We start from the raw sequence: 121,523 nt of genomic DNA, 5'->3' as shown, positions 1-121,523 counted from the left end.
GTTTAAATGTATTTTTTCATTAAAAGCAGATGAGGCAACAAAGCAACATATGATTAAATCCTCAGTTTTTGAATTTGTTGATCTTGGCAACGTCGATACTACGTTTTGATCAAAATAATTTCAAGAAGATTGCTCGATGGAATAAGCTCTCTCATAATCTGTCGTGTATCGCAGTGTATTCATTTTGTACTAGGATTTGAATCCAAAGGTTATATTATGTTAAATTCAAAAGAAATATAACGAAACGAATTATGTCACCAAGTCTGTTTTTTCTGTTCTGGGGTTTGGGTCTAGTTCTGTGTTTGGTTAAGTAAGTACCTATGTTTTAGTCTATCAGATCTGAACTACTTGTCCGTTACAGAAGTACTTCCGTTTTTTTCTCCCTTTGGTCGAAATCACTGTCATGCTTTGCACCAATTGACAGCTAACTAGAGCTTCGAAGAGGACCAATTAAGAAAGTGCTTCATAAAATTCACTGTCTTGATGTTGAAAATCCTGTTGGAAAACTTTTACAGAGAAATTTCAGACAAGTAGAAGTTGTGAACGCTACACAACCACACGCACACAAACACTGAAACAGGAGTTTCAGGAATTGCAGAAACAACAAAATAAATCACAAAAAGATCCAAAGGACATTTGGAAAAAACAAGAACCAATAACAAGAAAAAAACAAGAACCAAACAAGAAGAGGAAAGGAACCAACAAAAAGAACCGAATTATAGAAACTACATAGAGAAACTCAATATTCAGAATCAGTTGAAGACATCATTTTGCGACATCCAACTCAGCCAAGAACCCAAGCAAATCAGAAAAGATCGAGATACTTATAGCATAGGTATTGAACTTAAAATCATGGTTTAAAAAATAAGATCATTTTAAAAACAGATAGACCAAAATCAATTTTACCATTCGAAAAATCCAAACTTTTAGCTAACTAGAAATAGTTTTCACGGAACGAACTCCAGACAGAAATGTTGGAGAATTTTCAATCAGCAAAAGTCCATTCAGTTCAGAAGTCTGGTGGTTATAACATACAAAATTGATTTCACCGGTAAAAAACCAATGGATGCTACCAATTTGAACAATAACAATGTGAAAGATAATATATAATACATCGCAGACATTTTAAAATAGAACAAATGCAGACATTTTTTCTGCATAATAAACACTGCATTTGTTCTATTTTAGCAAAACAACAGAGCGTTACGGAAGCATTAAAATATTTTCAGCCTTAGCAGATATGCCTGCAATGGTCGCACATAAAAACGACTGAACACTAATTTTTGGAAAACTGACAACATGAGATACTCCATGCAAACCAATATTACGAAGTTGTAGATAACATCAAGACAACATTAAAGGCTACAGGATACATGATCTTCATCCGAGGTAGCCCAATGGTTCATGTCTAGTATATAGGCTACAAAACAAAGCCAAAAAATTGAAGCAACTCTCACTCATTGACGTGGAACCACTACTCCGGTTGTTTCAAAATCAAGGAATTTTTTTCAAGAGCTCCTGAAACACATGATACCACTAAAAACATCTTAAAACGACATGAATCCGAGAGAAAAGTATATTGCCATCTGCAACAACAACAACAACAACAACAACAACAACAACAACAACAACAACAACAACAACAACAACAACAACAACAACAACAACAACAACAACAACAACAACAACAACAACAACAACAACAACAACAACAACAACAACAACAACAACAACAACAACAACAACAACAACAACAACAACAACAACAACAACAACAACAACAACAACAACAACAACAACAACAACAACAACAACAACAACAACAACAACAACAACAACAACAACAACAACAACAACAACAACAACAACAACAACAACAACAACAACAACAAGGAAACAATTTTTTGGCTATGCAAGTAACTTGGGTTTAGTTAAACCCTAGTTGAAATTGAGGACGGTTAGAAAAAAAGCAATAGAGAAATACTTCATAAACGAACTGGGAAAGCTTACCAGAGTTTTCACACGCTTAACGAGTATTTTGTTATAATGTTTACTCTGATTCACAGTGGAATCATATCTCAAAGTATTGATTGGGTTGTTGAAAATCATAGTCCTATAAAGAGCAGTTAGTAGCCGACTACCACGATAAAAAGAGTGACTAATGATTTTCAACTTAGATATTTAACATTGCAAGGGGATTCAAAAATCCAAAGAAGGAAACATTTTTACCAAAATTTTTGTAATCCGTTTCCCAGATTTTGCCAATAAAACGTTAATAAGGAGGCTCAGTAATATGCGTTAGCACATAATGTTCCGACCCCACTCATCACATTTTTGGCATAGTTGTCTATCAAATGAGGAACAGATAAAAAAACCTCCAAAAGTTTACGGATTTAAAAAAAATGAACATGGACAAAAGGATCGCCTCCAACGCAAAGAAATCGGTGGATTAAAAAATGCCGCACTAGATTGAAAAGATCTGCCATTATTCAGAAAGCGATGCAAGAGGAAAAACAAAATCAAACAACAACAACAACAACAACAAATGCTAATTATATCCAAAACTTTATGTCCATTTTAAAAGAAAAACTTAATAACAAATCAAGATAGCATCAGATTGAACTGAAACAAACCAAAATAATTTGTACTTAACCAAAAAGATATATGATCAGTCCATAACAAGGCTCGGTAACAACTAGAAAAAAAGAACAAAAGCAGCAATGTTACAAATTTCACGTATATTTTCAAAAAACAATTAATATTAAAGTAATGAAAACCATTCGTTATCAAGTGAAAATATCTAGATGCTTTACCTTTAACTATGCTTCTGAGGAAGGGCATAAAGACCTGCCATAATTAATTTTCTGCTGTTACAAAAAGAACACTTGCGAGAAAACGCTGTTAAAGTCGTAACGCCATTTTTTGTCCCTCAAAAGAAGTTTAATTGAGCCTTTTTCGATAAATCCAATAATGCATTTTAAAACCTCTCTTAATAAGGGTAGGTAAAAAGTAAACAAAAAAAAGAAAAAATTGTAAATTAGGAAAAAATTTGTATTCTTCGAAAACAATTGTTTTCAACGCCATGAAAGCCATGAGCAACAAAGAGTCATTTAAATAATTTGGTTTTTCGTCCTTAGCAAACTCTTAAGACTTGTAAATATTCGGAATACATCTGAAGTTGACGCTCACAGACTCATATGAGACCTAAACTTAAAAATTTAACAAGACTAGTTACAAATACAAAAAAAACAAAAATGCAGGTTAAAAAGTTTCTTGTTTTCCTGAAAACAACTTTCCTCAAAGTCAAGAAAACCATCAGCTATCAAGTAAGATCAGTATATTTGCTCAATTAATCCTCCATATAAAGCTTATGAGACTTGACATTATCAAGGAAACTTCAAACGGCTAAAAATATAAAGTAAAAACGACAGTTAAAGACGAAAGTAAAAAAAAGTTCAATTAAATTAATCGAGAAAGTGGTTTCGAAGCCGTTAACACCAAATTCTATAAATTTATAGGTTTTGTATATGTTTAAATGTGCCTTATTTTGAACGCCAAAAATGTGATAGGTGAAATGTTAGTATTGTGATAATGTGAAATAACGAGAGAAAACGTGAAAATTGGTCAAATGCCGGAAAACCAAAAAAGTTTCGTGAAATCTGGTAGTACCAAAGCAGGAAAACAATAACTTAACGCTTGAAACCGCAATAAAATAACAGTTTTAATTCATCAGAAAGATGAAACGCTCTTTCTTTGCTGAGATTACGCTACACGTTGGCCAAATTTAGAGAAAAAATTGGCAAAGCTCAAAAACCAATTGTTTATTTAAAAATCAAATATCTTTAAAAAATGAAACGACTATTAGTTTTTGGTAAAAAAAACTGGATACATTAGTTTTGATTTTTTTCAGAAGCCAATATTGGACCAATCACTTGTGAGTTTTGCATTGAATTGTTCTGTTCTTTATTTAACATAAAAAAGATGGCATTTTTTTAAAAGAAAAGACCGACTGCTTACAATCCGGTTATTGTTGGATTATTTCCGGGTAGTATCAGTTTCTTATCGGACCAAAACCAGCTTTACTATAGCTGTTCATCCATTAAGAACACTTAATTGTTTCGGATGTTATGAATGTAGACAATTGAATGTTAAATAATCATAATAAAATTTCGCGTTTTTGATAATCACCTAGTGAAGTTCACAAAAACCTGCAAAATTTTAATTACAGAGCACTTTCAATGGAATTGCAAGTAAGGTTAGGCCCTTGGGAATTTACAAAGATTGTGTTGCTGGTTTTCGTTTGTGTACTTCCGGCAAGTTTATTTAAAGTTGTCTAAAGAAGCTTATTTCGTGCAATTTTTGATGGATTAGTGTGCATTTTGAACAATTTAGCCAATATGTTGGATCAGAATAGTCAACAGTACTTTCGTTTTCTTAAAGATAAAACCAATAACACTATTGGTAACAATTTTAACAAATTTTAGCAAAAATGAAAAAATTTGAGGCAAAACTTCCGGAAAATGTGAAAAAATCGGTCTAATGTTCACAAAAGATTTTAACCAAGATAACTCGCTTTCGAAAGCAGAAATAAAAAAAAACTTTGTAATCCCATGTTCTAGGCTGGTCGTGTTTTTTTTAGGTTTAACAACTCTCTACATCCATCAACAGATTCACAAAGTCTACAATAAGCTACAGTTAGAAACGGAACATGAACAGCCATAATCATGGACATAGCAATCGACAACACCTTTCAGTCGAAACAGATTATGCTGGATGTTTTTATAGTAAACTAAAATAGTCGCCCACATAAAACCACCAAAAGAAACGATAGTATGTTACACTACACTTGCACATCGGATATGGTACCCTAGGAAAAGCAATTTCCAATATATTTACTTATCAAAAACTGTTCGGCAGAACACCGCACTTTGCTAAAACGAATGAGAAATGCCCTCCAACTGCTAAGTTGTACACACCACTCTTCAAAAAAGACAATTTTGCAAGAATATAGCAAAAGCAAAATCAATAATATGAAAAAGAAGCTTTTCAATCAATTTTCGAGAGTTTACCTAATCCACCTGTCACAGTAAGCATCATAAATGAAAATGAAAAGACAGCTTGCCCATCATTTTCTGCAAACTTATAAATAATTTCGGATTTGAAAAGGCCGAAGAAAGCAGACAAAATAGGATCTCAAACGCAGAAAAATTTGGAGGTATAAACTCTCAGAAGATACTACATCATTTCGAGAAACAATATAAAACATAGCCTGAATAGTAAAACCAAACCTAATGGTCACCTCCAACAGTAAACCAATTATCAAAACCTAAATGTCACCATTGATCAATGACTAATATATCTACATGTCATCATTTTAGAGTAAAAAAGAGCCCACACGGACCGCAAAAAGCTTAAAACCGGTCGAGAAAATCAAGAAAGACAAACTGGACTATAATTGATGGTCACTACAGAAGAAAAACCGATGTTATCAAGCAGCACTGAGCTGAAACGAATCCTCTGCAATAACCACCTAAAACGACAAAAAAATTAATTATAAGATATAAAGTACCCAACTCAAAACAACCAGGTGTCCAGGTTTCCATGTATCGTTCAAAAAAAGAGAAACAATTCACTTGTGTCGAACGCCTTCAACGTTGAGGCTACCTGCACAACATTCGTTCCGAGTCAACAGAAGCCTGAAAACCTCAAAAAGAGCAAAAATTCAGGAACCGGTAGTCCCTGAAAGTTAACCCGAATCTAACCAATTGGACACTTTGAATACCAACACCAGCTATTTTCATCAGGTTGGTTCAGTCAGTTGATTTTCAGAAACACTAACTTAAATCAAATTTAGGCAATTTTGAACGCACGAAATTCTCGACATAGGCAACTTTGAAAGCGCGAAAGTCTCGACATAGGCAACTTTGAAAGCGCGAAAGTCTCGACATAGGCAACTTTGAAAGCGCAAAAGTCTCGACATAGGCAACTTTGAGAGCACCAAAGTCTCAACAAAGGCAATTTTGAACGCACGACATTCAAAATTGCCTTTGTTGGAAATTTGGAAAGCACTAACGTCTGGACATGGACAATTTGGAATGCAGAATACTCTTGCGATCATAAAAAATTTTCGCGTGGTCATGATCAGGCTATTGTGCGTTCCAAATTGTCTATGTCCAAACGTTCTCGCGTTCAAAATTGCCTATTGCCTATGTCCAGACTTTTGTGCGTTCAAAACTGCCTATGTCCAGAATTTTCTGTGTTCATTTTTCTTTCCAAACCGTACAATTTTATCACACGGCGCCCCCTGGTGCGTCCATTTGGGTCTCGAAATATCCACTTTGGGTCTTGGACCTAAGACTTGGTATATTGAGATCAAATTTTGATGTAAAAACAATCGTAGAGTTATGAATAAGTGACCAAAACAATACGATCGCGAGTTTTTTCTTTAATGGTATACAATGATTTGTTTTTTTCCTCTCTGATCTTGAGTAAAATATTCCAAGATCAAAGGCAGCCAAAAAATTGAGAAAAAAAATGGAGAAATTTTTCATGGAGCATATTTCTTACTGAAAAAAAACTCTAACAAAATTAAGGCTCAGACGCCAAATTTGGACTAGTTAATTGCAAAAAAACTTCGCTTCAATTTTCAGCAACTGCACACACCAATCAAAATTTGTCAATAGACTTTAAAAATGAATCGAAATTTCTCAAAAAAGTAAAAGTCAATCATACAAAGTCAGCAGCGGAAATAACCCATGAAGGAAAAAAGGGGTCAAATGACAAAAAAATTGGAAGATTCTAGCAATGAATCGAAAAGTTGTTATTTTTCCAAGCAATGAAAAGGAGCAGGCTCAATTTCAAAGATTTAGGAGGAGGCTTGCAAAATAATTTTTTTTTTGCAAACCACTACATCATTGTTTTGATGTTTTTCCTGCAATATTTATGAATGAAACTTTTTTTCAGCGCAAAATTTTGAGGAGGAATTTTGAGGAGGCGGAAGAGAGCACCTTTTGGCAATCGAAATTCCTTCAGTTCAGGAACAATTTTACGAGAAAACTGCGGAGCACTGCCTTAACCACCCTATTCGCTTCAAATTAGCTTGATAAATGAGTTTCCTATAGGCTGTCTTCTACAAACTTCATATTATGATAGAAATTAGGAAAAACATAATGGAAGCAAATTTGAGAAGATTCTGAGAGAAAGAAGCTCTGACGCCAAATCTAATCTATCAAAATTTGTTTCAAGTTTCAGAAATGGCGCAAACCCGTCTCCACATGTAGTCAACATATTTTAAAAGGGCATGATTTTTTTTGAGAACTCAACACACAAGGCAGGCAGCTGAAAAAACTAAGAGAGGAGAAACGGTCAACGAAAAATATTGAAGATTTTGGCAACAACAAGAAATATTGTTATTAGTATTTTCAATAGAGAGCAGGATCAATTTCTTCCGATAGCCTTAAGAAGATACGGGATGCAAAGCTAAAACAAAAGTAGCTGTCACTGATCTTAAAAACGCCAAATTATACCGCCAAATTAAAACTAGATAAATTGCCCTTGTTCTTTTCTGTTCGAAACTTCTTGACGGTTAAAAAGACGGTAAAAACATCTGCAACTCATAGTGGGAACTTTAACTAATTTACTAGTTCTCTATTGTATAAAGAGAAAGAAATTGTCAAAGGATGGCGCTCTCTTACTCAATTCTTACCTATTTTTTCCAAGTTCTCCCCAAAACTTTCTAGTGTTTTTGATTGTGGAAAGGAATGAGATACAGAAACTTGTCATTGTTTCGTGTAAATTCTTTTCAACGGTCCGGATTTTTCAAAGTTGAAGCTCAGGGTTTTTAGGTTTTTGTTGAACAAATGGTTAATTCTTTCTTTAGATGTTTTTTTCAAAAAGTTTTGAATAATTCTTTGATTAAACATAAGCTTATGGAGTGAAATTAGCGCTCATGAAACAAGAACACTGCCAGAACCACCACATTTGTTTCAAATTAGCTCGATCAATAAGTCTTTTATCAGCTGTCCTTTGCAATTTTTTTTTGTTAGGATAAAATTCTAAAAAAGAACTATAAAATTAAATGAGAATTTCCTCACAAAAGAATTCTTATCCGAGACCGTCAGAATTTCTGCTATTAATTTTAAGATAACATTAAGTTGTATTAAGAAATATCGACTTTGGGTCTTGGACCTAAGACTTGGTATATTGAGATCAAATTTTGATGTAAAAACAATCGTAGAGTTATGAATAAGTGACCAAAACATTACGATCGCGAGTTTTTTCTTTAATGGTATACATTGATTTGTTTTTTTCCTCTCTGATCTTGAGTAAAATATTCCAAGATCAAAGGCAGCCAAAAAAATTGAGAAAAAAAATGGAGAAATTTTTCATGGAGCATATTTCTTACTGAAAAAAAACTCTAACAAAATTAAGGCTCAGACGCCAAATTTGGACTAGTTAATTGCAAAAAAACTTCGCTTCAATTTTCAGCAACTGCACACACCAATTAAATTTTGTCAATAGACTTTAAAAATGAATCGAAATTTCTCAAAAAAGTAAAAGTCAATCATACAAAGTCAGCAGCGGAAATAACCCATGAAGGAAAAAGTGGTCAAATGACAAAAAAATTGGAAGATTCTAGCAATGATTCGAAAAGTTGTTATTTTTCCAAGCAATGAAAAGGAGCAGGCTCAATTTCAAAGATTTAGGAGGAGGCTTGCAAAATAATTTTTTTTGCAAACCACTACATCATTGTTTTGATGTTTTTCCTGCAATATTTATGAATGAAACTTTTTTTCAGCGCAAAATTTTGAGGAGGAATTTTGAGGAGGCGGAAGAGAGCACCTTTTGGCAATCGAAATTCCTTCAGTTCAGGAACAAGTTTACGAGAAAACTGCGGAGCACTGCCTTAACCACCCTATTCGCTTCAAATTAGCTTGATAAATGAGTTTCCTATAGGCTGTCTTCTACAAACTTCATATTATGATAGAAATTAGGAAAAATATAATGGAAGCAAATTTGAGAAGATTCTGAGAGAAAGAAGCTCTGACGCCAAATCTAATCTATCAAAATTTGTTTCAAGTTTCAGAAATGGCGCAAACCCGTCTCCACATGTAGTCAACATATTTTAAAAGGGCATGATTTTTTTTGAGAACTCAACACACAAGGCAGGCAGCTGAAAAAACTAAGAGAGGAGAAACGGTCAACGAAAAATATTGAAGACTTTGGCAACAACAAGAAATATTGTTATTAGTATTTTCAATAGAGAGCAGGATCAATTTCTTCCGATAGCCTTAAGAAGATACGGGATGCAAAGCTAAAACAAAAGTAGCTATCACTGATCTTGAAAACGCCAAATTCTACCGCCAAATTAAAACTAGATAAATTGCCCTTGTTCTTTTCTGTTCGAAACTTCTTGACGGTTAAAAAGACGGTAAAAACATCTGCAACTCATAGTGGGAACTTTAACTAATTTACTAGTTCTCTATTGTATAAAGAGAAAGAAATTGTCAAAGGATGGCGCTCTCTTACTCAATTCTTACCTATTTTTTCCAAGTTCTCCCCAAAACTTTCTAGTGTTTTTGATTGTGGAAAGGAATGAGATGCAGAAACTTGTCATTGTTTCGTGTAAATTCTTTTCAACGGTCCGGATTTTTCAAAGTTGAAGCTCAGGGTTTTTAGGTTTTTGTTGAACAAATGGCTAATTCTTTCTTTTGATGTTTTTTTTTTCAAAAAGTTTTGAATAATTTTTTGATTAAACATAAGCCTATGGAGTGAAATTAGCGCTCATGTTTTGAAACATCAATGAACACTCTAATTTTTAGCAATTGTACTTCTTGAGTTGATGAATATTTGGACATAAAAACTACAGAACACTGCCAGAACCACCAGATTTGTTTCAAATTAGCTTGATCAATAAGTCTTTTATCAGCTGTCCTTTGCAATTTTTTTTTGTTAAGATAAAATTCTAAAAAAGAACTATAAAATTAAATGAGAATTTCCTCACAAAAGAATTCTTATCCGAGACCGTCAGAATTTCTGCTATTAATTTTAAGATAACATTAAGTTGACATTGAAAAAGTTTAATTTAGGTTATGATTTTTTCCATGGGTTATTTTGATAGGAACTTGCTAATTTGTGCAACATCATTAATATTTTAAAACAATTTTATCACTTATTGGAGACGCAACTGTGTTTTATTATGAAACGAAACTGTTTTTGATTTTGGATGTTCTTGTCAATGTCTGAATTTAACTTGATGTTATTCAGTGATAAAAATGTTTGCCACAAATGTGGTGTTCATTGTTTTGATGATTTATAATTGATTACTGTTTGGGTCACTTGGACGACCTTGTTCAGGGGAAATCAAAGGCAACTGATTGGAGTAAAATGATCAAATTTTAAGTATTACGAAAATAGGCTGTTTTCTGCGCAATACACTATGGTTTCAGAGCAATCAATATTTGTGGTCAGGAAGGTTACATGCACTTTATCGAGACCCTTTCTTCACAAACGTTCTGTAGAATCTTGGAATGAAGATCGCCGCCACAAAAAAAAATGTTTTAAAAAGAGCAATTTTCGATCCCAATGCTATACTGCTGAAACGATTGGTCATTGTGCATAGAAAACAAATGGGCGAAGCGTCTGCTTTGTGTACTAATTTTTGACAGTGGAACTTACAAAAAAACAACAGGACGACTCACGTGAGAATGTGCGTAGCACAGAATGTTCGAACATACGTCCCACGTTTGTGAAAATTGTCTATATGTCGAGTTGAAAAGACTTTTTGACAGTCGATTTTTCTATGATCAAAATCAAGAATTCTTATTGTAGCAACCTTGTGTGCATTTTTTTTTTGCAGAAAAACATATTTGAAAGTCACATGATAAAAAAACATTACAAGACTAAAATAAACTGCGTTGTCAATGATGTTGTTATTAAAAAATCTTTTTCAGAGCCTTACGATTCAAAAAGAGCACAAATTAAAAGTTTTTGCTAACAAAAAATGAAATCAAAATCTGGAGTATAATATGTGAAGTTCTTCTTTGAACAAGAAGTTAATGTCAAGTGGTTTTTAATCTACTTGACCCACATTAGCAAAATGTTGTTTTTTTTCTGCACTTGAAAAACTGACGTTTCTGCAAACAAATTTGCCCCACTTGGTAGCTTCTGGTGTATGCTCTTTTCAAATTTTGCTAAATTTTGAATCAATTGGTGATTTGTTCAAAAATCAACCAAGCTTATGTTCCAATTCAACCAGACGAGAGTAATTGATCAGTATTGAAAAACGAAACTATTTTGTCGTTTTTCCTGGATAATTTTTCCGATGTTGTTTCAAAGTTTTCTCTATGCAAGCAGTCAAAATTAAAAATTAACACTGCCCCTTATAGGCAACTTTTAATGTTTTGGTGTACAATGTTCTGCTTAGAAATTCTCAGCAAAAAAAGAATCGTTTTTCCACTTCAATGAAAAAAACCTATTTTTTGTTTGAATTAATAACATTGAATGGGCTCCTAATAAAAAACATTAGGTGGGATGCAAGACAATTTGAGCTGCTAATCGATAAGTGTCAAACTAAACATCATAAACAACAAACAAAAAGTGAGCCTCAGCAGGAAAAAGAAAATGAAAAATAAAAACGTTTTTCTTTCGTCCTTTCCCCAAGCAGTTACTTTTCTCTCAATAGTTTTCTTCTCGTTATGCTGCCTAAAGAACCAGTTCGTTAATTTTTCGTGAAAACAAACTCTGTAAAACTTAGACGCATGGTTTTAAGATAAAGCGTGAATTTATAGATTTTTAAATGAAAATTGTTTTAATTAAGGGTTTCTGGTTTGAATTATTTGTTACCTAATAAAAGCAAAAACATGTAAGTGACTGCTGTACAATATCAGTTAAATGAAATTAAAAGTGAACTGTGACTCAATTGGGAGCTTAAAATAAGAATTCTTTTGGAAGATCAGCAACAATCAACAGAAAATAGAAAAAGAAGTCTGATTCTCTTTCTCAAAATTTTATATATTTTCAGATTTTCTGCTTTTCGGCTCTCAAGTATCCCAAAATTGTGCCACTCTGCAAAATTTCAAAAATGTTTTTTCACAAATAAATCATGCGATGTTGGCTTAGATTGTGTGCCCACATCAATTGGTGAAATGTATTTTTTCTCTTTCGTCGATTAAGTTTTAGTAATTTTCAAATATAGGAACCGTTGATTCGGCAAGTCTACGAAACAGAAGCTCTGATATGCACACAAAATATGTTATTTTGGACGCCAAAGATATAAGTACAAAAAACGAACGAAGTACCTCACTTTAATTGATTCTCTTCCTAGTTCTTTGGACAAATTTTTCTATTTTATTTGTTTACATCAGGAGCATCACTGTTGTTCAATAGGACACATTGTTCAGTGAAATATGTCCGGAGAAACAACTATAAGATACTTTATTTTATCATAAAATAAACATTCTTAAAATTTTACAAAATAGTTTAATATTTCAAAGGATGAAGGAAGATACTAAATATTTTAACATTCTTTTTCCATTTGTAAGATTTTAGCGTCTTTTTCTTAAGTGCTTTCAATTTCCACGTATTCAAAAAGTGTTCCTGGAAAAAATCCGACTAGAATTTTCTGAGAAAGATCAATATAAAACAATAATTCAGAGAAGGAACCTCTTAAAATTTTCAAAAAGTTCATTTTTTTCTGTTTTTGAAAGAACAACTGGGAAAGTTTCACAGAATTTTCTTTTGTGTGTTTTTAAACAGAATTATAATAGAGATATTATAATAATTGAGAAAAAATAGATTTGAAATTTATCATCTCAACTAAATTAGGTTTTATACCACAGAAACTCTAATGCTCTGCTGACTTCAACGTTTTTGGGAGCATAATGCGTCGGTTCATTTCCCAATGAATACGACAGAAACAAGGAATATGCAAAAAAATTCAAAAAAAGCTAAAAATTTTGCAAAATACCTGAGAAACATCAAAAATAATAAGAAATCTGCAATTGTTCATTAAAAATGTTCAAAATGCTAACTGAACACAAAATTATTATAACTATTTATTCATTTATATTTTATATTAACAAACTTATCACAACAAATTATCAAAAAAATTTATTGCTCCGCCCTCCCCAACTCTTTTCTCCTTCTTGTTTTCCTTCCAATTTTCGACATAGCTTCACTTACTGATTATGCGATAAGGTTTTTAGGTCTTTTATTAAAAATCAAAAGTAGCTTCTAAGGGCTACCAAATCAACGTATTTCTTTGTTCTGAACGATGCGTAAACAAAGGTGAAAATTTCTGTGAAAAAAACCGGCGCAGTACATATATTCCCAAATTTTGGAAAACGATGGAGCGATAATATACCTTATTTGGCAGTTTTGCTCACCACAGTTTCTTGTCATTTCAAAAGCATGATGCATAAGGGTAAAAATTTACGGTTTCGCTCACGAAAATAGAATTAGGCAACGAATTGCAACAGATCAAAAAGCTTTATAGGAGTAAGTTTAGCCAAGTCCATTTGAATCAGCAATCGCAATTCGAGTAATAAATTTTAGCCACTACTTCTAACAAAAGGTGTCGCAAAAGGATTGAACGAACATCAAGTCTTTGGATTTCAAAGAAACATCAAGAAACTTTGAAGTTTGTTTTAATAAAGTTTCAAAGAACAAATGAAGAACATACCTGATGAACTATGTTGCTATGTCGCTAAACAATGGTCACACAGCTAAATTCAACTCCATTTATTTTTCGACGCTATCATTATCTTATTGACCTACTAATCATGTGCCAGAAGTAAATTCTCCCACCAACAGAAACCTGATTCTAACATCCACTGACCTCCAACCAATGAACTCGATTGTACCTCGGCCATATATGATTCTGATGAAATGTTGATGAAAAAAGAAAATCACATCTGGGATTCGGAACTAAGATCTATTCACATCTAAATTATGTAAAATAATTTTAGCTAATCTAAACCGTCTCTGTATGTTTTCGCATAGATATATACTATAAATACGAGCTAAACTTTGTATATTTTCAGTTCCAATTTTAATTTAAAGTTAAACTTATTGAATTCTTTTGACCCGCAATATCGACGACGAAATGGTGTCCAGACCAGCTAAAAACAGACAATTTTTAGATCTACAGAATACAGAATCAGCTACTGCGTGGATTATGTCTTTTGTGGCGAAATGTCGCGCAGAGAAAAAAGAGGACAAGATCAACACCAATGGTACTGTACAGGACCTACAGGTAACCAATATTTTTCTTAGTATGTGCGGGCAAGATGCAAGCTTTAAACTTAGGAGCCTAATGAGCCCGAGGAACTTGATAGACACTCCTTTTAAAGACATCAGATTGGCGATTCAAAACTATATTTCTCCTAAAGAGAGTGTAGTAGTGGCAGGAAGGGCTAAATTTCTGTCCGTAATACCAGGAGCAGGGGAGTTAGACAACAATTTCCTAGCGCGTCTTAGAGAGGAAGCACGATATTGTGACTTCGAAAAGCTCAAAACGGCGGCCAACCACGAAGATGAGTTGGTAAAAATAAAGTTTTTCTCAGGTTAGATGGACCCTGAAGCAAAACATAGATTACTAGACGGGATTAAAGCAAAAGCAGCAATGTCGGCTACTGAAATGACCAAGAGTTTAGAGTTCAGAATTCAAGCAATGGTTTTTGCGAGTTGTTCATCAGGTAATAAGTCTTTTACTGTGAAAGAAGAAGTTGGGTTCAACTTCAAAAAGACCTTTCGAAAACCCAACAAAAAAATTATGGCTAATAAAAGCAACAACATGTGCACTAGGTTTAGAGGTAGGCCACACTATTGCAGACCCTGTCACGTGCTAAGTAAAAGTGGGAAAGTGGGGCATTTCTCAAAAATGTGCAGAAGCAAAGTCCAAACAAATTCAGGTATGTACGATTTAAAAATTATTTTTTGCGAATAAGAAAACATTTCATCAGAATCAGCATCTCCACCACTGGAGATGGGAAGTTTTTATACTAAACAAAAAGTTGCTAGCAAGTCAGCGACATGGGAGTATATCTCAATAAATAAATTCAAAGTAAAAATGCAGGTAGACACAGGTGCAGATAGCACAGTGATATCATCAACAATGTAGACTGGGCTTGGTAAACCTCAGTTGGATGGTAAGATAAGAGATCTCGAAGGTAATGGTGGTCATCAATTAACTCTTTTGGGATTACTTACTTGTGACGTTGTGTGGAACGGAAGCAGGCACACACAAAAACAACTAGTAGTTGTGCAGTCTGATACAGAATCTGGACTACTTGGTAGCGACCTTCTACCCAAACACGCTGCCAACAACATCAAGACCAAACTCCTACCTGCTGTGAAGTGTTACAAATCTCATAAGAAGCGGATACCAGGATCACAGCCAATGTTCTGCAAAGCCAAAAAAATACCACTACGCTTCAAGACAAGGTCACAGAGAAGCTGGAACAGATGGTCAGAAAGGTCATTCTCGAACTGGTACAGTCAGGAGGTGTCACTAATACATCTCCATTGGTGTGGCGGAGAATGAAGAGTGGAGAACTGAGACCTTGTGTGAACTTGAAAGTGCATATCAATTGCAAGGTCATGGACGAGGACTACCCAATACCAGATATGGAGACAACCTTCCACAACCTTCGTGGGGCCTCAAACATTGGCAAAACTGACCTCTAAGATGCCTACTATTGAACTGAACTTGACGAGGAGGCAAAAAAATTATGAACAATCAACACATGTCAGGGTCTTATCAAGATGGGCTGACTACATAGGGGATTGAAAAACTTTTCTTCAATCTTCCAGAACTGCATAGAATCAACACTCAAAGGAATCAAAGGTGCTGTGATCTTTCAGTCCGATGTGTTCATGCATGGAAATACCAAGGAGCAGCTCGACAAGAAAATGCTTGCAGTCAAGATTCGACTACTTAAGAAATTTTTTACTATCAAAGAAAAAAATCAAACTCAAAGCCAGTCGATAGCGTTAGCTTTTTGGGATACTCCATTTCAAAGATGGGAATAGCACCAGATCCCAAACATGTTGAAAAAGAAAAAATACAAACCACCAATTAACAACAAACAACTCGAATCGTTTGTAGGGCTGTCAAATTTTTACGGAAGAATGATTCCTGATTTTGCAACAAAAATTCTACCATTGAATAACATGAGAAATAGCAATTTCTCATGGGGAAAAATGCAACAAAAAACCTTTTAAGACATTAAAATTGAATTAAGTGCTTGCACAGCCATATAGTTTACAAAAAGAAGCAATAGTTACTACTGACGCCTCTGAAAAATCAATTGGCGGGTCTCTTTCGCAAGAATGACATCCAGTGATATTTGTATCAAGAAAGTTGACTCCAGCGGACAAAAACTGATCGAACATAGAGCGGGAAGGGAAGCACTGGCAATTATGTTTTTGTTCACAAGATTGAAGCAATTCCTTCTTGGAAGACAATTTATTCAACAAACCGAAAACCACTGAAATATCTGAGATTCCAAAGACAGCATCAGCTAGAATCACAAGATAGGCAATAGCTCTTATGGCTTCGACTATGAGTTGAAGTACACACCAGGAGAGCAGATGCCCCTTGCAGATGCTTTGGGCAGAAGTGATTTTGACGAAGACAAATCTGACAACGATCGAGTATGCTTCACAATCAATAACATCTACTTCGCTCTGCGTGATTTGGTGACCCAAGCACAAATCAAAACTAAGTTGGAACAAACTGACTCTTAAAGGACATAATGAAACGAATATAAAGCGGCAATTGGAAACAATGTTCAGAAGCGGAAAAAAGATTCGAATAACAAATAGATGTACTGACTATACACAATGGAATCATCCTCAGAGGTTTTGTTTCTTTCATTCCAACCAAACTACGACACTTGGGTTTGGCAAAAGAGCTCGAGACACATCCTGGGAAGAATGCAAATTAGGCATTAGGCAGAATGGTAGCGTGGTGGCATGAACATACCCAAGACGTTCAAAATGTTGTTAGTAGGTATAAGAATTGTCGAATAAACTGGCCTAGCCTGGGAAAAACAGTCTCAACGCGGCCGGAAGCCGACATTTGGGAACGGCTTCACATAGACTGGGGTTATGTTAATGACCAGGGTAACATCTTAGTAATTGTTGACGCGGGTTCTGGCTGGATTGAAGTTTTCCCCGCGGGAAATCGAACTTCAGAAACAGTTAAAGTATCTGATAATGTACCTGAATTTGTAATTGGTGACATTGAAAAGTGGTGTGAATCACTGGGAATTAAGCAAATGGAATTTTTTTTAAATGAAAAATTTTTTTAATTAAGGGTTTCTGGTTTGAATTATTTGTTACCTAATAAAAGCAAAAACATGTAAGTGACTGCTGTACAATATCAGTTAAATGAAATTAAAAGTGAACTGTGACTCAATTGGGAACTTAAAATAAGAATTCTTTTGGAAGATCAGCAACAATCAACAGAAAATAGAAAAAGAAGTCTGATTCTCTTTCTCAAAATTTTATATATTTTCAGATTTTCTGCTTTTCGGCTCTCAAGTATCCCAAAATTGTGCCACTCTGCAAAATTTCAAAAATGTTTTTTCACAAATAAATCATGCGATGTTGGCTTAGATTGTGTGCCCACATCAATTGGTGAAATGTATTTTTTCTCTTTCGTCGATTAAGTTTTAGTAATTTTCAAATATAGGAACCGTTGATTCGGCAAGTCTACGAAACAGAAGCTCTGATATGCACACAAAATATGTTATTTTGGACGCCAAAGATATAAGTACAAAAAACGAACGAAGTACCTCACTTTAATTGATTCTCTTCCTAGTTCTTTGGACAAATTTTTCTATTTTATTTGTTTACATCAGGAGCATCACTGTTGTTCAATAGGACACATTGTTCAGTGAAATATGTCCGGAGAAACAACTATAAGATACTTTATTTTATCATAAAATAAACATTCTTAAAATTTTACAAAATAGTTTAATATTTCAAAGGATGAACGAAGATACTAAACATTTTAACATTCTTTTTCCATTTGTAAGATTTTAGCGTCTTTTTCTTAAGTGCTTTCAATTTCCACGTATTCAAAAAGTGTTCCTGGAAAAAATCCGACTAGAATTTTCTGAGAAAGATCAATATAAAACAATAATTCAGAGAAGGAACCTCTTAAAATTTTCAAAAAGTTCATTTTTTTCTGTTTTTGAAAGAACAACTGGGAAAGTTTCACAGAATTTTCTTTTGTGTGTTTTTAAACAGAATTATAATAGAGATATTATAATAATTGAGAAAAAATAGATTTGAAATTTATCATCTCAACTAAATTAGGTTTTATACCACAGAAACTCTAATGCTCTGCTGACTTCAACGTTTTTGGGAGCATAATGCGTCGGTTCATTTCCCAATGAATACGACAAAAACAAGGAATATGCAAAAAAATTCAAAAAAAGCTAAAAATTTTGCAAAATACCTGAGAAACATCAAAAATAATAAGAAATCTGCAATTGTTCATTAAAAATGTTCAAAATGCTAACTGAACACAAAATTGTTATAACTATTTATTCAATTATATATTATATTAACAAACTTATCACAACAAATTATCAAAAAAATTTATTGCTCCGCCCTCCCCAACTCTTTTCTCCTTCTTGTTTTCCTTCCTATTTTCGACATAGCTTCACTTACTGATTATGCGATAAGGTTTTTAGGTCTTTCATTAAAAATCAAAAGTAGCTTCTAAGGGCTACCAAATCAACGTATTTCTTTGTTCTGTACGATGCGTAAACAAAGGTGAAAATTTCAGTGAAAAAAACCGGCTCAGTACATATATTCCCAAATTTTGGTAACGATGGAGCGATAATATACCTTATTTGGCAGTTTTGCTCACCACAGTTTCTTGTCATTTCAAAAGCATGATGCATAAGGGTGAAAATTTACGGTTTCGCTCACGAAAATAGAATTAGGCAACCAATTGCAACAGATCAAAAAGCTTTATAGGAGTCAGTTTAGCCAAGTCCATTTGAATCAGCAATCGCAATTCGAGTAATAAATTTTAGCCACTACTTCTAACAAAAGGTGTCGCAAAAGGATTGAACGAACATCAAGTCTTCGGATTTCAAAGAAACATCAAGAAACTTAGAAGTTTGTTTTAATAAAGTTTCAAAGAACAAATGAAGAACATACCTGATGAACTATGTTGCTATGTCGCTAAGCAATGGTCACACAGCTAAATTCAACTCTATTTATTTTTCGACGCTATCATTATCTTATTGACCTACTAATCATGTGCCAGAAGTAAATTCTCCCACCAACAGAAACCTGATTCTAACATCCACTGACCTCCAACCAATGAACTCGATTGTACCTCGGCCATATATGATTCTGATGAAATGTTGATGAAAAAAGAAAATCACATCTGGGATTCGGAACTAAGATCTATTCACATCTAAATTATGTAAAATATTTTTAGCTAATCTAAACCGTCTCTGTATGTTTTCGCACAGATATATACTATAAATACGAGCTAAATTTTGTATATTTTCAGTTCCAATTTTAATTTAAAGTTAAACTTATTGAATTCTTATGACCCGCAATATTGACGACGAAATGGTGTCCAGACCAGCTAAAAACAGACAATTTTTAGATCTACAGAATACAGAATCAGCTACTGCGTGGATTATGTCTTTTGTGGCGAAATGTCGCGCAGAGAAAAAAGAGGACAAGATCAACACCAATGGTACTGTACAGGACCTACAGGTAACCAATATTTTTCTTAGTATGTGCGGGCAAGATGCAAGCTTTAAACTTAGGAGCCTAATGAGCCCGAGGAACTTGATAGACACTCCTTTTAAAGACATCAGATTGGCGATTCAAAACTATATTTCTCCTAAAGAGAGTGTAGTAGTGGCAGGAAGGGCTAAATTTCTGTCCGTAATACCAGGAGCAGGGGAGTTAGACAACAATTTCCTAGCGCGTCTTAGAGAGGAAGCACGATATTGTGACTTCGAAAAGCTCAAAACGGCGGCCAACCACGAAGATGAGTTGGTAAAAATAAAGTTTTTCTCAGGTTAGATGGACCCTGAAGCAAAACATAGATTACTAGACGGGATTAAAGCAAAACCAGCAATGTCGGCTACTGAAATGACCAAGAGTTTAGAGTTCAGAATTCAAGCAATGGTTTTTGCGAGTTGTTCATCAGGTAATAAGTCTTTTACTGTGAAAGAAGAAGTTGGGTTCAACTTCAAAAAGACCTTTCGAAAACCCAACAAAAAAATTATGGCTAATAAAAGCAACAACATGTGCACTAGGTTTAGAGGTAGGCCACACTATTGCAGACCCTGTCACGTGCTAAGTAAAAGTGGGAAAGTGGGGCATTTCTCAAAAATGTGTAGAAGCAAAGTCCAAACAAATTCAGGTATGTACGATTTAAAAATTATTTTTTTGCGAATAAGAAAACATTTCATCAGAATCAGCATCTCCACCACTGGAGATGGGAAGTTTTTATACTAAACAAAAAGTTGCTAGCCAGTCAGCGACATGGGAGTATATCTCAATAAATAAATTCAAAGTAAAAATGCAGGTAGACACAGGTGCAGATAGCACAGTGATATCATCAACAATGTAGACTGGGCTTGGTAAACCTCAGTTGGATGGTAAGATAAGAGATCTCGAAGGTAATGGTGGTCATCAATTAACTCTTTTGGGATTACTTACTTGTGACGTTGTGTGGAACGGAAGCAGGCACACACAAAAACAACTAGTAGTTGTGCAGTCTGATACAGAATCTGGACTACTTGGTAGCGACCTTCTACCCAAACACGCTGCCAACAACATCAAGACCAAACTCCTACCTGCTGTGAAGTGTTACAAATCTCATAAGAAGCGGATACCAGGATCACAGCCAATGTTCTGCAAAGCCAAAAAAATACCTCTACGCTTCAAGACAAGGTCACAGAGAAGCTGGAACAGATGGTTAGAAAGGTCATTCTCGAACTGGTACAGTCAGGAGGTGTCACTAATACATCTCCATTGGTGTGGCGGAGAATGAAGAGTGGAGAACTGAGACCTTGTGTGAACTTGAAAGTGCATATCAATTGCAAGGTCATGGACGAGGACTACCCAATACCAGATATGGAGACAACCTTCCACAACCTTCGTGGGGCCTCAAACATTGGCAAAACTGACCTCTAAGATGCCTACTATTGAACTGAACTTGACGAGGAGGCAAAAAAATTATGAACAATCAACACATGTCAGGGTCTTATCAAGATGGGCTGACTACATAGGGGATTGAAAAACTTTTCTTCAATCTTCCAGAACTGCATAGAATCAACACTCAAAGGAATCAAAGGTGCTGTGATCTTTCAGTCCGATGTGTTCATGCATGGAAATACCAAGGAGAAGCTCGACAAGAAAATGCTTGCAGTCAAGATTCGACTACTTAAGAAATTTTCAACAACAAACAACTCGAATCGTTTGTAGGGCTGTCAAATTTTTACGGAAGAATGATTCCTGATTTTGCAACAAAAATTCTACCATTGAATAACATGAGAAATAGCAATTTCTCATGGGGAAAAATGCAACAAAAAACCTTTTAAGACATTAAAATTGAATTAAGTGCTTGCACAGCCATATAGTTTACAAAAAGAAGCAATAGTTACTACTGACGCCTCTGAAAAATCAATTGGCGGGTCTCTTTCGCAAGAATGACATCCAGTGATATTTGTATCAAGAAAGTTGACTCCAGCGGACAAAAACTGATCGAACATAGAGCGGGAAGGGAAGCACTGGCAATTATGTTTTTGTTCACAAGATTGAAGCAATTCCTTCTTGGAAGACAATTTATTCAACAAACCCAAAAACCACTGAAATATCTGAGATTCCAAAGACAGCATCAGCTAGAATCACAAGATAGGCAATAGCTCTTATGGCTTCGACTATGAGTTGAAGTACACACCAGGAGAGCAGATGCCCCTTGCAGATGCTTTGGGCAGAAGTGATTTTGACGAAGACAAATCTGACAACGATCGAGTATGCTTCACAATCAATAACATCTACTTCGCTCTGCGTGATTTGGTGACCCAAGCACAAATCAAAACTAAGTTGGAACAAACTGACTCTTAAAGGACATAATGAAACGAATATAAAGCGGCAATTGGAAACAATGTTCAGAAGCGGAAAAAAGATTCGAATAACAAATAGATGTACTGACTATACACAATGGAATCATCCTCAGAGGTTTTGTTTCTTTCATTCCAACCAAACTACGACACTTGGGTTTGGCAAGAGAGCTCGAGACACATCCTGGGAAGAATGCAAATTAGGCATTAGGCAGAATGGTAGCGTGGTGGCATGAACATACCCAAGACGTTCAAAATGTTGTTAGTAGGTATAAGAATTGTCGAATAAACTGGACTAGCCTGGGAAAAACAGTCTCAACGCGGCCGGAAGCCGACATTTGGGAACGGCTTCACATGGACTGGGGTTATGTTAATGACCAGGGTAACATCTTAGTAATTGTTGACGCGGGTTCTGGCTGGATTGAAGTTTTCCCCGCGGGAAATCGAACTTCAGAAACAGTTAAAGTATCTGATAATGTACCTGAATTTGTAATTGGTGACATTAAAAAATGGTGTGAATCACTGGGAATTAAGCGAATGGAATCCCCCGTCTATCTCCCAAGACCTAATGAACTGGCTGAAAGGGCACTTTAGAGAGTGAAGCGAGCACTTCAAGCATGGAGTCCCAATCATAATGTGTCATTTGGAACATTCCTGAAAAGGGCACTGATGACCCATCGCAACACATCAAAGACGTGGAGAAAAACTCCAGTTGAACTCCTGTTGGGACGCAGAGTGAGACTACAGGCGATAGCAGATTTTGACTTGTGCGAACCCTTTCTATTCAAGGCCAGTGAAAAGACAAAGACAGTTCCTGCTACCTTCATCATCAGGAAGGGCTTGGACACATCTTTCATACAGCCCAAAAACTCAACATGGACTGTTCTAGCTAGTTAGCGACAAACAAACTGCGAGACTAGATGGGGAAATGTGAAAAATGAACCAGCAGCGAATGTGACCATATATGAATCAGAATCAGGACTTCAGAACACAGATGTGGGTCCCTCACATCAAGATGAAGCTTTTTCAGCCACATCATCTGCAGAGCGTCAACAACTTGAACGACCAGAGTCTTCACAAACATCAACAAGAGACGGAAAACACTTCGACAGATTTGGAGAACCTATACCCACAAAATTGCTGAAAAAAGAGGGAGGACATGATGGTTTTAAAGAAACATCAAGAAACTTAGAAGTTTGTTTTATTAAAGTTTCAAAGAACAAAAGAAGAACTTACCTGATGAATTTTGTTGCTATTTCGATAAGCAATGTTCACAAAACTAAACTCAACTCTAACTATCTTTCGGTGCTATCATTATCTTATTGACCTATCAATCATGTGTCAGGAGTAAATTCTCCCACCAACAGAAACCTAACTATAACATCCGCTGACTTCCAACCACTGAACTCGATTGTACCTAGGCCATAATTGATTCTCATGAAATATTGATGAAAATAGAAAATCACATCTGGGATTCGGAACTAAGATCTATTCACATGTCAATTATGTAAAATATTTTTAACTAAATTAAATCTTCTCTGTATACTTTCTTATAGATAAGTATTATAAATACCAGATAATTTTGGTAAGTTTCCAGATCCAAACTTAATTTGAAATTCAACCTGTTGAATGCATTTGACTCGTGTTAACAACCACGACAATTTATCAAATAAAACTTTTTTTAATTCCAGACGATCAAACGAACAGAAAATTTCGTAATATTTCAAATCTCACTTTTGTTTGACTGGACACGTTTCTTCAATGTTTCGTGTACGGTGGTCTCCAAAACATCAATTTCAAACGCTTATTTTGAGATCATTTAAGAAGCTGGTGTCAATATGAGAAATTGCTTTATGTTATAAAGTTTTGCTTAGATTTGGCGATTGAAAAAATAACAACGCTGCTCAAAGAACACCGATGCAAGTAACACTGTAAATCCATAACTTATAAGTTACACATTCCACTTGCTGCAAAATAGTTTTCATAAACAAATTGAGCTTGCAAGTTATGTATGCAATTACAGGATTGAGCTCGCAAGTTCTCATATGCTGACATACTTGAAATTTATGTTATTCTATTTGCAAGCTACCCAATATTTGGTTCAAACTCACAAATTTTTATTTAGCTTTTTGGAATGTGTTCAGCATAACTTCAGCTGCACAACTTTTTCTTTATCAACATTTTTTCTCTTATTTATCAATGAAACCGCGGAGCCAAAAACTTGATAGTTTTTGTTGTCAAAATTTACATAAAACTTTTCTGACTTAATAAGTATAATGTTAATATTAGGAGACCAGTAGCAAGAGTGCGAGAAGTTTTTTCCAGAAGTGTCAGGAAATCCCAGGCCCTTTGAACCAGCAACAACTACAATACTTGAAAAACTATTACTACTAAAGAAAATTCAAACGATCGCACCTGGAGTAAATTCTTTTAGTCACTATGCAAAACATGTCAAGAAAAAATTGAACGAACATCAATTCTGCGGAATTAAATTTCTCCAAGAAAAATTTCATCAGTATCTTGCTTCTTTCAAACAACTTCCAACTTCACCTTCGGAATCTTAATGTTTTAAGAAATCAATTTTAGGATATTGATATTTCAGCTGAATTTTTTTTTAGACGATCAAATTACATTAATTTCTTCTTATATTCTTTATCTCTCGATCTGGTTAAATTTTTTAAGGTCTGATTTTTACTTTAGCAAAAAAAGTTTTGATACACAGGAGTAGAGATCATTTAAGGAACGTTTCTATAAACAATGTGTAATTTTTTCTAAAGTTTTGTTTAGAATTCGCAATTGTCAATGAAAACTAGCAACGCTGCTCAAAGAAAACGGATACAATCAACGCTGGGAATGCAAGACTTACAAGTTAAAATGTTCACCTGCAGTTTTCATAAACATCATGAGCTTGCAAGTCTAGCGCGTGATTATAAGCTTGCAGGTACTCATAAGGTTCTTATAAAGTTTTCAAAGTTATGTTCATGCAAGCTAAACAATGTTTGGTTCAAATTTCAAAGTGTTTTGAAACTTTTTAATAAAAGTCCATCACAGTTGCAGATATCCAACTTTTCCTAAGTGAACAATTTATCATTCAACTGGTAAGGCCGAAGAAAATGGCAAATTTTAAACACTAGATTCTATATCACTCCAATAGCTTTGAAACTTGATATGATCTGGCAAAAAAAATATTAAGTTTTTTATGATCAAAAACTGTTGATGTTAAGTAAAAATTTCAATTTAAAGTTTTTTCAAATCCATATTCTTTCATGAAGAAAATCAAGGTAAAAGTTTTTAAAACCGAAGCCAATTTTAGGATGGAAGCCAAAAATTTGCACGTTGCAGAAGAAAACCTTACGAGGCGAGCTCGGATGTTACAAGTTAAAAATCAGCTTTAAGGTTCGGTGAATTCTCAAATTTAAAAAACTGAATAACATATGTCAGCATATTTTACATATATAAGAAAATATTCATACATAAGAGCACCAGAATATTTAATACGAAGTTATATATGCGTGCAAATGTTTTTCCATTAATTTTCTGGAATTTTAGTTTACAAATTATAAGTGCAGTAGTTGGTACAGTTTTGTCATTAATTTAGTTGTTTTGAATTTCATTCACATTAATCTTTTTCTCAAGAAAAGATTGATTTTTTATTTCAAGAAATATGATGCCTTATTTCTCTAAAAAAACGGGATTTATAAATATAGAGCGAAGTACTGAGAAATATGGAATAACAAATACAAATTTATTTGAGATCAACTTGCCGAGATTTGTGTTCCAAACCCAGGTGACCTCTGGTGATTCCCATTTTGAGTCGCTACTGAGGTAATGTGCAACACAAAATGCCAATTTTCGAACAAGGGGTCAACAACAAGTCGCTTCCAGGTATTTTTTATACTTGACAACAGTAATTGGTTACAATAGTATTATTCAATACATAAATGACTGCAGCTGACATACTTGAAACTTATGTTTTTCTATATGCAAGCTATCCAGTCCTTGGTTCAAGCTCAGAAATATTTGTTTTGCCTTTTGGAATGTCTTCAGCATAGCTTCAGCTGCTCAACTTTTTCTATATAAGCAATGTTTCTCATATTTTCCTATGAAACCGCGGAGCCAAAATCTTGATAGTTCTTTTCGTCAAAATTTACATAAAACTTTTCTGAATTAATAAGTATATTGTTAATATTAAGAGACCAATAGCAACAGAGCAAGAAATTTTTTCCAGAAGTGTCAGGAAATCCCAGGCCCTTTGAACTAGCAACAACTACAATACTTGAAAAACTATTACTACTAAAGAAAATTCAAACGATCGCAACTGGAGTAAATTCTTTTAGTCACTATGCAAAACATGTCAAGAAAAATTTGAACGAACATCAATTCTGCGGAATTAAATTTCTCCAAGAAAAATTTCATCAGTATCTTGCTTCTTTCAAACAACTTCCAACTTCACCTTCGGAATCTTTATGTTTTAAGAAATCAATTTTAGGATATTGATATTTCAGCTGAATTTTTTTTAGACGATCAAATTACATTAATTTCTTCTTATATTCTTTATCTCTCGATCTGGTTAAATTTTTTAAGGTCTGATTTTTACTTTAGCAAAAAAAGTTTTGATACACAGGAGTAGAGATCATTTAAGGAACGTTTCTATAAACAATGTGTAATTTTTTCTAAAGTTTTGTTTAGAATTCGCAATTGTCAATGAAAACTAGCAACGCTGCTCAAAGAAAACGGATACAATCAACGCTGGGAATGCAAGACTTACAAGTTAAAATGTTCACCTGCAGTTTTCATAAACATCATGAGCTTGCAAGTCTAGCGCGTGATTATAAGCTTGCAGGTACTCATAAGGTTCTTATAAAGTTTTCAAAGTTATGTTCATGCAAGCTAAACAATGTTTGGTTCAAATTTCAAAGTGTTTTGAAACTTTTTAATAAAAGTCCATCACAGTTGCAGATATCCAACTTTTCCTAGGTGAACAATTTATCATTCAACTGGTAAGGCCGAAGAAAATGGCAAATTTTAAACACTAGATTCTATATCACTCCAATAGCTGTGAAACTTGATATGATCTGGCAAAAAAAATATTAAGTTTTTTATGATCAAAAACTGTTGATGTTAAGTAAAAATTTCAATTTAAAGTTTTTTCAAATCCATATTCTTTCATGAAGAAAATCAAGGTAAAAGTTTTTAAAACCGAAGCCAATTTTAGGATGGAAGCCAAAAATTTGCACGTTGCAGAAGAAAACCTTACGAGGCGAGCTCGGATGTTACAAGTTAAAAATCAGCTTTAAGGTTCGGTGAATTCTCAAATTTAAAAAACTGAATAACATATGTCAGCATATTTTACATATATAAGAAAATATTCATACATAAGAGCACCAGAATATTTAATACGAAGTTATATATGCGTGCAAATGTTTTTCCATTAATTTTCTGGAATTTTAGTTTACAAATTATAAGTGCAGTAGTTGGTACAGTTTTGTCATTAATTTAGTTGTTTTGAATTTCATTCACATTAATCTTTTTCTCAAGAAAAGATTGATTTTTTATTTCAAGAAATATGATGCCTTATTTCTCTAAAAAAACGGGATTTATAAATATAGAGCGAAGTACTGAGAAATATGGAATAACAAATACAAATTTATTTGAGATCAACTTGCCGAGATTTGTGTTCCAAACCCAGGTGACCTCTGGTGATTCCCATTTTGAGTCGCTACTGAGGTAATGTGCAACACAAAATGCCAATTTTCGAACAAGGGGTCAACAACAAGTCGCTTCCAGGTATTTTTTATACTTGACAACAGTAATTGGTTACAATAGTATTATTCAATACATAAATGACTGCAGCTGACATACTTGAAACTTATGTTTTTCTATATGCAAGCTATCCAGTCCTTGGTTCAAGCTCAGAAATATTTGTTTTGCCTTTTGGAATGTCTTCAGCATAGCTTCAGCTGCTCAACTTTTTCTATATAAGCAATGTTTCTCATATTTTCCTATGAAACCGCGGAGCCAAAATCTTGATAGTTCTTTTCGTCAAAATTTACATAAAACTTTTCTGAATTAATAAGTATATTGTTAATATTAAGAGACCAATAGCAACAGAGCAAGAAATTTTTTCCAGAAGTGTCAGGAAATCCCAGGCCCTTTGAACTAGCAACAACTACAATACTTGAAAAACTATTACTACTAAAGAAAATTCAAACGATCGCAACTGGAGTAAATTCTTTTAGTCACTATGCAAAACATGTCAAGAAAAATTTGAACGAACATCAATTCTGCGGAATTAAATTTCTCCAAGAAAAATTTCATCAGTATCTTGCTTCTTTCAAACAACTTCCAACTTCACCTTCGGAATCTTTATGTTTTAAGAAATCAATTTTAGGATATTGATATTTCAGCTGAATTTTTTTTAGACGATCAAATTACATTAATTTCTTCTTATATTCTTTATCTTCTTTAAATTTTTTAAGGTCTGATTTTTAGCAAAAAAAGTTTTGATACAGAGGAAGAGATATCATTTAAAGAAATGGACGTTTTCATTAACAATGTGTATTTTTTTGAAAGTTTTGTTTAGAATTCGGAAAAAGGATTCAAACAACAAATAGATGCACTGACTATGCACAATGGAATTATCCTCAGAGGTGTTATTCCTTTTATTCCACCCAAACTACGACACTTGGTTTTGGCAGAAGCGCATGAGACACATCCTTGGAAAAATGCAATTGATGAGGCATCAGTTAGAATGATACCGTGGTGGTCCGGATTTACCAAAGACGTTCAACATTTTGGTAGTAAGTGTAAGAGTTGTCGAATGAACAGGCCTAGCCTGGGAAAAACAGTCTCTACCTGGCCAGAAGCCGACGTTTGGGAACGGCTCCACATGGACTGGGATTAAGGACCAAGGCAATATCTTAGTAATTGTTGACGCGGGTTCATGCCGGATAAAAAATTTCCCCGCGAGAAATAGAAAATCAGAAACAGTTAAAGTATATTTTAGTCAAATTTTTGCATGATTCGGAATACCAAAATATCAGTATCTGATAATTTAACTGAATTTGTAAGTGGTCACCTTAAAAAGTGGTGTGAATCACTGAGAATTAAGAAAAAAGAAGCTCCCATTTGTCATCCAAGAGCTAATGAACTGGCTGAAAGGGCACTTTAGACAGTGAAGCAAGCACTTCAAGTATGGAGTCCCATTCATAATGTGTCAATCGGAACATTCCTGAAAAGGGCACTGATGACCCATCGCAACACTTCAAAGACGTGGAGCAAAACTCCAGTTGAACTCATGTTGGGACGTAGAGTGAGACTACCAGCAATAGCAGATTTTGACTTGTGCAAACCCATTCTTTTCAAGGCCAATGAAAAGACAAAGACAGTTCTTGCTACCTTCATCATCAGGAAGGGCTTGAACACATCTCTCATACAGCCCAAAAACTCAACATGGACTGTTCTAGTGAGCAACAAACAAACTGCGAGACTAGACGAGGACAATGTGAAAACTGAACCATCAGCTGAGGATACCATATCTGAATCAGAATCACAACTTCAGAACACATATGTGGGACCCTCACATCTAGATGAAACTTCTGCAGCCACACATTCTGCAGAGCATCAACAAACTGAACCACCAGAGCCTTCACGAACATCAACAAGAATCAGAAAACAACCCGAGAGATTTGGAGAACCTATACCGACGAATTTGCTTAAAAAGGAGGGAGGATGTGATTGTTTCAAAGAAACATCAAGAAAGTTAAAGGTTTGTTTTATTAGAGTTTCAAAGAACAAAAGAAGAACTTAGCTGATGAACTTTGTTGCTATGTCGATAAGCAATGGTAAAAAACTAAACTATCGACCACGACAATTTATCAAGTGAAACTTATTTTTAATTCTAGACGATCAAACGAACAGAAATTTTCATAATATTTCAAATCTCACTATTGTTTAACTGGACACGTCTTTTCAGTGTCTCGTGTACGGTGGTCTCCAAAACAATCATTTCAAGCGCAAATGTTGAGATCTCTTAGGAAGATAGGTGTCAATATGAGAAATTGCCCTATGTTGTAATGTTTTGCTTAGAATTGGCGATTGGAGAAAAATAACAACGCTGCTCAAAGAAAACCGTTACAAGTAACAATGGAAATGCATAACTTACAAGTTGCACATTCCACTTGCTGCAAAATAGTTCTCTTAAACAAATTGAGCTTCAAGTATTGTATGCAATTACAGGATTGAGCTCGCAAGTTCTCATATGCTGACATACTTGAAATTTATGTTATTCTATATGCAAGCTATCCAGTCCTTGGTTCAAGCTCACAAATGTTTGTTTTGCGTTTTGGAATGTGTTCAGCATAACTTCAGCCGCACAACTTTTTCTTTATCAACAATTTTTCTCTTATTTTTCAATGAAACCGCGGAGCCAAAAACTTGATAGTTTTTGTTGTCAAAATTTACATAAAACTTTTCTGACTTAATAAGTATAATGTTAATATTAGGAGACCAGTAGCAAGAGTGCAAGAAGTTTTTTTCAGAAGTGTCAGGAGATCCCAGGCCCTTTGAACTAGCAACAACTACAATACTTGAAAAACTATTACTACTAAAGAAAATTCAAACGATCGCAACTGGAGTAAATTCTTTTAGTCACTATGCAAAACATGTCAAGAAAAAATTGAACGAACATCAATTCTGCGGAATTAAAATTCTCCAAGAAAAATTTCATCAGTATCTTGCTTCTTTCAAACAACTTCCAACTTCACCTTCGGAATCTTAATGTTTTAAGAAATCAATTTTCGGATATTGATATTTCAGCTGAATTTTTTTTAGACGTTCAAATTTCATTAATTTCTTCTTATATTCTTTATCTCTCCATCTGGTTAAATTTTTTAAGGTCTGACTTTTACTTTAGCAAAAAAAGTTTTGATACACAGGAGTAGAGATCATTTAAGGAAATTGACCTTTCTATAAACAATGTGTAATTTTTTCTAATGTTTTGTTTAGAATTCGCAATTGGCAATGAAAACTAGCAACGCTGCTCAAAGAAAACGGATACAATCAACGCTGGGAATGCAAGACTTACAAGTTAAAATGTTCACCTGCAGTTTTCATACACATCATGAGCTTGCAAGTCTAGCGCGTGATTATAAGCTTGCAGGTACTCATAAGGTTCTTATAAAGTTCTCAAAGTTATGTTCATGCAAGCTAAACAATGTTTGGTTCAAATTTCAAAGTGTTTTGAAACTTTTTAATAAATGTCCGTCACAGTTTCAGATATCATCCAACTTTTCCTAAGTGAACAATTTATCATTCAACTGGTAAGGCCGAAGAAAATGGCAAATTTTAAACACTAGATTCTATATCACTCCAATAGCTGTGAATCTTGATATGATCTGGCAAAGAAAATATTAAGTTTTTTATGATAAAAAACTGTTGATGTTAAGTAAAAAATTTCAATTTAAAGTTTTTTCAAATCCATATTCTTTCGTGAAGAAAATCAAGGTAAAAGTTACAAAAATTTTTAAAACCGAAGCCAATTTTAGGATGGAAGCCAAAAACTTGCACGTTGCAGAAGAAAACCTTACGAGGCGAGCTCGGATGTTACAAGTTAAAAATCAGCTTTAAGGTTCGGTGAATTCTCAAATTTAAAAAACTGAATAACATATGTCAGCATATTTTACATATATAAGAAAATATTCATACATAAGAGCACCAGAATATTTAATACGAAGTTATATATGCGTGCAAATGTTTTTCCATTAATTTTCTGGAATTTTAGTTTACAAATTATAAGTGCAGTAGTTGGTACAGTTTTGTCATTAATTTAGTTGTTTTGAATTTCATTCACATTAATCTTTTTCTCAAGAAAAGATTGATTTTTTATTTCAAGAAATATGATGCCTTATTTCTCTAAAAAAACGGGATTTATAAATATAGAGCGAAGTACTGAGAAATATGGAATAACAAATACGAATTTATTTGAGATCAATTTGCCGAGATTTGTGTTCCAAACCCAAGTGACCTCTGGTGATTCCCATTTTGAGTCGCTAACGAAGTAATGTTTAACTCAAAATGCAAATTTTCGAACAAGAGGGTCAACAACAAGTCGCTTCCAGGTATCTTTTATAGTTGACAACAGTAATTGGTTACAATAGTATTATTCAATACATAAATGACTGCAGCTGACATACTTGAAACTTATGTTTTTCTATATGCAAGCTATCCAGTCCTTGGTTCAAGCTCACAAATATTTGTTTTGCGTTTTGGAATGTCTTCAGCATAGCTTCAGCTGCGCAACTTTTTCTATATAAGCAATGTTTCTCATATTTTCCTATGAAACCGCGGAGCCAAAATCTTGATAGTTCTTTTCGTCAAAATTTACATAAAACTTTTCTGAATTAACAAGTATATTGTTAATATTAAGAGACCAATAGCAACAGAGCAAGAAATTTTTTCCAGAAGTGTCAGGAAATCTCAGGCCCTTTGAACTAGCAACAACTACAATACTTGAAAAACTATTACTACTAAAGAAAATTCAAACGATCGCAACTGGAGTAAATTCTTTTAGTCACTATGCAAAACATGTCAAGAAAAAATTGAACGAACATCAATTCTGCGGAATTAAATTTCTCCCTGAAAAATTTCATCAGTATCTTGCTTCTTTCAAACAACTTCCAACTTCACCTTCGGAATCTTAATGTTTTAAGAAATCAATTTTAGGATATTGATATTTCAGCTGAATTTTTTTTAGACGATCAAATTACATTAATTTCTTCTTGTATTCTTTATCTTCTTTAAATTCATTCACATTAATCTTTTTCTCAAGAAAAGATTGATTTTTTATTTCAAGAAATATGATGCCTTATTTCTCTAAAAAAACGGGATTTATAAATATAGAGCGAAGTACTGAGAAATATGGAATAACAAATACGAATTTATTTGAGATCAACTTGCCGAGATTTGTGTTCCAAACCCAAGTGACCTCTGGTGATTCCCATTTTGAGTCGCTAACGAAGTAATGTGCAACTCAAAATGCAAATTTTCGAACAAGAGGGTCAACAACAAGTCGCTTCCAGGTATCTTTTATAGTTGACAACAGTAATTGGTTACAATAGTATTATTCAATACATAAATGACTGCAGCTCTATTACCAAAAAAATTCTCAAAAATTGTTATTTTAAAAAAAATTCTCAAATTAGTATTTTATTTAATTTTGAAAAATTTTGGTTGTCAAATTGAGTTAAGTACTCAACTGTAGAATTGCATACAGAATATGATTTGCTCGAATATATTGCATCAGTTTCGAGAACAGTTTGTGTGTATATAAATAGTGTCGAATCAAGTGGCACAGTCTCCATTTAGTCTGAGCAGCGACGGTTTGGAGACTGATCAGAGGTGTCAGGACTCTGGATTGGTTTGACCATAGGACAAAGTCCGTGAAATGGAATGATCATTGGAAAAAATTTGGAAGGTCTTATAGCAGGTTAGACTGGAACGTCAATCCCGACTGGAGCGTCTGGAACGTCCGGAGTGACCCCATAAAATAACGCCATTCAATGTTTACATTTTATTCATTTCGACAAAGAGTACTATTAGCCTAAAACAACAGACCAAATAAACTTTTAAAATTCAATCACCCGGGCTGAGGATTATACCAGGAATTAATCGGAAAAGAGTATCTAAGGAGAGTAAATATAGTATTTTTTGCTCCGTTAGTGTTACCCTAAACAAGGGTGGAAAAAAGGAGTTTAAGAGTAAACATAAGAATTAAAAGTGGAATAAAAGTGGAAAGGTAGATTCACGCAAACTGGTTGTAACTGATTTATCCGCTACCAACCTTATCACACAAATTAATAATTTTTTCGGTCATTTTTTAAATTGTCGGTACATGTATTATGAAATAATCACATTTAGATAAAAGATTTTTCTCACCTTTTTGTCAAATGATTTTGGAAGGTTGGTTCAAGTTTTATTCAAACGTACAAAAGTGACATTAGCTATAAATTACATAGTGAAGCAAGCATTGAACTATTAAAACACAATTTTTAAAAGCTATCATTGTCTGTACGCTTTTATTCACATGAACTAAGTACAAAATAATGAAAGTTATAATAGTATTGTATTCTTTGTTTACTTGTTGTTCTTCATTTCAAGTCTTTTTGAAAGTGGGATTTATCCTGGATGAAGAACAAGTTCATCACAATGATCAACTTTACTCATCTTTAAATATGCTAAAAAAGAAGTACAGCTCATCGTTGATCGATTTCAGGTGGGTTTATTTTTTTTACAGCTGAGCTGCAACATTAATTTCATGATGAAGTTGTGAAACTATTGTGAAAATATTGCGAAAAAATCAGTTGCTTTTCGGACAACGTGTTTGATTTACGGAGATGCCGAGACTCAGAAAATAGCAAAAACTCCAACTTGAATCAAACAATCAAACACTATTTGTTCCGACAAACGTTAATTGCCAAAACGCTCAGGCTAAACTTATCCTGTATAGTCTGAACATTGTGAAAAAAATATCGCGAAAATCAGTTTCTTTTCGGACAACGTGTTTGATTCGTGGAGTTGCCGAGACTCAGAAAATAGCAACAACACCAAATTGAATCAACAATCAAACACTATTTTCTGAGTCTCGGCATCTCCGTAAATCAAACACGTTGTACGAAAAGCAACAGAATTTCACATTATTTTTTTCGATTTCAACAACCAGATCGTTTGAAAAATCCAAGTTTTTTTAATTATAAAAGAAAGATATCTACCGCTGTTTCGGTAATTGAAAATTGTAGTAGGTCTAAGCAGGCGGAACTACTGTGAAAAAGAACCAGTTCAGTATTCAAACTTCATCTTATTTCTTGACAGCCATGCAAATATCTTGCAAGTTTGCACAAATATTGATATTTTCTTGGCAAGTACCATGCTAAGATCTTGGAAAGATTTACCCAGATTTCGTATATTTCCTATCAAGTGTACCAGGTTTCAGATCATTGAGAAGCATTTCTTATTTCAAGCCTAAATTGAACTCCCCGGACTTGAATCTCAGAGCTTTTCAGCGCTGAACCAGCATATTTCAGGAGTAAAAACTTAATTCAAATCTGAAACATCTCCAGAAAATTTTTCATTTCCTTATGTGCAGTTTTCCTTCAATATGATTATATTGAGTTCGCCCAGGCTAAACTTATCCTGTATAGTCTGAAAATTACTCATACCCCAAAATGAAGTCTGAGCAGAATAACGTCATACGATGGTAGCTTATAATTGTTAATTACTATAATTGTATATGCACTATTAATACTTAAATTAGTTTGTAGGCGATTAACACAAAGGCCATTTGGCTTAGTGGTTACAACTTGCTACACAAATTAAATGTTACAAGTACCCACGCGGAAGTTCGAATCTCATTTAAAGCAAAAATTGTTGACATGAGTTAAGCTGAACATATTATTTTTTATGAAGTAAATTTTACTCAAGAATCAGACTGGCCATTATAAATTGTGACGTGAACAGAGTACTGGCCATCCTAAAAAACAGAATGTCTCTGGACTGATTCAGCGCTGATTTGCTCTGCCAACAACCTCCAGGCCCTTCATTGGTTTTGTTTAACCCCCCCCCGCCCCATTATTTAACCCCATTATTCATTTCTTCTATCGGTTCAGGTCATCCCGATTTTGATTCTTTATATAATTTATACTATTAACACTAAACGTTAGGAAAACATAGGATTTGTGCAAAAAGATTTATAACCAAAATACGGGATACGTAATGTTTTGGGAAAAATTTTTGGGCGAAGAATTTGCAGGTGTGAATAGATTTTGTAGTGAATTGAGGGGGCTTTACAATATGCGGCAATAAATAAACTGGCGTGAAAAAAAATAGAACCACTTACAAGAAGCTCTAAAAGTTCAAAAAAAAAATGAAAAACCTGAGGAAAAAGTAAGAACGGCTTGTAAGACATGCCAAATTTGAAGAGCTTGAGGCGAGTTGACTTATATCGCTAACACATACAATTTGCAAGTAAAAGTTGCTAATTCAATCCAGTACTGGTCTTTTTTTCTACAGTTGTTGGCGCGGTTGCTTTGACCTCTCGAAAAGGGTACGCGCCCATACCTTAATCTCTGATTATAACTTTGAAATTGATGAACAAGATTGGAAAAATTATTAATTATTGATTGGAAAAAAACTTGAAATATCTGGACAAGAAGCTCTAATTTTGTGTGTTTGGCAAGAAACCCTTGAAAAAAATAGAAGGAGGGAGCCAAAGAGTGAGATAAAAGGGACGCATGAAATGTAGCGAGATAGACGAGTTGATGTAACGGTTATCACAATAGGCTACCGAAATTATGACTCGAATTATGAAATGGTCTGTTTTGACACTATTTGTACCTGCTTATCATCCTATCAGAAAATTAAACAATTTCTTTTAAAATAGAATTTCGTGTGAGTGCAGTTTGATAATTTTTGTACAGTACCATATAGCAGGTGCTGTTAGTAGAATATAACTGATTTGAGAACCCAGAAACAAACACACTAAATTCCGACAACGTGAAAATTAATTGTCCTGAAAGAGCATTTTGTCATGAATCCGGCTTTTCTCATGAAAATTATTTGAAGAAAGTCTTGTTGATGTATCAAAGATTTTTTTTTCGTTTTGTCAGTACATTCAAATGATTCGGCAATCCTTAACATGCAATGCAAAATTATTGATGTTTGTAAATGCGATGCTTGTAGGGGATGCATTTTCTCATCAGATCTTAAAGATATAAACAATAATAAGATCTAACGCTATTAAATTTTATCAGATAATGCACCATAAAAATTCAAGAATCGGTGGGATCTATAGCTACTTCGCTCGAAGTATGATGCAAAATAACATTGGATGTTTTCCCTCCTAAGTTAAGTATGCTTTGTTAAGTGATGCAACAAGGATGGTTGTTAATGTGTGTTCGCACATGATGTTCCGACCCGCGCTCATCTACATTTATGACATAACTGTCTTTTGACTTAAATATTTGAAAAAGAGATGAGTTTGAAAAAATTGATACGCAACCAAACTAATAATTTAATTAAATAATGCCAAGCCTCATTGCAACGAAATTTGCCATTAAAAAGACTCCGATAAAAGAAACAACAACATCAAAAAAAAGCAAAATCAAAAAATTTCACGACAAAAACTCAATATCTAAAATTAAAGGCACCAAGTAACAACTTCAAATTACAATCAGACAAAACCCAACTACACAAGCATACTTTTTTCTAACTACACAGATTGGTTTTTCCTTAATGAGACTAGGTAACATGTCGACAAAAGAAGAAATAATAAGGCGAAATTCAAAACTCAATCAACATTTTTTAAACCAAAAAATTTCAAAAAGTCTTTAAAATAATTAGCATTGAACGAATTAATTCTTGATAAATTTTTTAAAGAAAAGTCCAAATGAAACCAATAGGACATGTCTTTGGTTAGACTAAGCCATAGGAACGAACTAAAGATGCAGAAAAACTCAAAAAATGAAGAACAAGAAATTATAAACATTGAGAAAGCACAAATAATTGAAGCCATTAAAACTTTTAGCTGTTATCTGAATTTAATGTCTTTTTATTTCAATTGTTATTTATACTTATTCAAATAAAACAATACTTAATAAATAAATTCAATGGGGCCACATTTGAAAATCATTGGGATCTGTTATTACGCGATTGTTCTAAAGAAACACATATACAAAACTCGCATAAGTTCTATGGAAACGCAAAGTGTCCAACAAACAAAACACCAGTTACGTCATAGTATCAGAAAACATGCTAGTTTTTAAAATACAAGGAGTTGTATGGGACCTCTCAGGGATGAGAATAATTACAAGTTGACGAAAAGAACAACAAAAACTGAAAAAGTTGAAAAATTATTAAAATAACGAAAACTGTATGATATCATAAACTTTAAGGCTGCTCTCCATAAACTGACTGCTTTGGGTAGCATTCTTCATCCAATCATCAATTACAAGCTTATGAGATCGGTCAGCATTTTTCGGCTACCTAGAGAAAAAAAAACATTCAAGAACAGCAAATTCAAAAAAAAAGTAAGCAAAAAAAGTGTCCGAGCCTTTTTTCAGCAAAAACTTTACTACTTTCAATTAATTTTTAAACAGTTTTGGGTTTTTTCTCTTCAACAGTGTGACACCAATAAATAAACAAAAATGAACAAATGCTTTAAATCTAGGAAATTTTTGAGAAAACCCGTAGTATCAACGCCATTAAATTCAATAGCTTACAATGGAAGCTAATAAATACGATAAGCTGAGCCTCGACAAAACAACAAGGACATTTTTCTTTCACAAATTATCAAAAAGACATTACAATGAGCCATCGACTATGAAAACAACAACAAATGCAGGCAAAAACGCGCAAATAGAGGCAAAAATGAGAGAAGACTGTGTCGAAGCCATTCAAACCGTAAGCGTTTCTCTGAAAACTTTATATGTGATCCATTGAACGTCTTTTCTCTGCTAATTCAGCAATCCATATCAGGATATTATTTTAAAATTCCAAATGGAACCAAATTTACGAAAAAAATCCAAATTATTCTTTAAGAAATTATGAAAACTCGTGCTTCGAAGTCGTAACTCCAAAAGTTAGAAAATAAAAGCACTAAATAGAAAAAATCTGGTTGAAGTGGAAAAGAGGAGGTCTGGTAATTACTGAGACTGACTTACAGTTCACGAAAATAAGCTTAAGATTTGTTAATTTCAAAAAAAAGATCTCGAAATTTTGTTAAGGCTTAACAGCCATTAAGATCAATAGCTTTCAGTGGAAATCAGTAAATACGCTCATTTATGCCTTGATTGGTGGACAAAATCATTCGTCATGAACAGGTAACCAATAAGACCTTACAATAAGTCATTGACGATGAAAACAACAAATAGAGGAAAAAGCAAAAAAGAAAAAGAAAAGTGCGAGATGAAAGTGTCGAAGCACTGTAAACCGTAAGTTTTTCTCTGAAAACTTGATGTACGATCAATTGAATGTGTTTTTTAAGCCAATGCGACAACCAATATTAGAATAATTTGTTGAGTTTCCAAAAGGACTCAAAACTACAAAAAGTTATCCAAAAAATAAAAAAAAGCTTATTAAAATTCGTGCATCGGAGTCATAACACCAACTGTTAGAAGAAAAATCCATCAACTAGAAAAATTTTCCTTGAAAAAAAGGTCAGGCCATTACTGAGATTAAATTGCAGTACAGGAAAAAAATTTAAGATTGGTTATTTTTCAAAAAAAATTTTCAAATTTTTTTTAAAACTTAACAGCCATTAATTTCAATAAATTTCAACGGAAGTCAATGAATAAGCTCGGTCATGCCATGATCAAAAAAATGGACATGAATCATGAATAGGTAAACACTAAAAAATCATAATAAGTCTCATGACTATTGCAAGAACAGCAAATACAGGCAAAAATCAAAAATTCAGTAATGTGCGAGAAGAAAGTGTCGAAGCAATTTAAACCATAAGCTTGTCACCGAAAACTTTATCAATGGTCCCTTGAAATTTTTTGTAAGCCAACGGGAGATACCAGTATAAGTATATTGTGATAAGATTTCATGAGGAACCGATATTACGAAAATATCCAAAAGTTTTTTTTGGAAAATTTTGAAATATTTTGGCATTGAAGTCATATACCAAATAGATAGAAGATAAAACTGCTAACCAGATTAAATTAGGTTGCAAAAAAGAAGGGGTTCTGTCATTACTGAGACTGACTTAAAGTTCACAAAAAATGTTTACGATCGGTGAATGTTACAACAATTTTTCCCGAAAAATCATTTTTAACGTCTTAATAGCCATTAGCTTTCCACTCATGGCTCCAGATAGGTTCACTTAACGCTCATGACGAAACCTGTTGACCTTTAAGTCTACTAGTCTATGCCATAGGAGTCCAAGAAACTTGTAAAACCTCAAAAAAATCAAAACTTCTTTTAAAGTTACGAAAACTCAGATTCGAAGCTAAAAAAACACGAATTCCTTGAAAACGAATTCTTTGTTCATTGGGCTTCATTTAACTGTTAACCAAAATGGTCATTAATGGGTTTTCGATATGAAATAGTACTAGTCTCCAGTTGACTTAAGAAAACAAAAAAAAATATAAAAAAATATTACGTAAGAAAACAAAAAAAAAATAAAAAATATTCGAATTTTTTTAGTAAACTTCCCAATGAGACCTGAACTAGTCTTTTTTATCGCCTTTTGTCTAACAGGAACTTTAAATTGATTCATTTTGTGGCATGAAATGTAACTTTGAATGAATAATTTTTCAAAAACGATCCTGATTTGAAGAAAAACTTCACTAAACGTGAACAAAATCATACCAAATATCCAGTGTTCACTCCAAACTTCAATCCTCGATATCTCCTTGAAACAATCGAAATCCAAAAAATCTTTTTAGTTTCGAATTCTACAATGAACGGGCTTTTTAATGATACCACTCACATTTCTCTACGATGAATATATCGATCGGCCGATGAATATATCAAGTGTGGTCGAAACAAAAATTGCGTATATTACGTCAGAATAGCGAGTAATGAACAAGCAATCTTTAAAAGTTATTTCTACATTTGAAAAAAATATGCCAATTCTATTAATTCATCCGGTCGTTTGTTCTTTCGATCTAATATTGGTCGAAATATTGTTAACAAAAGCCTGCATGCTTTATAACTTTGGATTTCTGTTTCAAGTATATTCAACGTTTTGGTTGTAATTTAATTTGCCTGTTTCATTAATGGATTGCTTGCAAAGATTGCCCCGTTTGTTTAGGGTGTCCTTTATCAAAGATCCTCAGCCGATGCATGCATTCATGGAACTGTGTTCTCTCACTCAGTGGGGTGCAACTACTCTCATCTCTCTCACTAAGTGTTCCACAACTCGACTTCTTGAGGTACAGATCAATAGCATTCTGGCAACTCATCGATTCCTCTCCCATTTTCACTCCCAAAGAGAATTTTTTTTAAAAAAATGTCTCAGTTATGGACTTTCCCAGGCAGAATAAAAGCGTTTCTAATTTAATGTTAGAAAAAAGACTTTATTAAGGAAGAGAGAAAAATGTGATTTTCACAGTAAAAAGTTACAAGGAAGCTCGGTAATGTGCGTACACACATAATGTTCCGAACCCGCTCATCCACATTCTTGACTTAATTGGCTACCAAATGATGAAGAGATAAAACTTTCAAAAACATACACATCGTTCAATAAGCAACCAATGTAAAACGATAATGCAACACTAGATGGCTGATGAGAGTTGTTGATAATCAGACTACTAGAAGACACAAATATAAAAATCAATAAAGGAACCTTATTAACGACCGAAACTATAATCAACTCTATAATAAAATAAAATAACCAAATCTATAATAAAAAACATAACAAAATCAAAATCGCATCAGATAAAAACCAAAACAATTCGATCTCTACTTCATTAAAAAAATATGGGACTTGTCCCCAATGCCACTGGTTAACATGTTGAGTAAAAGAGCAAATAGGGACGAAGTTTCAAACTACTTTTCCCTTTTTGAAAACAATTAATTTCACAGTTATTAATGTCATTAGATATCAACTGAAACAATTAAAATGTTCATTAATATCTACATTTGAAGCATTTGAGACAGATCATTATCCAAATTCTGATGACGCAAAAGTTCAAAGACAATGGGATCAACGATTTTTGTAAAAATTCAAAAAGAAACCAAAAATCTTTTCAAATCTACAAATATAAAATCTAACATTTTGAGAGATCTCGTAGTAACAGTAGGAATAAAACCTGGAATTAAATAGTTGAAGCTAAAATTGCTATAACTTATAGCTCACTGAAAACTGGTTCTGACCTGTGTTTACAGACACTGAGCTATAAATCGACCGAAAAACTATTCAAAAAAGACGAAGCTCAAAAACCCAAATTTTGTTTTTGAATACAGTTTTTGCCAAAAGTCACAACGGACTTAAGAATACAACAAAGAGAGTGATGGATAAAATTTCAACAACTCAGGAATCCAATTAATAATGAGACTAAGTCACGAGCCCCCAAAAAACAAATTCAAAAAGAAGCCAAAACTTCAAATAATTTTACGACATGACACTGTTCAAGGCCCTATAATTCCAAGATATTACCTGCAATAAAGGTGAATCATCCATTTCTTTTCAGCTTAACATCAAAGAGTCTTCTTTTTAAAATGAATACTTAGACATGACAACAAAAAGAAACCCAAAAATTGAACAGTGTCGAAATCTCGAAAGTCTTTTTATGAAAGTAAATGGTCGAAGCAATCAGTCACAACATGTAACCAAGCGCGAAAAAAATGTTTGTAAAAAAAACGTACATGAAAATTCTAATGAGTGAGGTTGAGTTACTAGGTGACAAAAATAAAAGCAAAAGGGAGACAGATGAAAAAAATCTTTTTTCAATTTTAATTTGAAAGTCATTGAAACAAACAGTTTTAAACTGAAATCTTTAACTGGTTTAAAAAATCGAGATGCTGATCTTGGATTTGTGAGAAGAAAAAGGCTAAAAATAAACGCATGTATGCCCATTATCAATTGCAAAATTAAAATAAGAATCTAATCACAGTACCATTATTCATAGTAGTACTGATAAAGCTCACCAAAAATGGTTTGCTTCTGACACATTCTCAGGATTGATTCTAATTCCTGAGGTGATACAACATCTTCAGCACATAAAGTTGATGATGGTAAAATTGAGATAACTTGCAGTTAGAATACTTCAGCTACACAGCTTTGTACAATCAACTTCGCTTGACACTATCTTTGTCAGCTAAAATTTACAAATATTTTACATTTAAGAAAATTTTTTAGAAAGTGTTTTTCTAACACCTAAGTCACATCGTAGCCAAGTCAGAGATTATCTGTTTGTGTGAAGTCTGCGCGCATCTAAAGTACTAAACAAAATATCAATTTGAGGGCAAGTAAGAATTTCTTAAAGATGACTACTCCCATATTATAAGTATGGATAGATTATAGATAGTAACTCCACTTATAGATTTTAAAATTTTAAAATGCCATTTTTTTAATGCCCCAAACAAAAATAAGACCAGGGCCAACGTCTTTGCCCTTCTTATGATACACAACCTGCGTTTTCAAAGCTGGATGCAGCTCTGATTGTCTTAGTCAATTGATATTTGCTTCTGTGGAATGACAGAAACTTCTAAAAAATATTTCAGGCGGAGAAGCTCCAGAACTGCTACCATCATGCCTAACGTTCAGTTGCTGATGATGGAGATAGAGCAAGAGTTATATGCCTTTAGGCACTTCGACTGACTGCCACTCAAAATCCATTTAGGTTGAAATAGTTGCTTGTTGTTGTTTTCTTGACCTTTAGATCTGAAGAACAGTCTGAGTTTCTTTGCCTCCTTTTAATCATAACTAGCATGTTTATAATAATAAGTTCAGGGACCACTTTTTAAGCCCCATTGCCGGAATGATGTCCGTGACTTTGCGTGAATTCGTTTACTACTTCAATGAGCTGAAATCTGTTGATTATTGAGTTCTCTTCGCAAAAGCAATACGAATAATTGCTTGCTCTTGTCGCTTGTCTCGGTTCATTTTCATCCACCTGCAGCTTTGCATCAATACTGAAGTGAATTGTTCTTCGAGGGAAAACCATTATCGATATGAGCTAAAAGTGAACCTAAGTCCTGTCAACTCTTTTTTATTGCAGTGGATTTTTGAGCACTGTTTTTTTACCTTCTCAGTGTTGTATCTCCAAGCTTTTTGCAGCTTCCATTCTTCGTTCATAACGGTAGACGTTCCATTACTATTTTTCCATCATGCTTATCATCATTTGATTGCCAGCTTTCAAGATATTTTTAGTTTTTACCTGTTTGGCGAATTATCTCGGTTTTATCAGAGATTGAGTTTCCTGGAAAATCGTACCAAGAAATACCATCACCCTGAATGAGATCAGGATGAACACCATTTGTTTCATATGTCCTCTGGAGTTACCAAGAAATTTATGTTCTGCTACCCCTCGTGCTCATTTTTGCTGAGATCCGCTTCTCTCTTCCTCCTGAGGACTATGCCAGTTAAGAAAAATAGCAGTAATGTCCATTGCAAAGAGAGCAAAAGATTGGCTGAAGAATTGGTTTCTCGTCGTCTCATGTCTCATACACCACTTCTGTATAATACAGTTGCTTCTCATGTCATCTTCCGAAGTACTGAGTGACGTAGGAACATCTCTATTTTATTTGTCTCGTGTAAAAGCACTGCGTCTAAACAACTCGTCGTGAACTAGTCTGCAAGAAATAATTACCCATTGTTGGGTACCAGGATCATGGCGTCTCCGCAATGAGACGAAGAGCTTCACTTCAAGCAGGCCATTGCGTCATTAAATATCTTCTGTAGGTGTACAAATACAGTTTTCATAAACTGGTCGGCAAATAACAGTGTGGATTTCGAACCTTAACGGCGTCACTACTGTGAGAATTTTTATCGCATTAAAAACTCTCCCCTTCTTCATATCTGCATGGCTCCCTGCTACTATTCAAACGGGAACTTATTGCAATCTAGGCCAAAGGGCGCCAACTGTTTGCTTTTTTGACAATCCCTAACATCTCAGATCACATAATCAATTGACACAATCATCTTTGCCGCTTCTTTGCATTGTCACAGCCTCTACTCTCCTATGTAAATCTTAATTCTTATAAACACAATAAATTTGTTGTTTTTGAAGGTAGTTGTTCAATCATTGTTAAAAACAATCTCAGTTCTCCCAGCCAAAGTCAGTAATCACAGAAAAGGAAGCAGTCTCAGAGAGCCTCTTCAAAACTTCGGTACTAAATGGCAGAGACCATTTAGTACCGAATTTTTGAAGAGACTCTCTGAGACTGCTTCCTTTTCTGTGATTACTGACTTTGTCTGGGAGAACTGAGATTGTTTTTAACAATGATTGAACAACTACCTTCAAAAACAACAATTTTATATTGCTTATAAGAATTGCATAGGATCGATGTGATCAATATATTGAGATTTTTTTCAGAAAGATTTCTTAATATATATAAGCTCATAGTTTTGGGGATAGGAAAACTCAAAATCAGATACCTAAGAGCTATTAAAAAATATCTAAATCAGTGCACATTATGAAGATAAAGATCACATCAAATAAGCTTAGCGGGGTTCAATTTGTCACTCTGAATCTACTGCGCTGGAATGTTTTTGGTAAGTTGAACTTTACGATTACTTTAAAACTAAATAAAATTTAGCTTTGAATCTTGTTTTTAGAGTGCCGCAAACTGAAATATTCAGTTTAGTGGTGTTTGTCTGAACTTAAAGTAAACTTGACACAAAGAGTATTCCAGTTTTGTAATTTTTTTTGCATACAAAATTGTACAGAATTCGCAAGCGACAGCCACCACAGCCGTTGATTCAGCGTGTAGCAATGATGAAATTTCTAAACTATTTTTCTGCTCTGGCTTATTTTGTATAGAACTACTATGAAATTTTTAAATTCGAACAACTTGATCGTTATGTTCTTCCGCAATTTCCAATTATTGTTGTCTTTTTTGTCATTTTTCAAATTTTACCTTCAAAAATTGTATCAAAAGTGTCGGAAAAAAATGGTTCACTGTTTCTTTAATTAACGTCTCGAAAATGTACAGCTCGTTAACATTTCGACGGTAAAAGTGAATTCTTTCGTGAGTCTGATCAATGGTTTTAAATTGCTTTTTTTTCCTATATTTTCTATTTTATGTTTTTTAATAGGTCCTGTGGAAATCAACCTTAAAATTTCCAAATCTTTGAACCTCTGGAAAAAATCGAAAACAAGGACAACTTGAATGATGGAGAGCAGCCAATGATTTTTAGCAGGCTGTAAAATTATGAAATTCAAAATTAAAAGGAATTTCTTTAACGTGGCGTGAAGATCATGCATAGAACAGGACAGAAACATAAAATTGAATCTTTTCCTTTTACTTTCTGGGTTATTTTTTCAAACAAGCTATTTATTGCTTTCCAGCTTCCTATTAGACTAAATTTTAAAAAAGGAGGCTCGATTAAATGCGTTCGCACATAATGTTCCGGCCACGCTCAAACATGAATTTGAATTAATTGATTTTTAACCGTATCTGATAAATAAGGAAGAGAATTAAAAAAACATCCAAAAAATCACGTATTGTTCGAAACAATTCGTTTATCAATTTAAAAAATTGCTTTGGCTGTAATCGCTATACAAATGAAGCAATAAATCGCTAGCAGTCAAATAAGGGTGTAAGAGACGAGACAAACAACAAAATCAAATGAAACAATAAGCATTACTTTTGACCAAAACTCAATGTTCATCCATTTTTTTAAAAACCTTGATGAAAAAGTCAAAAATCATCTAACGAAAAGTAAACTAAACCAAATGACAGGATTTCACCAGAAAAAAAACAGAGGACCTGCTTTTATTGAGAATAACTAACATGTAGACAGAAAACAAACCACTCAAATTTAGAAAATTCGATTTAACTTTTTTAAAACAATTAAATTCAAACGCACGAAAGCAATTTGCAATCAACTGAAGGCATTCAATGGCTTCCTTTAAACTGTTAGTTGAAACAATTGATACTTTTCATAACCCAGAATCTCATTCTCCTACAAATAGTCAATTGCGCCAATAATGTGATATTTCACCTGCCATTATTGAGTCATTAGTGTGATGATCGGACAAGGCAGCGGAAAATAACCTCAAAAATTGGAAAAAGTATGAAATTAAGTATAAAAATTATAAACATTTGTTGTAGCAACGCCGAAAAACCATTTTACAGAAACTGAAACAGCAACAAAGGCTAACATATTTTTCATTTGGTAAAGAGTGCAATCTATCTCTTTAATAGCTAAAAAGTTGTAAGAATGAGGTTGAAAGTGGATAATCTCTAAAATCCGTTAATTTATTGCAAACAAATTGTTCAAAGCTGTAAGACATTACAACCAAGTTTTCCACTAAAAAAACATTTTGTAATTGTCTATGTAGTGAGTTGTACATGCCATTATTGACACGAAGTCAAAAGATTCCAATTAATACTAAATACAGCTAGAACTCAAAATTTCACGAACAGTTTTTTGTGAACGAAGTTGACGCCAAAAAAATGGTATGATTTTTGCTGAAATTGTTCTGAAAGTTCACTGGCCTCACCTGTCAATAAAAGATGTTATCATTCAGGTCTGAAATTAACACTAGCAAAAACAAAGAATGCAAAAGAATATGTACAGCGCCACATTTCAATCCGAACAAATTTTAAATCAAAACTGGTATTGTTGTCGCTGCTTTTCCTTTGGAACATAAAATGAACCTTATGTTACAGAAATACATAAATTGACCAAAAAGTCAAAATCAAAGATAAATGATGAGTTTTGGAAACTTATCAATTTATGTTACCAATAAAGGCATTAATTAAAAGCATTATGTGTTGATAATTTCTTTAAAATCTCCACAGATACCGCATTGATTAAATGGACTCAGTCATAAGCCTACAAAAAGAACATCAAATGCTGGCTTATCTCAAGAATTCATTAAGAATTTAGGGAAATATTTTTTTTGGAATCATTAAAACGAAGAGCTTCACTCTTAAAACACAATATTGTTTCATTGGATCTTATTGGAACAATAAGAGACCTCCCAATAATCGAACCGTTAATTGAAAAAAAGACTTTCTTGTAATTGGGATTTTAAAAAATACAGACCCAAAACACAACCATTTTTCATTGAAAAACTCAACGAGGAGACCACAAATGGCCTTGCTATCGATGCGCGGCTCCTAAAAACGGAAATGTTCTGACATAAAACGTAATATTGTGGAAAACGAAAATCTTAATGTTTCAAAAATAAACTATGCGTTTTTTTTATTAATATCGGTTTAAATTAGCGAAAGACCAGAAAAATGCTGTTTCCAGAAAACTTTCTCGGACCGGGATGTACAATTAGCCCAAATATGAGTAACGGAAGATCGTGTTAGCAGTTTTTATGTCATTACAATTGGCCAAACCAGAGAACATGAGCCAAATAGGCATATTTTATGCCATTTTTAATGGAAAAAAAGAAGAAATGCTAAATTTGCAATAATAAAGCTGAACATTTTGCTAAAACATTTTGTTTTTAAAGAACGGGTGCATTGTGTAGCTTTTCTTGTTGTCTGTTCAGAGTGTGGCGTTCCAATGGAAGCTTCCTTACATCAACCTGGCACAGAGGTCTAAGTGTGAGGAGAACTCAAGGCCGCCTTCTCCTGCTGAGGACTCCTTCGGCTATCTGACACTTCGAACTAATTTCGACAGAGTTGTCTATCTCGTTCAGCAGATCATGAAGCAAACTGCATTTAGTAAGCATACTTTTAACTAAGCCTACGTAGTACAGTTCAATAGTTGAATTTAATTCATTGTCGAAGTCTGAAATTATGTTCTGACATCTTGTATCGCAAAATAGAAGACTTATCAAGAAATGAAACCTAAAACTAAAGCCACAACTTAACTTGCAAAATTAAAGCTATCTGATCATCGGCTGCAATTGTCCCTTTTTGAAGCATGAAAAAATCAATCATTTTCTATTATAACTATTTTCCGCCTTTCAAAACACTGTCTTTGTATATTTCAGTTAAATTATCACATTTGAATTAATAAAATGAATGGAAGTTTTTTTCAGCTGTTAATATTACATTTAGTTGTAGCATGTATCATCGTTCACTGAATAAAGTGAACAACTATTAAAAAAAATGTTTCAGCAAATTTTGTCATTTTCTATGACAAAACGTACGACTTCCAGTATGCACAACAACTGCAAAGCAAGCTTGAAAAAACAGCACGGCAGCTTAAACTAAACATCGATTCGAAATTCATCAAAGTTGACACAAACAAACCAACCCAACTCAACTCAGATCTCGCCAAAATACAGGGCGATGCTCACTTTTTCAAATTTGTCATTTTGGCTGATGAGAAGTCGAGCATTGAATTGTTACTGCATGCGACGAGTATCGGTTTGACAGGTAGACAGTTCCAGTGGATTCTGGCACACGTGGAATTGGACATTAGTGGGTACAGAAGTTTGAGTGATAAGCTGAACTTGATAGCCATTACTAGGAGTTATCCGGAAATGGTATGTGAATAATGTCACTGCGCAACGATTCCAGAATGTGATTTAAGGTCAATTATCGTGGAAATATGTTACAATTTCTTTTAAAAACGCAAAAAAGATAATTAGACCAAGTCAAAATTTGCGGTGGCAGCCAAAGAATTTGGGCATATTAATAGAAACTTTGTTCCAGAATGCTTTGTTCCTTTATGAAAAAAGTTCATCAGCAATATTTAAATAAGTGTAGTTTGTGGAAGCTCACATATCAGCAGCCTTCTTAGTTTTCAAGAATATCTGAGTTTCGCCGTAAATTCTAAAGTCAGAAAAACGGTCTTGTGGCTTTATTTTCCTCTGCATGTGAATATTATAAGGCGTCAAAACTTATCAGGAAAAAAACTGTGCTAAAAGATGCTTTGGTGCAGCATTAAACGAGGTCTGGACCTTGAGCAGAATGAAGAAGTTTCTATATATTTTTCTTGGGTTTTCAATTGGGCTCAATTTTTTGCTGCTCATATAAATGCAATTTTTGGATTTAAAACTGAGTTGAATGATTTAGGCGTACATGGAAGACGATGAAGGAACCAAATGGCTATCGGCCTCAACAAATGCCCTCAAATCTTGGCAGTTCCTCCCTCTCGTAAACGCTGCAGAGATTGCACTCATAGGCATGAACAACTCCATGCTGTATGTGAACTTCTCTCAAGTCAAAGACTTACAGTGTGAAGGTATTTAGAAACTCACATCAGATTAAATACAATCAATAAAGTGGAACCCCTGCATCCGACTGCCTCCACCCTCTCAACCCCAAAAAAAACATCGACCGATATATTATACTTTTACCAGTCATTGGGCTAATCAATAAAAATATTTCGAGTGAACTAAAATCTGATTTAAGGTCACTTAGGTCAGGGACGATCTGATTTCGTTACTTATGAGACATTTAATGAGTAATTTCAGATAATCGGCCAAATTACGATCCAAAATGAACAGGATGTGACCAAACGAGTCCGATTTCTAACAATTATGAGTGAAATGCAAAATGAAACAAACAACAATTTTTTGGGGGAATGCAACATGAGACTATAATAACCCTTAAATACTGTCTCACAAACGCTCATAGGAGAAGTTAACAACATCGTTTGCATCGAGAAATAAAAGTGGTATCATTCAAAAGCTCCAAAAATAATTGATCTGCTGGAAAATAAATTTGTTTTTCTTTGCTAATGTCGGGAGAACACAAAGATGTTTTTAAGAAGAAGAAGAACAAGTTTATTGCAGAATCATTAGCACAATTGCAAGACAAATGAATATTTCCAAGTGAGTTATCAATGGTCAAAAACAAACAGTCTAGCAAGAACTGCTAACCTTCTTTATTCATCAGGAATTATAATGTTTTTCAAATTGCGAAAAATGATGAAATGTACCCTATAACAGAAGAGGAGAAAAAAGTTATAATAAAAACACCACGCTCAACAAAGTTTACGAGAAAAGGTCCCATACTTGATCGTTACCCATGAAAAAGTTTGTCGGAATGTTCATAACAATTTTTTTTCCACTTTGTAATCGTGAAGTCTCGTTTTTATCCAGTTAAAATCTCGAGGTCGCATTAACTATATAGAGGTCGTAAACATCGTGCCTCGGATGATTCACTTTTCGAAAATTGAATCTTGAAAATTGCACAAACCATACGTCAATAATTCACTTACGCACGTATCAAAACCGGAAGAATTTTACTGTTTTGGAAAAAATATTTTTGTTTTATGTGATTTTGGTTTTGTGAAAATAATTTGTAAAACATTTTTATGCAAAATGAGTATGGGTTTTAAGGTATTTTTTGAAGTAGACCCATAAATAACTAGGCCATTTTGAACAATTGGATAAATGTAGTAATTGTAAAACATTATCTTATGCCCATGGTTTAGACGTTTTTAGTGTATATCAAAAAATCATTCAATTTTGACAGCTTTCGACAAACATAGGATACGTTATCTTTGAAGTTCAACCTATTGTCCACAATCACTCCTAAACATTTATCTACTTTCACAAAGTTGAAAAGGAAACTCATTATTCAAAGACAAGGGAAAACTTTTTGTACTTGAGAAAATCAGGGTTTTTGATTTGTTTGAATTCCTTTGAAGCCGTTTTGTCTCACACCATTTCTTAATCTCTGTTATTTCTTTTCTGAGTACGTTCAGAGCATTGAATTTATCATACGCTCTGAAAGTGCTGTGATCAGCAAATAGAGTCAAATCAGTATTATTTTAACTGCTACTTGTTCCAAATCATTGGTATAAGTTCAGAACAAAAGGGGTCCCAGTATTGAGCTCTGCGGTACACCAATCTTGATTTCCTTTGAAGTTTATCGATTTCTATCAATTTCCACAAATTGAGTTCGGTTACTCAGAAAGGAAATAATCGGATCATTTGCAACACCACGGATTCCTTAGTCATTTAACTTGTCCAGAACTATTGTGTGATCTATCGTGTCAAATGCTTCTGAAATATCTAGAAAAGGCTTGCAACCTTCTAATTTTTGCTAAGTCTTATTCTGACAAGTTTGGTACGCTTCTGTTTAGTATTGACAGCCTGATAGTTTACTTAGATCTCATAAAACCGTACTTGGATGGCAAAAATGAAATTATTTTTTTTGCAGAAAAAACTTAAACGACTATAAAAAATTTTTTCAAAAACTTTGCTGATCGAAGAGAGCAATGAATTGGGACGATATGATGACGTATTCTGCATACAACCTTCTTTATAGAGTGAAGTAATTTTAGATACCTTCCAACTGTTTGGGAAGATACCGGAGCAAAAACTTTTGATAAATAAATTTTCGAAAAAACGCGAAACAACAGTGCTAAACATTTGTAGGAGTTCGTTATATATTCCGTCAAACCCACAACTTTTTGAGGAAATTAGTTTGGCAATGAGAAAATATAGTTTGTTGTTATCCGTTGGACGTAAATATATTGATCTGTCCGAGCAGAAACATGATGTTGGCCGGGAACTGTGTGGTGTTTTTCTATCAATTGTTTCTCCCATATCTACAGAGTGGATATTGAAATTTTCTACGTCCTTAAGCAACAATTTATTTGATTGAGACCTCGTTTTCTTGATATACTTGAAAAGTGTTTTTATCTCGCATAAGATCTCTTATCTGGTTTGCATTTCTACGATTTTATTCAGCTCGCATCATAGCTAATAATTTATTTCTCTTTTTTTTCGTACAGGTATCTATTCTCCGAGGTTTTACAAGATTTGCATTTTCTGAGAAATTTGTGTTATATGTTAACGCTCTCTTGAAAGCAGGTGCCAATTTTTTCCTGTATTCTCCAGTTTGAGAAAAAAATTTCTCTCGGGAGAGTATTTATTAATACAATCAACAAGACATTAATGGAATTTTACTTTTCCATTTTACTTTTCTTAAGTCATTGATTTTCCAACAAATCATTGGTTTATGAATTTGTTTTTGTTGATGTTACTATTGTAAGTGTGCGAGGATTTGTGTGCGTGTGTGACACACACACATAGAAAGAGAGAGGGAGGGAGAATTTAGAGCCTAGGATGAGATGTTGAGATAGAGAGAGGACGTTTTGAGTGCAAGTATACATATTTGATATGCGTATGTATACTAGTGCATGCGTGCGTGTGCATGCATGTGAGCGTGTGCGTGCGTGTGTGTGTTTATGTGTGTTGGCATCTGTGTTGTTAATGAACATCTGTGTTTACTTTTGTGTTTGTGGGCTTGCAAAATTTGTGTACTCGGAGTTCATTTTTTTGAGGGCAACCGAGATACATTGATAATGAAGAAAATTAAAAATTTAAATAAACTCTGCATTAAGATGAGGAATCTAAGTTTTATTAGGATCCTTTTGAATTTCAATTGATCAAAAATTTTAAAATTTTATGGTTGCTGTTTTTCTGAATTACTTTTTTTAATAAAAAGACACTTTTATTATTTTTTCTGAAATATTTTCATACTTGAAATGAGAAAAAAACGTCCAAACTGTTCCTCTTTATTAGCATTTTGTTTTCGTTTTTGCAGTTTGTCTGTAAAAGTCCCAAAATAGACAATTCAAGACTAACTTTTCGTGTTTTCGCTACCGCTTGATCATGAAATCAGAAACAAATTATTGTAAATAATAGTAAAGACATCGGCCACTTTCATGAACTTTTGCTAATTTTTTTCTGCCTATTTGGCATCTAAGATTTAAAAATTTGTTTATTTTACCCAGCTGTTTTATTATTTTGCCGCTTGTGGTTCCTGAGGTTTGATTGCAACCAATTTAATTATAAAAAAACTCCTCAAAAATTTTTTTAAGTAATCTGTTTCTTTTGTTTTTGTTTTGATTTTGAGATCTGCAAGCCATTTTAAATTTTTGTTTCTACATTTCCTCAGGTTTCATTTAGCTGTTTGTGATTTAAAAGCCAATGAATAATACATGAAAAAAGAACTGGATTCATTTGCAATTTTTTCTAGTTTCTATTGTTTCTAATTCAGGTAGCATGATTGAAGTCTTCATCCTGAAATAATGTAACAAAAGTTATTGTTCGTTTGTGTTTGGCCATTAATAAAAGCATCTGTATTTGCAAAAATATTAGTTGTTGTTACTGTCCATTTCCTTGGCCTTTATTTATCTGCTATTGATTGTTTTAAGGGCTCATTGCAGGCTTCCAAATTCCATTGCTTTGCATTAAGATTCTTTTTTGTGCTAAATTTTGATTATGTAAAAATTTAGTTCACTTTCCCCAAAAAAATGTTTGCGACAAGGCTTCCTGTAATTTGTTTTTGCTGTTGTATTTTCTTATCTCCTTTGGCAAAAATCTTTTGTTTCTCAAATCTGATATTTTTATAACAAACTGGTCGTTCACATTCTTAGACTTCAGTTTTGAAAACCTTTCAGAACCACTTCTACTACTTTGTTTTCAACTGTCAACTTCTCACTAGGAACCACTGGCATCTACTGAAACCTCAAATATTTATGTATTCTTTTTTTAAAATAGGTTAGGCGTCCTTCACTTGTTTCACCACACTCATTGCCAAGATTTCAGGTTTAAGTTAAAATTGAATCAACAAGTATTTCGACTGAATGGGTTTCATAAGTTTTCAAATTTTGATGCATACAATCAATATCAACATAATGAAGTCAGATTATATGAGGAACAAATTGTTGCATCATTTAATGCTTCTTGTGATCAAGTTTTGATAAAAAGTTAATTAATATTAGGAAAACTTATCTTTTCTTTTTCGTTTTGCCCTATCTTTAAAGTTTTCAATTTAGTTGTAGGTGCGTCGTTGCTTCTATCATTTTTGTTTTCTTCATTTTTCTGTATTCTTTTTCTTTTGTTTTTATTTTGATTTTGAGATCTGCAAGCAATTTTAAATTTTTCTTTCTACATTTTTTTCAGATTTCATTTAGCTTTTTGTGATTTAAAAGCCAATGAACGATACATGAAAAAGAACTGGATTTATTTCCGATATTTTCTAGTTCCCTATTGTTTTTGATTCAAGTAGCATGATTGAAGTCTTCATCCTGAAATAATGTAACAAAAGTTATGGTTCATTTGTGTTTGGTCATTGAAAAGAAAGCACCTGTATTTGCAAAAATTAATAGTTGTTGTTAGTTTCCTTTTCCTTGGCATTTGTTTATCTGCTATTGATTGTCTTAAGGGCTCATTGCAGGCTTCCCAATTCCATTGCTTTGCATTAAGATACTTTTTGTGCTTAATTTTGATTATGTAAGAATTTAGTTCACTTTCCCCAAAAAAAAATTTTGCGACAAGGCTTCCTGTAATTTTTTTTGCTGTTGTATTTTCTTATCTCCTTTGGCAAAAATCTTTTGTTTCTTAAGTCTGATATTTTTAGAACAAACTGGTCGTTCACATTCTTAGACTTCAGTTTGAAAACCTTTCAGAACCACATCTACTACTTTGTTTTCAGCTGTCAACTACTCACTAAGAACCACTGGCATCTACTGAAACCTCAAATATTTATGTATTCTTTTTTTAAAATAGGTTAGGCGTCCTTCACTTGTTTCACCACACTCATTGCCAAGATTTCACGTTTAAGTTAAAGTTGAATCAACAAGTATTTTAACTGAATGGGTTTCATAAGTTTTCAAATTTTGATGCATACGATCAATATCAACATAATGAAGTCAAACTATATGAGGAACGAATTGTTGCATCATTTAATGCTTCCTGTGATCAAATTTTGATAAAAAGTTAATTAATAGTAGGAAAATCTATTTTTTCATTTTCGTTTTGCTCTATCTTTAAAGTTTTGAATTTAGTTGTAGGTGCATGGTTGGTTCTATCATTTATGTTTTCTTCATTTTTAGATAATCTGTTTCTTTTGTTTTTGTTTTGATTTTGAGATCTGCAAGCAATTTTAAATTTTTTTTCTACATTTTTTTCAGATTTCGTTTAGCTTTTTGTGATTTAAAAGCCAATGAATGATACATGAAAAAGAACTGGATTTATTTGCGATATTTACCAGTTTCCTATTGTTTCTGTTTCAAGTAGCATGATTGAAGTCTTCATCCTGAAATAATGTAACAAAAGTTATGGTTCGTTTGTGTTTGGCCATTAATAAAAGCACCTGTATTTGCAAAAAAATATTAGTTGTTGTTACTGTCCATTTCCTTGGCCTTCATTTATCTGCTATTGATCGTCTTAAGGGCTCATTGCAGGCTTCCAAATTGCATTGCTTTGCATTAAGATACTTTTTTTGCTGAATTTTCATAATGTAAAAATTCTGTTCACTTTTCCCCAAAAAATTTTTTGCGACAAGGCTTCCTGTAATTTGTTTTTGCTGTTGTATTTTCTTATCTCCTTTGGCAAAAATCTTTTGTTTCTCAATTCTGATTTTTTTAGAACAAACTGGTTGTTCACTTTCTTAGATTTCAGTTTTGAAAAACTTTCGGGACCACTTCTGCTACTTTGTTTTCAACTGTCAACTTCTCATTAAGAACCACTGGCATCTACTGAAACCTCAATTATTTATGTATTCTTTTTTTAAAATAGGTTAGGCGTCCTTCACTTGTTTCAACACACTCATTGCCAAGATTTCACGTTTAAGTTAAAGTTGAATCAACAAGTATTTTAACTGAATGGGTTTCATAAGCTTTCAAATTTTGATGCATACGATCAACATCAACATAATGAAGTCAGATTATATGAGGAACGAATTGTTGCATCATTTAATGCTTCTTTTGATCAAATTTTGATAAAAAGTTAATTAATAGTAGGAAAATCTATTTTTTCATTTTCGTTCTGCTCTATCTTTAAAGTTTTCAATTTAGTTGTAGGTGCATGGTTGGTTCTATCATTTATGTTTTCTTCATTTTTAGATAATCTGTTTCTTTTGTTTTTGTTTTGATTTTGAGATCTGCAAGCAATTTTAAATTTTTTTTCTACATTTTTTTCAGATTTCATTTAGCTTTTTGTGATTTAAAAGCCAATGAATGATACATGAAAAAGAACTGGATTTATTTCCGATTTTTTCTAGTTCCCTATTGTTTTTGATTCAAGTAGCATGATTGAAGTCTTCATCCTGAAATAATGTAACAAAAGTTATGGTTCATTTGTGTTTGGTCATTGAAAAGAAAGCACCTGTGTTTGCAAAAAGTAATAGTTTTTGTTACTGTCGTTTTCCTTGGCATTTATTTATCTGCTATTGATCGTCTTAAGAGCTCATTGCAGGCTTCCAATTGCTATTGTTTTGCATTAAGATACTTTTTTTGCTGAATTTTCATAATGTAAAAATTCTGTTCACTTTTCCCCAAAAAATTTTTTGCGACAAGGCTTCCTGTAATTTGTTTTTGCTGTTGTATTTTCTTATCTCCTTTGGCAAAAATCTTTTGTTTCTCAATTCTGATTTTTTTAGAACAAACTGGTTGTTCACTTTCTTAGATTTCAGTTTTGAAAAACTTTCGGGACCACTTCTGCTACTTTGTTTTCAACTGTCAACTTCTCATTAAGAACCACTGGCATCTACTGAAACCTCAATTATTTATGTATTCTTTTTTTAAAATAGGTTAGGCGTCCTTCACTTGTTTCACCACACTCATTGCCAAGATTTCACGTTTAAGTTAAAGTTGAATCAACAAGTATTTTAACTGAATGGGTTTCATAAGTTTTCAAATTTTGATGCATACGATCAACATCAACATAATGAAGTCAGATTATATGAGGAACGAATTGTTGCATCATTTAATGCTTCTTTTGATCAAATTTTGATAAAAAGTTAATTAATAGTAGGAAAATCTATTTTTTCATTTTCGTTCTGCTCTATCTTTAAAGTTTTCAATTTAGTTGTAGGTGCATGGTTGGTTCTATCATTTATGTTTTCTTCATTTTTAGATAATCTGTTTCTTTTGTTTTTGTTTTGATTTTGAGATCTGCAAGCAATTTTAAATTTTTTTTCTACATTTTTTTTCAGATTTCATTTAGCTTTTTGTGATTTAAAAGCCTATGAATGATACATAAAAAAGAACTGGATTTATTTGCGATATTTACCAGTTTCCTATTGTTTCTGATTCAAGTAGCATGATTGAAGTCTTCATCCTGAAATAATGTCACAAAAGTTATGGTTCGTTTGTGTTTGGCCATTAATAAAAGCACCTGTATTTGCAAAAAAAATATTAGTTGTTGTTACTGTCCATTTTTTTGGCCTTTTTTTATCTGCTATTGATCGTCCTAAGGGCTCATTGCAGGCTTCCAAATTGCATTGCTTTGCATTAAGATACTTTTTTGTGCTGAATTTTCATAATGTAAAAATTCAGTTCACTTTTACCCAAAAAACTGTTTGCGAAAAGGCTTCCTGTAATTTGTTTTCGATGTTGTATTTTCTTATCTCCTTTGGCAAAAATCTTTTGTTTCTCAAATCTGATTTTTTTAGAACAAACTGGCTGTTCACTTTCTTAGATTTCAGTTTTGAAACCTTTCAGAACCACTTCTACTACTTTGTTTTCAGCTGTCAACTTCTCACTAGGAACCACTGGCATCTACTGAAACCTCAAATATTTATGTATTCTTTTTTTAAAATAGGTTAGGCGTCCTTCACTTGTTTCACCACACTCATTGCCAAGATTTCACGTTTAAGTTAAAGTTGAATCAACAAGTATTTTAACTGAATGGGTTTCATAAGTTTTCAAATTTTGATGCATACAATCAATATCAACATAATGAAGTCAGATTATATGAGGAACAAATTGTTGCATCATTTAATGCTTCTTGTGATCAAATTTTGATAAAAAGTTAATTAATAGTAGGAAAATCTATTTTTTCATTTTCGTTTTGCTCTATCTTTAAAGTTTTCAATTTAGTTGTAGGTGCATGGTTGGTTCTATCATTTATGTTTTCTTCATTTTTAGATAATCTGTTTCTTTTGTTTTTGTTTTGATTTTGAGATGTGCAAGCAATTTTAAATTTTTTTTTCTACATTTTTTTCAGATTTCATTTAGCTTTTTGTGATTTAAAAGCCAATGAATGATACATGAAAAAGAACTGGATTTATTTCCGATATTTTCTAGTTCCCTATTGTTTTTGATTCAAGTAGCATGATTGAAGTCTTCATCCTGAAATAATGTAACAAAAGTTATGGTTCATTTGTGTTTGGTCATTGAAAAGAAAGCACCTGTGTTTGCAAAAAGTAATAGTTTTTGTTACTGTCGTTTTCCTTGGCATTTATTTATCTGCTATTGATCGTCTTAAGAGCTCATTGCAGGCTTCCAATTTCCATTGCTTTGCATTAAGATACTTTTTTGTGCTGAATTTTCATAATGTAAAAATTCAGTTCACTTTTACCCAAAAAACTGTTTGCGACAAGGCTTCCTGTAATTTGTTTTTGCTGTTGTATTTTCTTATCTCCTTTGGCAAAAATCTTTTGTTTCACAAATCTGATTTTTTTTAGAACAAACTGGTTGTTCACTTTCTTAGATTTCAGTTTTGAAAAACTTTCGGGACCACTTCTGCTACTTTGTTTTCAACTGTCAACTTCTCATTAAGAACCACTGGCATCTACTGAAACCTCAATTATTTATGTATCCTTTTTTAAAAAAATGGGTTAGGCTTCACCTCTTTCACCACACTCATGGCCAAGACTTCACGTTTAAGTTTAAGTTAAATCAACAAGTATTCCAACTGAATGAGTTTCATAAGTTTACAAATTTTAGTGCATACGATCAATATCGACATAATGAAGTCAGATTACATGAGGAACAAATTGTTGCATTATTTAATGCTTCTTGTGATCAAATTTTGATAAAAAGTTAATTAATAGTAGGAAAACCTATTTTTTCATTTTCGTTTTGCTAACTTAGTTTTTAATGCTAAGTTTTTACCTTAGTTGTAGGTGCATCGTCCGTTCTATGATTTATGGTTCCTTCATTCGCGCTAGTGTATTTATCAGTCTCAAAAGAGCGGTTGTGATATTTATGTCTACTGTGGATAACTCAAATTAACCATTAAGTTTTGAGGCGAATTTTGATGCGAGCTTTTACAAAAAACTAGGGTTTTTTCATTATGTGTTGTTTTCTTCCTTTGATTTTTTTAATTACGTGTCTATAAAGCAGCTGCAGCTTTTTTGTGTTAATATGCCAGCTTTACGCCCGTTTTGACACTTGGTTGATCTTCCAGAAACTTACTAGACTTTTAGAGTCTTTTCATAAGTCGAGGCCTAGGCCTGGGCTCGGTTGGACCAGATGCTGCGCTTCATACAGAAAACCCCGATAAAGCTTGTTTCAGATATTCAAACTCGCTACATTTTCATCGGTGGAGCTCACATCAGGAACCAACTGACAATGGTGCACTCTAAGAGTGCTTTAGTCAACGACTACTACGGCAGATCCTACTTCCTAGACAAAGAGGCCAGCAAAAGCAACGGGTTCCTGGAAGAACAGGGTTTGGAGACTATGCCCAATTTGGACATACTCGTTCATAATGCAACTGGTCTGGCCGCAATTGAACAACGGTAACTTTGATTTGTTCGCTATAAACTTTGTGGATTCTACCAGTCGTTGTCTTTGATGAACATTTTGCTTCTGCGTAATCACAGAGGAACAGCAATGAACGTTTCAAATTATTGTCTAAATCCTTACTAATAAACTCAACTATTCGTTTATATTAAGATGTATGGAGACGACTTATTATGCGACTGTTTTGCCTACCAGCTGTAGTATTACGAGAGCCGTTACAAATGAGCGGATAATTAATCCCGCATTAGAGCGAACGTATTTAGGCGCTAATTAACCATTCTTTCGCCGCGCGCTAAACAAACTAACGCTTATTAAGACTACCAGTACACAAGTATTTAAACAACTCAGTTCGACTTATTTAAATAACACAACTTTAGGCCTGGATCTCCTCGCTTATATCCAGGATAGAAAATGTACATTGTTGAACGTAGGCGGCCTGTAAAACCACAGTTTCTTTTGATTTAAATTACTTCTGCTTTTGACAGTTGCAATGCAGATCTTTTCCCCCAATTTCAATAAAGATGAAGCAGATTGCTTCAGGGGAAAAGACAATAGAGTCTCATAAAAAGCCCCCAAGAAAACCATAATTGTTGCGGTTTTAGAAGAGGGGAAAAGCAGAAAACAGGCGCCTACGAAATCAATAATTGATGCTCTCAGCTTTTTAGATTTTTATTATTTTTTGGAGTTTCAATAATTTTTCCGTGAGATAAAAAAGAGTTAATTCTCTTGCCTTCTCGGCCAATAGGAAAATTAAGAAGCACCTCACTATGAACGTGAGTTTGTGATTCGCTCCCTATAGGCCCAAACGGAGCTGAGAGGAATTAATTGTTTCTCTCAGCGAAGTGGGACGGAATAAAATTAGAGAGACAAATAACAGAGCCAGCGACGAGCAGCAGACAACTGCTTCATTTTTCTTGCAAAATAAATTCCTAAATTTAAACAGAAATTTTAGTAAAGATTTCCAACTTAGCAAATTTTCCAACAGAACATACTTGTGAGAAATCAACTGGAAGAAGTTTTCAACGACACAATCATTTAACAACAACACAATCGAGTAACAGCTCAACCCGGTTTAATACTACTCAGTGTAAGCTTGTTCATTTAAACTATCTATTTAATTAATTGAACTTTTCAGCCCCCCAACTACTTTAAATTGAGACTTATAGCACAGACAGGTCTTAGGCATATATCTTTGCCTTCGATTTGTTATATCTTTTGTCAAGTTTGACTGGCATACATAAAGAGATCCCGTATTGTGTGATCTGTAATAGCCCAGCCAAATTTGATAACTGGTGCGCCCAGAGGAAAGAATCACGCCTGAATTTTTGTTTTTCTATCCGATCGGATTAAAATACTAAAATAACCACTACCACAGAAGTGAAAGCACACTAGTAGCCAAACAAATAGAGTAATTTATATCAAATTTACGGCCGAAATACAGTAAATTTACATTAAAATAGTAACAGGCAACTGATTCTTTGCTCTTGTAAAATTGTTCTGACCCGGGTGGGGGTAATCTATGTCCAATTTTTAGTTTATTTATATAACAATTGAAGTACTTTTACATTTTATAGTCAAAATTTAACCAAAAATCATCCCCCCAAAACCTATTTAGCCTAATTTTCACCCAATTTTCATCAAATTTATGGTTAAATTTTAGTATTTACACCTTAAATAACCGAAATTCAACCAGATTTTATCCCCCCAAAACATATTTAATTTGATTTTAACCCAATTTTCACAAAATTTATGGTTGAATTTTAGTATTTTCACTCTAAATAATTGAAAATTATACAAAATTCATTCCCCCATAACCTGTTTAGTCTATTTCTAACCCGATTTTGACCAAATTTATGCTTAAATTTTAGTATTTTCACACTAAATAATCGAAATTTATACAGAATTCATCCCCCCAAAACTTGTTTAGACTATTTCTGACCCGATTTGGACCAAATTTATGGTTAAATTTTAGCATATGCACTCCAAATAACCAAAAATTATCCAAATTTCACCGCCTCAACATCTAATTAAACTAAATTTTAGCCGATTTCCACCAAATTCACAGCAGAATTTTAGCATTTTCACACTAAATAGCCGATTTTTAACCAAAAATCATCCCCCCAAATCATATTTAGAGTAACATATGTCTAATTTTTACTGAATTTTTGACCAAAATATAGCATTTTCAAACAATTTAACGTAAATTTAACCAGAATTCATCCCCCCAATTAGTGTTTAGTGTAATTTATATCTAATTTTCTACACATTTAAGCACACGTTGTTGCATTTTCACATTAACTAACCCAATTTTGGTTAAATTTAAGCCTTCCTTAGTTGAATATTCACTCTGTTTTATCAATTCCTTGACCAGGGTGGGGTAATATTAATCAAATTTTAACCAAATAAACATTATTTTGACTTAAATCCTCAAAAACTAACCAGATTTTAACAAAATTAACGTCACTTTTATCATAATTTAACGAATACTAATCACATTTAAGCCTTAAAAACATCATTCTTATCCAATTTTAACCAATAATACTCAAGAAAATAGCCATATTAACGTCATTTTTACAAAAAATTAGGAAACATTAACGAAGTTTTGACCACATAAATCTCAATAAGGCCCTAATTTAACAAAGAATAACGGGTTTTAAACCAAATTTTATCCCCCCAACATAGATTTTTAGCCTGAAAATAACATAAATTGATGAGAATTCCCCCATTTTAACTGGTTTCACAAGTACAATTTCACCAATAGAGGTTTTAAACAGTGCATGGACCAAACTGGAATAGTTATTGTAGAACATCTTAATCTAACAGCAATAGAAAACACTAGAAGGGGTAAAATAACACGGTTTATTTCTGACGGAATTACTTTCTTAGCTATTTTCTACGTGTTTGAACATAATTCTCCCGCTGATTTTTGTATAACTTATGCATCTGAGAACCCTAATTTTCAGAATTTACTAACTTTGTTAAAAACTAAAAACAGTGTGATCGAGATTCCCGCAGAAAATTTAGCCAATAATTAATTAAAAGAGCGTAAACTAGCCTTTTTAACCCAATTTGTACACAAATTTATCATAGAAAAGTTGTTGTTTCATGTTAAAATACGGTCATTAACAGACTCAAGCACTTAAGAAACAATATTTAAACAGAATAATAGCTACAAAAATACTACTACTGATGTACTAAACATCCCGTATTAAACGTTTTTATACTGTCTTCTGTGTAATTTCATACAAAAATACATTAATAAAGCAACAAAAACAATTGTTCTATGTTATTTATATGTCATATATTAAAGTAAACGTTCAAGATCTAAATATAAGTATTAAAGTACATAACAAAATAGGCAAAGTTTCATATTATTTAACTGACAAGAACAGAAACTTTTTATGCATTTACCATCACTCTTCTAGCGAAACAGAAACTGAAATCTACATAACTTACAAGTGGACCAACCCAAACTTTAAGAAACTTTTGTGTGCTCTAAGAAATCAGAACAGTGTGATAGAATTAGCATAAACGTTATCATCTTGTGTGTGGATGAGCCACCAAAATAAAATTCCCCCGTTTGGTTTACAAATCTTAAAAATTATTAAACCAAAATACATCAACATTTCTCCTGACGATCCGAGTTTACCAGATAGAGTTAAATTACTTATAAAAACAGAAATTGTCACACAAATTAGATTATCAAAAATAAACAGATTTCACCAATACTCTGTTGAATTTAAACACTCTGAAAGCACTTATCCTTGGTTATTAAATTTTACCGTTGAGCAAACCGTTATTTACTCTTGGGTTGAAATTTTTAGTACTGATAACGGCAAAAACTTTGAATTTAAAATACAATCATTAAACGGTCCTAAACAAATAAAATTCATAACACAAAACAAACAGTTCAACTTTCTACTTTAGTATTAGCGTTTTATTACATAATTGTTATAACAAAAAAATTCTACACTAATTACCCAAACTAATAATACTTTTGTATAAAATATTCTTTTCGTACACTAAAATAAAACATGGCAGCGAACGTTGTTGCGTACCCCGACATAGCGTTAGAGAAATTTACAGGTTTAGATCCATCTGAAGATGCCCAGGAATTCTTTAGTTTAATACAAAGAAAAATCCAATTCTCACTAGGAACAAGAGATCCTGCGGATGCTGATTTGCAAGCAGCATACGACGCTAGACAAAAAGCATTGTTTGGTTCGGTTTTGCGTGGGCCCGCAGCCCAATGGTTTGAAACCTTAGCACCAGGTTTAGCATGGAACGAAGTTAGAAATCAGTTCATTACCCGTTTTACTGATGCAAAGGACAAGTATAGGAAAAGAATTGAAGTCGAGAGTATTAAAAGGCAACCAGATGAGTTGATAAAAAGCTATACACACCGAGTAACAAAAGCAGTTGAAAAAGGATGGCCAGATCCAGATTTTAACAACGACCAGCGTAACGCTAAGTGTATGGAGTACTTTGTAAGAGGATTAACGCCACCTACACTCAAGCAAAAGGCATATCAGCGGTTAATAGAAAACCCAGCTACAACTTGGCAACAATTACAGGATCATGTAGCAACTAAAGACTTAAGTTTTTCTGTTAGCAGTGAATTCACGGGTACTGCCTCAAGTAGTATCGACAATAAAATAGAAATAGAAGGGTTAAAAAACCAACTCACAGAAATTGCAAATCTAATGAAAGATCATAAAATAAACGCCACATACAACAACGACAATCCCAGATTCAAACAAAACCAGACTAGATTCTGCAAGTTTTGCAAACGTTCAGGTCACACAATAGCTTTCTGCTTTAAGTACAAGGACTTTAAAAACGAAAACCGAAACCCACCTCAACAACGAGAAAAGTTCACAGATAATTATAAACGTAGTAGGAGCCATTCACCAGGTCAACAAAATTACAAATCAAACAATTATGACAATCGGAATTCTAGGGACAGACAGAGAAATAGTTATAACCAGAATCAATCCAATTATCAAAACAACTCTAGATCAGACTACCGACATCGATCACCGTACCCATCAAACTCTTCAAACAATTATCGATCATCTTCTTACGATAACCGATCACAGGAACGACAAAATAACTATCGAAACAACTTTTACAGAGATAACAATAGGCAAAATAGTAGGGATAGACAAAGCAACGGTCCTCCAAGATCAGATAATCGATATCGTGATAGGAGTAGAGACCATGACCGGGATAGGACACCTACTAGACAAAACAATAATACTCATTCAAGAGATAACAGTGAAGGGCGAAGCCCTCGAGTTCACTTTACCAGTGAAACTTCCAGAGACTATTACAATAATGAGAATCACAACGACGAGTATTTAAACTAGACAGGTCTCCGTTCATAAACACTACTGATAACAAAACAAGTTACTCACATATTTATATTAATTTATACCAATCCGTCGGAGACAAAAATAAAAATAACGGCTTAGAAACACAGTTTTTATTGGACACAGGAGCATCAAGCTCTATAATTAATTACCACACTTATCTTGAACTATGTAAATTACAACACATTGAGATGAAAGCTTCAAAAAATCATACTTTAGCGGTTAATGGTGAGAAACTAAAACTTCTAGGTCAAATTACTTTCAAAACATCTTTCGACATTGAAGGAAAGTATCAAGTGGAAGTTACCACATGGGTTTCAGCAAAAGATGGTTGCAAGCCGAATTTGTTGGGAATGGATTTCCTTGAATCTACAGTAAAATCGATTGACCTAACCACTCCAAAAATTGATTTAAAAACTCACCCTGAAGTAGCCGTCACATTATCTAGATACCAAACGAAAAGCTATCCATACATTAGCTCTTACAAAATTGTAACTCTTGACCAGCAACTACCATTAGCACCAAAATCAACTCGAGTAATATCAATTAGACCTCCGAATGAATTCTTCAGAAAGGGAACCTCCTTCGTAATTGGAAGTGAACTGCAAGCTCAAGGAATTTATACTTACAATGTTCAGTGTTTTAGAAAAGAAAAGGAATTACCAATAATGCTAAACAATCCTCTAAACAACAAGGTTGTCATCCAAAAGGGTCCTATTGGGCACACTTTAGAAGACATTGAAATTAGACAAGACCCAGAATTTTCTGTAGTTGACAACGTTGCATTCATAAACCACTTAATGAATAGTGACACTAATTGGGATATTCCATGTTAGTGAAAAACAAGGTCCAAAAATTTCAAAAACTCAAAATTTCTTTGCAAGCAAAACTCCTGAAAAACAAAAGAAAACAGAAAAGCGAAAAAGGCAACAAGATTTTACCAACAACTACGAATTAGAAACAGACTTTAGCGACGACCTCAAGGATCTTAAGCCACAATTAGAAACAACTGATGAGAACATCAGACCCGTTGAACTTCCCAAAGAAAAACTTAACAGATTTGACAAAACCGATCAAGCGTTTCTCAAAAAATTTGATCTCAGTCAAGCTGATATCAATGACGAAAACTTAGACAAGTTACTGAGGACTTTAATTAAAAATAAAGACGTTTACTCTCAACACAAATACGATGTTGGAAAGATAAAACAAAAGTTTCATGTTAAACTTTTACCTAATTCAACTTTGACAAAACAAAGACCATCCAAAGTACCATTACATTATCAGGAAAAACTAGAAAACCTTTTGGAACAACTGTGTAAAACAGGTATAATCCGGGAAATGGGTAATGATAAAGAAATGGGATCAGAATTTATTAATCCAATCATAATCCTACCCAAGGGGAACACAGTAAAACTGGTTATAGATGCCCGATATCTGAATTCAATAACAGACCTTAGTCGATATTCATGGCCACTCGAACCAATCGGAAGTCTATTAACTAGATTAAAAGGTAATTTCTTCACAACCAGTGATCTTTGTTCAGCCTATAACCAAGTCCCTCTAACTGAGGAAACCAAACAGCTGGTAAGTTTTGTAATTGGTCCAAAGCAATACACATTTGAACGCGGATTTTACGGCCTATGCGGTCTACCTAACTTCTTCAGTCGTATAATGACTATCCATTTTGCACCATTAATTAGAAAAAAACAAGCTATAACCTACATTGATGACACCATCATGCAAGCGCAAGATGAAACCGAAATGTTTGAAATAATTGACAAGTACCATGAACTTTTAAGGAAATCTGGGTTGAAAGCTCAACCTGAAAAGACTAAATTTTTCCTTAGGAAAGTACAGTTCTTGGGACATGTAGTAGGTAAAGATGGGATACAACCAGTCAAGAAGCGAGTAGCAGATTTAAAAGCACTTAAGTCGCCTGAAAACAAACGTGATGTCATGAGAGTTCTAGGTTGCTTAGGATTCTACAGCATGTACATCAAAAATTTGCATGTTGACTGCAAACCATTTTATGACCTAACCCGCACAGAAACTAAATTTGTCTGGACAACAGAACACGAAAAACTGTTTAACGACATTAAAAACAGGATTAGCGAAGATACTATCTTAGCAATACCTGATACTAAATACCCTTTCCACGTGCATGTAGACGCTTCTTCTATAGGAGTAGGTTCTATTCTCGTTCAAGAATTTCCAGAAGGGAAACGAATAGTGTCTTTTAATTCTAGAATTTACACTAAAGAGGAACAAAAAATGAGTACCACAGCACGCGAACTTTGCGGTGTAATATCGGCATTACAAACTTATGAGCATTACCTAATTGGTTCTCCCCATCCTGTATACGTGTACACAGACCATAAGCCTTTAATGTATCTATGGGGTAGAAGAGGAAAACTCTCTCACAGGTTTTTTAGATACCAGTTAGTAATATCTCAATTTCAGAACTTGAAAATTATTTGGACTGAAGGAAAAAACTTAGCTTTTCCCGACATCCTAAGTCGCAATGTAAAACCTAAAGATCTGGACAAGTATCAACTTAAACACAAAAAGATACCAAAAGACATTAGTTTTTACGACGAGCATGGCAATGAGGAAAAATACTTCATTTTGCGTGATAATGAAAAGGGACCAGCAGATGATTTTTTTCCAATCCTAAAACAAAGCATAACGGGTATCGACAAATTCATTTTCAAAAATGACAAAATGGTAAAGCAAAAGTACGACAATAATCAAAACAGACTTTGCTCAATAAACAATATTTCGGAAGATTTCTCGTATGGTTCATCAATTAACCACTATAGGCGTCACCGCAAACATGAAATAACACCTGTATCAGAACAGGAGGAAGACGAAACGTCCGATCATTATACAGAAATTGATTCCTACCCTGATGAAGGGATAACCGAACAAAATTTTGACCCAATTTCGGAATTTGAATTGTTCAATGAGAACCAGTCACCGGAATTAGATTTTGACAAACTCTACATTGATCAAACTAATACCACAGACTCGGAGTACAGATTTCCTCTAGAATACGATAAAGTTTTTCTCGTGAAAAATAGCAGTTGTATAGACAAAACCGAATTAGCGAAAAAATTTCCCGAAAATACAAAAATACAAGATGCAAGAGAACTCATCGATAAACTGACAATCTTCTCTAAAGAAGTTGATTTAAATACATCGGTAATTTGTCAAGAACAATTAAAAGACCCAGTGATACAACAAATTCGCCAATTAAGGACGAACAATAACAAAGATGAAAAGAAAATTGAATTCCGACAATCTAAAGCCATAATGTCATACATTAATAATTTTGAAAAACTGAGTTTCGTAGGCAACATCTTATGTATTCAACAACAAACAGACGAGCCAGATATTGAATACCTAAAAATTTGCGTACCACTGTCATTGTTCTTTAAAGTTTTTCAGTTAGCTCATTGTGAACTGTCAGGTCACGTAGGTTTAGATAAAACACTTGCTAACGTAAAACGATTTTTTTATTGGCCCGGAATGTATAAATGGATTGAAAACCTAATTGCTGATTGCCTTGAATGCCAAAAAAATAAACAAAAACGGAGAGATATCCACGAAGCACCTCTCGAAAAGTGGACTGATACAGTCCCATTCCCCTTTCATACGGTCCATATTGATCACAAAGGACCTTTAAATCCACCATCGAACGGTAAACACCATTGTTTAGTTATTGTCGATTCATTTTCACGTTTCATTCAAGTATACCCCGTACATTCCACAGACGCAGTAGACACCATAAAAGCTTTAGAAAAGTTCATCTTGTCTTTTGGAATACCACAAAAACTTGTTTATGATAAGGGTTCGGCATTCATGAACCAAGATTTTGCGAGTTACATTCATGAATTAGGTATAACACCCGCACCTCGAACTGCTTATGCGCCTTGGACTAATGGTAAAGTCGAGATCCAAAACAAACATCTAGGAGCACATTTCCGAATTTTTCTAGAACAAGCTCGAGGTAAATGGGACGAACTGGCACCAAAATTTGCTTTTTCTCATAACACGGTTCCAAATGCTAGTACTGGAATCTCACCTTACGAAATTGTGTTCGGACAAAAACCACAGATACCTCTGTCACTTAAGTTAGGACTCCTACGAAATTCACAACTCACATGCTCTTCCGAGTTTTGCAAAGACCTGCCTCTTCACAGGCATACCTTGCAAACTTCAAAAAACACCGAAATTGACAAACTTCTAAAACCGACTATTAACAATTCGTTGCTTATGCGAGAAAACCAATTCAAACAAATATACAATAACGCTTATAAAAAGAGCTTAGAAAACAATAACCGCGCACATAAACATAGAAACAAACACAAATTAGGTAAGCCACTTGAGGTTGGGCAAAAAGTTCTAATGGAAAACCATCAAATTGAGTTAGGAAAGTCAAAAAAACTAAATGAACTAAGATCAGGACCTTATACTGTAGAAAAAAAACTAACCAATGTTAACTATGAATTAACTTAAGATAGCAACCCGGCCACCAGGAAGGTCGCTCATAGAAATCACCTAGTCGAGTACTATCCAGCTACTGAAACTATACCAGAGTTAACCCTAGAGTATGGTATAGATAAAAATAATTGTGACACATTTTATAATAATCTAATGACAAGTCAGATGAATAAACTCAATAGTCCTTTGACTAAATTCTCCTTCCAAAGCCCCACTAACACCGAATATTTCCCCGTGGATAATTTCATACGAAGAGACTCCCCTGTGCAGAACTTCGACCCTGACCGAACACCTACCAATTTTGATTCTGGATTCAACGAAGCAAGTTCAGGTGGTCGTGATAACCCACCTCCAGTCCAAACACACCTACCTAGCGGTAGTCGAACAAGAAGTTCAACTCCTTGCCCACAGCACAATTCTAGAATACCTCTAGACCCTAATTTAAGTCCTCTCCGCCCTAATACATCGGAACAAGGACCTTCTAATTTACAAACTTTAGAAAATAATAATAATAATAATAGGCGAACTTCTAGTCGCTCGGCCAAGCCGCCATCACGCTATCAAGCCGGATTTACTTAACTTTGTTTTAGGTAGCAATAAATCCAGTCAACATTTACTGGCAGTGCCTATTACTACAACTCATAGCCTTAATTCCCGACTTGAAGCGCTAAAAAAGAACAGGATGAAAAGATATCCTTGTTTTGAAAAACTCTATTTTTCTTATTTACTTATAAGTCTTTTCTACTTTTGTACTCTTTCTATAGTTATTAACGCTACTGAGGATATTAATGACGTGTCTAACAAACTTAGGGTCATTCATTATGACTGTTCTAAAATGAAAGAAAATAAAATGTATGCTTTAACACAAGTTTCTCCTTGCAAAATTACACCCGAAAACATTCAGATGGTTGATACACATGTAACACTTTATCAACGGTCCTATCGGACCTTTGTTAAAGCTCTTATGTGCAAAGTCACTGCAATGCTCATTCGTTATAATTGTGGTATGTTTTCCCATTCATCAATTGTACACAACGCTCCAATAATAACATACGATATTATTGTTTCACCCGAACAATGCCTAAATGCTAATAAAACTGGAAAAATTACTGTTACCGAATTTGACGATGAAGACATGGAAATTGATATAAAACATGGAATAAAAACTGTCTCCTATAAAAACCAGGGAGTTGATCTTGAAGGTGAATCATCAACATCTTGTGATAATCGTGGTCAAATTAAACACTTCTCTTTTGAAACCCTGATGCAAGAAACTGTACTCGATATTGATCTTAATGACAGAACTGTCTATAACAGTCAAGGACTAAAACTTCCTTGTGCCCTCTCAGAAGGAGGTTGTCATTCGACATCACTCGACCCCTTTGCATACAATTGGGAGGCACCGGAAAATTGTATAGTTACTAAAAGATTTTCACAAAACGCAAAAATGCTAAAACATGAAAACGAACTTGGTAACGTACAGTATTTCATAGTGAGTGATGAAAAACCGGAGACGCCCTATGAAGGACCAGGAACGTATTCTCCTGCTGAAATGGACATAAAAATTAGAGTAATTGATGAAAAAGAAAAGGTGTGTGGAAAACCAGAATTTATTTACAGAACAAATTTAGATTCTTTATATGTTTCTTATAAAGGCGGATTTAATATGAAGACTGGCAAACCTTATAAAACAAAAACTCAACAATTTTTTCATAAACTTCGTGTTGAACCTGACAATAGCCTAAGTGTAAATGGGTTTAATAGGAAGCCTTCAGATGAACAGATCCGAACATCCGACAATGGTTTTGTTGCATGGGAACACTTAGACAAAGACAAGTTAGACTATGATCTTAACCTTGCGGTAAAAATGGATTTTGTCATATATCATAATTACATGCAAATAAAACAAGCATGGAAAGGTTTGGTCATAGAGCAATGCGAACTTGACCGAACTCAAAAACAAATGATACTAATGCAGGCTATCCAAAACAATCGTTTAGCTGGATATATGTTAACCGGCAACCGCTCGATGTTCTTAGACACAGATGGTAGCATAGGTTGGCTGTACCACTGTCCAAAACGAAACTCACCACTTCAGGTTCTTGAACAGTGTTATGATAGGATTCCTATTCATTATGATGGTAGGACAATGTTCGTCGACCCAATTACTCGACAAACCTACCCTTTTGCAAACGAAGTAGATTGTGTTGGAGGCTACAAAAATGCCTACCAATTAGATATTGATAATGAAAATTCATGGTACCATTTGATGCCAGCACCTGTTCCTTTACAACCGCCAAAAATATTCTCTTCAAGAGTTATTAGTTCTATTCCAAAATTTACCGGTTACGAATCGCAACGTGCCGGAATTTACACACCAAATCAACTTAAATCGTTTTGGGACAATATCTTGCATTCGGAAGCTTCAAAATCTGTTTTGACAAAAATTTCAAGAGAAGTTCTAGAAGGAAGTAGCATAGACTATTCTCAAAAAGATATCTATGCGTCAGCAATGGGAATTAACAGACAAATTTATCTAGATTCTCTTCTTTCACCTACATTTTTTACAGACCAGTTCAAAGGCACTTTTGGAATCATCACTTTTTATCTGGAAAAAATTGGAGTTTATTTTGCTTGTTTCTTGTGCATAAAATTCTTAACTGATGTAATCGTAACAATCATAAGAGCGTTCGAAATCCACAAAATATCCAACAAAACAATGGGTTTTTGGAAAATTCTATTAGGAGCAACATATAATCTTTGTATCTTATCGTTCTTTACACCGGTATTCTCTAACGAAACCAAACCGTCGGCCCCGCAGAACAACAATCATTTTTTACCGCTTAGTAATTATCAACCTTACAGCACAATAGAAAAAACTTACAAATGCGTTGAGAATCAACCTCGAGAAAATAAAATTGATGAGCATTGTCATACAGAAAATAATAAAGTAGAATACCCAAATCTGGCGTCACATCAACCACAACCACAAAATGATGCAACCATTCTAAGTGTGGTGGCACCTCCTTAAAGCTGTTAATAAAAAAATCATCTTTTTATAAAAAAAATAATTTCTCTCAAAAATAATAAAAATTATTTGTATTAGACTCTATAAGTTAATTAATATCTTGTTTAGATACACCTCAAGGATGCTATGCTATGCAACCCAAATTCATAAAACAGCCTAACGCTTTATTCATTCGTTTTGGACAATACACCGGACAGATATTATCCTCAAGTCTTTCCGATTTAAAAACTACTGTAACTATTAGAGTTGCATCTTTCTACTTCAGTGACATTATAGACTTGGACGTACCGCATTCAAATTTTCAATACTTCTCATTGTTAAGAGCCCTGATTGATGACACAATTACTTTTGTAAACATTGGAGTCGAATACAAAATTGTTTCAAAGCGTTTGAAGAAAAATATTATTAGACTTTGACTTTTCCTGTAAGAGACATGTGTGGATTCCTTCCTTGCTTTTTAATTCTTATAATCCATTTTCAACTATGTAATCGCAACTATGTCTATCTAGCTATTGCCTGCACTCTTCCCATACTCCGATTTTGCCTCAGTGAATCCGATTGATATATTATCTATAAATATCAATCGTTGTCAATAATCCTCTTTTCAGAAATAATTGACACACCCTTTTTTATCCTTTTTTTACATTTACATACTTTTATACATAGTTTTGAAATGAAGAACAATAAGTTAATTAACAACTAAAACGCTTCCATTAATGTACTTTTTGTTTCAAGATAGACTCGTTACAATTTATCAAATAAAGAAAACTTTTGAAGAAAATCACGGAGACATTTTCCCTCAAATCGTTATAAATTTTGAGTTTTGGGACACTTGGGAAAACGATACTGTGATTTTAACCCCTCATTCGTTGTATTGGAACTATTTCGTGTATTTAGCACAATTCGACCCTAATAGTCTGCCAAATGAGCTAGATCAGCAACATGATTCATTTAACTAATAGAAACCTACAAATCAGAATCGGAAACCAAAATTTTGAGCTATTAGCCGTATACTGTGTTTCCGCTATAAGTATAATGACTTTCGCAAAAAAACCCATGACAAATATTTACAGACTTTTAACTATTTTCATTACTCATCCTCAGTTCGCCGAATTCACCATTTTTCTAGCATTCAAAGAAAACTCGGTATTTCAAGTACAACATCCAATCTACATTGCTTAGGTATCATTCTAAACTATGATATTTGCAGTTAACAATAAATTTGTAGAGTTACAAAAAATTCAACGATCTTTTGATGCATACCCAACTCCTGTACCTACTATGCTAGTAACGCTCAAAGAAATCCAAAGTGAAAAAATTTGTTTAATAAGTATTAATCCTCTTTCAGTTCATTGGAAATTCTTCCTATTTATTCTAGAAAACCCAAACTGTGTACCTCACAATCTTTATTTTGAATTGCCGAAAAGTGATTGTTCTCCAAACGATTTCATTACTAAAGAATTGGAAACTATTAACAATTAAAAGCAGCAATGATATTCTCATACAAAAACTGCCTTATACAAATACAATTTTTTGAAAAATCATTTGTCACGACAAAAAGCAACAGAGTAATCCCACAATTAATACTCCATTTTGAATATTTAAACACTTGGACTGATGGAACCATTACCTTAACACCATCTTCCCCCTATTGGACATTCTTTATAAATATATCCCAAGCTTTAAATGGTTCTAAAATCCCTTTTAATTTAGATCTTCTATAATGTTGTTCCACTTTGTTGAGCGACTAGTCAAAGTAGAATCCCTCGAGAAATCATTCATTGAAACTCCCACTGCAGAAATAAAGCCCTGTATAATCATACATTATACTGACTACGAACGTGGATGTGAGGGTTCTACTCGAGTAACAATGGGAATGATGCACTGGGAATTCTTTCTCGCACTCATCGATATCGAAGAGCACTTCCCAGTCAACTTGGGCGCTCTTCAGTAAAGTAATTTGTTTTACATAATTTGCTCTCCAAAAATTTTTTTTTTCCTCCTTTCCTCTTCTTCATTTTATTCAATCCTTTTTTTTCTGATCAATTTGTTCTTTTCCCCTCATTTCTTTCCAAATTGTTAAAACTAAAATGATTTTGTTTATTGGTAAGGAAAAAATTAAAATTGTTAAAGTAGAAAGATGGTTCAATATTTGTTTCACACAGTATAAAGCATGTATCAAGATAACTTATATGTTTTTAAGCACCGGTACCATTAATCATTATTACATTTATCCAAACGAGAAACACTGGAATTTCTTTTTTGCTATTGCAGATTTAAATGTAACTATCCCCAACGAACTTGAACACCATGGATTAGAACTCGTATACCCGAATCTTTCTAATTTGTCCTTATAATGGGAAACATTCTGAAGATATCGTCTCAGCAACCTCAAATTGATACAACCCCTAAAGTTGAATGCCCTGTTTGTTATCTCCCTTGCCGTCAATTCAAAAAATTGCACAAAAACCCAAATGGTCAGCCCCCCCATTTTGCTTGCATTCCCTGTAGAAACGAATTATTTAAATATTGGAACCAACCTAAATGCCCCATTTGCGTAACTCCCATTTATACAACCAGTCATTGCCATTATTTCCAGTGTGATTCTTGTCAAGAAGTCAAAAAGTTATCCACCTGCCACAGTCACTTCAGAGATTTTCACCCAAAACAATCAATTTGTTTGCAGTGTATGACCTTCACCACTACTAAATGCCCCTTATGCAAACAAACAATTGACCCAAACAACCCGTGGTAAAATCCTTGATTCAAAACTACCTTCACAAATTATCCAAAATGTTTATCCCCAAAGTACTTGATTTTTTATTAATGGCCCTCATGATTATTGCAGCAGCCTTCTCCTTCGTTTTAACCGTTTTCCTCGTTGTTGTAAGTATTCCTTTCAATTTTTTGATGTTAGTAGTTATATTAGTAATAGACCAAGCAATAAAATCCCAAAATAATCAACAACCAAATCCTCCAACCATACCAGTCCCATAATCCCCTCCAATAACAATCTTCCAAAAATGAATACAACTGACAAAGAAACCAATACTATAGAATCCAAACCGGTCTCACTAATTTGTTTATGCTGCAGACGTGAAACAATTGTTTTCAAGAAATTACACGAAAACCCCCCTAACGAACTACCCCACGTAATGTGTCTGCTCTGTTACCAATATGTTATAAACGATATGGGCTACGATTTTTGTCCTAAATGCTCTAAATTTAATGTTATCTTTTCAATCTTTAACTGGTTTCAATGTGATATTTGCAAACAAACAAGATTTCAATATTCTGTTGCAAAAACGTTTCATCACAGTGATCACAAGCCCGTCAACTTTTGTAAATTTTGCGTAGAAGACTATGAATTATGCCCTCGTTGCAAAAAAATAATTACATAATGCGTCCAAGAACTTCCAAAATTTTAATTCTTTTCCTGCTTTCACTTTTGATCCACTCGATATCCCTAATTCAATTCAGTTTTTACCAGGAGCAAATCACCTCCTTCACCCTAGTTCTACACTACTCATTGAATTGACAAAATGCATCTCGTAACATTGTTTATTCTTCTTTTTGTCCTCTTGTGCGCATTGGCAATATCCCTTTTTATTAATCACTACCTCCTTTCCATTTTCTCCAGATACGGAAAATGACCAATCTAGACCTATCCACAAAAATATTTATCTTAATCCTAATTACCTTGCTTGCAATATCGTTCCTTATTAACCTCATCCTACTGCAGTTTCTCAGAGCTTTTCCTGTTTTTGTATAAGGAAAACAAAATAACAGTCACTCGATGGGTCTTTCACAATCCCTATTCGACGGTTTTCGTTGGTTCTATCCCCATAAGGACATTATCTGCCCTATATGTTCACGAAAAACCGTTATTGTAGAAAAACTACACAAACAATTCCCCAAAGAAAATCCCCACTATGTATGTATTCCTTGCAGAAAAGCACTTTTTAAAAGATACCCAAACCCTAAATGTCCCATCTGTCTTCGACCTTGTCTTCCTGTCCTGATCACATCCTACTTCCGATGCAATTTATGCAAAAAAATGAAAACAGAATTAGGAGTAACAAAACACCCACATGTTTCCCAACATGACGAACACCGATTCTGTCGAGTGTGCATAAATAAGCAGAAAAAATGTCCCATTTGCAAAAATTTTTTAGACGACGTTGTCTAATAAACCAAAAACAACTCAAGTACAAACGATCTTTTTCTTTTTTCTTTTAACTTTTCCTCGGGAAGGGGTTACCTCAGCTTTCTCCAGCCTGCCCCCCTGGCTTTTGAACCTAAATAATTCAGAACACTAACACGATAACTGAAAGTTCCAAAAACGACCCGAAAAATTTCCTTCTTTCAGCTAAAGCAAGGTTGTCTCCCCAGCTGCACGGGTCGTTGCAGCCGTGTTAGTGTGACGCACGCCCCAAGACTCACACCTCCGGGCAGCGGAGAAAGACGTACTTGTGCCAGGGCTGCCCGCCTGGCATAAGTATAAAAATTTTTTTAATTTATGACCCCCCTCCCTTTATTAAAATTAACTTTGCATTTAGCAAAACAAACGATTTTCTACCAAACTTTATTAACAAATGCATTTAGCATTATAATTTTTAAGTAAAGCAGTTAGCAACAAAACCTTACAAAAACATTTTTACAATAGAATACTTTTCTATATTAGCAATACATTTGCAAACATGAAAAGAAGCCATAATGTGTGATACTAATGACACAGGCTAACAATATCAAAATATTTTAGACCTCAACCACAAAATGAGCATCAAGCACAACCTCTCAAGTGTAATCGTCCCCGCTGCTTCACCATCTTCATCAAGCCAACAACCAACACTACAACATCAACAGAAACCGTCATCAACTCCGCCATTTCGACCAATGCGAGAACAACAGGACCAATATGATCCCCAAAACAACTGGCAAGTCAGTCGCAAACGACCCTACGAATTTCCAAACCAGTCAAGCCATGCTGATAAAGTAAGGAAATTAAGTAATATAAACGATCTAATGACTGATGAAGAAAGAAAGGACACAAAGAAATGCTTGGTGGTTCAAAAAAGCAGGGAGAATGAATTCAATCCTGAGAACCCAAGATTTGTAACGAATTTGAAATTTTCACTGAAAACAAAATTCAACAACTTCAAAATTGCAGATAAGGTCAAGATTCAAAACACTGCCACAGGTGAAGAATTATTTGCAAAAAGTCGTGAATTACCGATCATACCAGACTTCTCACTCCCCGACAACCTCAACGTATGGAGAATTAAGAATAGGAGTGATGAACAAAAAACCTATTTGGTTTGAAATAATCAGTTGGATGTATACGCAAACGTTCCCTACTCCGCAATCACGGCTTTTCCGACGCCATCTGACCATGTAGGAGAAATATCGAAAGAATCTCTGATATCTGAAAATTCTAAGTTCCGCCAAGAACTCTTCATCAAGGAAACCGAGTTACAAGAAGTAACAATAAAACTGGAACAACTGAGAGTGAAATTGGACAAGCAAGAAAAGGAAACAAGCGACGATTACTGGAGACGCCAGTACATAATCTCAAAACAGCTTGACAAGACTGAGGAAAGTAACCTCAAAACACTCAATAAAGCATATGCACGAAAACATTTGGAGGTTACATCAGCTAACCAGAAGCTTGGAGCGGAAAATAAGAAACTCATTGAACAAGTCAAACAATTATCCGCTCAAGTAGATAAACAAAAGAAGAAGAACCGAAAACAAAAAAGGATAATCAAGGAACTATCAAATACAGAAAAGCATGCAGATGGAGACGAAGTAGTGGAAGTGGTTGATATAATGGACGACGGAAACAGTCCAGTGCCAAGCCCAGTCATTTTGCCCCCAGAATTTTTCGAATAATACAGCACAACATTATCGCCCTTTGCGATTAATTTTATAGCATACCATTATCGCCCTTTGCGATTAATTTCATAACTATCTGAACTTGTAGTAACTCATTTATATGTTCCAAACGCAATAAAATTATATACGATGCAATATATTTCTTTTTTTTTAAATCATTTTCTTTTATCTTAAAAATCGGGGTGAGCTGTAGTATTACGAGAGCCGTTACAAATGAGCGGATAATTAATCCCGCATTAGAGCGAACGTATTTAGGCGCTAATTAACCATTCTTTCGCCGCGCGCTAAACAAACTAACGCTTATTAAGACTACCAGTACACAAGTATTTAAACAACTCAGTTCGACTTATTTAAATAACACAACTTTAGGCCTGGATCTCCTCGCTTATATCCAGGATAGAAAATGTACATTGTTGAACGTAGGCGGCCTGTAAAACCACAGTTTCTTTTGATTTAAATTATTTCTGCTTTTGACAGTTGCAATGCAGATCTTTTCCCCCAATTTCAATAAAGATGAAGCAGATTGCTTCAGGGGAAAAGACAATAGAGTCTCATAAAAAGCCCCCAAGAAAACCATAATTGTTGCGGTTTTAGAAGAGGGGAAAAGCAGAAAACAGGCGCCTACGAAATCAATAATTGATGCTCTCAGCTTTTTAGATTTTTATTATTTTTTGGAGTTTCAATAATTTTTCCGTGAGATAAAAAAGAGTTAATTCTCTTGCCTTCTCGGCCAATAGGAAAATTAAGAAGCACCTCACTATGAACGTGAGTTTGTGATTCGCTCCCTATAGGCCCAAACGGAGCTGAGAGGAATTAATTGTTTCTCTCAGCGAAGTGGGACGGAATAAAATTAGAGAGACAAATAACAGAGTCAGCGACGAGCAGCAGACAACTGCTTCATTTTTCTTGCAAAATAAATTCCTAAATTTAACCAGAAATTTTAGTAAAGATTTCCAACTTAGCAAATTTTCCAACAGAACATACTTGTGAGAAATCAACTGGAAGAAGTTTTCAACGACACAATCATTTAACAACAACACAATCGAGTAACAGCTCAACCCGGTTTAATACTACTCAGTGTAAGCTTGTTCATTTAAACTATCTATTTAATTAATTGAACTTTTCAGCCCCCCAACTACTTTAAATTGAGACTTATAGCACAGACAGGTCTTAGGCATATATCTTTGCCTTCGATTTGTTATATCTTTTGTCAAGTTTGACTGGCATACATAAAGAGATCCCGTATTGTGTGATCTGTAATAGCCCAGCCAAATTTGATACAGTATTGCAGGAGCCGATACTTTTAAAATAAAGCTTGTTGCCGGCCAAAGGTTACACATAACAGTTTCAGCGACAAGGGCCTTCCATCTGACTAGGCAATAATTGATATTTGATCATATGCAAGCGATCCCAATTTTTTCACCTAAATTTTGAACTAAAATTTTTGAACTCAAAAATTTCATCACCCGGGCCGAAGATTTTCCCCAAAAATAACGGGGAAAAGAGTGTAAAGAGTGCAAAAATATTATTTTTACACCATTAGTGCCCCCTTATTAAGGATGGGGTTCCATTTTAAAGTGCATGTATGAGATTAACCGATATTTAAGGGGAGGGAATAGTAGGAAGCGGAAAGGGAAAGAGTCAACAATGACCAGCTGGAGTTTGGTGAGCAGATTCTCAGTCAATGAGCAAGAATGGCGATCTCCCCCTGAGGTCACCCTCAAGACCAAGTCGGGCAGTCTCAACGGACAAGTGCTCAGGGTTGTCACGGTTGTTGAAGGCTAGATTCCCCTTTTTTTATCAATTGAAGTTGATTTGCTCGCTTCTCGTTGTAGATGTTCTGGAAGCCACACAAGTGGTGAAAAGCACCGAATTGGTTTGATTTTCAAAGCATCAGCTCTTTTCACCTCATTTCCATCATAATTTTGAGCTCATATTTTTTCAGTTTACTTTTAGTGCATTCGCCGTATAAAGTTAAAGGATTTATGAATTGAATTTGGTTTTAGAATTTAAGTGTTTTTTCAACACAATTTCTACACATCTTTTCGGGAACAAAATTGGTGCCAAAATATAAATCTGGATCTGTTTAAAGAACCTTTCATAATGAAGAGTGTGGACAGTGGGAGCGGGAATGTGACTTATAGTGGCTACTGCATAGAAATATTGCAGCTGATCCAGGCCAAGGCCAAGGAGAAGTTCCAGGAGGAGTTCTCATTTGAGATATACGAGGTCGAGGACGGGGCTTACGGGGTGTTCGACCACAACAAGCAAAAGTGGAGTGGTCTCATAGGTAACTTAACCCCTCATTTTCCTACTTTTTAGAAATATATATCTCGTTACATATTGCCTGTGGTTAACAGTACCTCGCTCGTCATTTTTTTCTGCAACACGGTTAAGATCAGCAATAACATCACTTTGAGGGGTGTTCCTCTGTTTTTTTGGGGTGTTCTTCTGGATCGAAAAATTCTTTTGCAGAACATATAGAAGAAATCACAAAGAAGTTGAAACGGGTAACAAATTGTTTCTATAGTTTCAAAAAAATTTTAGTTGAGCAAAACGTATGTTCAACCAATTCTGCAATATTGAGTCTTGGTGATAGCAATGCAAAAATTAAAAAAACTTAAAAAATAACTGGTCAGAAAATAATATCTAAAAATTGTTTTTGGCGTTCGAAAATTTGAAAGCCTTTCGAAGGTCAAAGAAGAATTTCGAAGGTCAAAATTTTAAATAGGAATGTCATCTCTATGAACTAATTAAAGTACTTCCCAAGGTTCTTAGACATGACTCACCACACTATTTTTTGAATAATGCGATTAGAATATTTCCAATAGAAAAACTTTTAAGTCAAGAGGTTTGAAAAACTGGACTCAAACTCTTAGTGAAATCGACAACAAAAAACAAAAATTTTTTGGTAGCGCGAGTGCGTATCACACTGTCAAAAATCAACGCTTTGATCATTTTTCTCTGAAAACACTGATAGAACACAATCATTTCCTCCGTTTTAGGAGAAATTTTCAACTATGAAGGTGTTGCCAAGCGATTAAGTAAAACAGCACAAAAGGCGATGTTTTGAATCTGCCGTCTTGATGGAGCCTTGCCATCGATACATTTAGCTATTTGAAAGGTTCCTGTTCGAACCACAAGGTTACTATTCGAGTTTTTAACGTTTACATGTTTCGCTAATACCCTGTACTCAAAACATAAGAATTTTTTTCAAACAGACATGAAAAATTAGAGAAATTTATTTAAGCCGTATTCTGAAGTTGTGTGACCAATTTAAGGAGACATTTTGCTTCGGAAGGCGGACATTGCGGTGGCAGGAATGATTCGCAACTTCGACAGGGAACAGGTGGTGGACTTCACTGCACCCTACATGGACTATGGAGTCGGGATACTTATAAAGAAACCCACCGCAGAAATTAACATTTTCAGCTTCTTAGGTACTCAGTTTCAATCCCGGCCTGATCTAAATATTATCTAGAATAGAAAACAAACGCACGATGGAGCAAAAGTTGAAATCTTACAGAATCCCCGATTTTCGCCTTGTATGTCTCCTTTAATAAATGAGATTTAAAATGGGGGAGGAGGTTTTCTGTTCAGTTTGATATATTCGTCGTAGAGAGTGTGGGTGTTGTCAATAGAAAGTCCTTCAGGCACCGATTTCTGTTCCGACCCTCTTGAGGGGCGAAGAACTATATACTCAAATGGGTTTTTTTTGTTCAGTCAATTTTGACCGATCGATATATTCACCGTAGAGAGTTGAGACTGGTATCATTAGAAAGCTTGTCCTGCGTAGAATATGGAAATAAAAAGGTTTTTTTATTTTCGTTGTTTACAGGGAGTTATCGAGGTTTAAACTTTTGAGAAAATAGAGTGAATACCGTTGATTTTATTCACTTTTTCCGGAATTTTCGCCAATTTTCGACAATTTCGTCAATTCTGGTAAAAAATTTGTTAATTTTTTTTAAATGCTTATTGATTTTATTGACACAAAATATTCTAGGCTAATTCTATTTTTGTTTGTCAAAAATTCTGGCTGAATATTTAAAAATTCAGAGTTCTTCATCAAAATCAGCACGAAATAAGTTTCTTTAGTCCACTTTGATTAAATTTGCAGGAAGTACACACCCAAGCACCACCAACACAATCTTTATAGACCCAAAAGGGGGCCATTTCTACTTCAACTTCGGTTGGTAGTGCTCCGTAATTAAAACTTTGCCGATTTTTGCTAACTTTACTCGTTAATTATCAAAAACGCGGCATTTATTTTTGATTTTTTAACTAACAAAATATCTATATCTATAACACTAGAAAATTTAAGTGTTCTTAATTGACAAACAACATTAGCAGGGCTAATTTTGGACCAATCGTGGACGGTTACAATCCAAAAATAATTCGGATTGTAATCAGTCCTTCTTTTTATAAAAAAAATTCGGTCTTTTTTATATTATTTAAATAGAAGAAAATTTCAAATCAAAGATCACTATCGATAGGTCCATTTGACTTCCTAATAAGCTCCAGATTAGTTTGTCTATTTTATTACTTGACAGCTTATGGTCCTTTTGACTTTTAAAAAAATATGTTTTTAAATAATTAATGGCTTATTAAACATTGCCTCCATTTTTCACTTAATTTGGTCAACTTGTAGATTAATGTCAGCAATGAAAGAATGCTTCCTCTTTCTACTGAATTTAAATCCAAAAATTTTTGCGGTTTTACGCCTTAAGTTGTGGTTTTCTTGCTTTGATACTACAAGATTTAAAATTTTATAGGTATTGGCCCATTTTTCACATTTTCTAAAAATGTCACATTATCACGCCATTGACAGTTCATATATCACGTTAATGGCGTTCAAAATAGTGCACAATTGGTAATATTATGATACTTGAAGATGTAAATCATGGTTTTAACGGCTTCGACACTACTTTCTTGAAGAGTTTCAAAGAATTCTTTCTCTTTTACTTTGTCTTTTAGTCGTACAATAACACGGTTATGGTTATTTTCGTGTACAATAACACGGTTTCATTGGTATTCATGGGAAAATAAATGAGCAGATATTTCGATATTAGTAGATAACTGATGGCTTTCATGACTCTGAATTCAATTGTTTTCCAAAAAAAACACGTTTTGACATCACAATTTTGTTTTTTCTCTCTTTGTTAACTAGTCTCGTTAATTATAGGCCAAATATGACATTTTTGTTTTCAAGGGAAGGTGTCAAAAAAAATTGGTGTCGCAAAAACTAAGGTGATTTAAAATTTGTTATGATGTTACTGGCCTCGACACGGGTTTTCCACAAAAAAAAGTAAATTAATTTTTGATCTAAGTCGTTTTTGACGTTCTTTTTGTAGACCTAAGATCTAATCTAGATAATTGCAGTTCTGAAGGTTTTCCCTTGAAAGAATAAAAAACCTATTTAATTTTTTCATTTTGTAATTAATGGCTTTGATCTCTTTGGAAACAATTTTCTTCCGAAAAAAACTATTATTACTTAATTTTGCCTTTTTCTTTTTGTCTACTTGTTACCTAGTTTCTTTAAATAGAGGTCACATGATACTTTATTGGTGTTTGCCGAGACTGCAATCAAACATATTTTGAGGGCCAAAGTATGGCTTTACGGCTTCAAAAGCGTTTTCTGGCAAGTTTTAACTGATTTTTTGTTTGTTCTCTATTTGTTGATCGCATTAAAAATTGAATACCGACAGTTCTTAATTCCCGTATCTAGGGCATTGGATATTTTAAACCTATGGGACTTTTTACTTGATTTCCAATTGTTTTCCTTACTTTGAAATTAATTTTTCTTTTAAAGTGAGCGAATTTTTCATCTTGTTTTTTCAACTGTTTTTACCGCTTTTTTTCTTTATTGTCTAACTGTTAACAAACCTTATTATTGACTTGTCTCATATCTTTTACAAGTTATTTTGTTTATTTTGAGTTTCAGTTTTTGATGTAATTAATGTTTGTTGTTGTTGTTTAATTTTGCTGTTCGTCTTGACCCTCTTTCTTAATATTGGCATATCTCATCACTCTAATGCATCATTTTTTACTCCACAGAGTTATTTGCTTTGGAGGCTATCTTTTCGTTCATATACAAATATTTTTTGAAAATTAATTGAATTTTTGGGTTTTTCTATCTGTTCCTCATTTGGTAGAGAATTATGCCAAAATTGTGGATGAGCGGGGTCGGAACCTTATGTGCAATCGCACATTACCGAGCCTCCTTGTTAAATAAACCATTAAAATTTTTTTTTATCAAGGAGATATTTAATTTTTTCAAAGAGATATTTCAAGGGGTTTAAGTTTTGTGAACATTTGACATCGGAGGTGAAATATTAAACGTTGGTATTACATCCAAAGATAAAAAAAATTTTCGAACTGTTTGTTCCGATAATTTGAATTCTGCGAAAGTTTATAAATCATCAGCCTTTTCTAATGAAAACTGGCACCAAATAAGCTCTCTTAGCTCAAAAATTGCCAAAATATTAAAGAAATAAAAAAATTCTTACACCAATTTTTTCATATCCAAGGGGGAATTTATTAAACTCCGCTTCCTATGATAGTGTTTTTACGACAGAAATAAATTTTCAACTCCGCTTCCTACGACAGAAATAAATTTTCAACTCCGCTTCCTACGACAGACAAAAATTTTTTAAACTCGGATTCCTACGATCGTGTTCCTATGACAGAAATAGATTTTTAACTCTTCTTCCTTCCTACGACAGAATATATTTTTTGCATTAAAATCAATTTAAATACAAAATGCATCAATTAATTTTTATCGGATTTTTTTTTGTCAAACCATAAATTAGACAAAGCTTCGCAATCATTACTTGTAATTAATAATCGGTGGGCTGCTCTAACAAGGCTAGTTTTTGTTTCATCATGGGAAAATTCAATCGAATTGGGATTGTACTGGGGTGCTGTTTTTAAAACTTTTTCGTAAAAATAAGAAAAAAAAACAAGCAAAACTCAATAATTCATTGAAAGGTCATGAAGAGACTTTGGCGCAGCCATAAAATAATGAAATTAAAAAACGATTATATATATATATATATATATATATATATATAAAGTTTTCTTGATTGTTTTTTTATGCTCATGGCGCTTAGTTATTGAGTTTGCTAGCGATTTCTCTTAACTTTATAGTCTGCTGAAGTAATCTTTTGAAACCAAAAACCAGTTGACTACCTACGAAGGTATAAATTATCCTATCTATTTCTTTCAGTTGATACCTGTTAGTTCTTTCGCCATTGAACCTAATTGTTTTAAAACCCTCAAAAGAACTTTGAAATTTGTCAATTTTTTAAAACTTATTTGACTAAGTTCCATCAACCATCCCACTCTTTTTAGTGAACTAATGTTTACTCTTTATATCTTTTTCTTATTTCAACTAATTTGTTTTTATTGTGATATTACGATTTTAAATACAATTTTTTGTTGTTGTGTATTTGCGCACAATTGATTTTTTTTGGTGTCCTGTTACATAATCAGATTTTTGTCATATCTTCTTGATATTTTAAAGGCGGCACAAGGAAACATATATAATGTTTCGAAAGAACAGCTGGTGGTCGTAATGGTTTCCAAATTTTTTTCTTATAAATTGAATCGTTTTTTATTTCAGTGCGATAGGGAGTCTCTGAAATATCCAAAATACGAAATATAAAATTTTTTGAGTAGATAATATTTCGAAGAATCAAATATAATTTTGCAAAAGAAACTACCAGAACATTGTTAGCTGTTCTTAACGTGAAGGGCAGTCAGATGGCTAATCTTGAGATAAAAATGTGTACTTTTTCAAAGCCTTTGAAGGGAGTTCATGGACGCTATAAGAAAATTTTAATAGAAATGTATTTATCATCGTTTCATGCTAGGTCGATATATTCCCTCTGTTTCCAAAATATTTCCCACATATTCGTGAGCTGCATTTCTCTCTCTGATGTCGACAGGGCCTGTTGAGGAAACATTGTACCGATGGGCCACTGTCTCTCACTTTTTTATTGTTCTACTTTGATCAAACTGATTACAAGTGCGCTAGAAAAGCAACCTAAAACGTGCAGAACTTCTATCGCGTCCGTTATTCCTGCAGAACTACCCAATTCATGGACGAGGTTTTTCGAGGTTTTATTGAGTTATGATTATCCATCAGTGCAGATATTTTCCTATGAAATTTTAATGATCCACCGATGAATTGGTTACTGAATTTCTATAAACTTATGATATAATAATTAACCTCATTAATTTTTAGAGCCGTTGACCATTCCAATTTGGGCTCTGATAGCCTTGAGTGCTTTCTTCGTCTCTCTAGTGCTGTTCGTGTTGAGCCACGTGAGTCCATATGAGGAGGCAGGAGACAACCACGAGGGTGCAGATGGGGATGCGGGGGAGGGGCTGGATGGACACCGAGACAGGGTCTTCTTCCACAACTACTTCAACTGCGTATATTGGGCTATGGGGTGCCTCACTCAACAAGGTATAGGGATTGATTTCCAAAGGCCTACTTTGCCAACTTGTGAAGCAATAGCACTGAAAATATGACAAAATTGTCCGCGAGAAATTCAGTATAATGAAATTGAGAAATTCAAAAACTGTTCAAATAGAAAGATGGAATAATTTTTAAAACGTTCTAAATGAAAGTGCAACAGTGTAATTGCGTGTTGCATTCGAGGGAAAAGTATTTCTGGCCAAAGACTTTGTAACCGATTCTGTGTATTTACCGATAGCAGTCTGTCAAAAGGTGCGACAAATATGCCAAATTGTTGTGTCGAACACTAAGCAACAATTAACTCCAAACACGAAAACCAAAATTTGTATATAGAATTTTGACCTTCGACGAAAATCAAAAGCTTTACTTTCTGTGATTTCTACGATTCCAATTAGAAAAATGACTACTTTTCCCCTAAGAATTGTCCGCAAAGCACACTTTTATTGCCAATATTCCCCCCTACATAGGAGGCGAGTTCAACCCGACTTCAATGAGCAACCGGGTTCTGGGCACAGCGTACTGGTACTTCTCCCTTGTGGTGGTAGCAGTGTACACTGCCAACTTGGCAGCATTCCTCACCAGTGGCAGACTGGCCACCCCAATCGAGAGTCTGTCTGATCTGGCCAATCAGGACCAGATACCCTACGGTACTGTCAAGGAAAGCAGCCTCGAGGCATTCTTCAAGGTATGCCAGTTGGAGTTTAAGTGGGTCTTTCCTATTATAACCAGTCAGTGGTAGTGGTCACACGGTGATATAACGTATAGTCAGTCGTATTTGAACTAAATTAAGGGGTCTGTATTAACCAGTAATGGTTGGGTATTTTCGTACAGTAGTTAGACTATTATTAACTTGTAGTACTGATTTGTACAAAAATCTTAAAACGACCAATAAAGTCAAGGTGGGGGTAATTTCACTAGCTTAATTACATGATCGAGCACACTACTAAAATTGACCTAAAGTCTTTTCAATATTATCATCTAATTTCAAATCATTATTATTCAAATGAAGAAGTTGTCTTCAGTCGCAGGCGGAGAATACAGACGTGGAGACATACAAGACTCTTTGGAACCAGATGAAGGGAGATCCGAGTCCCATGGTTAGAAGTATAGAGGAAGGATACTCCAGGGTGATGACCTCCTCCTACGCATTCATGTGGGACTACCCTGTCCTACAGTATCAGGTAAACACAAATGAGGAATAAATGCAAATACAAACAAACTATTGAGAGAATTTTTCAACGAGTTAGTAGGTCGAATGAGGACAATGATTTTAGTTAACCTATCCTGATCAACAAAAGCATTAATGATAACCCGGGTCAAGATATTATGTAAAAAATTTGCTGAAATGCTGCTGCGTTTTCAAAAATTTCACTACAAAAACCTTTCAGCCAAGATGAGTTAAATAACAAAAAAATACTTGAGACAAATATGTCAAGAAAATAATTTGAGACAATCTTTTATTTTTATACGACAATTGTCATCAGTGAATAAGAAATTTGTATATTGAAAATGATCGACTGTCACTCGTTTTTTGCACAAATTAGGAGCACAAATTAGGCTTGTTGTTCCGACCCACTTTAGTGTGGGAGGAACTATATATTAAATGGTTTTTTTTGTTCAGACAATATTGGCCGATCGATATAATCATCGTAGAGAGTTGCGAGTGGTATCATTAGGAAGCCCGTCCGGCGTAGAATGAGGATTTAAAAAGATTTTTTCGATTTTCAATTTTTATAGGGAGTTATCGAGTTTTAAAATTTTGTGAATATTAGACGTAATTCATCTGTTTTCATTCACACTTTCGGTATTTTTGACCAAATTTTTGTCAATTTTGCTAAAATATGTTAAATTGTCAACTGTAGTATTATTGATTCTATCTCTAAAGAAATAGGAGGGTTGCTAAATTGTTCGATCCGAGTTTATTGGCTAGAGTTTATGCTAAATTTTTCAAAATTCAGAATTTTTTCGTCAAAAATGGGACTAAATCTGCTTTTTTGTTTAGCCCAACTGCCATAATATTGCTGGAAATAGACTCCTTAAAACTACGGTTAAGTTCTTTTTAAGCTTAAAAACGAGCTAGTTGTACTCCCGCTGGCTTTAAGAGTCTTCGGGGATTATAATTTTGCCAGTTTTATTGCAAATTTAACCTCGATAATTTTACAAAATGCACTGTATATTTTTGACCAACAGAAAAATTTTATTTGAAAATGATCAATTTCGCAACTATTTTGAACAATTGAGTGCCTAGTTAGATGCCCAGCAATATCTGAGTTGATCTTGATCTCACCATGGATCCGTACGATAAAAAAATTTTTACATTAGAATAGGACGCGACTTTTTTTCAATAAATTTCCGCAATGTGAATGGTTTTTATGTAATTTACTGACAATAAATTCAAAATAGGCCTAAAGTATTGACAGATAATATTTACAAAAAACCAAGCCAACGAGATTATTTTTTGGTTTCAGAGTTAAACTCATGGTTTTTATGGCTCTGACAAGTTGTTTTCGTAGAAATTTTTAGGACTTCTTGAGTTTTGATTTCATTTGTTTTACTTTTGTACCCAATCAAAGATCCAGTTAGTTTTGAAGATTTAAATGATTCTAGACAATTCCTTCAGTTGTTATCTAACTTCTGCTATGACTATGAATATATTTGTTTTGAGAATGTATTGGTGAATTTTTGAATTTTGCCTCTATTTGGTCTTATTTCTATCAACTTCGGGCGCAGTCTCAGTAAAAAGAGACAAAAACTAATTTCCTGTGAGTTTCAATATAATGTTTCTAACGGTTTTATATTCAACTAATGGATTCTTTCTTTTGATACTACACGTTTTCATTTTTTTTTTATTTTTCAGCATAATTGCATTTTTTAAAAGTTCATTTTTTTCCTCGTCGAATTATCACAATATTGACAAATACAATTGAGGGAAAACATACTAAAGAAAATGCAGAGCGTTGGAAACCGGCATATCTGGAACTGTTAGTTGTTTTTGTTGCATAATTTATGCTTTTTGGGCTGAGACACAAATATATCGCAAAATATTTCGTTTTTTTATTTTGCCTGTGTTTGTCTTTCTTTATGTTGTTGTACGCCATATAGCTGATAAAGAAAGGTCTCCATTGCTTCTCCAGGATGTAAAACTCAACCTAATTAAAGATTTCAGTTTATAGCTGTTTGTTATAATGATTTTCAACTGTACACTTTTTGCTTTCATTTTCGTCTTCATGTGCCTCAATTACTTTTGTTGATTAAACATTTGTTGCAATCTTTTTTATATATTGTGACTGATTGCTTCAACCATTCATTTTCAAAAACGTTTTCGAGTTTTCTATATTTCTGTTCATATTTTGGGTTTTTTGTTTTCATGTCTACGTAGTCCTTTTATAAGGAAGACTCGTTGATGTTAAGATGAGGAGAAAGTGATAATTTACAGTTCTTGCAGGTAACGTTTTGTAAGTATATTGCTTTGAACAGTGTAATATTGTAGAAATCTCTGAAGTTTTGACTTCTTTATGTTTTTGTTGTTATTTGTGGGATCGTGACTTAGACTTATTTTTAACAGGCCCATTTGGCTTCTTGAGGTGTTGCAACCTATTTCATCGCTTTTTGTTGAAATCTTAAGTCTTTTATGACTTATTAAAATATTTGTTATCAAAAACATATTAGCTTTTTGAGCTTCGTCAATTTTTAAAAAAAATTTTCTATTGATTTGTAGCTCATTTTCTGTAAACAAAGGTCACAACCAGTTTCCAGTGAGCTAATATTTATTCTTTGTGATGGTTTTTGCTTCAAACATTGGTCTCTCTGCTTTTTTACTACTGTTGCTACGAGGTCTTTTAAACTGTTTGAGAGTTTTAGATATTTGTACATTTTAAATGAGTTTTGTTTTCTTTTTAATTTGTAACGATATTCGTAGGTCCCATTGACCTTGAAATTGTGCTCAATTGAACATTGGATGATGACACCTCTGATTACTTCCTTTTGGGATATAAAAGATCATTATAGTGATTTCAGTTGACATCGAATGATATAAATAACTGCGAAATTATTTGTTTTCAAAAATAGAAACTTGTATTTGAACTTCGCACCTCTTTGCTTTTTTTGTCGACCTGTTAACCAGTCGTGTTGAGGACGGGTCCCTTTTTGTTATGAAGTATAGCTTACTTTGTTTTGTTTGGATTTTATCTGATTTGAGATTGATTTCGTTATGATTTTTTTTATTATAGACATCGAGTTTTGGTCGTAAATAATGTTTGTTGTTTGAATTTTATGATTGTCCTCTCTAGTAGTCAGTCTTATTATCAACATATTTTTATAGGCCCTCTGGCTTGGAATTGTTTTATTCCATTGGTTGTTTATTGAACGATATGCATGTTTTCGATCTCTTCATCATTTGGTAGCCAATTAAGTCAAGAATGTGGATGAGCGGGGTCGGAACATTATGTGCATACTCACATTACCGAGCCTCCTTGTTATCATTTCAAATGCAATTTAAAAATTTTATGTATAATCACTTGTACATTCTCAAACAAATTGTGACCGTCATAAGAAAAAAATTTAGTTTTGTCGTGTTCGTTTTGTTTTCTGTTATCTAAGATAGCAAATCAAAGTCTTTTCAACATATTTTCTGAAATGCTGACAAAGACTGTTAGATGACAATTTGAGTCAAGGTTTTCTTTTCGATTTCTTCCCAATTAACTTCTTGAAATTGTTTGGCAAAAATAGCCTTTCGAAAAATGTTCTTGCTTACGTTAACGGCTAAAACGGTCTTGGCTTCGACAAAACGTAACATCGAAAAAATTAATTTCTCGTCGATTACACAAAGATAGTGGTTTGTATGTTTCATTGTACCAAAACTCAATTTGAATTCAGTTTGAAAGCAATTTGAGATCTGGTTGCAGCTGATCCAAATAAGGAATGAAATTTTGAAACACCAATTTATATTTTTAAGTCACGTTAACAAAAATTTACCTGGTATAGAAAGCCAGGAGCTCAAAATTTGCTGCTTCATTTTATGGAGAGACTGTTTCTTTTCAACAAAGTTGTTCTCAACAATGTCGAGTGAAAATCATTGAAGAGTCATTAGAAATAAAATCTCAGTGCGTATATATCTTCAAACAATGACTTAGACACTGAAATTTTGATTCAAGGCATGAACTAAATGTTTGCACGTCTTGTGTTAGAATTTGATCAAATTTCAGCAAGTTTTAACAAAAATTGACGATTTTTATACAGTTATATTGACAAGTCTATAGGCAGTGCACCGAATGAACGACAAAATTAGGAAAAAACTGAAGCTAAATGCCCATATTTTGGAAGCTCTTAAACATTCTGCCATACCTTATTTTTGTTCGACCCGGTAAAGAACTTTTAAAACCCCAGCTGGTTAAAGTTTAAAAGTAATTATTATTTTTTTTCTATTTTATGCAGTATTTCAAATCAAGATTAGGGATTCCATCTTTTGCTAAACTTAAAATGACTTCAGAGGTAGCTTTTGTTTATTTTGAAGTGTAACGTTTTATTTTTTTCTTGACCTTTTCCATTTGTGCCACCCGTACGTTATGCGCCCCCCAGTTACAGAGCACGTGTCATTACAGAGTAAATCATTATGTAAAAATATGGCATGTGCGTCTGAGGGGTGCAAATAATATGCACTCACTAAGCTTTGGGGAGGCACAAACAGAAAAATTCCATTTTTTTCCAAAAATTGTTGCATTCAGATGAAGAAAAACTGTCAGCTGATGATGGTTGGGAAGTCGTTCAACAGGAAGAACTACGCATTTGCAGTCCCCAAATCTGTTCACTTTCTCCCCACAATCAGTCTGAGCATCCTATCATTGCAGGTCTGTCAACTAGTTTTGTTATTTTATTCATGTATCATGCACGCAGTTGAAACGTGATCATTAATATTACTTTTTGGCTAAAAATTTTTTCGTTATCCCTCATCATCAACATAGCGTTTTATCGTTAGCCTGTGTCAACAAGTCAATGCTTGGTTTAGCACTGAAAGTGCTCTGAATAACCTAATAAGAACAGAAATAGTATTTTAATTTAATCATAAATTTTTTAAAAAAGGGTTAATTAAAAGATAGTACTGGTTCGTTTTAGTTTTGTGGGGTGCAGTAATAGAATTCTCGGATCCTATTTGTTTATTTCTGATGACTGGAAGCAAAAAATCTTAAGATGTTATCCGTTTTCTCTAACCTGTTATCTCTGAGAGGAATAGAAATTTGGTTGATGAATGAAAAGTTTCAACAAAAAACAATAAGAAACGACTCATCCTTACTTAAGTAATAAGTCAACATTTCCATGATCAAATGAACAGGAGCAAGGCAGCTTGGGAGCCCTGCGTGAGAAGTGGTTCGAGGGCAACTCTCTCTGTACAGCGGAGGGGGAGGAGAAGACAACAGCCGGACTCACCTTCGACAACATCGGAGGCATATTCTACCTCTTCGCAGGTGGATGTCTCATGTCAGTCATCATCAGCCTCATGGAAAATGTCTGGTTCAAATTCATGAGGTTCGCACATTTCTTTATCTGTTTTTCTTTCAGAGGCTGTATTTGTGACAATTCTCATAAAGTTATTTTGTGTTGGCAACCGAACGATAGCTTGACTTTTTTCATTATGTCAATTTGACCGACTGATATCTTTTGTGAAGATATAACATAGTGATCAATGCGAAGCTTGGAAAACAAAATATAAACACATGGTCAATATCATGAATCAATATCTATCAATCTCAAACAATAATTAAAGCAGCTGCAGCAGCTTTTCAAAGACAGGCCATGTTTTTATCTACTAAAACAAGAGACAACACAAATCCCATAAATTTCTTTCAAATTCTTCTTTCATTCTAAACCCCTTACTCTTGAGAAAACAAATCTACTTGTGCATATGCTTTAAACTAATAGAGCTGTCAAAAACTAATAAAAAGTGGTACTTATTTGAGCTAGTCTTTCAGACTCTGCAGAATTTTTGCTAATTGTTCCGACCCCACTTGTGGGGGGAGGAACTTTATACTCACATGGGTTTTGTTGTTCAGACAATTTTGGCCGATCGATACATTAATGGTAGAGAAATGTGAGCAGTATCATTAAAAAGCTCGTCCAGCGTAAACTCAAAACTAAAAAGATTTTTTTAATTTCGTTTTTTTTCGAGGAGATTTCGAGGATTGAAGTTTTGTGTGAACACGGGATATTTGGCACAATTTTGTTCAATTTCAGTGTAATTATTCATCAAATTAAGATTTTTTTTATTATAATATTTTAATCAAAATTACCTTTCACGCCACAAAAATGCATCAATTTTGAGTTCCCAATAGATGAAAGGCGATGAAAAGACTAGTTCTGGTCTCACAGGGAAGTTTACTATTAAAAAAGTCGAATTCTATTTGAGAGCTCCTTTTTATATAAAAATTGTAATTTTTTTGTTTTCCTGGGTCACTTAGATACTAGTCGCTTTTCAAATCAAGGTTTCCTTAGATCCTGATTTACAGTCAAACGAAGCCCAATGAACAAAACTTTCGTCTTCAAGGAGACGCTCGTGTTTTTTTTGGCTGCGACTCTGAGTTTTTCTAATTTTAAATGAAATTTTGATTTTCTTTTTGAGGTTTTACTAAATTTTTGAGGTTCTATGGCATAATCTTGCTGGTTAAAAGTGCAATAGTTTTCGAATTGAGCATTAAGTGAACCTATCTAATAGCTAATGACTGTTAATTCTTTAAAAATGATTTTTCGAGAAAATTTTTTTAACATTAACCAATCAAACTTAATTTTGTGAAAAGTAACTAAGTGTCAGTAATTTAAGTACCCTCTTATTTTCTACTGTATTCAACTTTAATTTTACTAGCGGTTTATCTTCTAACGATTTGTTATATGACTTCAATGCCACAGGACTTCAATATTTTAAGTTCTGTTTTGTTTTTTATTATTAGTTCCTCTTGAAATCTTATCACATTATCCTGAGATTGATAACTCCCATTAGAGAAATCGTTCAATGGATTATGGATAAAATTTTCAGAGAAAAACTTATGGTTAAATTGGCTTCGAAACACTTTCTTCACGCAATTTTCTACTTAATTTTTAGATTTTGCCTGTATTTGTTGTTGTTTTCATAGTCAATGACCTATTGTAATATCTTACTGACGGCATTTGAATGAAAAACAACCTTGTTGTCTCATCAGGTCATGGCCTAGCGTAATTATTAGCTTCTGTTGAAAGCTGTTAAATTTAATGGCGTGGATACTGTGGGTCTTCTAAAAAAATTTTGTGGTGTTAATGTATTTGTTCATGTTTGTTGATTTATTAGAGTCAAATTGTTAAAAAAAGAAGCAAATTGCTGTTAAAAAATTAAAGAAGAAAATTTTTTAACTGAAATTTTTTAATGGCTTCGACACTTTCATAGCTCAATTTTTTTATCGCTCAAAGTTTTGCTCTTTTTGCTTCTTTTTCCATTCTTTAGGTAGCAATAAATTAGTGATCGGTATCGTATGCTTGTAATTGAGGATTGAATGAATGATTTTGCCCGAAGCAGTCAGTTCACTAAGAGTAGTCTTAACGATTATGAAGTTATACTTTTTTTTAGATTTTTAATGGTTTTTCAATTTTTTCTGTTTATGTTGTTCTTTTCGTAACTTTTAACCTAATCTCATCATTGAGAGATCCCATACAATTCTTTGTGTTTTCGATAATATACATGCTTATTGTTATCATGACTTAAATGTTGTTTTGTTTGTTGGATAATATGCGTTTTCATAAAAAGTTATGTGAGTTGTGTATTTTTGTTTCTTTTTCTCGTCCTTTAGCACAATCCCGTAATAACAGATCCCAATTATTTCTTTTACCGGATTGACATTTAAACCAACAAGTAAGTATCTAACTTTTCTGAGATTTTCCAGAAGAAGCTGTGCTTCATCATTGGGAATTCATGATCAAATGAACCATCTAACATATTGGAATTTTCTTGAAACTTCAGTTGCCGACGGAAAGTTGTCTTTTGTCTATTTAACTACAACTTCCCTCCGAACGGAAACCCACATTGTTAATTTTTGGCCCCTTTCTATGATTTTTTTTTGGAATCAAGCCACCAATAAATATATAGATTTTTCACAGATGTGAACTCAATTGTACATATAAAACAAGAGTTCAAAAGTTACAAATGGCGGCACTTTTCAATATTGTTAACAAGATTTTCAACAATTTTTTAGCGCGGGACAAAATTATAACTTGCAATGTTGTCTGTACATAGACAACAAAAAGTAGATTATTTAAATTTATGAAACCGGTCTGCATTTTTTGACATCAGCTGGTTTTCATTAAACTTCTAGACCCACAGTACGACAAATTGGCAAAGGAAATAGCAAAATAATTGGTAGCATAAAAGCCTTTTAGTTAAAATGCTTACTCAGATAACAGTTATGTCGTAAACTATATCAGAAAAGTGCAATTATTTTTCCAACCGTTAAACACTAGATTTCCAGGTATCTTACACTTTAAGAAAAAATTCTGCAAATTAAGCCCCAGGAATATTGGGTAGCATTTGGACTCTGGTGAAGTCAGTTTATTGAAAATTTATTGCAATAGAGCCTGTTTTTGAGCTCAAAATTTTCCCTATCCCAGTTCACTACAGTTGACATGATCTGGCCATAAGATTCATCAACTAGCTTTTCCGCTCATCAAATCATTCAGCAAGATTTAACCGACATTTTCTAACTTATAATTCTAAGAAAACTTCTAGTTAATTTTGATTAGCAAAATGTTACATCTGGTTCTTTCATGGTCTGGTTTCAGGAGAGTGTCTAAGCCGGAGGTAACTGACAATGACTCGATTACGGATGAGAAGGCGGAAAAGGTGATGGGACAGGCCAATACCTTTGACTTTGAAGCCAGCGTCTTCAGTCCACAAAACAGCACCTGAAACCACAACAACAACAAAAGCCAAAAACTAAACTAAAACTTTGATAACGACATATCTCATGCAGTCTTGATTTTGATAGCGTTTGGATAATAAAATCAGTTTGAACTAATTAATTTCCTCAGGGTTTTTGAGCGTCGAATTGTGTGAATTAATTACCAGTGACACTAAATCAAACCACAAGCATAGGTTCCAGACCCAAACTACTTGTGATAAGACAATTTTCCGACTTAGCAGTCTGATCAGACCATTATCCAGACTCTGATTGCTTCTGATCAGACCATTCCATGACAAGACAACCTTGATCAGTCTAGAGTATGACGTCAGAAACTGTGTATCTTTTGAGCAGCACAATTGTCTATGATCACGTCAATTTTTAGTTTTGCACGGTGATCAGACCGTCCTTCATTCTTTATCGTTTATTCAGAAGATATCCCAAACTTTGCTCTTTAATTGACTTTCTACTTTGATAAGATCTTGCCCTTGCCTCAAGCCATTGCTCTACAATCAGACCACTTCCGGATTTTGAATTCTGATAATTCAGAATTTCAGACATTTCCGTTCTCCGGAAACAATTGCAAACTGTGCACTCTGATCAGATCAACCTCGAGAAATAGCACACTGATGAGGCAATCATCCAAACTTAGCATTCTAATCAAATCGCCTTCGGGCTTTCACTTTTTTAAGGACAATTTTCTAAAGTTTGTACCCATCAATCGCACCTTTTGAACTTTTGAACTTTACCTTCACGAGACGAGAACATTGCTCAGACACTTTCCAGTGATCAGAAAATCAGGGAGACCTTGCCACCTGACCTGACAATCTTAGAGAGTTTGCGATCTGATCGGATTATTTCAGAAACAAGACACTCCAAAATCAGAGCACTCAAAAAAATTGCGAAAATTTGAGACGACCAAAATTGTCCCCGTCTCGATACAAACACCCCCCGGTCTCTGCCGTTTGTTCAAATCATCTTTCACAGTTGGCACACCAATGAATTCATTTTCGACTGACACTCTATTCAGAGGATTTTCCAGGTTTTGTATTCGCAGACCAACTACAAGACTTCTTCTTCAATTCATTCCATTCATAAGAAAATCTACTTTGATCAGATCAGCTTCCGGCGCAGCCTTCTAACCAGCGTACTTTCTCGTTAATTGCTCCCTAATAAGTTCATCTCTTAAAATTTGTTTTCTATGCAAGTCATATTTTAGAGCTAGCACACGCGCCCAACTGTTTCAACCTGTGATCAAATCTTCGTCAAGGTGCAAACTGCTACCGAATTTTTGTTGACCACCAGAACAATAACTGGCAACAAAAACGCAAATGATGATTTGATAAATTGGATTTGAATAAGATCTAATGTTCTGGCCTTGATTTAAACGTTGCTGATGTAAACTAGGACCAAACCAATTCTTTCAAACCAAATGAAAATTCTTTGAACAATAAAATTGAAAAAAGACTCTATGTGCCTTCATATTGCCACATTGTTCATTTCTATTTCAATAAAAATGTCAATATTTTGGAGTTATCGACGAACGAAGCCGCGGGCCTCAAAATAGTGAAAAGGTCATAGAGGAACGCATTCAGAGCCACATAAAAGAATTCACAAGAAAAATCGAGGGCGACAAGAAGATGAAACATCAAAAACGAGAGACCGGTAGCGGATTTATTTCTTCTCCTTCAAATATTGCACGCGCGATGCGAGGACGGATCCCAAAATTACCCAATTTTCCTGCACTGCAAAATCCAGTAAACAACGAACAAGCCGACTTGCAGAGCAAATTGATTATACCACAATCTTCGGCATCAACATCCGCCCTACAACAAGTAATACCTGCAGACAAGAATACGACACAGAATAAACGTTCCTCTAATAGGAATGGTTGTAGTCCTTCGTAGTATGGCTATGAAAATTCTTCATCAGATTCCGCGATAATAGCACTACCTAAAAGACCTCGCACGGCAGGTTATGTCGAAAAATATCAGCCCACAGACATCTTTGTGGTCAAAACGGTGCAGACCGCTATCGATCAGCTTCCAGAGGAAGATAATATTTCTCCAGTAATTGGAGATGTGTCGCATTTTGACCCGCAAGTTCGCTCTTTTGTAGATAAAGAAAGCCCGACACTCGAGAAAGATGTCAGATCTATGACTTTATTCGAGGCTGAGAATCAGGAGAGCTATAATTGGACTTCGATTAAACAAAAACATTTGAACTTATCAACTCATAATTTCTCATAATGTATTTCATTGTAAATTATGATAACCAGTACTTATATTGTTATTATCGATTTAAACGGGGACCAAATTTTATTTGTAAATTTTGTTAACGATATTATACACAAAAAATTGTCCCATTCTTTTTCTTTTTCAAATCAAGGGGCATGTGATACCTGTGTTATGTGTCTACCTTTTAATTTATTTAGTGCGGTAACATTTAATACGATGCATTTATTTAGTTCATTTTAATTTGCCCTTCAATTCTCGCTAATCCTAATTTTACTTGTATCACGTGTCGTGTTTCAAGTTATCTTTCGTTCATTAATCTTATGTTTCCCGCCTCTTGATGGATCATGTCTTATCATTTGATCACTTGTTGCTTAAAAGTACTTAAGATATACTTTTGATTTTCCAAATAAATTTCAGTTGCTTTTTTTTCTTCTTGATGTCGCGTTGCAAGGTTAGCATCGAGGTTAAGTTGCGATTTCACTCCGCCAAATCAAAGCTGCAAGTAATACGCTCTCGCACAACAAAAGCATATACCAAAAATATAGAATACGACAAAAACCAACTCAACACTAATTTACTTTGAGAAGTTGTGCATAAACCACGGCTTAACTATCATTAATTTTTATCTGAAACAAAGAATCTTCAAACAAAAAGACAAGTGTGCCAAATCTATACTTGAAAAAAACTTGATGGCTGCCTGCAACCTCTGTTCTAGAAATTCAACTAAAAACACTTTTCGTCCGCTTGCCAATAACCTAAAAAAACAATAACCTACAAAAGTTATACTGATATATATATAAATATATATATATATATATATATATATATATTGTATATATATATATATATATATATATGTATATGTATATGTTTATATATATATATATATGTATATATATATATATATATATATATATATATATATATTGTACATATATATATATATATTGTACATATATATATATATATATATATGTATATGTATATATATATATATATATATATATATATATATATGTATATATAAATAATAATAATAAATAATATTGATCTTTTTAAAGTTTTTAGGTATCAAAATAATGAAGAAAATATTAATGAAATTGTATCTGGAAACATGTATCTAAAATTTTCAAATTACTCACCTAAAAGTGCGATTTACAGAGTTTTGAAGCAGTGCTTATAATAGAAAATGGAATTAGTTCGACTTAAAAAGAATATCAATCTGATCCTTAAAGTCTTTAGAGAAATGGAAGCTAAATGAGGAACATATGTCGTTACCGTTTATAAAGTTTGTATTTGTACTGCGTTTCAGTTTACTGCTATTTTTTGCCGTTTCACTGCTGAATACTTAAAAGGTGGTAACCACATCTGAACTTGTTCAGGTGAAAATTTACCTGAAATACAGTTCAGGTGTATTTCAGGTGCTTTTACACCTGAACTTCACCTGAACTTCTAGTTAACTGAACTTTTTTAGTGTTTACAAGTTTTGTCTTGGTTGAGGTAAAATTCCGACTCGGAAATATCCCATATCCTATTAGAAAACGAAGTGAAACAAGCGAGAAAACTTTCCTAGCAGGAAATTCAGGAAAAAAAGAAATTGTAAGATTTCCTACTAGGATTTGCGAGAAAAGCAGGCGAAAGTTTTTTTCCGAGCAAGAAATTGCGGAAAAGCGGGTAAAAGTTTTTTCCGAGCAGGAAATTACGGAAAAGCGGATGAAAATTTTTTTTCCGAGCAGGAAATTACGGAAAAGCGGGTTTTAGTAAGATAATCAGGAATCCTAGTGAGATTAGTAGGAATCGTTGCACCGGGTGTCTTTATTTTTCCTTCTGATCCTTTCGCTGATCGTTTTGATAATAGTTAATTTTATATATATATATATATATATATATATATATATATATATATATATAGAGAATATTCTTTTATATAGAACAATTTAATGCTTTCAGGGACCAAAAGGAAATGCAAAAAAAGATAAAATTTCATTGAAATTTCGTTATGACTTGCTTTATATTAGAGCAAAATTTCCTCGACCAATAATATTGATGCCTCAAACTGTTAAGAGGAAAAACTAATGTTTATTAAACTGATGGTTACAAGCGAAATTTTTCAAGGATTTCGAAAAGCAAAATACAACACGCTCCTATTTATCTGTACTGCAAAACAAATTAAGATCAGAGAGAGTATCGAAATTGTATGAAATTATTTTAAAATAGGTCAAAACCAAAAACCAAAGATCACTGCAACATAATTACTTTGAATCTTTCTCTCGGTTGTAATGCCTCTTTTTTCTATCAAATCTTTTCCAATCTTCTCGTTTGAAATTTTATATATTTCAGTGAACCTCTGAAAATCGAGGTCAAAGATATTTTTGGATTAAAACGCTAATTTTTTTAAAATCAAATTCACCTTCTCGTTTACATAACAATTTATTTTTGACGTTTTGGAAAATTTTCTCACAAAACCTACGGACAAAAAAGTGGAAAAAGTGCTTCCTTCCAAAATGAAACTGCAATGTTTTCAGCCTGCATTACCTCCATGTATTCTTAGAAAGCTTAACCTAAATCAATTTATTTCGTACTGATGAATTTCAGTTTTCCGGTTTTCAAAATAATATCAACGGAAAAGGCTACATTGCTGTTATGTTTCAAACAATTCGAATGAACCCAAAAATTGTCCTGATTTAATTCTTTATTTTGACAACCTTAAGTACCAAAATGTTTTCCGGAATCCAGCCATCTCGTCTGGCTCTCAAAAATGCCACTCACTAAAAAGTGTGCTCGTTAAAACGTCAAACAAATCCATAATTTATGGATAACAATCTTGAACTGCAGAACTCTTTCTACAACAGACGGAGTATTATTGACATAAAATATCAATTTCGCTTCTGTAATATTTGTAATAGTTCCCTTTATAGCAGCAATACTGCACTAAGCAGCCAGTTTGTATAATTTCCCATGAAAGCGATCGTTGGTGATAACCTCTCTGGGATTCAAAATAGGTCGTCGACCTTCGCTTTTAGAATTGGCAACAGCTGAAATGTTTTCTTTTCAAAACGCGTTCACAAATGGGATAGTTTTCAACTTGGAACAAACCGTAAATTTACACCGAATTGTGTTTTGTAAATAGTTATGCGTGATTAAACGCCATTTGAAAGGCGGCCCTCTTTAATCGCCCGTTTTGCAGGTTCCTTTTCCTTGGGAATTTGAAACCCGGTTATCCTGTATAATTATTTTGAGGGTTTGACTTTTCAAAGCCATTTAATGACAATTTACATTGAAGGAAAACTTCCCTTTTTAATTCAATTTTATTGACCGCCTGGGAAAATCGTAAGCTGTTTTTGTTAGAAAGCGACGGAATATTTTGTGACTTTGAGTTAATATTTTGACTTACTGGATTGTACGTCCTTTTATTTTACGTAATTAATTTTACTTTGAGTTTTATATATTCACTTATTGGCTGGATAATTTGATTAATTTTCCTTCCTTGCTTTTCAATTGAGTATATTAGTTTTTTCTTGCTTTAAAATATTTAAAAAAACGGTTGGGTGCATGATAAAAATGAAAAGAGGTTTACAGCCAAATGATAAGGCAGTCCTGATAATAAATAGTCATGATTCAAAATTGCGAATTAGTGCAAAATATTGCTCCCCACTTTGACAAAGTGCATTCATGTCTCAATTATGCGAGACTATGCGAACTTTTGCAACTATAATTTTAAATTCGTGACGATTCGAAAACTTGTGAATATAATGGGACCAAAACACAAACAAATGAGGAAAGAATTTTTGAAAACGACCTCTACGATCGTAAAAAAGAGGTAAGGAGACTTAATATAAGTCCAAACAGCGTATCAAAAACATTTCACTTGTAACCAAAAAATATAAAATAAATTTCAAAATTTAAATTTTTTAATTTTAAATTTTTTGTATCTGCTGTTTGGTTTCCCCTTATTGGAAACCTCCTTTTAGAGTAAGCATTCTGATGATCAGTTAAGATTGAGATTACATAACAAGAGGGAGATTTGGGAGAATTCAAAATTAAGCTTTGATCTATTCAATTCTGAAGGCCCACGAACAATTGCTATTGTTCCAAAAAAAACTAATTTTCGAAAAATTGGAGAACACTTTGAATATTCTGGATCAGTTTCTTGACAAAGTATTTTTAATGGCATCGTAGACACGCCAATATTTTTTTGCAAAAAATACGACCATGCAATGACGAATTATTTCGAGCAAGTTTCGGTATTTTTAATCTTCAAATCGCGCGACAGTAATTATGAGTCAGGCTGCGTATTTATCATATGAGAGGGTACTCCCAGACAACAGATTGAGGAGTCGTATTTCTGTCACCCTGCAATACTTGCAATTGGTCTGTATCCAATAGCGCATTTTAATTCAAATTGCATCAATGAGTTGCAGCTTTTCCAAATCTGGCTGATCTGAAAAATCTGATAATTCTGGTATTTAATTTTGATAATTGTATCTTTGTTTTGTAAAGTTTTCTAAAATGCAGAAGGTATTTTTAGACACTTTAATGCTAGCCTGGTCAATTTTGTAACATCTTTCAGAAATTTTTTTTACAGGAAACATTTTTTGCAAATGATTGCGTGCTCAAATTTATACAAAAATAAACATTCGTGTAGCCTTTACTACCTCTGAAACTTTTGCTTGCTGTTGAATAATAGTTAAAGTTCTGTTTTCGGAAGTCTTCGAAAGCAAATCGTTACGGCTAATAGCCCGCGAAATGAAGTAAGAAACGCGATGAATTAAAAGATAATTTGATTGACAGATCTCGAAAACAAAAGCAACGTATTTCAATTGCCACAAAAACTCTTGAAACAAAAAAAACTTAATTCTGATCAGTTACTAAAAAATATTAATTGAAAACTTTTGTAGAGAAAAAATTGAAAAAACTTCAACAGAGCATAATTTTATCTTTAATTGTAAGCCAGTACTCAAAAACTTTTTCCAATTCCAGTTTTTAGAAAACAAAAATCACCAAAGAAAACAAAATCCATAGAAATTGAATAATTTTGTTCTTTTCTAAGTTTTTTTGAAAAGTTTGTTTCCTGTTAGACAGGATTACGGAACCAATTAAAACAAATTTGTTCTTCAAAATTGAGATATCCGACTTTAAGTTCTAATACCCCCACTCAGATTAGGCCTGGTTTCTTAAAATGTAAATCTGGATTTGTCCAGATACATTCTTTGAGTTTCACTCCACTTTCGGTTGAGGTGAGGATTTCGTTATAAAACCCACCCCCATTTCGCTTGCTGGCGTTTACTTGAGTTAAATCGATTCATCTTCAACTTTGTCACAGATAAAATGATTCTTTGTATCGATGTTTTTCATTGTTTTATAGAATACTGGGTTTGTCGCCAATTTGATAGTACTCTGATTATCTTTGCCAATTGTAGTAGGCTCGTTCTGTGGGTAACACATCTCTTTTCAAAACCTTCGAAGAAATATGACCTCCTATTGTGCTGCTGCGGCTAGTCCCTGATACTCTGCCTGGCATCATAATAAGGCAACTATTGACTGTTTTCGAACATGCCAACTGATTGCTGCACATTTCTTCAGTTTCCAACTTGGAAATAGTATCCAATCTGCAACTGATTCTCCGTTTGTTTGGAATCGTTGTCGCGTGGGAAAAATAACTCGAAATTGTTTGAATACTTAAGGTATCTTAACACTCGCTTTCCGGCAGACCAGTGATCAGTTGTAGGTTCATTCATAAAGCCTGAAAGAGTATTTGTGATCCACATGTCAGGTCTAGTTTGCTTAGAAAGAATAACAATATCCCTATCAGGCTTCATTAGATTGTTGCGTTAGCTTCGCTTGACTCTGGCTTAGTTTTCTCTAATTTTAGGTTAAGCTGTGCTGGTGTTGTTGCTAGTTTACAATTGCTCATTTTAATGTAGACCGTTATGTATCTCATGGTTTAGAAGTTTCATGCCTTAGAATCACTTAAGTTCTCCACAATCGTCCATATTGAATATTTTTTCTATGGCTATTTTAAAATTTTGAACTTTTTCTTCGCCTGTGCTTGCTATAGCTAAGCCCTCTGGCCAGCTTAGTATATATAGCTTTTCTTTGCCTTCAGTTTTGTAGAAAAGACAATAGTCACTTTTGCTTTGTTCAAACTCTTCACTTTGCAGATAGATTGCTAACTCTTGATTTCAATTTTTAGCCGCCTATTTCAGACCGTAGATGCCTTTGTTCAGCTTACAAACTAGTTTTTGTGCATTCTGATCTCGTTTTTCAAAACCCTGAGGCTGCTCCATATAAATCTCGTCTTCAATTTTTGTATTTAAATAAATTGATTTTAATTCCATTTGTCTAAGCACAAAGTTTTTTTTTAACAGCTAGAGATAGCAAAATTCTAAAAAATTGGTGTTTACTTATTGATCGGAAAGTATCGAAATGTTCAAGACCCTCAATTTGCTCTAATCCTTTTGCAACACAACGACTTTTTTAATAATCAATAGCACCATTCTCATTTGTTTTGATTCTGTATACCCATTTTCCAGATATTATATTTTGACCTCCTGGTTTTTGAACTAAATCCCAAGTGTTTGAATCAGTCAATGATTTATATTCCTGTTGCATTGCTTCTTACCACAGTTCTTTGTCTTCCAGTTCAATAGCACATTTGTAAGTTTCTGGTTCTATCAAAGAGTCATAGCATTGTGCAGAATGCGTACAGTATTGACCATAACGTTCTGGTAACTGTCTATCATTGTCACTTAGCTTAAGTACCTTCTTCACTTGCTTATCCTGCTTTCTCTTTTCTTTCATTTTCTCATACTCAACCCAACGTTTAGCTGCGGTAACGAGTGAGCTAGGTATCACAAATTTTGCATTTTGCATACTGTCTAATCATTTCTACTTTGATCAGAACTTTTTTTGGTTCGGAAGTTTTCTCTACTTCTTCACTAGAAGTTGGAGTTATTGTGTTTGTTTTAACCTCTTTGTTATAAACTATTTTTGGATGTATAATTTGTTTCACTTTCAGAAAATCAATTTTGGGCTCTAGAGATTGCACTTGACTAAGGTCTTCATTGTCTCCACTTAACTCACTCAACTCACTTGAACTGAACTCTGAATTTTCTACAATTTAATCTGCTTCTTGAGTTTGTCTTATTTCCTCAATTTGTCCTTGTTCCTAAATCACTTCTACTTGCTTTTCTATTGGCGCTAAATCCATTAGAGAAAAGCAGTCAATTTCATCCATAAGCTCTTGTTTTAAACCTGAAAGAATCTTCTCATTGAACATGACATTCATTGCTTCAATAAACTTTCTGGTTTCTAACATTTGAACCATGTATGCGTGCCATTATAGGCAAACTCTAAGGAAATACATGTTTGAGCTTTGGGATCAAGTATTGCCGTCTTCATTGCGTTCCAGTTTTTCACATAAGCTAGACAACCAAATACTTTCGAATGGTCAATTTTGGATTTTCTCCTGAAGTATATTCGAAAAATTGTTTTTTCGTCTTTGTTTCGGCTCACTTAATTTCCAAAATAGTTTGCGGTGTCTGCTGCGCGTACTCAATGAAGTTTGGGTAGTCTTGATTCAATCAGTGGGTATTGTGCTGGTTCAGTTCGTGTTCTGTTATATCTCTCAGTGACACCATTTTGCTCTGGGGTTTCTGGTACTGTGATGATTAAATTTGTTTTTCACACAAAACGTGTTATTGTTTTGTTTCTATACTTTCTGCCGTTGTCTGATCGCAGATTTTGAGAGGTTCCAATTTCGGTCACATTCTCTTTGAAACATTTAAGTACGTCAGGTTTGTAATTCATGTACTTGACAGATGCGTAGCCGCTAAATTCACCAATGAAAGAAACATATCTATTACCAAGAATACTAGAGGGAATTTCAAATGCCAATACATCTGAGAAACCTCTTTGAAGCTTTTGGGTAGCTTTGTTCTGACATAGTATAGGTTGGCCGCTTGACTATTTTACCAAGTGCACAAGTTTCACAAGGTTTGATGTTTTCTTCTGTTTTGATGTTTACTGTGTTGCCGACGTCTTTTAAGTTTAAGTGTTCATAATCTTCCTAATTCAAAAGTTCGATTCGTTTTTGCTCCATTTGACGGTTACAGATTGAGCATTTTGGGTGGCTTGAATGGCAGAAAAAACGTCTTCCCTTTTGACAATTTTGAACTGTTCACAAGTTTTAAGTTTAAAGACACCGCTTTTACTGATATGCAGTATTGAATGTCTTTTTTCAATTATTTTTGAAGTTGAAACTAGCTTGATTTTGTAACCTGGTATATGCAATACTTGACTCAATTCTGAGACAAAGTGTACATTCTTAGATTCTTTGGCTTTTATCTCAAATTCTCCTATACCTTTAACATTTGTTTTCACTCCATCTGGATCAAAAACAATTGTATCTATGTTTCTATAGTTTTTAAACTATTCTTTCGGAGTTTTAACGTGATCTGTACTGCCTGAATCTATGACTAGGTCAAAGTTACTTTCTCCGGAGAAAGTGTTTTTATTAATTGTTAAATTTGAAGCTAAAACTGTATGACTGTTTTGCTTGCTTTTACACACTTGAGCTAATTGACATTTTTGTATACTGTGCACTGTGCACTGTCCTTTTTAAAGCACTTCTTTAGATTCACTTTCACAAGTCCTGCTTTTTAGCAGATATAAGAAGTTACAACCTTTTTAATCACACTGTTCAAATTTAGTACTCTCACGATGCTGTCTTCTCATTAAAGTTCTTTAATTGTTTTTGCAACTCAGTGAAATTGTTCGCTGTGTTGAAAGATTCTTGTATCACAAATTTCTCTTGTCGACCAGGAAGACCGTTCAGGATCATCGCGTTGAAGAGCGTCTCTGAAACTTGTTAATTTAATTGACCAAGTCGCGTGATCAACTCTTGGGCTCTAATGAAATACTCGTGTAGGGGTTCATTGTCTTTCAGCAGCAATCGGGTCAATTTTCGCGTGAAATTCACTACTGTTCTTGTGTCCTTGCTTCGAAGTCGTTCTTTCAAAAGTGTAGTTTGAAATCGTTCTTTTAAAACTCTCCAGGTTCCATCACCAAGTCCTTTCTCGTCAACGCAGTCATGTCTGCTCAAGATCACGCTGGAAGAATCCAACGTCATTGCCAGATAGCACTAAATTTGGTTTTTACGCCTCTCACATTCCACTAGTGCCACTTCGCTTTCTTGTGTTAGTCTCTAATGTTCTTGCCTATCCTCTGCTGATGCATTTTTGCCGAATGTTGACTGGGATTTCTTCTGTACATACCAAGGTTTCATGCATTTCCTTCGTCTGGGCCAATGCTGCAAATCTTGTTGACCATATAGCAAAGTCATCTTGAAGACAACTGAAGCTTGTTCACTTCCTGTTGTTAGCTGACCCCATTATTTGGCAGTTTGATCACCTTCTTTTTTTGGTAATTTGTTCGTTAACTGAACATAATTTTGAGATTTCAAATTTTAGTTACGGAACAACTTACTAGCAATCACTGCTCTGGGCCTATAGCCTGTTAAGCAGAATTAAGGAACCTCAACAAAGCGGATATGCGCACGAAGTTAACTGCTAGAAAAGTTATTTTATGTTGAACAAAACGTACAGAATATTGTGAAGGAAATGTCACATTTGTACACTATATATAAACAGGATATTGTTTAATGTCAACGGGCGTATATTAATCACAGTATTGTTAGTTTGTAATACTTTAAATATCACAACTGAATTTTGTTTAATATATTCAGTTTTCTATTTGAGTCCAAGTTACTCACGCATTTCTTTTTATAAAGATTAATTGGCATATCAAAAGAGGGACACGTATTCTGTAAATATCAAGGTTTGCTCCTGTGCTGACTTTATGTGACTTCTATAGAATAGGACATGAACAAGTCTTTATTTTGTTCAATATGATTTCCTTTTTTCGTTACCCCTTTTTATCTAAAGGGCCAATCGGCCTAATCTAAAGGATGATTCTGAAATCTTACATAAATCTCTATCACTGTACTCCTTAATGAAATCAAATTCGTTCTTCAAATTTGAGATTTTCGACTTGAAGTTCTAATAGTTTTCAAAAATTTTAAACCATCAGCTTGACAAAATAAGGTATGATATCTAAAAACACAAGGTAAAACCGACTGTCCAGTTAAGCCCATCAGAATTCTTTAGCGCGTTTAAAACTTTTTATTTATGGGCCTCAGTATAAAACTCTGCTGCAAATGGGTTTTGGTTACTGGCTTCATTTTTTGATATTTCAAATTGAATTTTCACTTTGTTTACTGATTTTGATAATATTATCCAGGTTGTTTGCTTATTGTATTATTAATATCTGCGTTTTGGTAGAAAATATTCTAACTGTTTTTGAGAGGACTTTAGAATGTAAATTGATTTGGTAATTGAAATTTAATTAAACAATAAGAGGATGCGTGGTCAAGCGACCTTGGAATTCAAAAGATTTTGTAATTGTTCATTCCAATAAGTCAACAACGTAAGCTGAAAAATTTCATTTTGGGAAACAAAATTGAGTACGCAGTCTTGATAACTCAATTAGTTACAACCCTTGAAAGTTGACATTGTCTTGTAGGATTTTTTGTTATTAAAATATTGATAAAAGACTAAATGTGTTTTTGATATTAAAATTTTTTTTTCCGGCATTTTTTCAAAACATGGGAGTACATATGCCGCTTTTCTGTTCGTCAGTAAAGTTTTCACTTTCTTGCCCATCGAGGATAATACCTTTAAATTTATATTAATTGTGAAAAATAATTGTCCCTAAACTATTTATTTTTGTTTATTTGATTATAAAAATCAATTTGAAAACAAAATGGAGAGAAAATTGCTCATAAAAGTTAAGTATTAAAAAAATAATTTAAAGAAGAATAATTTAAGTTATTTAAAAAACAATTCTTATTCTTCTCCAACCAAAAGTGAAAAAAATTAAAACATGGGAATCAAAATGTCAAACAGACAGAAGGATCTAACTCACAGAGAACACAAACGGAAAAAACCAAGCAATCTAAACTTGTAACGGCTGCTCTCCTATCAAAGTCAAGGAAAACTTTACACCGCCCAGTTCGTTTCAGCGGTTTCAAATCTGTCCGGATATTGTGTTTTTGCAGTTAATTAGGAACTTCGTTCCTCAGAAAGAAAGTTTTGAGAATATCAAAGTTAATTCTCTTTTCACATATCAAAGTAAAGTTAAAACTGTACAATCACTAATATGATCTACAGAAACAAGACACAGTAACAAATAATTTACCGCTCAAGAAAACGTGCTTCAATACGCACTGTATGTCAGTTTAATATAACCAAAATTGCAGATTTCAACTGATTTTTGGTAGTTTTTCCAGCTCTATTTATACTGCCGTACATGTCAAAATTGCATCTCTGATTGGTGGTAGATTACTATGTCGTAAGATTCTCTGAATGCACTGAAGTTGGTGTTCGGGATACCTTATACGGTGCCCCGCACTCTCTGAATCAGTATAAAAATCGCAAAATTCATCGAATCTGGCTTACCAAGTTGGGTATCTCTTGCTCCGTTTGAGCTAAATTTGTGCGATTGTGAACAATTGAATACGTGGCAATAATTGCGTAATTAAAGTTTGAGTTTCTGTTTCACTTCATATATGACGATTACGTACTAATAATAGTTGCTAAATATAAATGTTGAACAAAATGAACAAATCCGTTTGGCTTCGATAGAATGTAGCATTAAATTTCGCTTGTCACGCTATTCTAAACTGAACAGCTTGAAATGACCTTGAAGCGCTATTCAATTTGGTAGTTGAGTTAGTTAAGCTCAGCCGCAATATCGCCGGCCCTGTTTTCCATCGTGAAAACATCTTTTCCAGGTAGTACTGGGGCGAGCTTCACTACTGGTCTCTTGTATACTCCGTCGTTTGTTCGAACTATCGCTGATCGAATCACACCGTCAGACCCAACGATGGTCTCCGTAACTCGACCTAGATTGTAATACCCACGCTTATCGCTGTCTTCGATCAACCAAACGAGATCGCCTTCTTTAAGGGTTTCGTTCTTCGTAGATCGCCATTTTTGCCGTTTATTCAGAGTTGGCAGATATTCTTTACGAAATCTGTCCCATATGAGATTTGCATAGGCTTGTGTCTGTCGAAAGAGCTTTCGATGATCGACAAATTCTTCTGCGCATGGTAGATAGGGTAAGCAAACGTTCTTGTTGCCAAGCAAGAAGTGATTGGGGGTCAATGCTTCTAAGTCATTAACATCTGAACTGACTGGAGTCAAAGGTCTTGCGTTCAATGTCTGCTCAACAATACACATCGTTGTTGAAAGAACATCCTCGGTGACTGATCTGTTCCCCAACACTGCATACATTGCTTTCTTGCAACTTCTCACCAACCGCTCCCATACTCCTCCAAAGTGAGGTGCTGCGGGTGGGTTGAACTTCCATCTGATCCCTCGTTGAATTAGATGTTCTTCGATCCCTTCTTTGTTCCATGCTGCAACATACTCCGCAAACTCTCTTTCAGCTCCAACGAAGTTTGTCCCGTTGTCGCTGATGATCGTATTCGGTTTGCCTCTTCGAGCAATAAATCTCATTATTGCATTGAGACAACTATCTGTGTCCAACTTGGGTACCACTTCTATATGCACCGCTCTCATAGTCAGACATGTGAAAAGACAACACCATCGCTTTTCATTTCTTCGCCCAATCTTCACAATGAAAGGGCCAAAGTAGTCAACTCCAACATTTGTAAAAGCTGTAGAAGCATCTAATCGTTCTTCGGGTAGACCTGCCATTACTGGTGCTATCGTTTGTGCTCTGCCTTTTCTGCAGGTTACACACTTATTCTTGATTGATCGCAAGGCATTTCGTATGCCTAGGATCCACATCTTCTGCTGAACAATGTTTCTTACATGCTCAGTGCCTTCATGTTGATTGTTCTTGTGCTCGTTTCGCAAGAATAATTCAACCGCATGATGTTTCCAATGTAGCAAAATTGGATGCTTTGCATTGAAGTCCAACTGACTTTTGCCTATTCTGCCTTTGGCTCGAATAAGTCCTTCTTCATCCAGGAAGGGGGAGAATTGTAGAATTTTGCTGACTTTTGGAATTTCCTTTTCAGCTTTGAGAGATTTCATCTCTTCACCAAACTGTTCTTGTTGTAGTAGCTTGAAGATTTTTGCTTTTGCTCTTTCTTCGATGCTAACTATGAGTGTTGCTGGTCTGTGTTTGTTCAATGCTCGCAGTACGTATGCCACTGTATTTACTAGTCTGTTGAAGTTACTGAATCGTTCCCACTGGATAACAGCTTTCTTCTCTTCAGCCTGTATCATGAATACTGATGAGGGTATATTCTCTTCATCTGATGCAAAGATTAGGTTCACTTGCTCTGGCCACTCGCTTTCTGGTCGTTTTAACCAGGCCGGCCCAGTGAGCCACTCACTTCTCTTGAGTTCTTCGATGTTGATTGCTCTTGTGCCAATGTCCGCTGGGTTGTTGATACCGCTCACATGTTTCCACTGTGAAACATCGGTTGTATCTAGTATCTCAACCACTCGATTGGCCACAAACACTTGTTGTTTACGATGGGAATTGTGTATCCACTGCAATACCGTAGTTGAGTCTGACCAAAAACTGCAACTATTTATCTTCATTTCATGTTCCTTGACTATCTGTTCTTTCAACCTCACTGCCATGACTGCCGCTTGCAATTCCAATCGCGGTATTGAAAGATGCCTCATCGGTGCCACTCTGCATTTTCCAAAGACAAATGCTAAGTCAGCTGAGTATTTCTTTGGTTGTGAACGTAGATAGGCCACTGCACACATCGTGTCTTCAGATGCGTCAGCAAACACATGAAGTTCGGTTTTATCCCTCTCTCTGTTGAAGTATCTTCTATCGATGCTGGTTTCAGCCACTATTGGAAGTTGTTCTTTCCATCTCAGGAAATCTTCTTCTTCACTAGGCTCCACTTCGTTGTCCCAATGTTGTCCATTCTTAGTCCAGATGCCTTTCAGAAGTCGTCTCATAGGAACACTGAACGGAGCAAACAATCCGATCGGGTCGAATACTGAAGATACCAGTGACAGAATCCTCCTCTGGGTTATAGGTGCTTCAACTTCCTTGTTTGTACCTCTGCATACTTGAAGGCTATCATCAGTAACGGTCCATTGTAGTCCTAGCACTGAGGATCCCTCCGTGCTGGGTTCCACTTCGACTTGCTTCGTGTTGCTGATTGACTTCAAGTCTTCTGGGATTGCTTTGGTAACTGCATCGCTGTTGCTTATCCACTTCTTCAATTCAAATCCATGTTGTGAGAGAAGAGGTTGTAGTTGATTGAAGACTTCAATTGCTTCTTCCGGGGTTTCTACTGATTTGATGAAATCATCCATGTAGAAGTTGTTTTGTATTGCCTTGGTTGCTATTGGATACTCTTCTTCGTTATCCAGTCCCACTCGCTTGAGAGCATAGTTTGCACAAGTTGGAGAACTCTTCGCTCCAAATACGTGACGCTGATATTCGTATATCTGAACAGTTTCGTTAGTTCTTGGACGCCATAAAAACCTCAAGCAACTTCTATCCCGTTCGGGAACTTGCACTTGTAGAAACATCGATTCGATGTCAGCTGTTAGGGCTATTGGTCCTTCACGGAATCTGAATATTGTTCCAATCAACCCATGTAGCAGATCAGGTCCTGCTAGTAGCTTATCATTTAGGCATATGTCTTTGTACTTTGATGCGGCATTGCAAACACGTCTTACTTTGCCAGGCTTGTTCGGATTTAGCACTGGATGGTGGGGCAAATACCATTCGTTCCCGAAGGTTTCTTTCACTTCGGACTCGTCCAATATCTTTACGAATCCTTTTTCTACATCTGTATCTATTGACTGTCGATACAAATTCTTCAGGTTTGGGTCCCTTTGGAATCTTCGCTCCAGTGAGTAAAGCTGACCCAAGGCTGAGCTGTAATTGTTCGGTAGGTTTGGCTCTGGTTCACTCCACAGCATTCCCACTTCGTACCGCTCACCTGTGAACTTTGTCGTACTCTCTAGCATCTTTTGTGCCTGCAGTTCCTTTTTTGACTGACTGACGACGTTGATTTTGGAAGCATAGGTTTCTATGTCCCACCAGGTTTGGATATTCTCTGCCACTTTCACATCTTCAGTGAAGGCTAAATGACAAACATTTTGTCTTCTTTTGCCCGTCATGGGTCCACTGACTACCCATTCTAGCTCTGTTAGAACGGCGAAAGGTTCACTTCGTGTTCCTATCTTATAGTCCAATGGGCGTTGTAGCTCATAAGCATCTTGACCAAGGATGATGCCAACTTCCATCAAGTTGAAGCTTTTGTTGGGTAAAACACTCAAGTGAATGAAGCTTTGCTTCAGCTTGTTGTAGTTGTAGTTTGTGTTTCCCAAGGAGATTGACGGGTGTGCAAACGCTTCGATTGAATGCACCTTTAAATGTAGTCCCTTTATTTTGAGAGGAACCCTTTCTGTCTTCAGATCCTTCGTTCCGTGTATGCCAGCTATGTTGAGCGTCACACCGGTGCCTTGGGCTCGTAACTTCTCTTGCACACTTTGATCGATGAATGAAACCGTTGATCCACTATCGAGGAAAGCATATGTGTTCAGCCTGTTGCCACCGCTCTGTATTGAGACAGGAACTATCTGAAGAAAGCTAGTAACTTCGTTACTCTGGTTGATTGTTGCTGCGCTTACGTTGACTGCGTGATTGCCCTCGTCCATTTGGTTTTCTGAATGTGGCAATCGGTTGTGCTTCTTGATGCATCCATTGATGCCGCACGCATTGACTTTACAATCTTTGATTGCATGTCCTTTGCCTAGACATCCGTAACATAAGCGTTGCTTTCTCACTGCTGCGTAGCGATCATTCACACTCATGTTCCTGAATAGTGGACAGTTCCATACTTTATGAGTGCAATCAGCTAGCGGACAGTGATCACTTTGCGTTTGCTTCGTTTCTTTCACGTTCGAACTTGCACTGAAGTTCGATGTTTTCGAGAACCGTTTGTCTCTATTTGTGCCTCTTCGGTCTTCTTCTCTGCGCTCTCCCTTGAAAGCTGAAAACCCTTCGTGCACGAATGCTATCCTTGATAGCCATTTTTCAAACATAATCAGGTCAGGCCAATCTTCATCTTTGTCATCAACATAGAACCACCACTTCTCTTTGAGAACTTGGGGTAGTTTGTCTACTGCCATATACAACGTCGAGCTTGATTGCAGATCACCAATCTGCTTGTACTCTTTGAGCACATTCACGAAGTTCGAAACAATAACTGAGAAACTGATCAGACCTGTTGAGTCGTGTGGTTTCACCTGACTTGCTTTGCGAAGACTCTCCAGTTGTGCATCAATAATCACATGAGGCCTTCCAAATTTCCTCTCCAGAATGCTCCAGGCAGCACCATAGAACTGTCCAGAATAGCCCATTCCAGAGATTGCTGACCTTGCCTTGCCTGTCAGTAGAGTCTTCAGATGGCTCATCTTCTCTGAGTCTGGTATTGGTCGTTGATCCACTGTAGCAATGAACATACTAGACCACTCCGGCCATTCGAGAGGGTTTCCGTCGAAGTTGTTCAACTTCAGCTTTGGTAGGTTATTGCTACCTGCATACCCATTGCTGTATCGTAGTAGACCAGCTCTGGGGGAAACGTCCCGGTCTTCAACACTTGAGGATCGGTCTCGTGAACTGCGATATTGTGAGAAGTGACTATGCCTGTTCACTTCAGGGGTTACTTCGAAGCGAGCTGTTGATCGTTCTGGTGTTAGAAGGTTGTCGATTCTGCTGGCCCAGTCAGAGACATCTCTTTTCTTGGGGGTCCAGTTGAAAGGCGATTTGTCTCGAGCACCAGTTGATTGGGAACGAGCATCATCGTTCTCTAATGCTGTTCTCTTCACTTTGCGCTCTAGCTCACGCTCTTCCTCCAGCAGTTGATGCTTGGTTTCAAGTTCCTTCACTTGCATTTCTAGCTCTAGTTTCCTCCGCTCGAACCGTGCTTGTTCGAGTCGCATCTTGGTTTCGAATTCGATATCGAATTTCTTCATCCTTTCCTCTCGCCTTTGCTTTGCTGAAGATGTTTCCGAAACATTCTCCGTTTCTTGGCCACTTGCTGTTGCTCCATTTTGCACTGTTTGAGCAACTGGGTTGTCCGTTTGGTAGTTGTTGCTCTCGCTGTCGTTCGCTGCTTGGGTTGCGTTGCTTTGCTCTGCATTCATTTGTGGTTGCGTGCCTTTGCTTATATATGCAAGCCAATGATAGTCCAAACTTGCTTTGCACTTCCTTGCTTCTTTCAGATGCTCTTCAACGAAATTAGCTTGATAGGGCACAAGCTTGTTTCGACGCTGCAGTTGCTTGGGTATTTCTTCCTCTAGAAGGTGAACAGTCTGTCGGTAGAGGACCTTTAGTTTGTTGGGCCGATCTGAATCTTCAACAATTTTGTAGCCAATCCCTGTTTTGGTGTTGAATTCTTCTAATAAATCTTGGAACTTCTTGTCGTACCTTTGTGCTGTTGATTGAAGCTCCTCTCTGCTGATTGTGTTAGGATTGCCTGATTGCCTTTTGCTTTGCTTGCTCCTTTTAAGCGAGGTTAGTTCTTCAACGTAATTTGTGAAGTGCACTCGCAACTTTCGCTCTGCCTCACTGGCGTTGCACTGTTGATTTGTTTGATTCTCTTTGGGGGGTGCCTTCGGCACTCTCTTCATCAGATTGGACAGCAGTTTGCCTTCCACTGTCCGGGTCGGCGGACCCAATGTAACGGCTGCTCTCCCATCAAAGTCAAGGAAAACTTTACACCGCCCAGTTCGTTTCAGCGGTTTCAAATCTGTCCGGATATTGTGTTTTTGCAGTTAATTAGGAACTTCGTTCCTCAGAAAGAAAGTTTTGAGAATATCAAAGTTAATTCTCTTTTCACAAGTCAAAGTAAAGTTAAAACTGTACAATCACTAATATGATCTACAGAAACAAGACACAGTAACAAATAATTTACCGCTCAAGAAAACGTGCTTCAATACGCACTGTATGTCAGTTTAATATAACCAAAATTGCAGATTTCAACTGATTTTTGGTAGTTTTTCCAGCTCTATTTATACTGCCGTACATGTCAAAATTGCATCTCTGATTGGTGGTAGATTACTATGTCGTAAGATTTTCTGAATGCACTGAAGTTGGTGTTCGGGATACCTTATACGGTGCCCCGCACTCTCTGAATCAGTATAAAAATCGCAAAATTCATCGAATCTGGCTTACCAAGTTGGGTATCTCTTGCTCCGTTTGAGCTAAATTTGTGCGATTGTGAACAATTGAATACGTGGCAATAATTGCGTAATTAAAGTTTGAGTTTCTGTTTCACTTCATATATGACGATTACGTACTAATAATAGTTGCTAAATATAAATGTTGAACAAAATGAACAAATCCGTTTGGCTTCGATAGAATGTAGCATTAAATTTCGCTTGTCACGCTATTCTAAACTGAACAGCTTGAAATGACCTTGAAGCGCTATTCAATTTGGTAGTTGAGTTAGTTAAGCTCAGCCGCAATAAAACTGTTTTATTTATCAATTTTTTGGTTTCTTTGGCATGTCGTCCAGAAAAATGCGAGCAAGTTCGAGTCATCAAATAAGGAAACTATTTAACTCAGCGGAAAAATTCAGCTAAATTTACATTAATTTAATCAATTAGGAAAATGAAATAATAAACGTCTGTTAAAGGAAAAAATAATTTTTGTAAAATTCTGCGGGCATTTTGCGCTGAAACTTAAACTAATGTGCTCTATGTCAATAGGATATTGATTATAATTTAATTTTACGAAGATGTTACGAAACTTTTGAGATGAGAATTTTTCTTGTTCTTGATGCCTGATGTGACTTCGAGCATTATTTTGACCTCTAGTTGAACAAAAATATCAGTTTGAAATTAAAATTGCGGAAAAATTAAAGAGATCAATTGTATATTTTTGTTTTAAAAGAAACATCAAATCGAGAACAAAAATCGGAAAAGTAGAAAATCTTAATTTCGCCGCACATTTGTAGGCGATTTTACGCTGTTTTAGCTTTCTTCACAATTTTAAGTTTTTTGTATGGCATAAAATAAGAACATATTTTGTTCGTTGGGGGACATTTCTAACAATAGCTAAAGTAAAGTAAAAACCGTCAATTTAGATAACTTTCTTTTCAATTGCTGCAAAAGAGCAAAATATTTGCAAAAACGCGAGTCTGCCATTTAATTAAGGTATCTATATTACAACGAATAGCCAAAATGATGCTATAGAAAATTTTTAAAAGAATTAGGAGGATTTGAAGAAAACTTGAAAAATGTTTTTTTTTTCAATCCTGCAACTGTCTTATCAATTTATGATTGATTGAGTTTAAAAAAAGCTCTCTCCTGTTGATTCAAAACTGATTGAACCATGCATTTGCAGAGCCAAACTGCTTGAAGCAATCGAAGTACAAAACCTCAAGATCTCAGTCAGAAAAAAATGCAATAACTTTAATCTCATCTTTTTTCCTCAATTTGTCATTTAATTGTTGAAAATGAACTTTTTGTTTGGCTTAATTTAAAGTGTACTAAATTTGTAATTGTCCGAATATGAGACAAATGAATTGAAGACAACTTGAAACCAATTTCTTGCCGAAATGAAGAAACTTGACATAAAAAACTACTCTAATTTTTGCAAATTACTGTTTGTATTTGTCGAAAACAAATTTCCTGTGCCACTGATGGTCTTATTGGACTTCGACGTTCTGAAAGGGAGCACTATGTTGCAAAGTAACTGACAATGCATGTGGTTTAATTTCTCTTAAAATTATCTCAGAATGAGTTTTGAGGTTTCTTTCAGTTTTTGTATCTATGAAAGTTGTGATCAAGGCAGCTCCAGAAAAATTGCTTCATTTTGAGTTTTGCGAAACTGGTAGTCGAAAGAGCTTCTCGTCTCAGAAAAAATTTTTAGCAAAGTTGAGAGGTATGTCGCTTCATTCTGAGGTACGAGAAGTTTCGCAAGAGCCTTCTTGTTAAAATTTTATATGTGTTTTTATAATAGAAGAAGCTCTCCTTATTTTTTGCATTGTCCTTGAGAAAAGCCAGGTTTATGATTTTATGACTCCAATTAGTTCGTTTGTTGACTTTTTGCTGTAAAAAGGGATTAATTAAAGGGCAATTGAGTTTATTAGTTTTCCGACGTGCATTCATTATTTCCCCCTTTTTCCCTCAAAAATTGTTACGTCAGAGCCTTTTGCGTACCACCTAAAATTACGACGGGGCGTTAGAGTATTTTTAGATATTCCCTATAGGTAAAATGCGGCCGGTATTTGGTTACAAAGAGACATTTTGTCAATGCTTCCTAATTAAAAAAGGAGCTTGAAAAGTCTGATTACCCGCTACACTTTAACGAAAGGTAAACATACTACGTCACAAAAACGTGACTGAAACCAAAAGCCCATTTTTCACTTTGGCTAAAAGAGTGATCTCAAGATGAACTTTTAAATTCAATTTTTCCTTGATCAAAGTCATGATTTAGAGGAAGCGTTATTTACTGCTGACGTAATTCTTCCATCTTTTGTGTTGATGAGCTGGAAGAAAAATGATACATTAAACATTTTCCAATTCATATTTGGAGGGGAAACAATATGCTCTGCATAAAAATAAGTTCTTTAATCTTTTAATAATGCATAATTTCATGGTTGAGCATTTTTATCAATATTTGCAGACACGCACTAAAAGAGTTCAGCGTGGAGTGTTGTTGTTTTTCTTTATGACGTAAACAAACAGGACAATGTTGCAGATTATGCAGCCTTCTTATTACCTGTTATAAATTATTAGTCATAACATATTACAACCACCAAAATACAACACATCTGAATTGAATTGGACGCAAAGCTCTAATTACACCCCACCAAAATTCCCATTTATTCTGCCCCGAATTAGGGCGCGGATTAAGACCACTTTAAAGTAAACATTCTTATTTTTCCTTCAGTCACCAAGATTTTAAATTGATTCTTCTAAAGAGAAATGGACAAAATTCAATAGAAATTTGCCCTAAAATTGGTCAGGTCTTTATTTAGCTGTTCAATTTTATAACAATCAATATTCCTTCCTGATGCGAAATTAATTTCCTCTTCTTACAAGGCTCTATTTTGGGCTCCCTTTTAGGGTTCTATTTTACCCTCATCACACCTTCCCACCTTTCTTCAGCTGAAGAGATGCCAAGCGTGACACAATTTTTGTTTTCCCGTGCGTGTTATTGACCTTATTCCCTTACCAAATTACAGCAGCCCCACCCCCACCAACACCTCCACCCCCCCCCCCCTTCCGCCCTTGCCCCGCCCTTGCATCTATTCCCAATTTAAATGGGCTAAATCTTGGGGGAATTAGGAACCAGGGTAATTTGTTCAGTTTTGCGTCAACTTTCACAGTCAGATGTTGGAAAAGTTGTCGATTACGTACAACACGTGAACAAAACACCATTTAGCATATTCATGCCGCTGTTTGCATTACCTTAAATGCAATAGCCATATGTTGATCATTATAACACGTGTATCAGCAATTAAACTTACCCAAAGTTATTGAAGATACATTTCATTTTTAAGAACGAAAAGTGGAAACAAAGTCCCACCGAAAATTATTTGTGATAATACTTGACGTTGGTTAATCCGCTACGGTTATTACAAACTTGCATGATAATACGTATTTTGTTCATTCATGCGTTTGCTGAATATTTCACGCATCAAATCTTTAATTTTACCTGAAGACTTTAAAACCAGTTGCTTTCTTGTTTTCTTGTTCGAACAACACCTCCAGTGTTTAAATAGCAATAACTAACTTCTAACCGGTTGTTGTGAAAATCAATATTACTCCAAATATTTTATTTTGAAATGATTAGTTAATCTGAATATTGATTTGA

General features: G+C 34.4%; 1 protein-coding gene across 1 annotated transcript; it reads left to right on the top strand.

The window, feature by feature from the left end:
- The first annotated feature begins 34,175 nt into the window (after nt 1-34,175).
- Nucleotides 34,176-97,512, top strand: LOC142344044 (glutamate receptor ionotropic, kainate 3-like). Its single transcript, XM_075395514.1, has 15 exons — nt 34,176-34,389; nt 40,927-41,047; nt 48,293-48,467; nt 48,867-49,237; nt 49,770-49,938; nt 59,963-60,188; nt 80,598-80,770; nt 81,083-81,280; nt 82,272-82,430; nt 87,236-87,460; nt 87,940-88,157; nt 88,495-88,653; nt 93,196-93,318; nt 93,801-93,994; nt 97,265-97,512. Exons 1-15 carry the CDS (start codon nt 34,220-34,222, stop codon nt 97,389-97,391), a joined length of 2,808 nt encoding a protein of 935 aa, XP_075251629.1. The 5' UTR covers nt 34,176-34,219; the 3' UTR covers nt 97,392-97,512.
- Nucleotides 97,513-121,523: the final 24,011 nt, after the last annotated feature.

The sequence above is a fragment of the Convolutriloba macropyga genome, chromosome 8 (genome assembly GCF_964194025.1).
Source record: "Convolutriloba macropyga chromosome 8, txConMacr16.3, whole genome shotgun sequence".
Classification (NCBI taxonomy): Eukaryota; Metazoa; Xenacoelomorpha; order Acoela; family Convolutidae; genus Convolutriloba; species Convolutriloba macropyga.
This window is presented reverse-complemented; position numbering and strand designations above follow the sequence as displayed.

Coding starts and splice junctions, on each gene's coding strand:
- LOC142344044 (XM_075395514.1), top strand. CDS start 34,220: ATGAAAGTTATAATAGTATTGTATTCTTTGTTTACTTGTTGTTCTTCA. Junction 80,771..81,082: donor GGTTGTCACGGTTGTTGAAG/GCTAGATTCCCC, acceptor ATCTGTTTAAAG/AACCTTTCATAATGAAGAGT. Junction 82,431..87,235: donor TAACATTTTCAGCTTCTTAG/GTACTCAGTTTC, acceptor ATTAATTTTTAG/AGCCGTTGACCATTCCAATT.